The sequence below is a fragment of the Zonotrichia leucophrys genome, chromosome 7 (assembly GCF_028769735.1).
Source record: "Zonotrichia leucophrys gambelii isolate GWCS_2022_RI chromosome 7, RI_Zleu_2.0, whole genome shotgun sequence".
NCBI lineage: Eukaryota > Metazoa > Chordata > Aves > Passeriformes > Passerellidae > Zonotrichia > Zonotrichia leucophrys.
In genome coordinates, this window is record NC_088177.1 from 24,118,595 (window position 1) to 24,240,490 (window position 121,896).

A 121,896-nucleotide genomic window follows, 5' to 3' on the forward strand; every position below is an offset into this window, starting at 1 on the left:
CTAGTACCCAGTGGAAAGTAAACAAAACCTAGTACTTAGTGTCCCACTTCACCTCCCCACCCCAGTTACAGCTTATATAGGAAACTCACCTTCACACAAACACCTCTAGGTCTCCAGAGCATGCTGGCTGAGTAACCAGTAACACCAAATAAACTGAATTTTTTGTATGAAGAGGGTATGCATGGCTCCCTAATTTTGCTGCTTTCCAGTGACCCTGCTCAGTCAGCTTTGTGACCACATTGTCAGAAGCCAGTTTCACTGACCCAAGCTAAGAAATCAACATCAGTTCTGCTCATCTGAGCTTTGTTTTCTTGCAACTGTTTAAGTTAATACTTAAACAGACTGCAGGGCTAGGTGTGCAGATGTATTGGAGAAGACCTAGAGGGATTTTATACATAGCCATGGGCCAACCCCAAGGCCACAGCCAATCTCTGTCCATCCTCATGCTCACTTTTCCCTGTCTTGTTAGACATTGTGAGCATCCTCTCTAAGTGCTGCATTTCTTCATCCTTTAGTAGGTTTTCTGTGATAATAAGTATCTCACATACAGTTTTGCTTAAGAGGTGTTTGCTTCCTTTGATTCCCTTCTGGGAGTACTCAACAACCATCTGGCTCAAGTCCTGCTTTCTTAAACTTGGGGATGTGCTGACTAAACTACATGATGAGCCAAATGCAGCCAAAAACATGTAAGAACTTTATTTAACATATCCCACTAGGAAAAAAAAATACATGCAAAAATTAATGTATTATAGCAGAGGAAAATAATAAGATAATCTTTCATGGATCAGTTGGACTTTCAGGCCATCAATATCCATGGCCTCTATACTTTCATGTGCTGAATAAGCAATTCCCAATTATTTAAAGACATCCTTTGCCTGTTTGGAATCCCTCTGTTTGTATTGCTTGTATTATTTTTTTTGAAAGGTGCTGTCTGGCTTCCTTTTGCCCAGTTGTTTTGATTTCTGTACTTCTGAAAGAATCTCCTCTATGGTTTGTGCAACATTGCATACAACCCAACTGAACAGGAATCCAAGGGCTGCTGCCAGTGACTGCTGAGAACGCAGGAGGGTGAAGGAACACAAAAGTCTGGCTAGATCCTGCATAATTTCATCTGCTTAAAGAAATATGTACAGAGGACTGAAATCAGAGGTGGAGTAAGAGGCAAGTCAGGGAAAGTACCTGTACCATTAACTAGTCTGAATTAAACAATCAAAACTGAAGATGGAATCACAAAAGGGAAATACAGCAAATGATGGCAATAAATGTGTACCTCAGGCTGAACCTCACCAACCTTATATATACTGAGTGGTTACATTATGACCTCAGTAACTGCCTGAGACTGGTTTGCACCATGGCAGGGGTTGAAAAAACAGGAAGGGTGAGTGGTAATTTTCAAATATATATTTTTGTGTTTTAAAAAAAATTCATAATGATCTTTATAAAAGTCTAAATTTAAAAATTAATTTTAAAAATTATATGGAGATTATATGTCTATATTTGTAAGTAATATGACTGTAGTTAATAATAATGTCTACAGTACTACACTTAGCTATTATTTCCTTGGCTTCCTTCCTTAAACTAAAGCCAGCTTGGTGGTTTGTACCCTTGTGGCAGCCAACAGGAAAGAGCAGTGAACATCCCATCACAGTATTGGCACTTACTGCCTTTGCTGAAACCCTGCATGATTGCACTGTACTGGTTGCATTGCCCAGAGGGCCATCACAAGTTTCCCTTCTGTGTTCTCCAAACACTCCCAGGTCATGCTGGCAGGGAACAGTGACTTCCAGGGAAATCAGAATGCTGTGCTAGTGATGAATTTGGTCCTGTGTAAAAAGAGACTGATACCCTTCTTTTCGCCCTGTCTCTCCAGCAGGAAATTCTTCTCTCCAATCCAATGATTCATAAAAATCTCTTCATCTTTTTTTGTGAAGCTCTCAGTCTCACAATGAAAAACAAAAGCTAAATCCTACAAAACAACATAAGGGAGATGCCAGTTATGATTAGGCTAAATTTAACACACTCTCCCATGTATGTTAATGTTCTATGTACATTGTGCAGCTAAAGGAGTAGATAGAAAAATAGGCTGGGATATGGAAGAAAATTAAGTTCATAGCAAAGACTGTTTCCCCAAAGAGAAAGACTGGGAATTGCTTCTTTCTTTCACTCCGGAAGAGTTGCCCTCCCCAACTCTATCTGACAACTTTCTGCTAGCTCCCACTGTTTTAGTTATCAGCTTGCTTTTGTTACCCTGCTCATAGGCAGAGAAAGCAAGCAGACAAGACTGGAAAGCAGTTGGATGAGAATCTGGCAGTGTTTCATGAGAAGCATATCCTAGAGAGCAACAGCAATCTAAATAAGGTTCAACTTCTCTTTGTGCTTGTTTCAAGGACAGTTTGGCAGTTCCATACTTGCCATGTATGCTTTGCAGTTTATGCATAAACCTAAACTGCCTCCCTTCAGTGTCATACCACAAAGAAACAAATAATAATGGAAAAAGTTTGAGGGAAATACTTGTAAATTATAAAAATCATGTGCATCGAAAGTGATGTTTTTACATAAAGATTTTTGAAGCAGCCTTTTTACTCTCATATGTGAGAAAGGCAAAATGCTTTTTTTCATAACCAGTAACTATACAGATAGTTACTCTGGAATGGGGAGGGACAAACAAACCTAACGATGACAGATCTGTACAGAAAGCTGTTAGTATGCCAGATCTTATTACAGAGCAGTGGGAGGCCTTGTATGCTACGTATCAGCTCTATAGGGACCTCCATATTTAAAATGATAAAAAAAAAAGTGATTTGAAAAACCCCTCATGGGTAGCCTTCAAAGGCACAGACAGGTTCTGACTGGATTAACATTTATTGACTGTTTAAGCCTGCTTTTTTGCTTCAGGACAGAGATACACGAGTTTAATTGCAGAGGTTGTTCTGCCAACTGATCACTAGAGTGGCAACCAAAGCTTTACTAATCGGTCCTTCATTAAAGAAAAGTCTCTATTACAAAACAAATTAAGCATGCTCTGATCCCAACCCGCAGGTCCAATGGCATTACAGCAAAGTTTAGGCTGCTAGAGCACTGAAAAACTTATTAAGGTTTAGCGCTGAGATAGCACTTTTGTATTGATTTTACAATACACAGGTATTATGATTTATGGAGTGCTAGTGTCACTCTAACAAGCTGAAGGACACACAATATCATCTCCAACATCATTAAAATTCAGAAGCCTCTAGAACTAACTCATCAACCACTGTGCATTGTCACAGGCTATAGAGCTCTACTCCAGTTGGAAAAAGCTGTGAGTTTCCCGGACAGTTGTCTTCCGGAATAATTACATTTAGAAAAAAGAAAGGGGGGCTGAGGGGAAGAGACAGAATTCAAACTCTGCGTATCTTTTAAAAAGCCCTTCCGTGAATGTGTGGTTCTATAGTAGCAGGCGCTGGTCTGCCTGTTCGAGCCGGGCTGCTCCGGCTTCTGCTGTCCGCTCCAAGGCGCCGCAGAGCGCCAGGGCTCCCTGGGTGATGCGAACCCCACGGGGACCGCCGGCCGCTGTCCTGCCTCGGTCTGTGTCCCGAATGCTTTATTTTCCCGAACTTTGGGTGCGCACCGCATCCCAGCCCTCCGCCCCGGCGGCCGCTCTCGCCCTTTTCACGGAAAAAGCCAAAACCCGGCGGTTCGGCATCGCGCTCCTTTCCGCCCGATGCAAACAGAACGTGGCGCCGCCACCTGCGGCTGCTCAGCACCCCCAGCCCGTCACCGCCGGCCCGGTCGTGGCTGCAGCGGGAGAGGGAGCGGGCGGACCCGGCCCGGCCCGGCGGCCCCTCAGCCCCGCGGCCCTCGGCGCCGGGCCTAACGCGGTGCGCCGGCGCCCCCTGTCGGCGACCGAGTGCAAGGGCGGCCCAGGGCCGCGGCCGGGCGCCATCCCGGGGGGGCGCGATCCTGTGGGCTGCGATCCTGTCCGGCCGCGATCCTTTCCGGCTGCGACGCTGCCGGCCGCGATCCGTGTGGGGTGCGATCCTGTCCGGCCGCGATCCCTGTGGGGCGCCATCCCGGCCGGGCTGCCCCTCACACGGTCGCGCTCCCGGTGCCTCCTGTGCCCGCTCCTGAGCTCCCAGTGCCAGCTCCGTGTGCCACAGCTGCTGGGGAACGCAGAAAAAGGCGTAATTCTGCCTTCCTTCCAGCGATCGCAAAGCGCCCGCGATTTTATAACTGGGATGACAATAATACCTATAGCGTTGAGTGTGCCTGGGCTAGATAGAGAAATTTGTCTTGACAAAATTCTGTTTTCCTGTGCCATGCTGCACCAAGTAGTCACAATTGGTAATTATGCCGACAGGAATCCTCGAGCCCGGCTCTCCTATGTGCTACTCTTCATACACCGATGGCATTTACATCAGCGCTACCAAGTCACTTAAAAAGGAGATGCAGGAACAACAGTATGGACGACCTGGGCACAAAACCCAATTGTTTTTAGTGAGGAAGTGTAGGGTGCCAGGTATTGTATTATAAATATTTCCATTCTTTTACTCAGTGATCACTGGGTTGCTGTTATTTCCTACCTCAATGCATGAAAAGTGCTGTATTGCTATTAGATTTGGTATACGACTATAATCTAGTATAGAAACATATATTCTACCACCACTGTTGTGTGCAGCTCCCCTTACAAGCTGTGTGAATGTTTTGTGTGAAAGGACTTTAAAGTCAGACAATTGGGTAGCCAAACTTATGAGAAAGCAGCTTTATCTGAGGAGTTCCAAGGTTCCAAATTGACAGAGCCTCAAGATGTGCCTCATGTTTCTGTTTGGCACATACTTAGTATTTTTTTCCTGCCAAATTTTGAAGTATCTAAATATTTTTGTCTTGTACTAGGCTTGAAAATTTCACTTAAAGTTATAAAATGCTTCCTAAATTATTTTTCTGACTAACATTAAACTGGAACTATTGATCGCTTTAATCTGAAATTATCCCTAAAGATCTGCAGGTTCACATCTTACACCAATATAAGTCTTGGTTCAATTGGGAGAGTCTCTTGATCTCAAATTTCAGAAGTGTCACGAGCATAAACAAGATCAGGATCAGCCCATAATAGGTGAGTAACAAATGTAAATGACTGAGTGAAAACCCACACAAAAGTACATATTAGCATTTCTGTCTGCTGAGAATTCAGTACCCTCCTTTTTTGGATCCCTTACAAATCTATTAAGACTCAAGCAGTTCTGCAAAATGGTACTCCAGTATGTACAGCTGAGTATCAGCAAAAGAATAAATTATTTTAAATCTTCTTAAAATTATTATAATGTATATATCAAAAATTGAACATTTTCAAAACTTGTGTAAATATGTATTAGAAGAGACACATTAGAGTGGTAGAAGTTGTTTGTATTTTTGTTGCTTATGTTTTCAATGGTGTATTATTTCCAAGGAAGGAAGAAAAGGCTTTTCTTTCCAGTATAGCCAAAGATGCCTGATTGCAAAATTCAATCAGTCCTAAAATTAAAATTAGGAGGCTGGATCAGCATGAAAGCAATTGTGTTATAAGTCAGTGTTAAGATGTTATTGATAGAAAAGCTAATGCAATACATTTTCTTCTGTCACACGTCTCTGGCCCAAAGCAATTTGCCAAGCAGCAAACCACCTCAGCATAAACACCGGGGAGCCCCCGCTGGGTCCTGGAAATCCCGCTTGTCTGCAAGTGCACAATATACAAGGCAAATCTCCATAAAGCTCAGTGCCACAGTTGAATACAAACACTCCCAAGGTCCTGCTGTGACTTGGCATACCCCGCTGGACAGCTGGAAACTGAGAGGAAAGGAGCTGCTGCCAATAACGGGTTACAGGGGATTGTCGGTGCAAAGTTTCCTGGAAACAGGCAGTGACTGACATTATTATTTTGTTGGAGGATACTGATGTGATATAGAAGATATATGCAATGATACACAGTTGCATTTGATAAATATTTGATAGGCTATACAGTAAAACAGCACCTTTTTGATGTGATCCATGTGCTTTGGCTAGGAATTAAACCCTGAGAAAAACAAACAGAACTTGTCCCACCCTTACATTTTACCCAGTGTAATTCTGGGTATCAGATATTGCCCTAAATGTCATTTTAGTATGTGTATCAAAAAGATTTAGTATGCTAAGGGTCATGAATGTGTATCTAACACCCCTGCAGCTGCAGTTTACTGTAGATAGATTACATACAGTCACTCTTTCATTTTTTTCCTTGGAACCACTTGCAATGAATTGCTACCGGCAATCATTAAAAAAAGATTGCTCTTTTTATGTAGCCTGAATATATGAAATGCAACTTATCTGCATTCTGATGTGAAGAATGCTTCAAAGAAAATTCAGAGATGGAAATGAAACAGCTAAACTAGACTTTGGCATACATGATCATCATTAGTCTAATGTAAAATAATCTTTAACGTAAAGAAGCTGCATTTTCTAAACCTGAATAAAACCCCAGCATTCTCTATGTGTTATAATAAATTAATGCAATAAAAACAGGTACACTTATCCTGTAAAGAAGCTTATTAAGCAGACTGCTAGTGCTGCAAAATTCAGCATACAGTAAACAATACTTTTTTTGTTAGAATAATGACTTACAGTTTATTCTTTTATACTGTGTAGCACTTGGGGACCACATCCATTTACCAAAATAATACCAAATTAGTACTGCAAATATTGAAATCAGACCTTTCGGACTAACCAGTGGCCTAATTTTCTCTTCAATCTGCTCTTAATCTCAATTCATCAATAACACTGCCTTATTATAGGACTTTGACAGTGAGCTAGAGCTTTTGATAAATTATACATCTCAAGCCAGATTTAAAATTTGAAGCTCAAGTGCTAATTATCTGTACAGGCCTAGTTAATAACGAGATTTCTTGTTAAGTATCTGATCACAGCATGGGCATCATTTGTCAAGAACCTCAAGTCTACCTTGGAGACTAGCTCTTCGAATTCTCCCTTGCCTACCATATGTAAAATTGGGATCTTTGTTTCTATAATAACCTTTTATTAGGAAGCTGACATAATGATTAAGTTCGCTGTAGACACATACAATGAGTTAGACAATTACCCTTGCTGCTTTAAACTACTCAGGCTCCTAGCAAGACAAAATAATTAATATTGAATTTTAATTTGATGTGTTCCACATTTAAACCCCAATTTGCAAAGTACACCTGGAAGGCTGCCGCTGTTTCCTTGCAGTTTGTGCTGATGAAATAAAAGCTCCTGCAGTTTGAATGTAAAAGCACAGAAGGCATGATGCACCACAATCACTTCTCAGTGGAGCAAAGAATTTTCGAGCATTAATGGGAAAGGTAATTACCTAGGTCTAACTTTATAGCCTTTTCTCTAATGAAACTATAATCTCCCAGGCCTACATGGTTTAAGTATTTACATGATTTTAACGATTTCACTGCCATAACAGTTGTCACACATGGTAATTTAAAAACTCAGTGCCTTGAAACAAAGATGCTAATTATATTTCTATATTTTTATTATTGAAGTAAAGCTGCACTGTGTGAAGTGACAGAACCATAATAAAAACAGCCATGCGCTGTATTGCTAAGTGGAAGGGGGTGGGGGACGTGTTTGTTTGCCAAAAAAAGATGCCTAAGAGCCTTGCCCACTCTACCTGTTAACTGCTGAGCAGCTCAGCTCCCCTGGGCTTTGGCTGTGGGGCAGAGCACACCCTGTGCTCTGAGGACCTCCAGCCTCTCAGACTTCAGGCAAAACTCCCACTGTGCCAACTTGTGTAGTCCTTTCCTTATTAAAATACGAATGTTTCTCAGCCATAATCACCTAAAGACATATCCAATCCAGACAGTACTAGCCTTGTGAGGAGGAGTCCTGCACCCCTTCCCCTACATGAGCCCAGTGCTAGCATTAGGCAGTCCTGATGGCAAGCACTTCTGGCCACATATAGATGAATTGAGCCTGAAACATATGGGGAGATGGCTCTTTGCCTGAAGGACTGGACAGTGCAGCGATTTGCAGGGTGTATCCTGTAATGTGGTTCCAGTTTTTCAGAATGGTTCCTGGAATGTCTGCTGGGGTGGGATGGGGCTCCCACCCAGCTCACATCATTCTGCTGCTCGTGGCCTTTGCAGCCCCCTCCACATCTCTCTCTGGCCTCTGCTCTTACTGTGCTGGGCTTGGCTGTCACCTCACCTCTGTGTCAGACGTGTAGGCGGGCAGGGCAGTAACAGCACAAAGTCAGCTTTCCCAATGATCTCAGCTCTGGGCTTGGGACCCCTGCCTTTACTCAGCTCTAGCTAGGCTGGATGACTTCCTCCAGTCTTGGCTTTTGTCTGTGCTTCAGAACCTCACACCTTTAAACAAGCTGAAGTCATTGCTGCTACAATTTCCAGGACAATCTAATTTGATGTTCATTGCCACAACACCGCTTTATTTTCCAAAACCTGCTCACATTTTCTAGCTGTAGGCCTCAGGTGCAAAGTTTGGATTTGTGTCAAAATATGAACTTCCCAAAAAGACAGGTGTGGTGATTCCCAATACAGATGTCTTCTGATTATTATTATTATCATTTTGTGACATAAAACGACACAAAGTGAAACACTTAAACCAAAAAATCAAAAGCCACTTTGCTGATAGGAAGGTGAGTCTCTACACCATTTAGTGTTAGTGAGGGGCTAGAATTTCCATTTTGTAGAAAATTCAGATTTTTTTTTTCCCCAGTTCTTTACTGGAATGAGAAGACAAAAAGTAAAAAATGATTTATTAAGATCATTTTCCTGGCTGATTTGAAGCTACTGGTCTTCAAAGGTCAAGACTGTAAGTAGTGGCTTTTTGCTTATAAATTTAAGTAAAAGATGCTGTAAGAAGACATCAGAACAACCTCAGAGAAGAAGAACAATCTCAGAGAGGTAAGCTCTGCAAACCCCTTGGGAGTATTGGGCCTGAAGGATGCAAACATGGACCATTAACCATTAGCTATTTAATATGGTGACCAAACACTGATTTCTGCTTTGGCCCTTGTAACAACTGTATTGTTCAGACAAGACCCTTGGATGAAACTCTGTGGACCCTCTTAGCCTAGGGAAACAAGCATCATTAGTTAACCTGGCACCAAAGCAAGAAGTAAATGAGCTGCCTGGCTGGGGAAGGACAAGAACATAGTGCTGGAGTGTGGTTTTCTATTTTTTTTCTTGATAAAAAGAAAGAATTGTAATTGTCTTCTCTGCCTTAGCTCAAGGGGGACACTGCAGACTGAGAGGGAGATCATATGGCATAACAATGTGTGATGACAGCAGCTAAAAGCTTCTTTTGATGGGTTTCCAGCTCAAAAACTGGGCTATATCATTCAGGGGAAAAGACCTGTCTTCTCCTCTCTTAACACTTTGAAGGAATATACCAGGATGCTGGATGATGAGACAGAAGCTTTGCACCCCAGTTTTAAAGATATCAGCACTGGGAATATTGAATACTTTATCTGTTTCAACACTAGATAAGATTTTACATTATAGGATTTATTTTTCATTTGAAAGCATAGATTTACAGAAACAGGCAGATATTAAAAAAGATGAAATAAGAAGGTGCATTATTAAGACAGTATAAAATGACAGACATCTTTTTTAGCTACTCCAGTGTAGTCACTCACTAGCAGGGTTTCCTAATTAGCCTCCACCTCTTACCCCAGGGAGGAGAAGCTCTGAGAGCTGCTGCTTTCCTGCTCTTCCTCCTCAATGTGACAAACAAAAGCAGCCAAAGCAGCTGCTCTGAGCCACTGGCTCCTTCAAAGGTGAGAACAGAGAGAACGCCTTCTACTGCTTGGCTACCCCTGCTTGCATATAATATAGTTTGTGGTTTTTAATACATGTAATTTTCTCCTTTGTCTCTGAAACATATCAATTACCATTGCTACTGAGTACTTTCAGGTGCAGATCCAGGCCTTGTGAAGAGGTTTTGGAAGCCTTATGTTTTATGGTATGAGAAATATAAAAACTTCTTAGTAGATTAATGACCATTTCTTTCTAAAAGTTTTATAGAAAGAAGAAAATTATTATTCTACTACTAATGAATTTCTGAATGGGTTATTCAGATTAGAAAAGCTAACAAAAAGTTTTAGAAGGAGGTTCTTTCAGGATTCCCATCACAATTAAAAATTACTTTGCGGGACAGATCTTCCTGAACTGAAATCAAACCACGGATTCTTAGGTATGCAAAAATGATGTAATACTCAAGATGTTTGATGTAATATAGCACTAGGATAAAGTTTGTTTTAACTAAATGATAAAACATTAAAATTTCAACATGTTGCAGCAATATAGAAAATTCACAAATATTTACAAATGCACACAGGCAACACAAATCAGACATCCCCTTTTTAATTTAGACATGCATTGGATTTTTTGGACATCATATTACCATGCACTAAAGCAGCCCAAATGACTTATCAAAAACACTGCCAATGAAAAAACCAGGTTTGTCACTTTGCTGGTGGTCTTAGCAGATAAAGCAAAATTGCCACTATACATCATCCTTAAAAGAAAGACAATACCAAAGGGGAAGCTGCCAGAAGGTGCCATTTTCAGATGTCAAGATAAGGGATGGACGTCTGAATTAATGCAAGACTTGTTGCATGTTTTCTGTAACAGACAGCCTGGTACCCTGTTAAAGCAGACAGTGATGCTTGTGCTTGGATGCATTTCTAGGGTGTATCACTGAAGGAACCTAAAAGAGCCATAAGAAAACAAACAGTATTCCTGGAGGCAACTGCTATGAGTTCTTAACAGTGCTGTAAGCAATATTTTAAAGCTGTATTGAGAAATGATGCAGAGATTGAATCCTGGAGGTAACAATCTCTTGGAAAGATCCATTAACCCTAAGGGTCTAAATTGAGAAGCCTCCTTTAGCCCTCCTGGGACAAGGCCTTCCAGGAAAGAATAACTGGTGTTTGTGTTGTGCACAGGCTGTGTAAAACTGTGTGTCAGATACTGAGGGTGGGGATGTGGGTGCCATTGGCAGAGCAACCTGGTTAGGGGGCATTGCAAGGAGCAGTGACAATATTGACAGTATTGTAAGAACTACAATGATCCTAGGGATGGATAAGTGGTGTTTCCTTGGCAAAACAAGAGCCCACTGGGCTGAGGCAGGTTTCTGCACATCAGGAAGCACAAGTTTGGAGGGCTTTTTGTTCTGTGAGGTATAATTGTGACAAGTGCCGAAATTACAAAGAGTGGTTGTCCACAAAGCTACCTCTGCTCTTGGAAGTAAGGAAAGGAAGCTTTGTGGAAGCTGCAATCCAGACTTAGGTTTATCTGGGCTTGCATGTAGCATCTTTCTGAACCTTTCTGTATGTGACTAGTGCTTGAGCTTGCTGGACTTAAATACATTAACCAAGAAAATCTAAAACCTCAGGTGTGTTTAAGATTAGATTTGCACTTCTTATGCAGTTCTGAAAATGAATGGAAATTAATCAATTTCATTTTGACAAGAAAATATGCTTCTTTGAGTGCCTGAGAAATCCGAATTAATATTATTTTGGTAATGATATTTCAAAATAAGTTACTGTCCAGCAACCTAAAGCTTCTTGAATGTATCATTCTTAAACTGAAACATCTGTCTGTATCCCTTTGCTTTCCTGTATCTCCACCTTGTTTTATTTTCAAGCTGTTGAGCTTTCTTTTGCTACCAGAATTGTATTGCTGGCACAAACACAAGCCTGATGCCATCTGGTCCCCTTCGCTGAAGTGTCCTCATGGCAGAGCTGTAAGAACATGGAGTCTCACGGAGTTCTCCATTTACCTCATATTATTTAGAGAGATTAGAGGTCCAGAGCAGGGTATCTTAAACAGGACACCTTGGTACCCTGGAGCTCAGAGCTGCATAGCCAGCAGGAACAATCACAGGCTACAACTGTAAAATCAGTCCTGTGATGCTCCTGCCAATGTTAAGGCTGTTATTTATACAAAGCTGTGATATGCTTTTAAAAAATTAAAATCTGAATAATTACTATCTCTTCACTAACACAAGTGTAAATCCTGAAAACTCCTCTGATACTGGGACCTGTGGTTGAGTTTGTCTGTACTGAGAGAACTGAAAACAGAATTTAAATGTAAGTCACTTTCCTTCACCTGTAACCATGCTTGAGTTGGCCCTAGAGTTGGCTTCAAGAGAAGAGTATTGTAGTGTTAATATATTTAACTGCTAAATCTTTGAATTTTCACCGGTCATGTACAAAGCCAGAGTAATACCTGAATTACATTTCTACTGACTTCCACTCTTCACAAATGAAAGCTGGTGAGATGACTTGCTAACTCACACAGTAATTAATCTTCAAGAGGGTAGAAGTACAGCATTAAATTGGAGCTCAGGTTACAGAGATGAAATCAGATGAACAAGTTCAGTATCTCTAACATCTTACCACTTATTCCACAAGCTGTCTAAGTACATCAAGAGATTTAATTAATTCTGAGATTCCCTGATCAGTTGCAGGAAAAAAAGACAAAACACAGAATATGGCAAAAGAGTTCTAATCAGACTGACCTTCTACATGGCACTGGAATTACTGGTGTACCCTGTATACATGCTGCAAATGATACGCTGTCTCTGCATCAGCGTGTGCTGAGATTCAGACCTTTGCCACAAGTTCTAGTACTCAGAAGGGCATTTGGTAGAACCTGAGAAGACCTTCACTGATCAATTTGTCAGGTAAAAAGTGCTCACTGTGAGAGCTTAAATATAAACCAAATATTTTGTTTCTCACAAAATGCAAGACACTCCCAGCAAGTACAAGCCCTTTTTTTGCATTAACTAAGATTTCTGTGCTGGCCACTCTCTTCCCCACTATAAACCCTGTAAAAGCCAAGCCCTGCAGACAGCTCAGGCCAGTGTGGAGGAATGAGTGAAGCTTGAAAGTGCCCCAGGTGGGAAGGGAGGACCTCCTCCCCACCACTGTATCTGAGAGACAGCAGGGTTTGCCCTGTCCATAGCCCACAGCTCAGCAGAGAGGAGAGTCACTCAGGGTCTGTCTGTCCTGCCCCAGGGGAAGCTGCTTGAGAACCATGGGAGCAGCAGGTCAGGCCTGGCTTGGGGAAGCACCTTCAGGTTCTGCTCTAATTACCTGCTCTGTTGACTTCTGCAAAAGAATGGAAGCATTTTTTAGAAATGTTGCAGGTTTATAGAGAAATCATTGTGTGCTAGGAAGTTTAAGTGGGGCATGGATTATTTAATTCTCTTTTCTCCACAAAACAGCTGGGCTTTGTATTCCACCTAATTTAGGTAGGAAGCTTGGTTTTTATTCCATTAATTTGCAGCATGAATGTCACCAACCATAGCTGATAGCAGTGACCACTGCCAGAAAGTCACCAAGACTTTTATGTTTGTAGATTCACAGTACTCCTTATTATGCCTGTAAAATACATAGCAGTGGATCTACACCATTATTCTAGAACAAGAACTACTTAATGCTCAACTATGTCAAAAATGCAAAAGTGAAAAACCTGATCTTGCCTCCATGTCTCCAACAGCTGCCATCACTGGGGAAGAACCAACTTCAGAGCCTGTGATGAAGAGGTGGTGTTTTCTGATGAGCTATTGGCGCATTAGAGACTGACACGTTCACCTGGGGAGGAGCACACCTGTTCAATGCAGGATAATGTATGATCATTGTGCATCAGTGCTTCTGGGGACTCTGCCATTGCACCCAGACTGCTGAGAGAGCCTCCCATCTGTAATGCCAATGTGAGAGCCTACACACAGAATAATGTTGGAGCTTGTTTGTTACTCTTTTCATATACTCCTTTTGGTAAGGAAAGTTGATAAGGTCATAATCTAAATTCTCGGTGGACTTTTGATTACAAAAGAGCTTTAGCAATTTACAGGAGCTGAGAATTTGGCCAGCTTTCTGCATCATGTTGGTTATTTAAGGACTATGCAGAATAATGTTTTTTCTTTAGAGGCTGATAAGTTCAGTCTTCTGAAGAAGCTGTTGACTACCATTAGTAGTGGGTTCATTTGTTCTCTGCTGGACACTGTCAGCCAGCAGGGGTTTAGGCTGTTGTGCAGCTCCCAGCTCAATTATTTCTCAGGGCTCTTTGTTTAATATAATGGGGTCAAATTCAGACTGTAGGTGTCTGATGATTTCTGGTCCAATTTACAATAGCCTGTCTGCAAGCCCACCTTGAATCCAGTTAATCTCTTTCATAAAATGAAGGGAAAACTCTACAAAGTGTTCAGCGATTTGGTCCGATATTTAGTTTTTATAATGTGAGCTTCTTAGTAATTTTTCCTGTTCAGAGTGGTTCTGACATGTTTATACAGCTGCGTTGATAGAGGGATTCTATTTGTTTCCCCTATTGTAATGCACTGTAATGGGAAATTTTTCTGCTGAAAGATGAAGAAATGGGAGCAGGTTGAATACTACCACTATCTACCATTGGCTGTTTTGTAAATGTCATATTTACAATTAATCATATGCTTCTGATCACAAGAGTGTAATTTGATCTTTAGGAGGCCACAAACCAGACATACTCTGGTTTGTCAGTATATAGGCATTGTACTTGACCAGTTGGCTTTTTAGAAAAGGTATTAAGTTGCCACCTTGGCTGCCTCACAAGCACTGAGAAGGACTGTGAGTCTTAACTGCTCCATTTCAGCCCAAATCTTTAAGGCTGGAACATTACTGCAGGGAGTAGAGGTGATACTTACCCCAGGGATGATGCAGAAAGCTCTGGGAATTCAAGGATCTTTGCAGAATAAACTGCTCCATTTATTTCTGTGTTTTATGGAAGGGCTGAAACAGAAGGTCTCAATCTCACACTGTCTAAATAGAGCAGCAAGGAGGCTACTTATCATCTTCTGGATTCAGGCTCTAATCCAGACTGTAACTCACTGCACTGAGACACAGAGAACACTTGACATTTCATGATTTTTTTCTGTGAGGCAAATGGGTAAGACCTTTGGAAAACTTTAGCAATGGTGATCCAGAATGAAGGCCACGCTCCTGTATCAGGCCATTTCTGCTAGGATGGTTTGAGCTGGACCTGATGTAGTGTCTTACACATCTTCATTTTGCTGAAACATCTAATTGGAGAGATAATTAATGCAGTTTTGTGTATAGACTTGATGATTGACATAATCATCTGCTTGCAAAGGTGGGGTAGGAAGGCTTTGCAGTTTTATGGCACTTTTCCTCTTAAACAAGTGTTCTTTCCATAGCAGTCAAAGCAGTAGAAACAACACTGTACCAAAGCAGCATTTTTGTTTAATCTGAACTAGGTGTCCTATTACCCCCTCTATTGCATTCACTTCAATCCATGGACATCCATTTTTTTGATACATAAGTAGATCTGAGGACTTGCTATTCTTAATAGGGCAGGAGAAAGAGGCAGATATTTTGCTTACATTGCAGTTATCTGGTTTTACTTGTTTACAAAGAGAAAGGCTTCATTTTTACAGCTGCATCAAGAACCTGCAGCTTAGAGATGCTTTCCAAGTGTAACAAAACAGTTACCAGAGTAAGTGACTTAAAATGTAGACTAAGCTAAGTATAGAATTCTAAATATATTTGACTTGTGGATAAAATAAAGTAAGGCCTATTTGCTGACTCCAAAGTTGGTGGAAAAAGATAGGAAACCAATTTCCCTTTATTTTCCTTTGTAGGTAAACACATGAACGTTGATTCCCTGCTCATGAGATAAACCTTCATTGTGGCAGTAATGGATGCAGCTTGCAAACAGGAAAGGAGGTAAGTAGGAAAGAACCCACAAATCTTACTTATTCAGAAGGAAAACTAAACCAGATATTTTATCTTTGAAAGTTATCTCATTATTGAGTAAATAAGATGTCAAAACTAACTGTAGTCCTGGGTCAGCTTCTGTTCAGTTCCTCCTTAGGAACATTGAATAAAAGTTTGAAAATCATTGAAGTCTGTAAGGACATCAGCAGAGGGCAGCAATCTTGGAAAGGCATTGGAGAAGTTCTAGATGATTCTAGATTTAATATTTGTATTTTACATGCCTTCATTTCATATCTTAATTATCATTCCTTATTTCTACATTCTGCTTTAAGCATTTGTATTGGAGTTAAGTTATAAAAACTTTCAGAATTTTGGAGAAAGAATAAATATTTCCTGACCTTTTTTTTTCTTTTTTTTTTTTAGATGAGTGTGCTTTTGTTGCCCTTTCAGTCTCCTTCAGTTCTGATTGTTAAGGCATAAGAAGTAGAATACAATGTTATGAAAAGTTGAGAACTCTGAAGGTAAAAAGCCTCAAAGGTAGAACGTGGCACTGTGAGTAAAGGGTGTTGAAACAGTAGTTCAGCTAATGTTTTTGTGAAATGTCACAGAAACATCCATAAAACATTAGAGAAAGAATAAGATGAGCAAGAAACTGGCTAAAGAGTAGATATTTAGCTGAACTGAAAGGGAAAGTTCTTGGAAAGAGAGTATTGGTTCAAAGGCTGATCAAATATAAAAGGCTGAAAAAATGTTTTCATTACTACCTGGACACAAAACAGATGCATTAATTTGCATTACGGCAGATGATGTAAATTTTGAAGGCACTGATGATTTGGAACATTTCTGGACCATTATATAGTCAGAACTTAGGGAAAAAAAAGTTTGAAATAAAACTAAATGCAACATTAAAGAGAACTCTAGCTGTAATCTGGAATTCCATTAAAAACACCAGATGAAGTGAAAGTTCCCCTTAATCAGTCAGCATGTACTAGTTCAAGCCACCAGTGCAATAGATAGAGTGGAGATGTAAATGTTCAGGGCTCCATCTATGCTTCTGCATGTTGCTGTATTTCAGAACAGGGGTGTGCTCCAGCTGTACAAGGGCTGTCTAGCCTACTAATAAAGCTGAGGAGGGTATATGATTCCAGTTTTGCATATAGCAAAAAAAAAACCAAAAAAAACCCATTAAAAACTTTGTGCCAAATAGAAAAATACTAATTTTGGGACAATTTAAAATTTAAATGGAAAATGATAGGAAGGCTCACCCAGCTTACCAGAAACCTGACTTTTAAGGAAATTGAAATGTGTGGAATGTAATTGTTAAGGAAGATCACTTACATAGACATGATTATTTATGGCTTCAAAGCCCTCTGAGTGGTGTTTTCTTCACTTGACAGTTTGGCTAAATTGCAGTAGCACCTTTGGGTGCATCTTAAGCTCTTCTCAGAAATCAAAACTGGCCATTAAACTCAGAATCTAGAAAGGATTGTTAAAACTCTGTCATCTGCATGTTGTGTTGATAACTTTCTGCAAACTCGCAGTTTTGCAATGCCGTTCTTGGTATCTTGAGGTATCAGTTTTACCTTTTGAATCCTCTGTTTGCATATCTGTGGGGAGAAAAGAGGGTTTTCCTGAGTTCCAGACCTCAGTGTACTTTTCATGAATGTTTAGGCAAACTAACTGGAAGCATGACATGGTTGAGGAAGAGAGTGCAGAGCACCGTGGAAGGGATGAGGTGTCACTGTTTTGCTGCTTTATCAATTGATAGTTACCCATGAGCTGCCAGACCCTTCCTGCCTGGAGCTCTTCCTGGCAGGCACCCAAGAATGGCATGCTGAGGCTGTACACCGTGGTTTTCAGACTCAAGGGAAGATGTCACATGTTTTCCACAGGTTTAGTTCTAGCTGATTTGCCAGTGGCAATGCCAAACAGCCAGGCTGCTCTTGACTCTCCAGGGTGGCTATGGAGACAGTAAGCTGCATAAGGTGCCTTCAGCTCAGTAAAACCTTCATGCCACGTAACTGCTGGGCATCTCCTTAGAGAAATATGCTTGGAAAGATGATGTATCAACTTCTTCTTTTTTTAAAATTGTCAGCCACCTCTGAAACATTTTGTATGTGTGAGTCACCCTCTAGGCACTCGGTGGAGATAAACTTCCCAACTGTCAGAAAGTCAGAAAAACTGCTGGACCTTTTGGAACAAGAGATCATCCTCTTAAGGATATTTAATGGCTGGGTAGCAGTCTCCTGTGTGAATGTATCCAAGCAATTATAGCTTAAAGTTGTACTAATCACTCCTAATAGAGATGGACTCTTACCCCTGCTGTGTCCCTCACTGTTCCCAGATGAGAACTATCCCAACAATTTGGGATTAGCAAAAACACTTGTTATACTATTATCTTCATAACTTTATTAACATCTTTGATTATAGAACAGATGGATGAATGTTAATAATTCTATAATGGCAGATTAAATAGCTTACACTATATCAATCATGTTTAAGTCTTTGCTTAATAAAACAATAATTTAAGTTGGGTCACGGGTAGTGTTTGAACCCCAGGCCCTCAGATTAGCTGCCGACTTCCTCCATTAAAAGAGTAAACCCATTAGCTGCTTGCAATTGTACACTTATGCCTGTGTACACTGGGCATTAAAATATATGACTCATGCTGTGCTGGTGGATTACACATTCAATTTTGAGATTAAGAATTCCTAGGTTCCTTTTGTGCCTCTCAGAAGGAGTTTTGCCCCCTGAAAAGAGTAGGCAGTAAGAAATGGGTCAGCTAGTGATAGTGTTGTTATATTTTTCCATAAAATTGGTATAAGCATGCAGGTATAAAAAGACTTTATAAAAATGTGTGGTTTGGCTACCATTGTTTCAGAGATACTTAAGAGCCAAATGAGTGTATTTGGTGTATGGACTTTGAGATCCAGACCAAAGAAGAATTATTGAATTCCCATCCTGTCATTATGAAAAGAATACAACTATGAGACTACAGTAAAAACTGCAGGGATTGCTTGCAGTATACTTTTTATCATCTATTTCAGGTTAACTGGTTCACTGTAAACAAAAGTTCTCAGTGGATTTTTTTTCCCTCTATGCCATTTTCTGCTGTGCTACTTAAACCTTAGGTAACCTTAGACACTCTTCACGACCTCCCCTAGAGGCGGCACTGGTTTGCACTGACTCAGAATCCCGAGTGCAGCTTATTAAAGCCCTTTATCTGCTGCTTTTCCAGAAACAGCACATCAAACTTTACTGAAGGTAACAAATCACACCACTGACTGGAGATAAGTTGTATAATTCTCTGAACATTGAATGAAAGAATCAGTGGAGAGAAGCTTAACAAATCTGGTCTGAATAAGAGGTCTTCAATCTTGACTGTAAATTTGAATGCAGTGTGATTACAATGCCAGCCTTCAGCACGCTTTAGTTTCATGGCTGTGTGCAGAGAACTGACTTGCTCATTTTGGCAAATAAACACAATGTGTGACTGTTGCTTGACACTGTTAACACAGAGCTGCACTACCAGAACTGAAGGCAAAGTGTGTAAATTAAAAATCAGCCACTAATACAGATTTTGAGAATATCACCTCTGAAAGTGAAAAGCTCAATAACACACTTAGTGGGAGCAGAAACTACTAATTCTTCATAAAAAACCCACTTCCTGTGGCATCATTTGGCTTCCTTGTGGGGGGTCTAAAAGCAGGTTGAACTCCAGTTAACTTTGGAAAGCTCACAGTAAAAAGTACAATTGCATAGGAGCTCCATAGCTGTATATTAAGTCCTATAATTCTGCAAACTTTGCAAGTTTTCCCATCAGTCTTCCTCAAAACTTTACATACATACTTAAGATTAAAATTTTATTTGGAGATGTCGTTTCGCTTTACTGCGAATCAGTACATCAGCTCTTCTATAAGTGCACTCAGTTACTCCCTGAAGAGAGAGAAACTTAGCAGTGGTATATATATTTCCTGCTCATTACACTGTAAAAACCCTTGGAGAACTGATACATTGATTAGCACAAGTCAGAAGTGCATCTTTGCCTTGATCAATACATTTGTGTGTTGCAGGCTGGCTAATGGCAAGTGTCAGAGTGCCCACCTGTTTGGAATAATTGCAGGATACAGGCATTAGCCTATTGAAAGAATGCATTTATTGGGCACAAGGAAAAATTTATGATCTTCAACTATACAACCTGTGCAATAACAGTGACTGCCAAGTAGAGAAAAGATAGTTCAGCTATATTAAAATAGCAGGTAAATCTGGAGTCTGGGGTTTGCTCCAGGTATTTAAAGACCTGAGCAAAGCATAATGAAGGAACAGATGTACCACTTCAAGCCAGTCTGGTACATGAGTAGCCTCAGAGGAGCATTGGAACACAAAACGAGAAAAGAGACAACGCTGATCAAAAATATATATCCAAAGCCTCAGAAAATTCAGATGCCTGCTTACAGAGCTCCTCTGTATGGATCCTTCAAATTTGGATATACATATGTTGTAACTGTAATTCATGTCCCTCCCTCAGAGGAGGTTATTGTTTTATTCACTTGTAAATGATTTTATTTCTTAAAATAGATTTTCGAGGTGAACTGAAACACTCTGTGTGCTTTTAAGTCCTCTGATACTTCTGACTGGCCGTATTTTCATTTTAAACTCACAAAATGAAGGAGGAACTCTCGTTTTTTGTTTTTTGGGGTTCTGTTTGTTTGTTTGTTTGTTTTTTGTTTGCTTTTTTTTTTTTTTTGTTAATCCTATAAACCAGGAGGTACAAAGATCTCACTGGAGATGAAGTTATGTTGTTGGAATGCAGGAATTAAATATTTCTCAGGAAAGCATCAAGCCACATTCTAAGATAAGCTGTTTTCAGTGGTTTCTGCTGCTACTCCATACAGCACATTTCCATACACAGCAGGAGATAACTATTGTCTGGTGGGTACACATCTCACTTGGTATTCTAATTCTGGGTACTCCAAAGCACAAAGAGGCATGACTTTCCTAACAGAACAGAGGAGACTCACAGCAGCTGGGCTGCCAAGAGCCCTGGGCTAGCCCAGCCCTCTTGCCTTCCTTCGAGGGTACAAGAGATGGCTGAACACATCCTGATGTACAAAGATGGAAAGTGAGGAACTTCCAACTACAACCAGTATATATTGGACTGAGGTACCCTGGATATTTCATATGGTTCTAGGGATGAGCCCTGAAACTCCACAGCTGCCAAATCTGAATCATTGTGCCCAGGGAAACATGAATTGCAGGAAACAGTCACCTGAGGAAGGCACATGATCAGGAGGTGGCACCCTGAGTGTCCCGACTTCCTCAAAAGAACCTGATACAGAAATGAGGAGTTGCTTGATCTGAAACTAGATAGATTTGTGTTGTTGCAAGAGGATCTCTTTCCACATTGAAGCAGCTAAACAAATACATTTTCCCAGTTTGTTTAATACGAACAGCTTTCACTGCTCTGTCTCAGAGGCCACAGCGCTGTGGCCTTCTCCTGCCCCAGTCAGCTGGACCACCTTATCAGGTGAGAGCAGGACTGGAGCTTGCACATCCATCTGGTGTTAGTGTGATCAGGAATCAGGACCTGTGCTAAGTGACAAGCATGGCTGTTTGATATTGTTCTTGAAACCAGATGCATTGAGATTTTGTACAAGTTCCATGGAGCTGAAAGTACATCCTTAACCCTCTTAATTACAGTTAAGAACTGACACCTGAAATCAGACTCAGGACCTTGTATTTAGTCCTTGAAATAAACTCAGATGGTTAATAGTAGTAACCCAAGAAGCTCGTGTTTGAGAACTTAGTGGGGTAAGTGTTCCTCATATTAAAGTAAGAAATTAATTATTAGAAATTGTAATATCAAGCTTTTTCTTTTCCATTTCTTCAGTGCTAAGTTTGCAGGAGAGAAAATTTACACTTCTTGGGTATCTGGGAAGTGCTTTTAAGTGTTTCTAACATGTCTGGTAAAGTCTGGGAATACTTTAGTTGCAAAGGACTAAAACTGGTAAGGTTTTTGTTTGCTTCTTGTTTTTTAACTTCTGCTAGTAATCTGATACTTTTTTTGCTGTTCTTTTTAGCTTTCTCTAGCCACATTGAGGTTAGTTATATAGATAACAGAAATGTACTCTGTCTTTTATGGGAATATCAGACTACAAAATACTGTTACTGGAACATAGAAAATAATTGGAGTGCCATGGTTAAAGCATGTAGTGCTCCTGCAATCCACAAGATACAGGAGAATAAGATGGATTTTAAACTGTGATTAAAGGGGAACACTAATTTAATAATGCAGCAAAGTGACTCCCTCATCCTGTAGTTTTGTTGTTTACACTATAAATCCCCTAAATACTAGTGTAAATTTAGCTCTTTTTTCAGTAACTCTAGACTGATGGATTAATTCTTCAGCAAAAGCCATCCCCTGAGTGCTGTGGCAAATGTCCGTGCTAACTGGAAAGAGCCCTTTGGGACTTGCTCTCAGTACACCTGTCTCTCTCAGTTCAGAGAGCTCCAGGTTTTGGGGCCAGTTTTAACTAAGTGTTAAAATGTTTCAGGAAAGTGGAAACGAGTAGCACAAAGAAACAACGTTCTGGACTTGGCTGCTGAGTTAGATGACCCTCTGATACGTGCTGAAAGCATTTCTCGTGCATTCAAGAGGAGCAGCATAAGGTCGGACACTGGTGACACAGGTTGTGGTTCAACATTTCAGGTCCACTGATTAGTTTGTGGACTCTCTCTAGTGAAATATTCTACTTTTGTCTTCTGACTGTTCACAGTAGCACAACTAATACAAAAATTCAGATGTAGTGTGCAAATGTTCATGTGAGGGTCAGTGCTTCTGTTTGGATGCTCTGCTTGGCAGTGATGAATACAGTTCCAGGTGGGAACTGTGCTGCCCAGGTGGATGTGGGATGTCATGTGTCCTCTGTACCTCAGCAGTTGTCACAAACTTGCTAAAACCCTGTTCTATCGGTGTCTGTGAGTGATGCCTGCCCAGGAACAAGGCAGTCCAAGGACAAAACTCTGCAACCTGAGGGAAGAAAAGGTACTTGCAACCTCTCAAAAATGCACAGGAATGTGTTTCCTGATGGATGTGCACTGGGCATAGAAAAGCCTATGTGTAACAGTGTAATTCCTGTAGGAGTGTATGCTCCTCCAGTTTAGAGAGGTTTGTCTGCAGTACTCAGCTGCTCAGATCTGTCTGGACTTACTATACGAAACTGGAAGTTCCCTTTGCACTGTAAATGTGACCCTTGTTCAGCCTATGACATGTAATAGTCATCCATTATACTGCATTTCATTACGTTTCCTTACATACCTTCACACAACTCCCAGATTTCACTGGGTGGGTGATTTCCAAGAAGCCAGACAACTTTTCCTCAAGGCTTTTAATTCTCTTCACCATGTGAGTCCAAGCCAGCCTGCTTGGTGTTCACCTTCTGAACTAGGTAAGGAAACATTGCCATAGGGATTTTATAGAGTTATAACTTCTTACTGGTAATTTATTCATATTCAAATCCCTTTTGGGATATGTATGTAACAGAATCTTGCATTACATTATCTTACCTAATTTTTACACAAGACTCCAATCCCACTGGATGTTTCTCAAGACCTGAGACAAGTGCTTAGTGGAGTAATTATTGCCATAAGGGTTTTGCAGGGTTCATATTCAGTTTGGAAATTGCCTTTATACTGTATAGGCAGATAGGCAAGCTGAAAAATGCAGATTAAATATCAATTAACTTTGGATGCTTCTGAAATATCTGGCTTCAGAAATGCACAACACTTTTAGGAAGACTTTAAAGATTGAGACTGTGTTTAAGGAACTACTTAAGCATCAGTTGTTTAAACTGCGTGATGACTCTGAAACACAGGTTCATAAGCTTTATTTTCATCAACTTTTACATGAAGAATACAAAGAAAAGAAAATTACTTACTGAGAGGAGTACATAGCAAAAAAATCCCAAAACCAAACTCAATTTTAAACTTGGGGCTTCCTGTTCTTGTTACATCCTACCCTTCTTTTTGCAGATCGTTTTACTCCAACTGCATGTATGTTTAATATATTTGAAATATGCATGGTTGCCAAACTCTGTTTAGTAAACAGATGATAGTGAATGTTCTCCAGGATAACCTTGGTCAGGGGTGTAAGTTACCAATGCTGTAGATGAGGGTGGGTTTTCAGGTTGGCGCTAGCTTTTGCTGGACATTTTTTTCCCTGCCATATTTCAGATTTACGCTTCATGCAGTGGCACAGCTCTCAGTTGCACTACTGTTTCCATTTCTCCTCAGCATGAGGGAAACAACTCGAATCCTGGCTTGCAATCTGTCTCACTAATGCTTAAGCTGGTGTTCACTGCCCTAAGGGCTTGTAGGCAACCTAATTACATTCATTTCATAATTTCAAGTGATGGTATTTTGTAAACATTTTTAATGTATCATCATTAATATGCTAAGGAAAGAAATCTATTTTTGCCAAGAAAGAGGAAATAAATCTTCACTATCTCTTTAGTCCACTACTTTATGTTTAGAATAGAACACCTTTTCTGAAAAGCTGTTGGAGACATATGCTCCCATTATTATCTCACAGTGATTTATCACTAACTCTAAAATAAACATTATATCTAACTTAGCTGCTTGCTACTGCCCTTGCTACACTGTTTCAGAATATCTTAAAGACCCAGTATATAAACATTGATATAGATTTGTTAGGTTTGGGTTGTTTTTGCCTGTACTCTTTAAGTATTGTTACCACATGTAATTTTTTAAATTTTATTAAGCAAAAGGGAAAGAAACAAAAACAGAATTTCCAGCTGAAATCCTATCTAGAGAAGGCAAACTCATACATAGAAACCAGTGCTGAAATTTTCTTACTGGAAGGATCATGAGTTGAAAAATTTTGGTGTACCGGGGGAAACCCACTGAAATATAAGGTATGCTATATCCTACAGGCAGAGAGGATCTTTTCACCTATGTGTTTGGGGCTGGGTGAGTCTGTACAACCTTCAATAGCTTGAAAAAGGCATAGACTGTGATTTAAGTTGTAATTCTGCTGTCAGTAGCCCAGAATCTCTCTGTTTGTGAAATCAGCCATCTGTTTTCCACTTCCAGCATCTTTTGCAAGTAACAAATAACTCTGCTTCCAGCAGAGTTGAGAAGAAGGTGATTTCTTGTAGCCAAAAGATCATGGTGACCGAAGGCATAAGACAAGTGGAACTTGTAGCTCTCTGCCTAGCACAAGTTGCCTGCCTCTTGGTTAGCAAATCACAGGCTGCACCCACTTCAGAAGAACAACTCTATTAAATTATGGATATTTACTTGTATTTGAGATAAGAGTCCAGTGGTGCTCTCAGTATAAGGGCTGTTACTATGCCAGAGCTGGGTAAACCAAGAATAATTAGCTCCTAACCAACTTTGAATTGAGATTCAGGAAGAGAGTGTAACAAGGAAGAGGGTGAAGCTGGGGGAAGCTATACTTCTGTGGTTACATTTTAAAAGAGAAAGATGACTGGCAGCTACTGGAGTACTTCCTGGTGGCTAGCATTTTTAATTTTGGTTTTAAATGTTTGATCTATGTTGCAAATCTAGTTCTCATGCTCTGTACAGAATGAGAGATCAATTAAGGAGTTTGGCCACAGGATGCATCATTGCTCCAACTTAAAAAATGAGGCAAAAGAGGGAGGAAGGTCACCACTCATCCCTTTGTTACTGTACCATTTTCTCCTTTGTTTTGGCAATCGTTGTTAACAGCTATGTGAGGAAAGCTAGGCAAGCTGAAGCATTTCTGCTTTTTCACTGAAAACTTCACCTAGTGTCAGTAATTCTTCCTTTCAGCCTTTCTGTTCAATGTCTTGGGCGATGGATTAAGCCTGAACATTTAGGATATTTGTCTGCCTTTTGAAAAGGCTGGTTTAGGCTTATAAAGGTCTTTCACTGCAGGAAACATACTGACCTGTGCTGTTCTCTGCTCCAAGTTTGTTCTGAGGTTATGCAGTGGCAAAGCTGTTCCGCAGATATTCTGGGATGGTTATTTGAAAAAAATAACAAATAATTGCCATTGGGTATAAAACTCTGATTGAGTGCAGGGGAGACTACTGCTTTAGGATTATTAGAATAGCACTTCATGGTTTTAAAGCATTGAGAAGAATTGCCTTTTTCTCATGTTTAAACTGATGTATGCAAATTCAAAGCCTGAAGGATTGGCTATCGGTATTTATGAGATACAGTGTAAGTAATGCTGTGAGGTCCTAGAACAATGTTGCTTCTTACCCTGTGGAAGCAAGTCCTGCGTTGCATATCTTTTTACTTTAAATGTTTCCTATTTTTCAACATCATCTCTCTAGTTATTTGATCTGGTTGGTCTTTAGTATAAAATATAAGCAGCACAGAATACCACAGTGATTTTTTTCTGGCAAAAATGCATGTAGTCTCCTAGAATACAGGAGCTGAGGTTAAAAATACTTAGTATGTGGCAGTGCAAGGTGGGGATTTGGGAGTTTAAGACACTCTAATTATTCGCTAGACTGGTATGCTGCTGTCATCTTCACCAATTCAGAATAACACTTGGAAAAAACAAGTGACCCTCGCTATCATACATAATGTGGCAGCTTAATTGGCAAGAAGAGGGTGAAAAGTAGGCTAGGAAAACCCTTTGAGACTGATGGAGCATATTTCAGTGGCTTCATCTAGACAATGTCCCCCAGGTGATTGAAAACAGCAAATATTTCATCAGGAAAAAAATATAAAGGTGCTTCAACCTCAAAACCCCAAACATATTATTACAACCTCTTTTTTTTCTAGAAGCCTTTAATACCCTACATATCTAGAGGAAAAGTAGAAGAAAATTATTACTTTTAATACCCATAAATTACAGTGGTAATGTACCTAAAGATATCTTGCATTTGCAGAGAGGTTTCACTCAGCTAGGCTCAGTGACCATGAAATTCAGGGTACTTCAGTGTTATTTCTGTTCTGGATGTAAGGTGTGTGCTAACCCGCACAAAAATGAAAGCAAATATGTGTTACAACTGGAAATCTATCATGAACCATTAGGCTCACAAAAGCTCACACTTCTTCAATGTCTAGTTTACAGGCAGATTCTATAATGAATCTTTTAAGTATAAATAATGAAGGGGACAAATCACAAAGTAAATGAAAACTTTTTTGTTGTTGTTATGACTTTCTAGACAGCACAATAAAATTACAGAGAAAGGAACTTATGGAATTTCCTGCACAAGCACCCTGATTCTGTTAAATACATATTTAAATAAATAGTCAACTTTAAATATAATTTTAAACAAAATTCATGGGTCCATTATTAGAAGAGGTATGTGTCTCCACATCAATAATATGTTAATCATACATATTTTTCAGTCATATTTTCTGTCAAAAAAGACACCATTATGTGATTTTGCTTCTTTAACATTACTTTGCTTCTTTAACATTACTAACATGTACCATGGCAACTACAATAAGCAACTGATTTGACCCAACAAAACACATGGGAAAATGGAAAACACTGTCATGTCATTACCTGTGCAGGTAGTGGACATTGTTGCCATTGAAGGTGCCATGTTCATATGAGCAGACTTGGAATAATCCAGACTTTCTAGTGCACTAGAAAGTCTGGATTAACTTGGGTACAGCTTTAAATCACTTAATCATGTTTGAAATGGAAATGTGTTAGCTAGTTGTTAATTGCCAGTTAAAATAACCCCTAATTTTAGTTTTAGCAGCAACTAAAAATATTTGAGGGTAATAGTGGTAATCCCAGTTTTCTGGACTGAGTGTTTTCATCCCAAGATCACACATGCACATATAAGCTCATGTGTGCAGAGGGAAGGTGTTGAGTGGCTGGATGGGCTGGAGTATCTTCATGGTTTAAGACGTTCACAGATGTTCTGAGCATAGATGTTGTTTATGCTTCTGGAAAAAGAAAAAAATATTTCAAATATAAAATAGGAATTTTGTCTGATACTGAAGTCCAGATATTTAAAAGCACCACACTGAGTGCTGAAATTCAATCAGGGACATTATATTTATATTTTACTGGTTGTCTGATACCTACAGCTTTGACCTGAAAGTAAACAGTGTCATTATAATGGGCCGTACATGATGAGAGATGTCTCTTTCCAGCCTTATTTCTTCTAGCAATTCTCAAGGCTGATAAAATTTTCATTCCTGAATCAAGTAAGTAAATAAAAAGTAGAAGGGAATGTTTCAATTACACAAGCCTGTCAACCTATACAAAGGACTAAACATTTCTTAAATTGACTGCCATGTGTTATGTTAATTAGTCATTGCCAGAGAATGAATGAAGGGCCCCTTTAGCAGGCAGGTGCATGTGAGATGATGTTAAAGGAATATATATGCACAAAGCCTCAAATCTAACCATCTTATTTGCAATCTGTTATCGAGCTAGGATTTAGTTCAACATCTTGAAGATGTACAAAATCTCTTGTAGAGGAAGCACTGGCCGTTAAGTAATTGGCAGTAGTGCTTCTCATTAGAATAGCCTCTCATCTGAGGTGCCAAATGTGCCCTGTGTTGAGCTGTTCAATAATCAGCAACCAATCGTTCCTCTTCTCACATCACTCAGCATGACAAATCAGTGATATTAACCACATGGGTTAAGGCAAATGCCAGTCATTGTTTACATCTCAGGTTAGCCAGTTCTCTTTCAATCAATACAATGTCTCTAAAAATACAATACAAATAGACTGGTGGTGTAGTCTTCATAAAAAATCACATGACTTCCCCACATTTCAAAAACAAAACAATAAATTGTAGAAATTCAATGCAAATGGTGGTATGAAACTGGCTATATTTAACTTGAAGGATATAGGGACTGTAACCCTGCAAGGAACTGGTTGCTGCATTTGCCAATACCCAGGCTGTAGGAGATACCAAAATCTAATTTCAGAGTAACACAGTTTAAAAAGCCCAAGTGGAGGAAGCCCATTAGCTTTTCTCACAGAGTCAGCTTGTCAGTAGTACATTTACTCAGACAATGTCCAAGCCCTTCTCCAAAGCAATTGGAGTTAAAAGATGAGAAGCCTGAGGTGTTCTTTCTTGCATTTGTTGCTTCCCCTTGGTTGGCAGTGGATTTCAAACACTGTTGCACATCTTGTATTTGGTTTAGTTAAGTTCAAGCTCACAGCCTTCCCTACTCTTTACCGAGCTGAATAATTTGTGCGTTGTATCAGTGTAATCTGTGCCTTTTATCACCTGTGGTCAAAGATCACTGATAAATAAGGAAAGCAATAGAATTTGTAATTCAAGCAGTACTGTCTGCTGCCTTACTGTGCCAGCATTAGCCATGAGGGCAAGCGTCTGTTCGCTCTTATCCACAGCATATTGCTGATCATCCCTCAGTTCTGGCATGGAACAGCGCCGTGCTTTCCACTCTTTCACTTCCTGACTTCAGCAACAGCATCTCATAGAAATGCAGCAATGAATCATTGACTGAAGTATTTACTTGTCAACAATGAAATCCCATACTCTTCTTATCTCATCACTAGTTTTGTAAGCAGTAGTGATGGAAATCCACAAAGTACTGCAACTATCCCAAATTTAAAATGCAGATAAATATGCTTGTGTATGAATACCAAATCCTGCTGATTCTGTCAGTTTGGAAAGAGCTGCAGGCTAAGTGGAGCAGGGTGATGTGCTCTGAAGTTAACTGAAAGGACGTGAATCATAATTCTAAAGAGAGAGGCTGGAGAGAAGAACAAGGAAAAGCAGCCAGTAATACTGGAAATTTCTTGAGTTCTCTGTTCCAAAACAATATGTAAGATCTGACAAAGAGGCATTCCTCCTGTTCTGCACATGATGTTTTTCATCTGCTGGGTCTTGTCCCTGCAGCCAAGGACACAGTAACATTTCAGCTCACCTACTTCAATCCCCAGGTGTCCACTTTTAGCCCAAGTCCAGCAACGGGTTACCTTCTGAAATGGCATCATTTTTTCTCCAGCTTTGCTTTCACTGGTAACAATAACACAAGAGCAAGAGAGGGCTCCTTGAGTAGTGCCTGCCATGGGGTCTCGCTGCAAGGCTGAGCAGTGACACAGCACTGGTTACCTGGTGGTGATCTCTCAGTGTGGCACCTTGTTTCTCTCTGTTTGCTCCCTCCCCTCTCTTATTCCCCCCATAATGTATAAACACAGTCACTTGATTTAAAAAGATTTTATAACATTGACTTTTGTCTGATTTTTGACTTTATTTCCAGTTTCATTTCTGGTGCACAAAGATTTTGTTACACTGCTTTTGGTTACTCTCTCTACATAAAGGGAGGAAAAATCTATATACCACATATAAGTATGTATTTCTTATTTCTGTTAAGTAGTATAGACACTGGAGAAAATATAAGGCAGAATGTGATGCTCAAAAAATCCATGCAGGGGCCATTATTAAAAGTACATTCATCCAGAATGACAATGGTCTCCCTGGGCATAACTCCCTTGTGCAGTAAACGAAGCAGCACTCTGGGAAAATGCAATGCTGAGGGAATTTTTTTGCTTATGATGGGAATAACATAAGAAATATGTTCTGAGATGATCAGGATAGCTATTACTGTGCCGTGGCAAGCTTGGGCCTTTAAATGTCTAGCCATTTTTCTTTTTTTAATGGCTCATTTTATATACGGTTCGTCATTGTACCACTGACCTTTTCTCTTCTGACTTGCGCTGATGACATCATGGAAATGACAAGATTACCAGGAGTGGTGGAAATAGGTGCTTATCACTGTACAAATTAGCAAAGAGCTGGCAGCAACAGGAACATGATAGGCTGCTACGTCTGCTCTGGTGAGGATGAGAAAACCACGTCTCGACCATCTAAAACTGGCAGTCGGAATTCAGCTGGGGACAAAAGTTCCTCTTTGTCCAAGAGCTTCTTCCAATGTGGGAATATCCAGATGAAAATTTGTGATTGTCATCTATTACAATATGGAGTTAAGCTATTTTTCAGCTTCAATAAATAAATAGCACAGTTGCTTACCTATAATCTCCTATTTTAAATGTGGAGCATTTTTTAATGCTCCACATTTAAAATAGGAGATTATTGATAAGCAATTGTTGTATTAAGCATATTTTCTGGGCAGGATTTCAATAATTGCCTCCACATAAGAACCTCCCCACTCATTTTAATTCCCTTATTCAGTTTTACAGTTACAGTAAGCACTGCTATGCTTTAACTGTATTTCACTGTGGTTTTAAAGTCTTCAAGAATATAGGCTTCTTATGCTATCATTTAAAATGCATTGATATTCCCAAGATGTTAGTCTTGACTCAGTACATTATTATCATTAGGCTTGTAGCAAAGCTTTATATTAGTAGGTTCATACTCATGGTAAAAGTCTGAGTATCATATTGAACTGGGACCCTGGAAACATGACTGTTGATTTACTAGGATAGTAAATAGCTGCAGAGTGAATAAAATAGTTAAACAGATGTCAGCTAGGTAAGAGGATCACTTAGAACCAAATACTTGTATAATCACACTCTGGTATGATGGGAATGAAAAGAATATTTTAAATAGTGTTACCTAGGTGATCTGCTGTTCTAGCAGACCTCCTGTGGCATCTGTCCCTGTCGCCACCATCCCCCCCAAAGAACCAAACAGAAGACAATAAAAACAAAAGTGGATGCTGTTTTCTGTTTACAAATTTGTTTTTCTGTGCATTATCAGACATTGCAGGTAACTATGGAATAGATGAGGTGAGGATTAGACTGCACTAGGTCATTCCAAGGCCGCTCAGGTGCGGCCAGTATTGACAGTGTTGTGATGACTGCAGGAATAAAAGGAGATTCCAGTTTTCTCAATAGCAGTTGTTTGTGGTGGTCTCAGCATCTGCTGAGAATATTTGCTTTTTATCATCCACAAACTGGTAAATGCTTCCATAAGAAATGCTCAAGACCCAGACTAAGAGAGGAAGTGAAACCACAATCAAATATACAGGGAAAAAATATTTTCCTGGGAAAGTCACAATGAAGTAATAAGAAATGTCCTTCGATAGTCTTTGTGATTTTAAGGGAAGTAATTGCTGTATCTTCTGCCTTTGCTTTGTCAGAACTTCCTGTACAATCCTTCTGTCCTGTGCTTGCGCTGCTCCTGTGGATCCTGCATGTGATGTTAGTGAGATTGAATTGTAGAGCACCAGGCTGTCCTGGGTAGCCTGGTGCTCTACAATTTTGTCCACAGAAAAAGCTGTCAGAACAGCACCTGTTTCCCTAACTGCAGGCATTCTGGTACTTTATCTGTGGGTGCATAGCTGGAGGCTGCACTAGATCTCTTTGCTCTTGTGGTTTGGTAATTGCAGCAGCAGGTAGCTTTGGCAGCATTTCATATCCATAATTGTCTCCATGAGTGTCTCTCAGTGGAGTGGATGTGCTCATTTCTATCCATGATTCTTTTATCCTAATTGAATAACTGCAGCTCACTAGTGTCCAGCATTCATGACTCAAACTACAGACTGGGCGATGTCTTTCACACTACTATGCCATGTCATGGTTTTCCCACTGCTTTTAGGTCTCCCTGTGAATAGCAAAAGCAACCTATGGGCTCCTTGCCTGGATTGTCACCTCCCTGGAAAGTGGCTCTGTGTAGCTACTCAAATTAATTAGGATACACAGGAAGGGAGAGAGCAAGGTTCGGGGAGTGATACCAGCTTTAATGTAGGCAGGCTCATCTTCCTCTGCAGTCAGTGAAATGGTCTCCTCCATAAACAGCTCCTGTTTTTCAAAATATTGACTATGCCAGGCATCACAATTCCCCTTGAGTTTTCATTTTTTTTAGCAGACATCTAAAACTTGGCTAGCTATGACTATGTGAACAACAATGAATATCAGCAGTCTTAGCTCAAACAAGGAACTAAAAATCATCAGATTACTGCAGTTAAATGCAAGGTAATCCTCAAATTCATCAATACATGAAAGTCAGTAACTTTGAGAAAATCTGTCCAAGTTCCTGGCCCACTCACAACTTTCTGAACTCAGACAAATACACTGTTGGTTAAAGTGCTTAGAATGGCCCATGTGTAAAGCGTAATGTAGAGCCTTTCATTCTGTATGTGACAGGAGATGCTTCCGTTTGGACTCTTCATTTGTCTCAGAGAAGTGTGGGTGTGAGTCTCTTCCCATCATACTCCATACAAGCAGTCCCTACAGACTTGCTTCCCAGGATAGCATTAGGCTTTTGGAGATCCCTCAGTGTATTTATTTCTTGTAAAGATCTATTGCATTGTCAGCACTTAGCACCAGATAATAATTCTGGAGCCAGACGCTCCCATCACTGGCCACAAGTCACTTCTATTGATTTCAAGTACAATGCTGCTTTTATCTCCTTTCCATGCAGGAAGGAGTGTGGTTGGGCCACCCTCACTGTGTGCATTGTAGGAGTAACACAAGAAACACATTGGAGGAACTCTTAGATAGAGGCAATGCTGCTTTACCTTAATTTCTAGAATGGGGCACATAAAAAGAAGGAATTTTATTTTTTCTTTGAAAGTGAGATATTAATTCCAGTCAAATTATGGGAGTATTGTTGCTGCCTTCCATATACATGGGATATGATAAATTTTCTTCTTCAATTTGTAAGTCTTTTTAGCAGCTGGTTAATGGTTACCACTCTTTATAAGTGGCAAGAAACAAAAAGTTGTATCTTAACCCCAAACTAACTGTATAAAAACCAGACCATTTCAGTGAAGAAGATTCTCTTTGAGAAGTCTAGTTTGACAGGTTCCTTAACCATAATCAGAAGAATGAGAAAAAATGTACATGGAGTGAGCACAGGTACCATGTTACCTCATGAGTGAGTGAGGAGGATGCACCTCAGAAATTAGCATGGAATCAGTCTGAATTGGAATCAATCTGAATGACTAATGGTGGGGAAGAGGGGTTAGAAGGGAATCTTCATCTATACACATTACCAAAAAAGGCTGTTATTTAGGCACCAGTAGAATCTGAAGTTACAGACAGGCATTAGACGTGGCTGCTCACAGCAGGACCCAGGTGCCAAGCTAGAAAGGATATGTAATGCTCCCCATAGCAGCATCTGGCTTTTTGGCAGAGCCTACACACTTGGGCATTGATGACTCTGGATTTGCTTTGTAGTCTCTCAAACAGTTGCATTGCAGTGGCTCTGGGCAAAACTGCAGAACCTTTTCCTCCACAGCACATCATTTCACATAGCATTTCACAAAAGAATTACCACTGAAAATGAACATAGTCTGTGCAATTAGTCTGATAATTAAGACTTAAGTACTGGACAGAGATCAAAGTGCTTGTAATCTGCAATAAAGTTCCTAGAGTTGTAAGGATTTTCAAAATGTTAGCTCGTGCTTTATTGCACCTTCCATTTATTGTGTACCCATGATAGCAGCAAACACATTTTCCCAGTGGATATCAGCATGTATAACTGCAACACCTGTTACTACAGAAGCCTGGTATTTCTCACAATATGATTACTCTGTCAACGACTGCCATAAAAGGTGGCATCTGTATTCATCAAAAAGAGTTATCAATAAATGTAAAGCCATACCACAATTAGAGATCTCCAAGGAAGAACAAATCCAACCAAAAAAAAAGTCAGTGACAGTATTTAATTACTAAGATTGTTAATCAGTAAAATGCCTTCATAACTTTTAATTAAATTTTTATTTGAACTGGATGTTTAGAAAATCTGATTCTTTGTTTTTGTTTCATTTAACAGTTGCACTACTAAAGTACTGGTGGCATCTGTGAACAGCCTTCCTCGAGGGGACACTTTATGTCTGTAACTGCATTTTGTCACCTACAGAGGGTGTTAAGAATCTTGTTAAAAATAAGGGAAATAGTTAGGAGACATCTCACTGTAGCCATTATTATAGTGCAAATTACCAGGTAGAGTAATCCAGAAGCTGTCAGGAAAGGTTAGTAAGAAACAGTGTCAGGAAATCAACTATACAGCAATCCATCATGGCCTAACACTAGCTCTAAACTGAAAGCTTTTCAAAGGCATTGTTTTATGAAGTAAGGGACATTATTTTTTTTTACAGCATTGAATAAAGATAACTAGGAAAGTGGTTCTCTCATGAAAGATATAAAGACATAATGATGAAAAATGTCAATTATTTTATTGCACAAATCTGCAGGCAAGGTAAAAACCAGAGAGAGGTAGCTACAATTGAAGGGGGCCATTGTAATATAATACCTTACTTTTATTTTCATTTTAATTTAGAAATATGCTGTCTGATTTTTGCAATCTTTATTCAGACAACAAATGACAAGCTTTCTAGATTACCAGTTCAGTCCTTAGAGGCTCTGTAAGATGTCATGAAAATACAAAATTTGCCTTTCAGGAAGTTTTTACAAGTGCAGTCTTGATACTGATTATAACACAGATTGCCATTGTTCTGTTAAGGTGTATTAGCATCCCCAGGGCTCTAAAATAGCTTTATAGTACTTAAGAAGCAGAACTCTGTCAGAAAAGATGACCAAAAACCTGTCTTTATATTCCATATGAAAATGTCTCAAGAAGTACCAGTTACCAGGGATTGCACTGGCATTAAAAAATACGAAAATGTTAAGAGACAGTTGTCTCAGATTGAAGGCATCCCATAAGTTTAAGTGATAGCTGGAAGGGCTGTGAAGATGATAAACAGAAATAGTAATGAGCAGAAGTCTGTATAAGATGGCAAGTTCAATCATACCACAGTTTACTGGAGTCTCTGAGAGCTCTTGGTGTGCTATACACCCCAATGAAAAACCATGGAGAAGAATAATGCAATTAGGAATTAAGAATTTTTTAATGGGGCTGACTGATGTTTAGATGGCAGAAAGTTTAATTACAAGCAGAAACTCACATCAAGTTTGCATTGCTACTAAAGGTTATATTTATATCCAGCCTCGATGTGCTACCAAGGGCTAGTCTTCATTTGCAATGTTTGTGATATTTTCTGAAGACTTGTCAGAATGGAGCACTCACTTCTCATGGGTATAAAAATACTCTTATGAACAGATAATAGCATCAATCACTTTTAGTATTTGAATGTCAGATATATATGAAAACCCTGCTAACTACCTCCAATAAAGAACTTCAAAAATTGCTCCTCAAAATACATATACATGTATTTTAATTCACAGGAGAACAGATTAAGAGAACTCTCCTTCCATGACACATTGGATGAGAATCTGTCTTGTTGCAATGCTAAAAATTCGCAATCCATCAACTAAATGCAGATGCAGGGCACCATCTCGTATTTCCTTGTCAGATAAATTATGCCTTATATCAAAGACCACACAGATTCCTACTTAACAAAACAGGAGTATGTTTGGACATATCATAAATATGAAATATGAAAGAAAGCAAAATAAGACAGTCAATAAAATGCAAGATTTGTAAGTCAGATAGCATATACCTTAGAAATAATGTTACCAATACTCAGAATCTGTGATTAAAGAAATATTCATAATCTGTCACTAATTTTCCACAGAGATTGAAATTTTTTATAATACTAACCTGAAAATGTCTGAGGGAAATTAAAAGAAGAAAAATAGCAGATGAAATGTACATTTTTCTATATTTGCATATATATATATATATATATATATATAAAGGTATTTCCCTTTATTTCTCTCTTTTTCTCAATTAACAGCTAAGCTGGGAAAAGGATTCATGTTGTCCAAGGACAAGTTGGAAGATATGCTATTATTGAGAATAGTCAAATATAAAACCATAAACAGAAATTGCCTGCAGCTGTCATAATAACTGTCTGGGCAATAAAATGGTAGCTAAAATTCAATACAAGATGGTAAAGTGTATGAAGAAATCAGCTCTAAGCAAACTACTGCCACTCAAGGTAGGCATCTTGGATTGAGTTGCTTCATAACATCAAGAACTTGGTATTCCTTAGTTTTCATTAAGCAAACTCTGCCAAGAATAATTTGGAAAGGACTTTCAAAGAAAATACTGAACTGATTAGACTTCTGATGTCCTTGTCTTGGATATAGCTTATTGTTCTGGTCAGAGTATAATAAAAATTTACAGCAGAACTGATATCTAATCAACATAAAGCTACATTAATAATATGTAATGGTTCTCATTTTGTTTCCATGTATTAGGAGCTCTGCATACTGAAGCAGCTTCCACAGATGAAGACTCTAAAGACGCTCTGGCTAAACCAGAAAACCAGTTGCAGGGTAAGAATTCTAAAATATTTATATAATTAGGTAATTATTTTTTTAGTAGTTTAATAATATGCTGTACTTTATGGACAATTGGCTCCTGTCAATTGACTTTCAGACTCATATTGCAAACAAATTATCATATTCCTTTTCTTCTGATTAAAAATGAAGTTTTGTGGTATATAACTGAACAACAGCTCATTCAGCCAAACCAACCAACATCTTCAAAATCTCTTATTTAATCTTTGAATAGGCAGACATACTCATTCTCTAGGAGCTCACATTTATCAGCAATGATCACAAGCTCTCATTAATCCTTCATCAACCCTGCATTCATCTGTAGTACCTGGCCCCCTGCGTAAAAGAGGCAGTAGAAATTCACCTCACGGTCCATGCATCAAGCTTCTGAGTTCTTGGCAAGGTAGCCTGTCTCTTCAGACTGACATTAAACTTGATATAAAATCTTCAGATGAAGATGAATCTTCCATGTGGAAATAGTTCCAGTGTTTAAGTACCTTTTGCACTTTATTCTTGCTTTATGCTTCACTGTCTTTTCTTCAGTCATTGGATGTTCCTATACTTGTGTCTGTTTATAGGTATCACATCTTCATCTGTAGATAATTATGGACCATGATCAAATTATATCTTAATTAACTGAACTGAACAGACTCAGCTTATTACAAAACTCTACAGAAAGGTAGGTTCCCACTTTCAGGGATTTTTTTGCTCAGAGTTTTTCTGATATGTCACCATATTTCCTAATGGTGGGTACATCCCATGCCAAACATGCTGCCTCAGAAATATATTTGATGTCACATGCATCGCTATTATTACCAATGTCCACGTTTTTCCCAGAATTTCCATCTACATCTTGAAGAACCACGTTAGGTCTCTCTTTGTCCTTCTGTGACATCTCTTCATTGATGGCTTTTCATCAATGACTTGCAAATATTCACAGCTCCTACTTTCCAAACATTGTTTTCTGTCCTTCTAACAACTGGTGCATCACCCACAGATCTTCTTTATTTTCTTTGTTTCACTCTTCTATTACTCCTATACTCAGAAAATAATATATGAAAAAAAACCCCTTTCTGAAAATTAAAATAAACCAATATGTGAATGTATGATATCTGCCCTAAGTTGTTGAAATGCAATCACAATTTCTGTCTCTCTTCACCACTACAATAATATCTTCTAGTTGAGAAGGAAGTGTGATACAAGGAACCTACCATGGGATGGAAAAAATACTTTGTTTCTTGATTACACTGTGAACCTTTTCTGTTTTGACAATTTCCCTCACATTTCATCCTAAGCAGGTGAGCAAGTACAGCATACATTTATTTTCAAACACAAAAGAAGCTTATGAATTGTGCTAGTGATAGGGGTGGTGGGAACAGAAAGGAGATGGCAATCCATGACTTAGGTTCATTAATCAAAACTGTTTTAGCTCCTGTCCATGAGATCTTGCAGGTGTCTTTGGGCAACCTGACCTGGCTTAACTATAAAGGTCTTGTAAGAAATGGGTGATTATTTTTTCCCTAATTTGAGATCAAATAGCAGTGATAAGGATTTTACCAGCTTTGGATAATATTATTAAATTAATAGCAATAATATCATGTCTCATTTTCATGAAAGTGAAAGAATGAAATTGGCTAAATTGTTCAACACTGTGTTCCACCATCCTGGTATTTTCAAGCATATAAAGGTAAAATTTTTTTTTGTGTGAGAGGCAGCAATATATGGTGGAGATGAAAGTGGTGTGTATATGGATATATAACTTCCAATTTAGTTTATGGTATAATGCACATGTACAATTTTAGGAGCTGTCTGTCTGCTGTTTGGTCAGCTGCAGCCGATTGCAGGAAGGAGGGAAGCACCATGTTCCTTCCCAAGGCTTCATTTCTGCTCTCACTTTATTCTGGAGTCACAGCCCTTCAGCTGACAGTGAGAGGTGCTCTTCCTCTGTGGGGAAAAGTATGACTGAGATCTTAAGAACCTTATTGTGACTCAGTGAAAGATCCATCTGATCAGCTGCAAGCAAAGTTAAGCTGCTAAAGAGAACATAAGAAACTTTTCCCTGGCTATGTAAAAGATCACTTTAGGTAATATCAGCTCCTGTACTCAGCCACTGCCAGTAAAGCTCTAAAAGCATTTTCTCCCTCTCCATCTTGTGACCATTCCAACCAGAGGAAACATGAATGTAAGCTATATATATATATTACATGCTCACAGCTATTCAGGAAAGATGAGAAGCTGAAGGCCATGGCAAAACCCTCACCATGTTTTACCTGTCACTCCTGTTAAGAAAAACCTCTCCCAGTCATGAGGCTGTGGGAGGCTTTAAGGATCGTACAGAGGGTCAGAATGGAGACTGTAACACTTGGGGGGACATGTGTACAGCTTTTGGTTTTAATACAGAATTGTACCCCTAAGTACCAGTCACCAGTCCTCATTTGTGCAGTAGAACAAAGCCCTTTGCTAATGCCAGGGTGGCTCAGTGGGCACCCAGGCACCCCACCAGTCATGGCTGCAGCCATGGCAGCCTGTCTGGGACCTGAGGGCTGGGACAGAAGGTGCCCGGGGTGTGGCTCTATGGCTCTTCCATGGATTTATCAGGGGGAAGGTATTAAGACCTGCATGTGTCTGTAATGGCCATAGCCAGACCCAAAGGAATCTTCTCAGAGGAGAATCTCAGCTCTTCATGTATAACCTGGAAATGCCTCCAATGTTTCTATACAAAAGAGAAAAGGGGTGGGGAAAGTTAAAGAAAATTAGGTTGAGTTGGAAACAAGAGAATCTTTACTATTTGATTACAAAACCTCTCTGTTTCTAAATCCTCATCTAAAAAATTTACATTAACATCCAAATCAGATCAGACACTTAAATCGGTTCTGAACACTCAAATATCAAGATGAATACAGGGTTTTGTTCAATCTGTTTTGTATCTGGAAGCTGTCTAATAGAAAGAAAGGTATAGCTGATGTGCTGCCCCTTTGGTCTTTAATCAGACAGCAGTCCTGTCTTTCTGCCTGTCCTTTCACTGCAAAATCTTATACTAATGCTGATCATTCCAATGAAGTCTTAACTACAGAAATAACAGAAAAATTAGAAAAGTAGGCCAAACACTTTGTCTTTTATTTAATTCAATTTCTTCCTTCTTATATATATATTTTTAGTCATCTTGGTATATGGGTCAAGAAAAAAAATTCACAAAAATCTGCTGAAATTCTAGGCCAGAACTGTCCTAGTGGAGGACCTGGCTAAGTCACAGACATGACTACAGTCTTCCGTGGCATTCTCTCTTCCTCTCAATTATCTAAATTCTCTGAAAAGCTGAGCATCTGAAACAAACATGTGAAGGTGAGAAGGAATACCAAACAAAGTGGGTATCTTTCTTGCTCAGTAGGCCTGGATAAAAGTATACATTTAGGTTTATAAATCCTTTTTTATTTGTTCGCTTCTCCTAGTCTACTCTGTATTTCTTTTCAAAGATTGCAAGTGAAAATATTAATAGGGACTTTCCCATATATATTGCTAAATTTTAGAAACAGGAATGGGAATGGAATATTTGGACCATCCCTGCTGTTACTTCTGAGTCCTGACTACTGCTGTTCACTTCCTTGTCATTAATAAAAGATCAAGGAGATGACACAGACACTGTGGTGAGAAACAGCAAGTCTGTTTTGACATGAATTTTCCAGAATAATTCTCTTTCTGTACTGATGCTAAAGCCTCACACAGGGAGGTTTTCTATTGGTTGAGTATGTGCCAAAGAATGTTAATAAGGGAGATGGTTGAGTTAGTAATTCCCTTTCAGAAATGCTCTGGGAGTGTGCACCATTGGGGTTTTGGGGAGTGGTATATATAGCACAGGCATGATGGACACTGATTATCTGCATTGCTGCAAAGTAACTAACATTATAGCTCTGCCACATCCTTGCCCAGTGAAGTATGAGTGCACCCAGTGTGCAAGTGCTCCCTCCGTCTCTGCCAGTGGCTGGGAAGCTTAAAACTGTAAAGAGAATAAGGAGTCAAACCTATAGGACTGAGAATTTCCTGAGTATTAATAAAAGGGATCAGTATCCCATTTTTACCCAGAGATCTTGAAGGGACCTATATGATCCAATGACTCTAAAATTTAGATGTACAGAGAAGCTGAATGCTTAACTCTTTATGGCTTTTTGGAAAATCCCAGGAAAAGGTGCAGTGTCCATTTCTTAGTGTCTCTGTGAAGAGCACATGCATGGTTCCTAACCTGATTTGATGATCTCTGAAATGTGGACATACATACAGCCCAGCACAGTGGAATATTCACCAATAAAATAGGTTAGTGTTATTTAAATTTTAAGCAGCCATGAATAAAAATATAGCAGAAGGCTCTCACAGGCGATTGCAATCTACTGAACCAATCACATCCTAATTAAATTTTCCATAGCTTGTCTTTGGAAAATTACCCAGAAGCATCCTTCAGCATTTGTTCAAGACACATTTTTCTGATAAAGGGATTATGTGGGATTTAAAGAAATTTAATATCAAGTAAATAATGAAATAATAAATTTAATATCAAGTGGAGCTCGCCAAGAATAGAAATTACAAAGGAGCTTTCTCATATTGCTCTACCTTATTGTCACAGAGCTGTTTCCACAACATTTTGTGTTCGCTTGGATTTTTCTGCATATTGAGAATTGATGACAGCATGTTTGTTACCCAAGTTAAACACTGTAAGTAGTTTAGAATCTCTGATATTTTAGCCATGTTAACCAGAAATGGTGATCCATTAAAGAAACTCCATTGCCTGTGGCCTCACTGTAGATCACTGTCCCCACAGTCTTAGAGGACAGTGAGCCACAAAACCAGTAATGATTAGGACTCCTAGCTGAGGTGAAAAGCTATTGCCTCATGGAACTATTTTCCAATCCTCCTCCTTCCAGCTGAGCTGGACTAGTGACACTATAAAATGGCAATTAAAAGACTCAAGTTTAAAAATACCTTCAGCTTCCCAGGTCCCACAATGGCAAAGGTTAAGTGGATTATGTGGAGATAATTCACTCAGCTCCAGGGGGAGGGTGCTGGCTGCCAGGACTGTTGGGTACCTCCCTCTCCCCTCCTCACTTGCTGAAGCAGCGGTTGTTACAGTGGTGTCAGTTTTGCCAACCTAAAACAAGAAAAAGCCTGGAAAACTTTCCCAATGGACCCTGCAATTACTAATGGGCACTGACTGGTACTTGCAAATTTCATTTGGATACAGTCTTGAGAGCTGAGCATGGAAGTGGTCCCTAGTCCTCAGCTGACATCTTAATGCTATTGACCATTCATGCAAGTCTTCCAGTAAAAACACCCTGTTTCTTCAAGAGAAAAGGAATATGAAAAAGATTGCTGGCCTTACATGAACAGCTACTCTCCCCCATGCTCCAGCTGAATTAAAACCACCAATTACACCTCTAGTTGTGTGGCAACACCTACACTGTGTTTCCAATTAACTTTGTAAGTTTTTAATCAGTGACAAATGCATTTTTGTAAATTCAATTTGCCTTTTATTGCAGCACCTATAAAATGTCTTGCAGCATTCCGGAACTCTGTGAAGGTTTTACTTGCTACTGACATAACGCAGCTGTCGGACCTACAACAAAGGCTGAGCTTTATGAGCAACTTGAATTAGGATGTAGGTTAAGCAATTAAAGTTCAAGCAGGGGGAGGGGGAAATGGTTTCCCAAAATTTGCACTTGCCAATTTAAAAAAGCACACCAAAAGCATGCTGTACACTAGAATGGGAGAAGGTAAAGCAGCTAAGGAGACCATATTCAGCTTTAAAATTGCTATTTTGAGAGCATTCCGTATGTGAAAAGGTCACCCAGATTTCATTAATAAATCCACTCTGCTGTTTGTTTTCTTTTTTAATCAAACTCAAATGCATCCTGTTAAAGGGCTGAGTGATTAGATCATAAATCTGGATGTCCTTGAAGATGATGAAGAAAATGCTTATCTGTAAAGCAATCATCATACTGCCAGTTCTGTCATTTACACATTTTTACACATGCTGAAAAAATGGTTTAATTTTAAACAATTTGCTTGTATTTTTAGGTAAGAAAAAAATCTTGCAGAATTTACAGTTAGAAGAGCTGGATTACTTGTGATATGTGGAAAGAACACATTACATCTAATCTTCTGTATCTAAATTCAGGGTATTAAAACAACCAACATTCATAATAAACGTGATTTGATATTTTATCTTAGTAAAACTCAACTCTCAGCACATTAAGTTCTGGTTCCAGTTATAAAATTCTCTTAAATTCAACAACTCTGAAATTAGTCAGTTATAATGGAGTCTAAGTGTAAATTTGCATTGATGGGTTTTATTTGGACTGGTAGGGGCAATCCAAATGAAGTTACCAACTGTATTTTTATTATATTAATGCATGGAAATCCTTGTTCTGTGGGGTCCAGACAGTACATATTGTGCTAGATTTCTCCTTTCTTCTTTTTTTCTCTATTTTTTAATTTTCCTTGTATATTGATTTTTCCTTCGTGTGTGAAATATTTATTCAGTACTTCTGTCAGTATATTTTTCTGTTGTAAGCATAATTAGGATATTTCTGTAACTTCTCCTGTGTGCATTTGGATCTTGCAGCTGATTTGTCACTTTGCTTGAACCCAACTGTGGACATGACTCTGGCTAGCACCAGCAGCATATTTACCTATTGCAGTGCTAGCAGGAAGTTGGGAAATGAATGTCTCTTTGGAACTTTATTAAAGCAATGGATGTGAAAAATAAGTCTTGTGGATTTATAAACATTCTTACAAAAGGAATGAGATATGGAGCAATATTTTGAGGTGGGTAAACACATGTTGCAATTTTTTAGCTGACTGCATGACCTGCTTTTACCTTAAGGTAAACCCCATCTAGTTTGAGCCATTTTGATTTCTGGAGACTTGATCCATAGAGGTAAAAGTCACAAGGTAAGTCAGTTTGGCACTGATGCTAGTGCCAAAATGTGGCTCTCTGGAATTTAGCACAGTGCGCGTTATCTGATGACAGTGGCCGTGTTGCATTATTTAGTGCATAGAATGTCCACCCAGCAAAGATTTATGTGTTTGTTTAACTTTGTTCTGTCTGGTTAATTACTCATAGTCACAGAAGATCCTTACGTGTATAGAGTGAAACATCAGTGGGTTTTATTCTCAAAATATTTTTAAATTGCTTGCTTAATTGTTCACTATTGTTGTGAAAAGACACTGTAGTAAAAGCTTACCAAAGGTCTAAGGTTTCTAAATTATATTTTCCCTACAGATCATAGTGAGCAGAGGGAGTAACAGGATTGTTCTAAAATTTGTATGTATGCACCCATATGCACCTAACTTTACTTCACCAATTTTCTTTAACTGACATTTATAAACATTATTTTTATTTGGTTTGTTGTAGACCCTGCGATCCTCTCCTCATAAACGCAAACGCTGACTTAAATTGAGTTCAGCAAGCCAGTTTTGAGCTGCATGCAGAGAAGATTAAAAGAAATAGTACAAAATCCTCTCCAGGGAAAGATCAAATGGTTACTGAAATGAAAGCAGCCTAAAACTGTAGGGTTTAGCCCAGAGGAGGGAGGGGAATTGGGCATTTAGCTATAATTAACACCTTCTACTTGCACTCTCCAGTGTTTCAAATGGATTGTTTTTTATTATAGGTAGCTGCTCACAAACCCTAAATCACGTTATTAAAAAAAAAAAAAAAATCAGAAAAAAATATCAGCAACTAATTCAAGCAATGGTTCTGTAATCCTCAGACTTCTATAGTCAGCCATAAAGTCACCAAGCATTGGTTACATATGAAAAAACACTACTTCTCTGTGAATATGTGATTGCAGAGAAAAATCACACTTTTTTTTCTGCTTTCTACATTACTTGCACTGAAATTTTGCTTGGGTGAACACTATATTAGTTTATTTGAAGCTTGAGATTAGCAACTTTATTCAGAATAAATGTCTTATGTATTCTTGATGCTGTTTCTTCAATTTCCCTTTATTTCTGCCAAAGTTGCTTAAAATTATCTCAGACTTAAAAGTATCTAGAACATTTTAAATGAAGATATTGTAGTGGGTTTTTTTTCAGTTTGTCTTGATAGATAAAGAAAATCTGACAAGCTTCCTTGCTTTGCTTTCAGAGACCTTGCTCAGTGTTGGTATGTTGCATGCTGGAATCTGAAATACAACTTATTTTCTGTCCCGTTCTTCTATCATGAATCAATCATTGTCAGGTTATTGCCTACTGATCATTGAGTCCCTCAGTCTGGTGCCGCAAAAGTACTTGTTTTTCCAAAAACTAACTAGGTTGGTACCTTGCATCAGCTGATTTTAAAGTAAGATTTTCTGGCTTTCTGAACTTCAATTTGCATGTTGCTACTACTACACTCGTTTGGCATTTATAAATTCATAGCCTGTGTAGGTTCACATCCTGCCCCTGTAATGCTTTGCAGGCTGTTAGCATACTTCTTCAACTGGTGGAGATAAACACCTGTAGTACCTCATAAAAATAAATTCTGGTTCACATGTGCATTGAAGAAAATATCATCATATAGTCTGAAATAACAAGAAGTGGAATTTGTTTTGGAATTCTTCTGTAACTGCAGAAGTGCCTCAAAATCATCACCTTTCCCTCTGCCCTCCCCTGCTGAGCTGTACAAGGAACCCGAGAAGTGTGAACAGAGTGCAGATGTGTCCTGCTGAGTCCTCTGTTCACCATGGATCTATCCCTGAACAGCATACCTGGTGGTTCTGATAAACTTATGCACAAAACCTTATGAAAAGATTAGCAATGTTCTCTCTGTGTGAGGCCAAGACCCCCAACAGCAGGAGTTTTGGGGGGATTCAGTGGATAGGGAGATGACAGATAGCACTTATTGATGTCAGTGATCCATAGTGAATTATAGTGATCCATACTGAATTACTTCAGTGTGTGAGAGGAGATGTGGTGTTTAAGAAAGAAGATGATAAAACTAATATTGGTTCCTTTATTCTGTGGCTGAAGTCTATGAGCTTTGTAGATTTGTTTCCAGTTGTTTTTTTTTTTGTTCCTAAAGAAAGACTGTATTGACTATAAACTTATTTGAAGTAATTTCTTCTTCTGCAGATAAGGTTAATGCTTTTGAGCTTGCTCTTCCATGCCTACGGGGTGTAACACATATGGTAAGTAATAATAAAATACTGATCTGACTGTACAACTTTATGTAAGGCATGTGTGACTAAAACCTGAGCAATAAAATTTCCTTTCCTGCTCAGACAGAACTGTATATGTCTGTCATATTTTATTGGTTGTTGAATGGCACATGCCCTTATGGATCACAACTGAAACCAGACAGCCTAGGGTATCATTGCATATTTGTCATCTTCAATGAAAACATTACAGCAGATTTCTGTATACTTGGGCAAATTAAGCCATAGGAAAGTAAACAATCATGTTGCTGATGAATATGTATGCACCTATAGCATGTGGAAACTTTAGTACTAGTGGCAAAAATATCTCTGATTTAAGTAGTGACACACGCAGTGATCAGGAAGCAATATTGTAAAGCGATATTTTTTAAAGATAATTAGGCACATTTATTGGATGCAGACAAAAATATCTTATGGATCCAACAAATTAGACCCCTTTTAGCTGCATTGGTAAATACCGTATAATTCATTAATATCCAGTGACTAGAGCTATATGAAAGAGATACACAGAACTTCAATTACCGACTTAGTAGCACTGTTAGTAGCGCTCCTCATCCTTTTGAGTTCTGAAATAGTTGGTTCTTTTCCTACATGGTAGACAATTCCAGCAAATTATAAAAATTATTTTAAAAATTCAAGAGGAATCACATATAACAAATTTTTTAAAATAGATTGTGTTAAATATACAGTGAAACTGTGCTTTATTTTCCCTTTCATGGAATCCAATGGCAAAAATTAATGACAGTGATTTTAATATTAGTTATTACCATGAATATGTATAAATTAATAATATCACATGCTGCAAACCAAACTGCACTGTTGTGTATTGTGTGATAAACAGAAGAAATTATACAGTTACACTTATAATCCATCCTTTGCCCATTTTTCAAAGTGGCTAAAAATTATATTTGTTTAACAACAAATAAAGCCTTGTGACTTTTGTTTAGCCCATATGGCAGCATAGCCCACTGAATAAGCTGTTTGGATGCAGCAACACTGAGCTTTATCAGAGATACTTTTGGTGAGGAAATATATGAAATTTCTTTCTTTGCAGGTATTAAAAAAAAAATCTATGGTCAATGCCCAGCCAGCAATCAAATAAGTAACTGGGAAGGTCATGCTGATCTGGGTTTTGAGGAGTGGTGTGTCATTTTCGTAAAGCCTCCCAAGGTAAGAAGATTTAATTTTTTCATATTCTTGGCACCAATAGCTAAGAAGAGACTCCAGAGTGACAGTGACACGTCAGGAAACTGAGAGTGGATAAATGAAATGTTGGTGACTAAGTACAATTTACTTTCTCTGAACATTTCAGATAGCATGTGTCCACCTCCCACCTGCCAGGCATTCTAACCAGATCCTTAGCAGGTGGGAGAGGCTGAGAGCAACCTGCAGCAGTGCTTCCTTAGGCACTGTCTCCTACAGCCAGGTGAGGGACACCAGTGATGGAGAACGCAGAACTCTGACATCCCTCAATCCTCCTCCTGCAAAACCCCCAGCAAAACCCTTGCTCTTTTTTCTCCCTGTAATAAGAAGTCTCCATAACTACCATTTCCCCTAATATTATCACTGCTTAACATTCATCAGAAATAATGTAGTAAAGGTCAGGCCGCTGCTGATAGCTAGGCTTTCGGTTTTGGGATGAGCTGAACTGGCATGACCCTGGCAGGGACTGAGCTGCTGGGCTTGTCTTGGCTGTGTTTATAAACACATCAGGTTTGTAGTCAGAGTATCCTCCATCAGAGGTGCTGATAAGGTTGAAGGAAGACAGAGTTCCTGTGCACAGTGTTGTCATCTGGTTTACAATGTCTTTGTTAGGATGATGTCTGTGGGACCTATATATTGGTTAACTCTCAAATTCCTTGCTATTAAATGCTTTTGCTCTATGGAGAAAATATGGGAGACTAAGCTTCAGTGACAATAGTATGGGTGTTCATATTTAGTGAAGATGATTACTGAAATGGGTAAAACATCAAAGCCAACCAAAATATTCACTGGTGTATTAGAACTCATTTAGGAGTTGTGTAACAGAGGGTTACTTCTCCCCCAGGAGGTGTTCAAACCTAGAGCTCTGGAGATGGGCTACACTGCTTTAAATTCAACCTTCTCTTACATGTTTTTTTTTTAACAACTGTGAATTTCCTTTTTTTTTCTGCTAGATTGGTTGAATGAAAATGAGAAAATGTCTGTTGAGGACTGATTTAATGATTCTGACACTTTTAACACTGTCTGAAAGTAAACTGCAACAACTGGCAATTTTGAAATGTATTCCAACATCTTTCAAAATCTTAGGTTTTGAGTAACTTTAGTTTTCATATTTGAAATTTGTCTTCCCACAGAACTGAGGTTTAAGTTGCAAAATCAGAAACAGAGTTTGCTAAACATTTTGGAAGCATGATTTTAGCTTATGAGATGTGACTGCCATGGTCTGTGTAGTCAGATCTCTGATCTTACTCCAAATACCACTCGTATGCCATGTAGTTTTCACAAAGCTGTTGCTACTCTTTATTTAACCAGGGAATGCACAAGAGTTTATTTTGAAGAAAATATGAATATTTAAAGGTATTCGAGAATCACTCCTACCCTTAGACATTTTTCTGTGGTTGCTGCTGGTAGCACTATTTTCAGAGTGTTTGCAGAGGGAATTTGGCTGATGGAGTGGATTAAACCCCCACGGTTTGTGCAGCTCAGTCACTGCTGCTCCCTCTGCTGGCGGTGAAAGACGAAATTACAATCAACATTATGGAGTTACAACTGCTCCAGAATACAAAATAAAATATTCACAGTTTATAGGTGCAAATTAGCTAATATCCACAAATTGTGTGTCAAAATGAGCTCTTTCTTTATCTGACATGTTCTATGTGGCATACCTACTGCAATTTCATGTATTTTCAACCATGATTATTTTTAAAGTGCTGAACTATCTCATGTAAAAACATCCTCTTTTCAAAGCAGTCATTGGATAAAAATCAGGATGCAAGCTAGCATCCAGAACGGATTCTGCTCAAAATTGTGAATGTATGGCCAATGCCCTGTTGCCAACAGGAATTCTTCAGAAGTGGAATAACTGAAACATTAAGCAGTTTACTCAGGAGATGTATGTGCATAATATTCACATGATTTCCCAGCCAAGCCACTCCACACCTCCTACTAAATCTTTGTTTAACACTCTGTGTATGAAAGGTATTCTTATTTTCATAATAAAAACGTGGTAAAGGGATAAAGGATTGAATTACAGTAGACTGATAATACTTTAAACTAAAATTCTTATTCAAGGCAAATGGATGCAATGTCATATTATTTTAGAATTTAATCTGTTTACCCAACTTTTACTCACTGCTACATGGGTATCCGTAAGAAGAATCTGATTTTATTTACTTACTTGTGTGAAGGCACAAGCTGTGTGCTAAACACTAACATCAGGCTCAGATGTCAGTGCTTTGCACACAGCTTGTACCTTCACACAAGTAGGAAAGCACGTGGTGATCAGGCCTGTGTATTTCCCACTCATTATTCCCTAAACTGAAGGACATAAATACCAACAGCCAAATGTCTTTCAGTCACAAGAAAAAGTATCTCCCCTTTTACTTTTTATTTTTATGGATAAGGGAGCTTTCAAGGAAATGTCGTAGCACAGCTAAAACTAAAGATCCATCCAAGTCTACTTAAGACACCTTAGTGAAAAAAGGTCTGCTGGTCTCACATCAGTGCATATTGCAAAAAACATTTCAACTCAGCTGACAGTCTCTATTTAAGCTGAGCATTTTGGACTGAAATAATAGGGAGAACTACATAACTAAATTACTTTTACCTCAAGAGACATTTTTGTCTGTGAGGGTACACTTAGAAGCAGTGACCTGATAATAGGAGTGCTGACTACAAATTTGCATGCAGGCACACAAGGAGGCAGGCTTAGATTATTGATCTGAGCTACTAACATTAAAATACAGTTTCATGATAGATACAGAAAAGCTTTCCAATAACTCATAATTCTTACATTGGCTGTCCGGCACAAAAAACCACCACCAGTGGCAGCAAGAGCATCTTTGAGAAGAATGCAATGGAAACTACAGATAGTTCCAGTTTCTTGAATTAATCTCTTTTAGGGGTGAGTTATTTTAACCTAATTTCCATGTGGGCATCCAAGGGATCATCCAAGGAAGCACCACATTTTCACAATCATAGAAGAATGACAGACATTCAAAAAAAAAAAATCTAAGTTTAAATGAGGTCAAAAATGAGGCCAAAAACATTACTCAATGTGTTTTTCCAGATGAAAATATTTATTCAAGACCACCACCTCATATCAGTGTTAAAGAAAAATAGAAGCCTAAGGACTGTCAGTTTTCTTTGCAGCATTTATGAGTGGAATAAAGGACACTCTTGCTCAGTTTGATTTCTTGTGAAATAGAAAAAAAATCAGGATACTATGAAAATTATGTTTTTTCTAATGCACTCTGGACAAAGACACTCCTTTACTGCAATTCCTTCTAAGGTAGAGTTTGTATTTTTGTCAATCCATTATTTTACCTCACCAGGCAAGAAATTTCCATAGCATGTTTAAAACACCTAGAGAAAAAGCTCCCCAAAGCCGTTCATGTCATGCAGCTACGCATGCTTCAATTCATGCCAGTTTTCTGGGGGTTTTGGGTGTTGTTTGTTGGTTTGTTTTGGTTTTTTTAAGCAAGTAAATAAAAACAACTTCTTTTTCTCACTACACTGAACAGTCCACTTCATGGTAGGGGACGACCTTATCTTGTATTTCTGGATGTAGGTTATCAACATTGCAGGGAGGCCATAAGTGGCTGAATGGAATTTTCTTCCAAAAAAAAAGGTTAAATATTTTGATATTGGAGACAGGATTTTCAAGTGTGTGTAGGGAAATTCTGTATTTCAATGAAAGCTTAATTCCTCAGACTCTTAACCCTTAGTGGCATAAAATTAGTATTTTACATAGTTCCTGAACAGCAGAATGACTCACAAGTAAATTGAAGTTTATGATATGCAGAAATGTGAGTTATTAACAGAAAACTATTCTAGGACTGGGAGGTACAGGATATTTTGCACTCCAAGAATGATGTTTCTGAAGATGAATCCTTAAGGTTGAAAATGTTCCAGCTGTAATCCTACTGAGTAATGCTTCCTGAGTAAAGTCATGGTGTTACTTCTGGGAAGAATTCAGCTCTGGAACTTGGTCATTTTACTATCTTAGATTAGATGAGCCAATTTCTTTAACACAATTCTGCTATGACTGCTGTTTACTTTTTTCCAAACTTTCGCTGTCTCATTATCTCTGGCATTTACTAAATGCCTGTCTGGAGTTAAAAACAAATTTTATGTTTACTCTGTGTCGAGTTATCATGGGAACACAAGGGAAAAATGAGAGAAACACTCAAGGATGTAGACTGTGTGAAGAAAATGCAGTGGCATTCAATTGAAGAGCGAAGGCTGGCTCTTTGTGCCCCCTGCAGAAAGGCTGGCTGGCCTTGGCAGGGGAGACACCACCTGTAGGTGCTGCACGGTGACAGCTCTGCCTGCACTGCCCGTGCCTGGCTGGGCTCACACAGCCTGCCTGGCACCCTGCCCGTGGCACCCACAGTCACTGCACGCCAGGCTGGCTCATTCCTCACCATGAAGAGAAACTTGGCTTCCCCCTAGGCCAGCGCTTGGGCCAAATTTAGTAATTGCTTCAGAAATCTGGTCATTAAATGCAAGATGATTCTGTTGTATGATATGCAGTTTAATGACTTCAGCTTTTTCCATGCTGCATGGATACATTTGGTGAAGATTTTTAAACACCAACAGCTTCTGCTAAGCATTAAAAATGCAAAGTGTAATATAACAGGTGCAAAAGCAGTTCTTTAATGTTCTTGCGCTTTCCTCTGAGTTAGGTGGTTACAGTATATTCCAAGAGGATAAGCTGCCAGTTTAATAGACCAGCCTAACTTCCACTTAGGAACTCTGAAGCAGTGATACATTATACAACTACTAATTTTTCTTTACATTGTTTCTTCTGAGAAAGATGAATTTCCTTTACCAAAGTTTTCTCAGCTATAATTTGAGTATCTATTTCTCAAAAAAGCTTTCTGCATTAAATCAGATGTTAATGTTCTGTTAAACTATCTCTTACTGTTACCAAAACCCAAAAATATAGTAGGCAATATGAAAGATTCTTTTCTATTAGACTTGCCAGTCTACTTCCACTAGTGGCTAAAGTATAATTTAGTAGTAGAAATTATCTCAATTTTTTGTTTGTTTGTGGTGTTTTTGTTTTTTTATTCTACCAGACTACTTGTTTTGTGTAAATCAAAGGAGGCCTTACTGATAAACAGAGAAATTAATAATGTAATGCTCTTCAGCAGTTACAGACAGCGAAAGGGGAGGTCTTTTCTGTGCTTTGAAATAGAAAAGTCTAATAGAAATAATGTATTTAATGTTACTCATTAGGTATGTGTCTTCCCAGACCAAAATCAGCAGTAACAAACAGAGGCCAGTTTGCTTCATCCTTGCAGCTGTGCAGTCAAGTGTAGCGCTTTTCTCAGTCTGGTTTTCAATGGTTGGATCACAGGGGGTTTCTACTGTGTCTTATTTGCAGAAAGGTCTACTGTTTTTTAATTTCAGTTCAAACTAATTCAACAGTTCCTCCCTTTCATTATAGTCCATCACTGAACTTTCAGGGGGAAAAATAAAAAAAAAAGGGGGAGAAAAAAAGAACTATCAGCAAACAATTTTGGCATTATAGTTTTCTGTAAACCTGCATATTCTCTGCAGCTCCAATATTTATTTTGCTTATATTTCTGATTTTTCCATTAAATATTCAGCGCTTCCTGGGTTTACTACTCTCTAAGTCTCTGAATGTTTTTCCCAAATGGATATTTTTGAAGGATGCTTCTGAACTCAGATGCCCCATACCCATAAAATGAATAGAATAAAAAATAAATTTGATTATGTAAGAACCAGAAAATTGTCCCAGATCTCCTGGCAAAAGCAAAAGCAAGTGTTGGTCCTAAACAGATTGTAAGTAAAACGACAATGAAGAGTGTGGAAGGCAAGGAAAGCCAAGTGACAATTACATGAACTTTAATGAGATTTCCAAGTCAGTCTTTCATTTTTCAGTCTGACTATTTTCTCAAGTATATAAAAAATATTTCAAGGCTGGCAACTGAAGATATAGAAGCAAATTCTCAACATCACAGAGTAGCCTCCAATTCCTTAAAATTCAGTATTGTAGAGAAGGAACTCACTAGGATATAAAAAAGCTAAAATCTGTTGTCCAGGAATAAGACTACAGGTGTCTTATAACCATTCCTTGTCTGTGAATACATTAGAATCTGGGTAAAGTAAAATAAATAGCCTATTGTTAAAATTGATGGAGAGTACAGAGTAACACAGAATATTACTGGATGCCTATTATTTAATTTATTTTTTCCTATTACTGTACAGAAATATTTATAAATATATATTCTACTAAATGCAACAAAGACGCTTTAATGTACATTTCATTATATGTTCTAATAACATATATATGTAAACATTCATATAGTTTTCTAGTCATCTTGGAGCACACATAAAAATCACTTTCAAAATTAAAATCAAAATCTCACTTAGGAATTTCACTTTCTTGAAAAACTATTAAGAATACTCATGAGTCACATCCATAGCTTGCTTCTAGCACAGAGCTGTAATGTAAAGGAAGTTTCTTTTATCCTGTAGGGACTGATTCTCCCTTGAAGCATGGATATAATCATTCCAATGCTACCTGAAGGATCAGTAGAGGATAGCACTTCAATTACAAGCAAGAACCTGGGCCAAAAAGGAGCTCTTGGTAATTCTCACAGTGCTCATTATCTTGGCTGTCTGCCTTTACAACTGGCATGCACAATACCAGGTGTATAAACGTTCTGCGTGGTCGCTGCGTATGCTCCACACTTGACCCCACTTGGCAGAGCTCTGTCTCCTCCTCTGCTGCCTTTCACCTTGGGAAATCATTATATCGTTTACATTTACGTAAGGCTGATCCAAAACACTTCTAAATTACAGGCCTTTAAATGGCACCCTCTTTGCAAAGGTGTGAGTGGGCCCGCAAGGGACAAGGCAACAAAAATCCTTGCCCAGAATCCCTATTTCTGAGCTATGCTTGCCCTGGTTTTTACAGTAAGAATTCTTTAACACAAGTGGTGCGGCTGAAAGAAACACCAGTGAGCGCTTTCCAATTCACTCTTTATATGAGCTCGTAAAAATGACCTTTGTGTGAATTTGCCAGGGAAAAATGTTTCTATCTATAAGATGTACAGATCTGGAGATGTTGAGAATATAAACTCGAGCAACATTCTGGTTGTGCATCTGGCTTACATTAGTCAGCAGTACACGATGTGCTAGTATAACAGAAATAAAGAGCTCATGGAGGGATTCGAACGCTCAGCTACCACATCTGTCTCCCTGCATTATCATCATTAGAGTGTTTAGTGCAATTTATCTCCCTTTCCATTTGGAAGATTCATGTTCCCTCCTATGAACTGGGCATCAGCCCAACCATGATGGGTTGTGTCCACAGGGGAACGCCTTCACTTTGACACCTGCTAGTAGCCATCATCTGCCCAGCAAGCTCTGCTTGGCTTGTTTATGCTCGCAATATTTAGCCAACCAAGGAAGGAACCAGTGTGTGTTTGTCTGATATGGAAACAGGAGAGGAAACTAAGGGAAAGAAAGATAAAGGTATGTCCTCTCTTCCACAGTTGATAGATTTTACAACTCTGACATACCAAAATTAACAAAGCTGGGGTCTACTTTTAATTAATTCAAAGTAGAGAAGAAAGATGCTGCTGGGTTTAAGGCTATTGGCTGAGGCACAAAAAGTGAAGAGTGAGTTGTTTGCAATGGCCACAGCCTGACAGTGGACAAATCAGCCTCTTCATCCCAAAGTTACCAAAGAACCTGAGTATCTAGACTTCATGTTCTTTTGTGCAGAGATCAACTTTTACTATGTTTTTGCCAGAGTCCAGTACCCTGAGGCTCTGATCTCAACAAGGTCATCTGGTTATTATCATAATGCAAATTGTCCCATCCGTGTCTCTGCCCTCAGGCCTAGATCTTACCAAAAAAACCCACATGTAGAAAGGAATTCAGGAAAAATACCTAGATGGAGGACAAAGAATTTTTCCTTTAGGTCAAAATTTCTATTATGTTAGAACCATATTATTGCTAATTAAGGCATAATGCGGAAGATTGGAGCTGGAGCAATTCCCTTTGTCCAGCTTCCTGACATTGATGACAAAATCCAAAACCACTAAGTGATCAGAAGATTCAGAGCACTGTTGTAGTGCATGTTGTCATATCTGAAAACTTCTGGAGATGTTTGTTAAAATATGCTTTCAAGGAAGGTACAAGGGTTCCTATTTTCTCAGGCTTTTACTAGGGAGGAGAATGCAGGAGGGTCTGCACTTCTGCTAAGTCTCATGTTCCTGGGATGTGTAAGTGGGTGTGATTCCTGCAGTGTGCGTAGGAGTTATCATGCCAGCTTTAATCTAGAAGCTGGCTTGTGCAGGCTGTGATGACACATTCAGTTGTAGCAGACACAGATGTTAGATACAAAAAGTCTAATTTGAATCGAGAGATCTGGGTTCTGTTAGTGACTCTGCCATATATTTCCTGTATTGCTCTAGGCAAGGCATTCAGAGCCTGATCCAGTCTCCATTTAATTCCACAGCACCCCTTTGTCTGGCAGCACTGTGAGCTGGATTGGACTCCTAGTTTATCACTTTCCCAGGCTTTCCATATTCCTCAGGGGTATAATCTTACCTGCTCACTCCATAGGTGTCTGATATAGCTTAAACCATTTGCCTCTGAAGTGATTTGTTACTTAGGCATAGCATGAATATGCAATTGAATTAAATTCTCAATTCAGCAAAAGCCTAAACCTCTAATAAGCTTCAATCAAGAAAACACATACTGGAGAATTTCGGCTTCTGTGTCATTAGGTGTCTATACATACTCTTTAAAATTCAAGAAGGTAAATTATTTCATTGGAACTACTTAGGGGCCTAAGATGAAGCATACGTCAAAGTACCTTGCTCAAGGCCCTATCATCTATCATTAGCCACAGACATGTACTTAAAGTTGAGCATATCCTGAAGTGTATTGCTCAATTCATCCTTTAAAGCATAATACTGATATGCTTTCTAGCACAGAAAATACATTTGAGCCTAGAAAATACTAAAAGTAATCTACTTTTGATTATATGAAATGTCACAAATTATTAGTTTAATCTTTTTAATAAATCTAAAGAAATAAAGAAAATTTAAGGTCATGTAGCCCATACTAATTTCCAGGAATCTTGGTTACACTATAGCCCTTCACTTTTACATAACTCTGAAATCACAATACGGATGTGTATTTTGAAGTAATTGTGTTGGTGGTCCCTTCGTGCTTTCTAAACATCTAACAGTTAGCTAAGCAAACACACATGACTGATTAAAAGAAGAAAGGGAACTATTTTTACAGGGACCATTAAACTTTAACTGCCATCTGGCAAGGAATGATTAGAGAAGATCAAAATTAAGGCAGTCAACACAAATACTGTGTGGATACCTCAGGGAATTAATGTGGATAGAAGACGGTGGACTTGTGGCTCTGTTAAGAGACAGACAGAGAAGGAAGTGGTGAACACATCCTTTATGACTGTGCCCTAATGGCCACATTCACAGCAACAGAAGCAGAGAAGGAAGAAATCAAAGCCACCTGGGAATAATCAGACGCTTGCTGTCATAAAGAAAGAAAGTTAAAGGATTATACAAGAGGCACGCCATTCTTGCTCCCCAACAAGCCAGGAAGGAAATTTTTATTGTGGAGGTGTGTTGCAGTTGGCAGGTTATCTACTATCTTTACATAGGCATTTTAAATAGGGTCTGTAATAAATCTTTTAATTGAAAGGCTTTACGGAACACAGACCTGTGGTTGATCTAACTGAACACTGGATGTCACTATACACACTATTAGTCATTTTAGAGACATTAAAAACACAGTCCAGCCATGAATTGGAGCAATCCAGACATGTTTTTTTAAAATCAGCTATCTTTAATTATTGTTCTAGAGATAGCAGTTTCCATGAGCCAAAGCTTCCAAGCTGCCTAGACATGCACCAATCATTTTTTACAACTCCTCAGCTGTGTGCCCTGGCAATGCTGCTGGTAGGTATTCCCTAACAAGTGTACCTCGTCTGACTTCATATTTTAAGGGATAAATTTGAGGTTTGTATAGAGAGATAATGGACTGGCTGTTCACTGCAACATCTCAGAGCTGAGACTGACCAGCAGCCTTATAACTTTGCTGTTATGGCTGGTAAGAAACCATCAAAATACAACTCACCCAAAAGTGCAACAGCCCTCCCATGAGGGAGCTCCTTGTCTGACTGCAGAACTGTCTTTTCACCCCTCATGAGCTATTGGATTGGAAAACCTCTGTTCTCTCAAGCATGTGTCTTGAAGTTTTCCATTCCATGGCACTAATAACACATCTCTTCTGGCACTCTGCTGCACTTACCTGAGGGTGTTTTCTCAGGTATGCAATTATTATGAAGGAGCACTTTCAGGAGACTTATCTTCCCTTATCAATAGAGAAGATAAGGAAAAGCAAAACAAAGTATCTCTGAGTCCAAGTGGTATGGAAAACAAATCAGCACTGACAGCCCTCAAGGTCAGCTTAGCTGTTAAAAGGCTAAGGATGGAAGACAGGTGAGAGGATGTAAAGCTTAGTTACAATTGATGAGAAATGTACTGTAAAATTAGGCTTATTTTTTATTTCTTATTTCAATGCAGTATTTCGAAGTTATCAATAGCACAGGAAAAGCACATTAAGTATGTTTCAAAGCCCATGAAATCTTGTCAACTGTACCCAATGTCAAAAACATGCTAAACAACAAAATTATCAGAAATATACCGTTACTACTCTGAAATGTACAGCCAGTAGAAATGTTTGATTATTTTAGACCTTGATTCCCAACAGAATTTTTCAATATACTTGTCTGCTTGTCACTCTGCATCCTTGAAACGCTAGGACTCTAAAACGTTTGACTCTTCTGTACATTCTTAGATTAAACATTTTTTAGGAAGAGGTAAAATACAACTAGAAACAGCCTTAGGTGATTTTTGCTTATAAAGAGAACAACTGACAGTACCTCTCCTGACTTGCAAAAGTACATTTCTATGCACAACATGTGAACCAAGGTCTTCTTAGTGCTATTCAGCGAAAACACTATAGATGTCAAGGGGGTTGCACTTTTTGGTTTATTTTCCACGGATCCTGACTGCACAATAGAATATCTAGGAGTCAGAAATTATGACTGGAAACACATAGCTGGAAATTATGTAGCCTGAGTCTTATTTTATTCCAAATAGTATTTTCTGAGATGTATGCTGGGCAAAATGTTCTTTTGCTTAACTGCAAAGTTATATTTTAAAATTTGTGCATAGTTTTGAGCTGTTTTGTTGAGGCTTATAAAGAGATTTTGCTCTTTCCTAAGCTATTTCTAGCCTTTATACAGTACAGTGTAATTCTGCTAACACGAGTAATCTGTTCGGGGACAAAACAGGAGTCAAGTGCAGCTATACTATAACTAATATGATACTAATATGATATGTATAATATATCACTACAATATAATGTATCTTATACAGAGCATTACATAGACTAGTAACTTTAATAAGCAGTATTAATGTTGTACATATGTGCCATTTTACAAATGGGTGGAGGCAGAATATGCCTTACACAAAAATCTGTTGAGAACCTAGAAAAGAAAAAGCTGTGGTGCAAAAAGCAATGCTCTATCATTCTCTTCTCAGAATATACTACAGAGAAAAAGCAGTGAAAAAGGCACCTGAAAAAAGCAGCACAGCTCTGGTAAACTTCTGCAGCTTACTGTCCCAGCTTTGAGGCAGCAACCAGTTAAAACTGCTCAGAGTATATAACAGCCTATGGCTCACTCTTGTGAACAAGGTGCAGAGCATTCATTCTCCACATGCAAAATTCCAAGCACTGAGCCAAACTGTAAGAGAAATAGAGTAGACATTTGTTGATTTTTTTTTAATAATACCCACAAGCATCTACAGATGTGATCCCATGTAATGAAGCATGTGGCCTTAAGCTGGAATTATTTGCAAACAGCAGGATCTCCTGGCAAAAGAGATGGCACTTGCTGTGTTATGAAAGCTGTCCCTCCAAAACCATGTTTGGTTAGCACCTATGCCCTGTTGAAATTGGCATAGATAATTCTGAGTGGGAACAATGCCAGCACGACAGATGGGAATGAACACAGGCATGCCAGAGAACCAGGAGGTTCATTGAGTCTGAGTATTAGGGACAGAGCCCTTTCCAAGAATTTAGATGTGGCAGGATGTCCAGAGTTTCTCTACTTTAGGTACAAAATGTGAGAATATATGATCTCTTTTGTAACTATGAGCAAACTCAATTACAGTCATTTAAAAATAGATCATCTGAGCCTTGCAAAGCATGACAGAATTAGAGCAGCTTTTTCTGTGGGTTCAGACTGGCACCAGGTCCTAGAGGGCAGAACCTGTGCACTGGAGTCAAAAGGATTCCACAGGTTTTCTGCTAAGCGCTTCAGAATGAAAAGCTTTCAGATGATAATGAATAATGTTAATTTGTACTCTGCCTTTCAGGCTGTGAGCTCAAAGCAGTTTGCAGGGATATGAAAATCTGAATTCAGAGCTGGGAGGTGTGTCATTTACAATTAAGCAGATGAACCTTGCATGTATTTATGGGCTGCAGTCCCATCTCCCCTCCAACCAGGGATCATCAATTGGATGTGGAGCCTCTGTGAAGAATGTGGAAGAAGGCAAAGTCCTTCTGCCACAGTCCTATGTGCCCTGGTTTTGCTCTTTATGTGACACAAATAGCCATAACAGAGCAGTTATCCAAAACACTAATTTAGTCTCCAAACAAGATTTACTAATTCCTGTAGGGTTTTTTTGAGCACTAAGCAGCTACATTTCCCATTTCTCTTTTCAGATTATGAACAGCCAAAATGTATTACACAAAAAGTCTTGTCCAGGATTATTTATATAATTCTGAAAAACAGGAAAAACAAGAAATCTAAAAAAAAATGCTTAGGTATTTTTGTTTGAAAGCTAAGAATCTGGTGTTGCAATTTTCCCTGCACAAAAAGCCTGTATTTCCAGAAGAGCCCACTAAGAAAACATTCTTTCATTTTGGATCTCTTCAACTTCAGCTATAAAAATTGATGGATACTTCTGACAAAAAATGGCTCTAATTTGGGCAAAGTCTCAGCTGTCTGTAGTATGTATTATAAGAAAGGTGTTAAAATCAGATTGCCAATCTGCTCTAACCAGTGCAGCCAATAGTGTCAGCTTACAGCTGAAATTTGTTTTCTGTTCAAAAGGTGTTTAGTACTGTTAGCAGCATAAAAAGCATTGCTGAATTTATTTTTATTCAATCCAGTGATATTTTGTAACCTAGAAACCCACATGTGTGTTATCCAGTGAACTGACTGGCCATTTCAGGTACGGGCTGCTTTTGCAACACAGCCTTGAGGAATATCAAGAGTCATCTGAGTAAGAAAACTTAGTTATAGTTTAGTTAAAAGAGTTTATGTTTTAAAGTAATGTTCTAAAATACATGAAGAGATATATTCATTCTAAATGTTCTGAATCTTCTGTGCATTTATAAAAATTACTTTGATTAAATATCAGTGGATTTTTTTATTACAGCTTTTCCTCAAAAATCAATTTCCAAAAAATATTAGGCAGATGCATAATAATAATTTTTAAACACATGAGAGTTCACCCTGAATGTTACAGTCCTGACACACACAGTGTAATAGATTTGAAGCATAAAGTGAAACTATTAGTGAACCTGACATTTCCTTCCACTTTAAGTTACATTACAAAGGTTAGTGGTTGGACTCAATAATCTCTGATGGCTTTTCCAACTTAAAAAATTATAAGATTGTATGGAATATAAATAAAAGTTACATTAAAATAGGGAATGATAATTTTATAGAAAAAACTATAATTTTTGCTGACATATAAAATTAAATTTAAAAGTACAGGATTGTCTTCCACCTTGTGACATTCTGGGTTTTACAAAAGGCTGGGTGTATTTTTAATGTTTACACTGTTGTACAGCATTGTAAAAGTAACCAGTAGAACCTGAATGCTAGACAATAGGGCTTGTTATCCAGAGGGAAAATAGCTCTGCCAGTCTTTTCTGGCAAGGTGTCTTGGAGCCTTGATGTCACTTGCTACCAGAATCCAACAGTCAGAATGAAGATGAGTTTTCCTCTTTTCCATGCTGAATTTCTGCTGAAGCAGAATGTTTTTCCTCTTGACAACATCCCATTTGGACATATATAGCTGTGGTATAGCACACTCTACTTATACAATCATTGTGATATTTAAAGCAGATCTTAAAGACCCAAAAATTACATTATAAGGATTATAATGATTTCCCATTCAAATTGCATGAATGTTCTCAACAGTATTAGCACACATTCCAAATCTTGCCAAGTATGAACATGGAACAATGTTGGTGGCTAATGTCATCCATTTCTGGGACTCAGGTGTTAAAATAATCAATGGAATGTTGAAAATGCTCTACAGCCTAAATTAGCTCTACTTTGTTAATTGCCTCCTGCTCTTCACTGGAAAAAGCCATTGAGACTATAAAAAACCAAATTTTAGGGGAAAAATGCTTGGATAAGTACTCTTGGGGACAAAGATCACTGAAGAGACAGTTTCTCCCTTTTTCTTGTAAAGAAGTTTAGAATTTAGAGAAAAAACTTTATCATCTGTATTCCCATGAAGAACCTCTTATGATCCAATAATAACTCTGCAATTAAAACATTACTTATATCAAAATTAGTCAACTACTAATAATCAGTAAGGTAAACAGGTATTAAGAGAGTGCCACCAAGAGAATTTCTGCTTAAAGCAGAGCCATCTAATAATGGCTTTGTTCCTTCTTCCCAGAGCAAAAATGGTTTCAATACTCTGGAGTGTATTAATTCTGCTCTATGAATCTTTTCTTTCCACAAGGCATTGCTCCAGTTCTATGAGTCCTGAATAGGAAGATTCAAGTTGTGAGTGGAAGAGGTAGAACTGAAACATGGCCCAGGCTGTGAAAAACACTGAAAACCCCTGACTTTGTAAATCAATATCAATCAATGCCCTGCAAAGTACATCATAAATCTGGATGTTCAAGAGAGCTAACCCTGAGGTAATACACCTTAAGTTTTAAAATATTTCACAACATTAGGATAATCTCAGGAGGCCTTTGATCCAATTTCATCCTTTGGGGGTGTTCCAACAATTAAGAGTTATTGGAATATATTGGTTTTCCAGATACATCTCCTCTTCAAAACAGATTTTTAAAAAAGACTAGTGTGAGTGTGTGACATGTTTTGAGTTAATAATCCTCTGCTGGGAGATAAAATTTAACCTGAAGGAATAGGTTTCGATCTAGCAGCAGAACATTTTATTTAGGCTTTGGACAATGGGATTTCTCTTAACTAGGCAAGATTTCTCCTTCAGCAAATATAGAACACTCAGATATAGACATTCATGTTTTATAAGTTATTAATAATAAATGTTGAATTCTGGCAGACCCTCCAGTGCAAAGCACTCAGGACATGCTCATTTATTTAGCATTGCACAGGACTGTAGTTGCTCAACTGAACCAGTATGCAGCTACCATTATTTGCCTGTACCTAGAGGAAACCCAGCCCATATCTATCAGGCAAGCATTCCAGTTTATGGGTACTGTTCCCAGCTGCCTTATTACCTGCTTTCTGCACAGATATAAGGCTTGATAGCACTCTAAGAAGTCACCAAAAAAATGCCATTTATATGCAACATCCATTCTGCTGATACTCATGTATGGTAGTATTCAGAGCTTGATATGTGTAGATACCAATTCATTTCAGGGTTATAAAGTGAAAGTTCATGTCACTCTAGGACTGGTGCATGGATCCATCAGTGAACCAAATGAGCTGCTTGGCAGTGAGGGTGAAACAGATGTTTCTTTTCTTAAAATAAGGACAAAAAGACTGGGAGAAGCCTTATGGTTCCAGGGGAAGTTTTTTTAGAAATCTTGGAAAATTTCTCTTGCCTTTCTGGGAAAGGAGAAGGCCATATTGGTGGAACCACAGCTAGTGGTCATTTGCTGTTCTTACTGCTGTGACACAAACCTAGCTCAGCAGCAGGGAATTGTAAGGCCACAGGAGCTGTGGGAGAGGACTGGCTCTTCAGGCACCAGGTACTGCTCAGTCATCTGCACTCTGCCTTCCCTGCCCAGGGCAAAGTGGGGAGAATATCTCCTCTGGCATCCTTGGCTACTGCCCATGAGCATAACTGGTCCTGACAGGGAGAGACAATTGGAAAACTGAGAAGCTGCCTTAAAAGATTTTCAGAAATGTAGTGAGCAACTAGAAATTACACTGTCTTTAGTGCACTGATGCCCTTCCTTGGGGACCTACCAGCAGGTCAGCCATAGGATAGCAAACTGTGTGAGATTAACAAGTGTTTCTTTATGAAGATCTTTTTGAATTAAACTCAGCCTGGCCCCCAGAGATCAGTAACAGCTCTTCAAAATCCTCCTGAAAGGAACGACTGAGTCACATTCACAATACAATATCAGATGTTATGCCTTAAAAGCAACAATAAACCAGTGTTTAATAGTGGTTTTGACATGGCTCACAACAAATGGCTTGTGAATGCATCTTTAAAAAACATTCTGGGGTGGGAATTGTGACAGAAGAGAGCATTTCTTTTGTGAAAGAAGAGTGTTTTTGTTTAATGCGGTTTTGAGTCCGTGTGACTTTGTGCTGTGTGTACACAGGAGAGTAATTTTCACTTTCTTCTCCATTCATGAGAGCTAAGGGAAGATTTGTTTCATGCCTGGAGGTCCAGACCTCCAGTTTCCCAGTGAGAAAGCACGTCTCTAACTGCTGTGCTTCCTTCCATGAGGAAGTGAATTCCTTTGTTGCAGAACCCTGCTGGCTGCTGCACTTCCTAAGGTGAAGTACCCGTCTTCAGAAATGTCACTGTGCAGCAGCATGTCACCTCTGAGTCATTCCAACACTGCAGCATTTGCCTTTGCTTTATGGTTTTATCCATGGTAATGGAAACACTTATTCCCACAATAGCACATGGATTGAATTTTTTTTGAATGAATGAATGAATTATTGAATGAAAAGTTTTGCCTAACCATTAAAGGGTTTTGCCATTGATATTTATTTCTTAGTGTTTGTCTATGGAAGAACCATGTGGCAGACATGTCAGATCTGCCCATGCACCTCAGTTCCCAAAAAAATGTGTGTAAACTGTGACAAGGAAAAAAACTAAAAAACCAAAACCACTGGCTTATAACTTCTTTTGCTGGCCTTTTTACAGACTGACTTTTTACTGCTGTCACTAAGACTCTGGATGCTCACTGGAACCAAACCAAGCTTGCTGCTGGATTGAGGAAGGAAGCAGAAGGCCAGGAAATTCAAATTGTTCTGTTGCCTCTCACCTTTGGACCTACAACTGATTTCTTTCCCCTGTACCTATAGTGTGTTGTAGTTTATAAAAATAACATTATGGTTAACACTAGTAGGCAGCTGCTGAAAGCACCTTGATCATGTTTGTAGGGAGGTGTTCAGGTTGCTGATATGGAGCATGTCTCAGCTTTGTGGCACCTGTGGATTAACCAGTGACAGCAATGTCAATTGTCCTGTAAGTCTGCAGGAGTCCAGCACCCATCCTGAGACTGTTCCCATCCCCAAATACACACACAGCCCCTTACTTGGTCCATTGGAGACCGCTTGCAGCACACAATTTTAGAGTTTACTTTTATGGCGCAGATTGTATCCAATGAAAATTGTACAATTTAGATAAATGTTTCCCAGTGTTTTAGCCACAACGTCGATTTTTCAGCATTTTTACTAGTTGGCACTAATACCACTTACAATTGCAAATTACTATTGAAATAACAATCTCATTATCAAATGAAAAACATCAAAGTACATGTAAGTGATTAAAGTGGGAATCTCAGGAACACATGCTCAGCTCAGTGAAGATAATCCTATTTCGGTTAATCTTGATTACAAAGGATTCTTTCGTTACTTGGGTGTGAATCTGCTCATGGTGCAGAAATGACTAATGGAACAGTAGGGGCTTCTTGCACACAACGGGTGTCCTCGGACGCGCCCCCTTTCCCTGCCGTGACCCGAGCGCCGGAGATGGGGCGAGACGCCAACACTGCGCCGGGGACACCGACACTGACACCGCCCTCGGCAGCGCCGCCCTCACGGTGACACGGTGCCACCTTCACGGTGACGGTGACACGGTACCACTCTCACGGTACCACCCTCACGGTGAAAAGGTGACACTCTCACGCTGACAGTCTCACGGTGCCACAGTGACACCCTGACGGTGCCGCCCTCACGGCCGAACCACGCCCCCGCGGGCGGCGGGCGCACTGGCGCACTGCGGCTGCGCGAGGAAACAGCGCGCATACCCCACGCCTCCCGCCGCCGCCAATGGCGCCCGCACAAAGTGACCTTGGCCGCGCTCCGCCCCTTCCGCCGCCCGGCCTCGCCGCGCCTGCGCACAGCCGGCCCAGCCCTCCCGCCCGTCGGCCCGAGCGCGGCACCGCAGCGGTGAGAGCCCCGCCACTCCCGCCATCCGCGCCCATCGCCGCTCCCGCCCGCCGCACTCTCACCCTCTCCCTCTCTCCGCAGAGACGCCGGATCCTGAGCCCCGGGACGCCGCCAGCTAAGATGTTCGCCTGCGCCAAGCTCGCCACCTCGCCCTCCCTGGTGAGTGGGGGTGCGCGGGGGGCGCCTGCGCTTCGTCACCGGCCCCGTCCGTGTCGGCGGCGGGGTCGGTGCCGGCGGCGGGGCGATCGCGGGTCGGGCGGGCTTCCGAGCCCCGCGGCAGCGGCGTGGGACGGGCCCGTGCCGAGCGCTGCCCGCCCGAGAGCGAAGGAGTGGGGGCGGGGGTCGGGCAGACTGCGGCAGGGCCGCGTTCTCCTTCCTGCCTCCTTGGCGCGGCCGGGGCCCGCTGCCAGGGCGAGCGGGGGCCCAAGGAGGGGGAGGTCAGCGCCGCCAGCAGCTCCCGGGCCTGCTGCGCTCCGAGCCTTGCTGTAGGTCAAACTCCAGCCTGTTGCTTGTCCTGGGCAAGGCCGCAGTTCTTTGTCCTTGCGGAGATAAAAGACTGTCCTGCATGAAAATGCCCTCTCTGGCCTGCAGAAGGTCTCATTGTGCATGGTCCAGGCCCAGGTTTTCCCTGCAGGAAGAGCTTTGTGCAAGAGCCGATATGACCTTAGACTGCTGGGAGCCCAAGGACACATGCAGGCCTCTTGTGAAAAACGATTCATTCATTTGTGCCTCGCTAAATTTAAAAGTCTGGGTTACATCTGTGCATTTAGCAGCTTCGAAAATCATTTTGATGGCTTTTATTTGTTCATTTTGAAATGTGTTTCACTGCTTCATGGTCGGTCGGGATTTTTTGTGGCTGTTTTGCTCCATTTTGTGTCAGCATAATGCATGTATATGTTCACTCAATGGTGTGGCTATTTGCTATATATCTTCTGAAAACGGCGCTGTCAGATTGCATGGCAGCGCTTGCTTCTGTATCGTTTATTGTGTATGCAGCTGTTCAGAGATTGCTGTCTTTCAAGGAAGACAAATGGCTTAGTAGCTAATAGTCTTACTGCCTTACAGGCTATTGTATGGAACAGCTGTGATCAAATGTTTCATTTTTTTTATAGTTTTTTTTCCTCCTCTTACAGATCCGTGCTGGATCAAGAGTCTTGTACAGACCAATTTCGGCATCTGTGTTGTCTAGGCCAGAGGTCAAGAATGGAGAGGTACCTTATAAACAAAATTCTGTATCTTCCTAAATTACCTGGTGAGCCTAAATGTCCTCAACCTAGAGTTCACTTGTACTAACTCAATACCTATAGTGTGAAACTTGCTTTAAGTCAAACACCTAATAATACTTGTTGCTGTCTTGCTCTTTCCCCTGAGAAGTCTTTCACCTTTAAAGTTGATACTTTCAGGTGGAACAGGTAACATTCTGAAATTTATGACTTAACAGTCTCATCACTCTGAATAATAAGTAGACAATGGATCTAATACAACTTTTAAAACTGCATAATAACGCTATCACATGGTCTTTTGTCTGAATATAATGTTTTCTTATGTTTTGTTTTCTTAGGGCAAGTCAACAGTTATCGGGGCCCAAAATACTGTCTCCCAGCTAGCACTTAGGGAATTCCAGACTAGTGCTATCAGCAGGGACATTGACACTGCTGCCAAATTCATTGGTGCTGGTGCAGCCACAGTAGGTGTGGCTGGTTCTGGTGCTGGAATTGGAACAGTCTTCGGTAGTCTAATCATTGGTTATGCCAGGTAATCAATCTCTCTCTCTTTAAAAAGTATTTAATTGTATGCAGATATATCTTGAGACAGCTGAACTGTAGAAAATGTAATGGCAGTGTAATAAATTCTGTTAATGATTACTGTTACTGATACACATGGCTGAAGAGAATCTTATGAAACTGTACCATATCCATCAGGATGGCTCTGTTGTTAAATTCAGAACTTTGTACGCTCTTCCTGGAGGAGAGCCATGAAAGAAATTGCATCATTAGACTTGGTTGGTCTTTTGGTCCCTGAAGTCCAGTGTTTAAGCATTCAGTTCCAGAACTGAAATAAAAATCCAGCCTGTATTTTTCCCCATGTAAGAGGAAAAGTCCTAAATAGTCTTCATACTCAGAATCATTTAGGTAGGAATGGATGTTTTTGAACACATTTAGCTTTGCATCTCAGAATATGCAGTTATTTTAGCAAATTAGTTCCTTCTAGAAATCTGAAGGGGGCAAGGGTGAGGATTTTGTAGTAGGGATGAACTTTCAGGTAATTTTACAACATTCCTGTAATAGAAGTAGTTCACATGACATCATGGAAGAGCAGAACTGATACAGGCATAAAAGAAGTCTCATGTTCTTCACTACTTTTTCAACCAGTTAAGTCTTAACTTCTTGGTAAAGATTTTTAAGCCTTTTTGAAGACAAGGAAGCTCACTTTCCACTTCAAGAAACAAGTGTTTCCAGTACAAAATTGTTATATCAAGTTTTGAACATGTCAATAAGCAGTGGTAGAGCATTGCTTCATAGATTTATATTGGAGATTTTCTCCTCTCACTTCTTGAAGGCATACTCATTGCATTTTTGCAACAAACTGCTTCAACTTTTTTTGTTGTTTTTTTCCTACTCTTAAGTGGTTTCAGTTCCTGAATTTGCCTTGAGAGCTGGTTAAAACATGATACACATGAAATTCCTTGGGAGTGTGGTTCTCATGTCACAGATGTGAAATAAATTTCTAAATTAGACCTGAGTCTCGTCTTAATTGTCAGCTAATTTGTCTTCAGTGAGATCCTTGCAAAAAATTGCTTGGATTTATTGGATTTTCCCATTTCAGAATCTGTTGCAAGGAACTATGAGGTTAAACTGCATGAAAAACATCTTAATTGTAAGGATAAAAAAGACTTACGCCTTCTCTTTCTTCTAGAAATCCTTCTCTGAAGCAGCAGCTGTTCTCATATGCTATCCTGGGATTCGCCCTGTCTGAAGCTATGGGTCTCTTCTGTCTGATGGTTGCTTTCTTGATCCTATTTGCCATGTGAATGGAGATCTGCCTGTAATATTGGCATTGGAATGTAACTGCATTTTACGGGACTCCCAAAATGTTGGTGTCATGGAAATTAATGCTATTTCCAAAGTCATTTCATTAAAGATAACAACTTTAACTGTCAACTTGTTGCCTTCATTTATTGTCTTTCTCACTCTAGGGTATCTGGAAGATGACATTTTGTAATTCAGTCTCCATGGATTGCTCCTGATAATGACATATGCATAGCACTCTTCCAGTCAAACATTTCATTTATTAAAATTAACGTGGCATATACTTAAAAGATCAAAGGATGCAGAGATTAAGTCTGTATTGCTGGCCTTGTTCCTTCACTTGTGTTTTTGTTTTTTCTTAAGCTAGCTGACACACCTTCTGGCACCTCTTGATAGAAGGAGCCAAACAGAAATCCATGAAGGTGATAGGACACTTCGTATCAGTTTTCATGTACACCAGATATTTTGATTACCATGGCAGGCTTTCCACATGGATCTGACCAGTATCTCCATTGAGCTAAATATACAACTGCTTTAGTGCAGTCCAAGGCATTTAGTTGTGATACATGGACATTATATTTCATTTAGTTACTGCAATTTTGGCATCAACTAATTCAAAGAGAGCTTCCAGCTTTCCAGTTTTGTAGTCAACCTTGCATTATCTCACACATTCTTTGAAGAGCATTAGGATTAAAGCATTTTGGTTAAAAAAAATAGCTGCAGTATCTACCTGTGCTTCTCTTGTAGCAGTCTAAATGGATTTATGGTGTCATCCATACTTGGAGGAAAGCACTGTGTGCTACTGTACTTACCTGGTGGGGGGCTTGATAGCATCTCAAACCTTATCCAGAATACTAAATAATCTGATATATAACAAAAAATAAAGCTGAACTTTATACGAATGCAAGCCAAGCTTGTTAAATGTTTTTGTCATCTTGCTGCTAAGTAATTACTGAATTCAATATAAGAATTTTTATTGGAGGAAATGCAGAAATGATTAATAACTAAAATAAGTGTAAGGTGTAGGTAAGATTTTGTTTTAATCTGAATTAAAAAGTACCAAGTAGGTATTCAAAGAAATACAGTTTAGTGGACTTTAGACCACTTTAGTTTATGGTGGACTTTGCAGTGTTAACAGTTGGACTTAATGATCTTAAAGGTCTAAAACACCTTTCCTTAAAGGTGTTTCCCAACCTAAATGATTGTAGAATTTGTGTAGCAAAATTCTGGAACCTAGCACAAGAAATAACTTGCCCCACACGTTCTTAGTAGAAAACAGTAATTGCAATACAGAGACTGTTCTTTTATATATGTGAATTTCAGAAGTGTAGAATAGGAAGCAAATTAGTAGCTTTAGAACAATATTAGTAGTGTCTTACATGAGTAGATCAGGAAGTGGGGATTTTGAGGAGTGAGAGGGGGTAGGAGGTGAAGCATATTGCAGGTATCTTCCATGTGGTCTATGCTCATGCAGTGCTGATTTTAGGGACCTGCTATTACCCATTCTTGGAAGCCACTGATTTGCAAAGCTGACAGTGCATTTGTCCTGGCTGAAAGGTATTCTGGACTCTACATTTCACCTCTGTATTGCTGTCATGGTAGGTGGTGAACTTTTTTCTGTTCTTTCAGTACAGCAGTGATCTCCACAGGTATCTGAGGTGGCAGTCTATTTCCTAAAATCATGGACAGTCCAGAGGACTTAGTTTATCCAAGCTTCAGCTATCACTGAGATTTGGCCAAACAGGCCTCTTCAGATTTGACCTGGTCAAGTCCAGCTCCAACTCTGCTAACTCAGCTGAGGAATTTTTTTGCATATAAAATATTTCTGCTGAGTTGTAATGGTGTTTGGTGTTTGGTGGAGATAGAAGACCTGGCTGAATTACTGCTTTGCAACTTCACTAAGAAAGGCACCTGAGTCACCGTGAGTTGTTTGAATCAGGTTCGAATAACAAGTTTTGGATTTACATCCCATCTTTTACCACCCTTTCAACATGATCCCATTTTCTTGGGATCTGCCTGAAAGGCAGTGGACATCTTGGTGATTCTAAATGTGGATGTGAAGGTTGTTTTAGTAGTAGTATCTCCCCAAGCTTTTTGCCTTTTAAGTCACTCTTAGACTGGTGAGCATAGGCCAAACTCAGGCAGAGTGGCTGTTCAGCTGCACCAGTGGGGACAGAATCTGATCTGGGTTGTGCAGATAAAGATTGCCCTTTCAAAACAAGGCAACAAACCTTCACACAGAGGATTATCCTCCTTAGGGACAATAAGGGGCTTAGAGTTAGTCAGAGATGGGCAGATACTGACAGGTGAACTATTACAGGGCACATGGAATCCCTTCCCAACAGAGCTCCGTTGGTCAACTTGAGTGTCTGACAGGGAGTACCCTCAGTTTGCCCAAAATGCTCACAAAAGTAACAATTATAAATGTGTAAAAGACTTTTTTTCTTACAAAAAACTCCAACCCAGTCTCTTTGCCTTAATAGGGCAACAAAACTGAGATTTCTAGATCTTCCTGTAAGAGCTTCCATCAAGAAATCTTCTGTTACTGTAGGCTTTACTTCCCCAAAATCTTTTTCAGTTTCTTCTGACGTGGACTGTGCTGAACTCAGAGATGGTCAGCTCATGAAAATTTGTCTTGTAGGTTCTCCAGATTGAAAGACTGTTCATGTTTCATTGTTGGAGATAACACTAGCTAAAGCCAGCTAAACCTCTGAAATATCCATGTTATTCTAATGGAAAATGAAGGAAGCATTAAAGTTACCAATTATACTCTTAAGTTATGGCTGCAGGTAAAAGTGATTCATCCCATGCTGCAGGTAAAATTGAACATCCTGCTTATGTTTTTTTCCCTTTTCCTGCTTTCCTTTTCTTTGATTTTTACATCAATTTCACACTGATGCTGCTACGTAATGGTGAAGCTAAACCATCAAAAAATAGTTGTTTCCAATACAGGTCTCAGTTGCTCTCTGAAGAAAGATCTCTATTCCTCTCTTCTGCATGTACAATTGAGTTCTTGCAACGTGCTACTTTAAAGAATAATTCCACCTTTAAGTAAAGGGTGTACTTTAATGCAGTGCTTTCTATCCTGCCATATCTTAAAGAACTTTGCAGAAGTGCTGTACAGTGTCCACCAAAACCATACACAAGAAGTGAAATGAAACATACCCTACTGTCTTGTGCAAGTTCAGAGAAACTCAGCCAAAATGTATTTTACTGGAACTGATACTTTTTTAGAAGTACTTTTTTGTTATGGCCTTGCACTCTCAGATCAGTCTCAGAACAAGATCAAATGACGCACATGCATAGAATTAAGGCTTCATGTGTGATTCAGAGTACACACTAGCTAAACTGTGTTGCCATATAGGGTTATGCTACTTTTTTAAGGAAACCAAAATTCTTTTAGTTCCTCCTGTGTAAAATATAGGCTTTTGCCATTATTATACAGTGCTGCGGCATTTTTGATACATTAACCAAGGTGAGTGTTTACCACAGCCATGGCTTCAGGCACATGAGAGCGGGTGTGTTGAGAGATGGGGAATCTCGGCAGTCCAGGGCTTTGGAGCGCTGATTGTTCCAAAAGTTGGATGTGACAGGCGCATGAAGCCTTGCCGCTGAGCGAGGCCTTGCAGTGCTTTATTCACTACGTGCTGCCTGCAGTCCTCAGCTGCCGGCCCTCCTGCACAGCCCGCCGCAGAGAACGGGCACCTCATGCGGAGCTCCCCTCGGCCACGGCGGCAGCGGTCCCGCCCCACCACGGGAGCGGTGCCCGCCGTGCCGCGGCGCAATCCGGCCATCGCTTGGCCCTGCAATGGCTGGGCCCGGCCTGGCCGTGCCTGTGCCCGGCCGGCCATGCCTCCGCCCCGCCATGTCCGGGCCCGGCCGGGGTCGCTGTGGGCACCGGGACCGGCCCCGCCCCCGCGCCGCGTGACCGCCCCGCCCCGCGGAGGTGTCAGCGCGGTTCTCGCGAGAGGTGACGGAAGCCCGCGGGGGACCCGGCCTTTAATGTGCGGTCCGGCGGCGTTGCGGGTGAGTTTGTAAACACGGCCCGGCCCGGCTCGGCCCGGCGCGGCAGCTCCTCCTCCCTCCGCGCTGCGGCGGCGCTGGCCGGGCGGGGGCGGCGGGGCGGGAGCGGCGCGGCGCGGCGCGGCGTGGGCGGGGGATGCCCGGGAGGCAGTAACATGGCGCCGCCGCTCCTCTCCGCGGCAGCCCCCTCCCCCAGCGCGGCCTGCGGCTCCCGCCGCCCCTAGAGCGGGGCGGGGCGGCCCGGCCGGCGCCGCGGACACCGGCACCCGCCCGGAGGTAGGGCCTGGCGGGCGGCCCGGGGCGCGGGGCGGCGAGGCGGGTCCGTGGGTGGGTGACGGGGGCTGCGGCGCGTCCGGGAGCGGTGCCCCGCGGGGGCATCGCCGGCAGCCGCCCCGGGCCCGGCCCGCGGCGTGGAGGGCGGGAGGAGCGGGCAACCGGGCCTCGCCTTGCCGCCTCCCTCCGCTCCGGGGAGGCCCCGGCTGCATCCATCCTCGGCTCTGGAGGAGAACTTGCTCCATGCCGGTGCCGGGAACGGGAAGGGTGTGGGGGATGCCGGGCGGGGGGTGAGAACAGCTCCTCGGCACCAGGTGCCGGCCTGCCTGCTGTGTGGCCATGGAGCTGAACCTCCTGGAGCTGCTGCCTCGTTGACTTTGCCTGTTATTGTGCGTAATGCCTCTCGAGTTGTCAAATAAAAAGTCTCTGCGGCTTTCACGTGAAAAAACATGTCACAGACCCTCGATTAGCGATAGCTGCTCGGTGTTTAAGGCACAAATGTTTTATGTCAAGATGTAACGTCATGTTAGGACTTAGGGGAAATGTGTGCTGCCATGTTGCTTCTGCAGTCTTACTCATTCTCCAGCGGGTTTGCATCCCTGTTTTTGGAGGGAGATCCATTAGTGTGTTTATGTGCCCATTCTTACAGTTTATGTGCCTCACTTGCTTTTTGTCCTGTTGCTTTCTCCCAGAGGTGTTTATCTTCCAGTAGTGATACTGTCACCTGTTTTCTTGTGCTGAAATGAGGAATTTGAATAATCTGAACACTCTGAATCATCCCCACTTTCCAAACAGCGACCACAAACATGGCTGAAATGTGTTTTATTTGCCACCTTTTAAAACAGTGGTTTTGTTTTCTCTTTGACATTATTCTACTCATGGCAGTGAATGTCACATCCGCACTTCTTGCTGAGCATAAAGCTGGGTAAGAGGTAAAAAAAAACACATGTTCTGAAGTTTGGGTCATAAGACTGCTAGGTCTGGTTAGATGTTAAATTCAGCACGAGCTGATAGGATCAGAGCAGCCCTTGTGGTTCTGCTCTTCTCAGGTGTTCCAGGTGGAATTTCTTTAGCCATCCAGTGAAACAGGTTGCTGCCTGTTAATGAACTTCATTTCGGAGGGACAAACTGTAGTCCAGTTTGGCATTCACTTGTTTATAATTATGCAATCCAGAATCAAAATTGTCAAGCTGTCTTGTTAAAAAACTAAACAATAATTTTGTCAGGGACTGCTTGTTATATAATGCCTCAAAAGAATTGTCAAATAATGAGACCTTAATGTGTACATGGAGTGAAGCAGCTCTTTTAAAAATCCATTGGGATTTTATGTTTCAATACTGACATTGTATGCTAATGCTGAATCAAGTAGTTGAGCTTTTGATCTTCTTTACAATCTAGTTGATATTTCTACCCTGATTTGAATTCTAGAGACAGGAATATGTTTGGTAGGTCTTTTTCCAGAAACTTCTAGACTATGCAGCATCTAATATAAGATACTTTCAGATCTTAAATTTCATTTCATACATACTTTAATTAATAATCTTGCTTTCCATGCTGCTTTCCTTTTGTGACCACGTTGAACAGCATGAACTGTGATATTATTTTCATTCCTGTTTCATTAAATTTTGAATGGGCCTAGTGCTAAAAATTCCTTTTCTGTCATCAGCTTTTTTTTCTTCTACTCTTAATTAACTTAAACTTACAAATGTACATTTTTACCTCCGTGAAGGTTTCCTTACTTGAAGTTATTTATAGTATCAGCATTCTTAATGGATTCTTGACATAGACTTGAGTACCTGTATAAAAATTATGCATTTTCTATTTTCAAAGGAGCAAATGTGATTCAATATTTTTAACTCTTATTTTAATATTGAACAGATTTCAGGCTACCATTGTTCTGCATAATTGAACTGTATTTGTTTAACATATAATACGCACTCTAAGGAGGCTTTGGATGTAGTTAGTTACAAAAATATTAGTCAATATTTAATAATTATGCAATCAATGTGGTTTTTTTCACATTTATGATGTACTGTTTTCAGCTTTGTTCAGTGTCAGCTTCAGTTCAGCCTGAGAACTTTTCCATTAGATTCACTTCAGATAAGAGCTTTGCTTAAGCAAGGCATTCCAAGCCATATATTATGTTTCCTTCCTAGGTAAATCCAGTGGTCATTTATGTAAATGCTTACAGAAAAGAAAAAGATCATTCTGTGTTAATGAGCAAGAGGAATCCTGTAGTGAGATATTTGATATATTTAAAGATTTTTACAGTTAAATTCTCAATTAATTAATTTAATTTTAGACTTTGGGGATGCAATCTAAGAAAATGTGAAAAGCAAGTAACTTTTTGGTAAGCTTGGTTTTTAAGTTTTGTTGAAACAAGTGTAGAAAAGTGAGGTTGGATCTCTAATGTTTGTTAGGTTGAAGATGTTCAAACTTAGATAAATGAACGGGGGAAAGCAAGGCCCAGTATCTCTGTAAGCAAATTGTGAGAAGATGGGAGGAATATGAACCCCTCCATGTTTCTTTTATGAGGTTCATTGACCTTTTGCTTATCTACAAGTTCTGTATTCACACAGCCTGAATTTTTAGTAAGTTAAAGAAAGATCAGGGGTGTCTCTGAAGAATGCTTAAGCCAGAGAGTTGAATTAGAAGCCACCATGTCCAGCCAGCAGGAGATGTTAAGCCTAAGGACCTTTCTTTATGCCATTAGTGCTCTCTGTTTGCCAGAAATGGATCTTCTTGTGGAGGAAGCCACTCGTGCAGCTGCAGGAGTTAAATTGCTTTGTTCCTGTATTTGTGACTGTCTGTCCTACTGGCTGTCATGTTCTTATTGGAAATTAAGTCAATCATCCTTTCTTTTGTCTTGAAGCCAATGTTCTTTTCTTCTTGATCAGATGTGTTGTCCTTTATAGAATTTAACCAGGTGGTGGAAGGTATGGAATTAACTCTAGACATCAGATATTAGCAGTTAACTAATAATATCAGCAAAAAGTGCCTAACATTTGACTTTTTAAAAGAAAAAAATTGAACCTTGTGCTAGCAGTGTAATATGAGGAGGGAGCTCCTGTTTTTCTGTTTGCCAGCCATTGGTAGGTATGAACTTTAAATATTCTGAACTAGGGTTTATAGTTTTCTTGCAGAATGTACAAGGTTACTTTCTGCCAATCCCACTTTCATTATGAGTAGGAATGTTTTAAATTTTCAGGTTGTATCTCCTCCATTTCCTTCATTTTCCAGTTTTATTTTTTAGGACTGTCATATTTGACAGTATTGCACAAAATACAGACAGATCACTTCTGGAAGTGCCATGAAATGGTCAAGTATTGATTACACTGATTTTGCTTCTCCTCTTCTTCTTTTGCTTTATAGGAAACAGAAAATATAGCTCCAGTCCCTCTAGGTAAGTTCCTTTTAAAATACAAATTACTTTTTTCCAAATTTATGTCCCTCCTTAAGTGGTGTATTCTGCCTACTAACTTCTGATTTTTACTGAAATCACAACTTGCAAATCTGCGTGTGTAGAAAATTGTGGAAATAAAGATAGACTCTTTAAATGTGGGAAGTGATTAAAATTTATGATATGAATGCTGTATGTAAGTGTTGAAAGTAAAAAGACGCCATGTTCATTTTGATTTTTGTTATTGTTTGCTTGGTTGCATGAAAAAGCCATCTCTTAATTGTGAGGTGTTTAAATTTAGACAATAAAAATATCTACCTCCTCCTCATCTGTGGACATCTTGGAAGGAGCTAAGCAAACACTAAATTCAACTCTCCAGGTAACCATTAGGAGAACATTATTCTTTACTGTGGCAAATATGTCCCATTCACTTTACCTTGAATAAGTATGTACTCTTAAGTAAAGCTCTTAAGAGTTGATAAAAGTTTAAAATTTTGACCTGGTTCTTTTATGCTTCAGTTTGCTATTATAAAATGAAGCTTTAAAGTAAAGTCTTACCATGCCTAAAGTAGTTACACACTATGATGACTTCAACAGATGAGTTTAGTAAGAGTTAATAATTCTGTATACAGAAGGCTTCTGTAAGGCTTTGTATCTTGCAGTAAAAGGGGGCACAGTCCCAGATGCAATGTGATGAATAAAAGGAAATGTTGACTAGACATGGCAGCTCTTGAGGAAGTGCAAACATCCGTAGGAAAAGGCATCAGTGGTGCTGTAACACAAGCACTCTGTAGCTGGTGTACTGCTGTAATTCTGCCTTGTCTCAGTGGCCTGGTACAGTTTCTGTCCATCTCTTACCTTTTTCAAAGCACAGTGCACAGATGTTTTGTGGGCTGGAGCCACGTGCAGGTGGTCAGTGTAGCTGCTGGGCTTGGGTGTGCTTCCCACGTAGCAGCAGGAGGTAAATCAGCCGCTGCTGTAGCTGCAGACTGACAGCTTGTCCTCTGTGGACTGTGCAGTTCAGGAGGGTGACACACTTGTGAAAATATGCATCTCTTCTTGCATGTTGGCCAGAAGAAGAGTGCTGTCCTTCAAAAGTTTCGCAGTTTTTGTTTGTTTGTGGGGTTATGTGTGTTCATAGCTGTCTTTTCTGTGCTCAGTTCTGGCACTTTTTCTTTGTGCTGTTTGTGTCAGCCCTGATGTTACAGGAGGGCAGCCTCTGTATTGCTACAGTGCTTAAAATAATGAATCCCAGGGTAGGAGTGCACAGCCAGTGAGCAGCTCTGTGCATGGACGTCTTTTCACACACACCTTGCTTTCTACAGGTAAAGCAGAGGCTTTAGCTGCAAGTCTGCTGAGTTTTTAGTAGGTACATGTGAAGAATTACTTTTCTCAGCAAATTTGAAGAAGTTTTTGCAAGGATTATTGATACATAGACATTTTTAACAGCTGCTTAAGTGTTCAGTAGAAAAATGTTGAAACAAAGTGTCAGTTGCATTTTCCATACTCCTGTATGTAGGCAATTAAGAGAAATCAGAAAAATCTTTACCACTTAAATAAGCCAACAAAACATGGCTTAAGTCAGTGTAGGCTTCTATTCTTTATAAGATTGTCTTCTGAAAGGTTTTGGAAGCAAGCCTCAGACTATGTAGTAATAGTTTCCACCAAGTGTACCCAAGGTGTTTAATTAAAATCTTATGGAAATATGCAGATAATTGTTGAAGCTATTTTTGTAGCACATTTAGATACATATTAATGTGACATTTTATGGAGACATTTTTATTTTTAAAATAAGCATATTGCCTTAAGTATTAGTGAATTATTTGGAAATTCATTTTATTTCTCCTTATTAGATATATTTTAAAGATGGATATATACTTATTTATATAGTTTACTGTACTGTTTGCATTCCAAACATCATTAAAGAGGCTTGCTACATTTTAAATAAGCATGATGTGAGTGTATTTTACTTCTGTGTTAAAAGTTCAGAGCAAACACCAAAAAAGTGAGGTTATTAGTGTGGTTTTAGTACTGAAGTTGATTATATGACTTACTGTAAAGATTATTTCAAGTTTTTTTTGTGTTTAGCTCTGATGCTGTTACAGTGTGACTGGAATTCTACATATGGATTTCTTTATGCTACTGAAAGGAATGTGGAATTTGAAGCTTACAGAAGCAAGTTGTGGTTCAGTGGACTGTAGTAAGAATCATTTCACTGAATGTTCATTTTTATCTGAAGAGATGAGTTAAGGCTGGGGTTTCACATTCATATTGGATTCCTGCAGGAACTCTCTTTTTTTCTCTGGGACAAGGTGTTAGCTGTTGCCTAGGTAACAGTCCAGGGTGACTCTAATTCCCCTCTAGGGACAGGGTTATCACTTCATGTATTACATTTCTCATTTGGCTGGGTGAGTAACATTTTTTGTCAAAAAGGCATCTAAGTTGCTATTTTGATTTTCAGGGGAAAGGTATTTTCTGAATTATTCTTTCTTACTGTGATATTCTCACTTTGAGCAGTCAGTCTACAACAGAGAGAGACTCCTTTGAAATTAGAGTGGCAATTACCAACATTTTTTCCTGAAAATTTGCCTTGTCTGTGTTAGTTTTGTTATGCCAGTCAGGCAACATGTACTCCAGAAGGAAAAGAGGCTGCAAAGGATGGGGTTTGTTTGTATTTTGTAGCAGCAACAGGTTTTTGACCTTGCAGACCCTTGCAGGGTCTTCTAAAGGTGTGAGAACATTACCCAAGTTTGGATTGTCCATTGCAATTTTTCACCTCTGTTCCTTGCTATGATGTCTTGATGGTATGTTTTAAATTTCAGAGTTAATTTGGATTGCACAGAATTTTATCCAGTCAAATTTTGAATTTCTGCAAGGCTGAGATTCCACAGCCCTGCTTGACAGCCTGTTCCACTGTTGTGGGATTTTTTTTTTTTAATGCTGTATTTTCCTCATCCTCTACACTTGCTCCTAACTTTCTTGGTGTGTCTCATGAATGTTGCATCTCAGTCCTTTTGTTATACTCTGCCTAAAGTCTGGATCTGACTTTTCTATATCAATAATTAGATAGTTTATGACAGCAAGCAGATCCTCCTTCTCCATTCTGAACAAACTTTGCTTCCTCTTGTTATGTAATAGTCCAGCCTCCTAACTGTTCTGATGGGGCCCCAGATGTTTTCTCTCCAGATCATCAGCTGTCTGGGTATGGCACTTCAGCTGCAGAGTGCCAGATAAAGGACAGTAATCACTTCCCTTCCTCTCATTGCTGTGCCTTTGTTAGTTCATCCCAGTGGCCTCTTGTCTTTCAGTGCTACAAGTGACACGATGCTGTATTGTGCTGGTTTGTTGTCCACCATGAGTTACAGGTTGTGCCCCAAAGCTGCTTGACAGGCAGTTGCCCCTCAGCCTCCCCTGTTGCATGGAGTTATTTTGTTCTAAGTGCAAGCCTTTGTAATAGGTAAATACATTCTTACCAATTTGGCTGCACTAACAAATGCGGACCCTTTGTTTTCCCATCCTGTCAGATCCAGTTTCTGTTTAGATTTAAAATGTCCAAGATCTTGCTCAGAATGCAAGTGAACTTCTTTTAGGTGCAAGAATTTCAGTATTTCAACATAACTTTTTTTCCTCAGATGTTATCTGGAATCTCTTTACAAGGGATTACCTCACACAATTCCATGTGGCCTGCAGTCAAATAATGTTACAAAGATGAGGAAATGAATTTATCTCCAACTTTTTTCCAGTAAGTTTGCCAGAAGGACAGTGCTGCTTTTCTTTTTCACAAGGATTGATTTTTTACTTGTATATCAGGCATTCAAAATTCACTGGCTTTACAAACTAAGACATAGAACCAGATAGGAATTTCACATGCAAATACGAGATTTGGTAATATTCCTTGAAAAGAGAAAATAAATGGACCTAAAAGATTTACATCTTCTCACCTACAAAAAATACTGACAGCATGGAGGGAGCTGATTTTATGGCTGAAACTGCATCTCTCAGAGACTGACAAGAAGACATAGTAATAGAGTGGAAAAAATGTCCTACGTGTATTTCAGTTAATCAAAACCTTCATGCTTTGGATTTGAAGAAACCAAATCATAATTGTTTCTTCCACCATTAGACATTTCTGATATGGGTATTACTTGTCTGGTCATAATACTTTTCCATATGTCTATATTGGCATATGGTGGCATATGTAGCCATTAAATGCATATACAGTGCCCTATGATGACAGATTCACAAAAATGAATTCCTCTTGAGATCTAAACAAGACTAACTCTATTAGTTTGAGCCTGCTTTTGAAGAAATGAGATTGTTGCATTGCTGAAGAATAGTGGGATAGCTGTTAACTGTGTTGAAGTTCTACATGTTGAAAGGATATACTCTTAAAGTGTCATGGATAAGGACCTTATTTCTTACCCTGAAGCCTTAGTCATGTGTATTCAGACTTGCCTATAATTTTGTTAATGTTCATTGTTAGTGAAAGTACCAAGTTCACAGTTTGAACAGTTAAAAAAATACTTCATTCCTTCAGAAACTTGAGACAGGTTATGAACTCTTTGCAGACAGTGGAACAGGCTTCATCTCTGATTTGCTTTGGCGTCCTTTCTTTGGGATGTAAATGTTTCCCTGAGCTGTCAGTGCCAAAGACTGAAGTTTCTGGCAGCCATACATCTCTCTTGACTTCTGATCTCAGTTCAGTATCCCCATTCCTTGCAACATATATATTTAGAAGTGGCAGTTTAGAGTATCCTGCATGCCAGGTTTTTTTTCTTTGCTGTTGGGTGAAAATTACCAAGATCTCCTCCTCTTTGAAAGACTGTCCAAAAAGGTCTGTACACAGTGGGTTTTTTACTGTACAGGTACATCCAGAAGAATCAGATACTGTATTCCTACACATCTCTGAGGTAATCAGTCTGAAATTATTTGCTTTTGCTTACTTGACATGTCTTGTGTCTAGTGCCCAGATGTGTACCAGAAGTTTACATTCTTAGGATGGTTAGACAGTTTGAGAATCCTTGCAACTCTACATGACCAGTATGCTGGGCATGACATGGGTTTATTCTGCCTGTGATCTTTAATCATAAAAACATCTTTATTCATCTTTATTTCCTTGATCAATCTAAATAGTGTTCAGAACTATCATTGTTAGTTCTCCATACAAATACTCATTTAAAGATGAAGGTATTTCCTCCAAGGCAAAGCCACAGATGCCACAACCAATTAAAGGATGTATTGAAGTAAACTATTTATTTGAAAAATTGTTGTGTTTCATGGGTGAATAGTGGACATTTTCTCATTTATATTTACAAAATCATTCATTATTATATTTTTAGCATGCATAGTAATTAATATCTTCTTTTAGTTACAGTTTATTGCCATGAAAAGGAGGATATGATAGTTTGCCATATGAAACAGGTTTATATGTGAAATCTGGCAGGTATGTGTATTAGTGTGTGGGGTGAGTATGCAAAATAGCACCAAATATCATTAATACCTTACTTCTTTATTAAGTATTTTTAGCCTGTCAGTAATTAAGTAGCTGAAACATTACTAAAGTACATGTTTTTTTAATAAACTTTGTAATTAAATTCATAACAGTTTACATTAAGGGCTATGTGCCAACTTGTCTCTAATGATGAGCTTTAAATGAGGATTGTGAAAAGGCTGAGGAATGAACACTACTTCTTCATGCGTTGGCACCAGAACCTTGACTGCATGGTGTTGTCTGCTGCTCTGATCTCTTTTTAGCTGAGAATTGGATCATTATTACAATGTATTTAATTTCAGTGACAAGTTGTTCTTACTGTGTTTTCAGATACTTTTTGCAGTTAGTCATTTTACATGTGAACATGTGGATTTCTGCTTGAGGTGTAACTGCTGTGGTAGATTTTGAGTAGCTTCCTGGCAGAGCTTGAAATCCATGCTCTGAATCATGGGTATTTGGAATATTACTATAGCCACAAGGCAGAAATTCTTGCCCAAAGAATATTAAAATAGCTTGTTAATATAGTGATAATTTGTTGCATTATTTGTAAAATTTGTTACATTCTAATTTTAATACAGGTAGCACAACGACCTGTGGAATATGAGTGATGACAAACCCTTTTTATGTACTGCCCCTGGATGTGGCCAGGTAATGCTCTGAACTGAAGTTATTAGCATTGTTCAAATAAAAGTAAAACCATGAAATGTATTTTTAGAGATTAAAGAAAAGGGGCTTATGATAATTGCTACTAAATATTTATGTTTTGCTGAAAAGCAAGAATTTATAGCATGTGGGTCTACACCGGCCAGTGATTCCAGGGAAGGTGAAGAGAGAAGTTCATGTCCCAGATGCCAGTTTTGTACTGTAGAGCAGAGAGGAAGGCAGGCTCTGGACATCATCTTCCCTCTGGAAGGGCTGCTCCCCCACGTAGTGAGGACAGAAAGACAGACTGAAGTCTCTTGGTGTGATAGAATGCAGAAATTTCTCGTCTATGCTGTATGCAGAGATAGGGTGCAAGAGTTACAGAGAGCTGGGCATTTGGAGCTTAGGGCAGTAAAGTTATAAGGGAAAAATAAGTCCCTTGCTTGTTTCACCCTGTCTTGCAGTGATCATGCATTTTTAATTTCCCTCACAGTTCCATATGCCCATATCCTTTCTCATGGAAACATTCTGAATTACTGTACTCGGAGGTGAATTCAGTTGAAGTATTAGTTCCTGAGAGGTGATTCTTGACATGGATCTCTTATATGTGGAATGACTTAAATTAGTGAGGCATAACCAGAAACATAAATTGGAGCTCAAATGTTCACAAAGAAAATTAAGAATTTCAATGTTTTGTGTAAAATGTGTTCTTTTTAGGAAAGCTGCATCTTGGGAAATGTTTTCTTAGATTATGTCAATTGAAACACTAATTTCACCCACAATTACAGATGCATAGCAAATTAGTGAAAATAAACAAATAGTGAAAGTAAGAATATCTCTTTTACAGAACTTAGTTTGTCTGCTTACTGCTTTTTTATAGCATATACCCCAAATATTGGGGAAAGTATACGTGAAATGAGCAAACCTGAGAGGTTTTTAAAATGCTGGTAAGGTTTAGATAATTCACAGTGTTTCAGTTGTCTGGCCTTGCTCTAGTGTTACCATTTCTACCTGCCTCTTATTTTATGTAGTAAATTGGCAGGGGCAGGAGCTATAGTATTTAATTTTATTTTATCTTTACACTATTAAATGCAGTGAAGTTTGTGATTACAGATCAATTCTCATTAATGTAATACACACAATGCAGTAATCAAGTAGTGGTGATCAATTACTAGACGTTGTCAAGATCCATTAATACAGCAAATGGCTGTTTGCTGATGGTTGATGGAGGCTGCAGCACTCTGAAATGTTATCTTGGACTTTTGATGAATGCAAGTACTTATACTGCAATTTCCCTGGTATATTTAGTTATTACGAACATAATTTGAGTTTTATAATATTTCTGCTCGGTACTTGGCCAAGGAACAAGATGTATCTGCCATAGAGGTTTGTATTTTAACATAGTAATAGTAGTTTAACATGTTGTAAAAATTGCTTTCTGTGGAATGGCATTTGTTGTGTTCACACTCCCAATTACAACTGTTTCTTACAACTTCCTGCTGCAGCGTTTTACCAATGAGGATCATTTGGCTGTCCATAAACACAAACATGAGATGACACTGAAATTTGGGCCAGCTCGGAATGACAGTGTCATTGTGGCTGGTAAGCATACGCTTGTATTAGGTTTGTTCACTTTTCTGCTGGGATGGGCATGTGCTTTCTGCATTTTCTGTACATAATGCATAGATTCACATTAAGAGAATGTAATACATTTTCTGCACTAAACTTGTCTGCAGTGTGTGCTTAGGCAGTGTTTTCTTACGTAATGCATGTCAGAATTTGAAGCAAGTATTATTCTCCAGAAGTTACTTTTATTCATATCTGATATATAACCCAAATATTTTAAAATTTTCAATACTTATATAACTGATTTAATTATATAAGCATTTATTAAAAACATGCTAGTAAAGACTACTCCTAAGAGGACCTGTAACTAAGTTAAACTGTATTTCTGTTTTAATTATTCATTGATATTACTTGTCTCTTAAATTTTAAGATACGTAGCATCTTTTACATATCATGGTGATATTAGAAGAATTAATCAGTGATTATTCTTCCAATGGGATAGTAAAAGAAAGATCAAATCTTTTGTTTTCATTTTGGCTTAAATTCAAAATACTTTATTCCCACCTCTGAATTCATGTTATACCCTTAGTACCCTTAGTATACAGCTTTTGTTCAGGATCAGAAGTAATCACCAATGGATGATTGACTGCATTATACATTTGAGAATTTTTGAATGATAGCACGTGCATACTTAGCATGTACTAAGTGTGCTGAAGTTACAGTCAGTCTGGGGTTTTTTCAGTGGTGGAGCAGACTAAATGAACTTCAGAAAAACTTGCAGACATTTTCTGATTTGTTTTTTTTTTCCTTGTACATTGCTAATTTGTTACAATGAGCAGATTAAAAAAAATACTGCTCCTAAACTAGCAGTTACAAATTTTAAAATTCTGGATGTGCTACTTGTCAATTACACCACAAGAAAAGGGACCTTACCAATAATCAGATGTTTATAAATGAAACCATGGGAGTGTCTCTGTGTAGCTGCATTCCAGTGTAGGAACTGTTGTAGACATCAGGCTTAATAACTCCACACAATCATGCCACTTAACAATATTTTAAATGCAAGTAACTTCATGGCAACTGTAGTTAATTTTTGACCTGATAATAACAGTGAAATAAGGCAAATTTGTATACTAACAGGAATTTTTTATAAAGATGTTTTTGAAACTTCTTCATGGGATAGTCACCCAGATGCCAGAAGTCTTATGATTCCAGCTTGATCCAGAGGCATCTTAGGAGTCAATGCAATCTTGTGCACAGTCACACTTTCCTTTAGAAGTTTGTGCACTTGGAAGTAACCACTGCTGTTGTCAGATTAGCAGAGGAAGCAAACTGGCTTTGAGCTGTGCACTTCTCTCATTTGTTTTCTGATTAAAAGCCTTCATGTAGTCCTTACCTCTATTTGCAAATAGAGTCAGCTTGCTCATTGAAGTGTTCTGCTGTGCCCTGGAGAATGGCTCCCTGTGGTTCGTGGCCACAAAGGCAATGCTGTGGTTCCCTGCTGGAGCTGGCAGGGTGCTTTGCAGGCTCGGGCTGCTGGTCTCCAGCAGGTGGAGTTTGCCTGCCAGCTGCCTCCCTGCAGGGCAGAATGCAGCCCGTCCTCGCCTCTTTCTGTTTGTTTATATGCTGAAAATTATTTAGGACAAGTAGGTTCATAAATGGTATTGTAAAAATAAAATTGTGGGGGTTTTATCCACTTCTTTTCAGATCAGACACCAACACCAACTCGATTCTTGAAGAACTGTGAAGAAGTGGGCTTATTCAATGAATTAGCAAGTCCTTTTGAAAATGAGTTTAAAAAGGCTTCTGAAGATGACATTAAAAAAGTATGTTCAAAACATTTTTTTTCCTCAGAGCTTCCATTTTTTTAATATCAGAAATTCCACTGAAAAAGCAAACTTTGGATTTATGTATTGCCTTCTAAACTATTCCAATAATCATGTTAGCTGCTTATATGTGTTGTATGTAGAGAATACAAATCTGTGATTACTCTTCTGAAGTTTAGTTTACCTGAATAATTTTTCATATTTAGCATTGATAATGGGACACATTGTCCTAATCATGTGAGTATCTAGTCTATATCTGTTGAAGTTAACCACTAGTTTTGATTGAAATTTCCTGAGGTCCTGAATAAACAAAAAAGGAGTCTACACAAAGTTTTTAGCAGAAGGAAAAACACCCATGTAAACAATAGTATGTGAACACGGATCATTTTGATTGGCTTTGAATACTGATGTTACTGTAAGAATCAGTCATCATGATAATGAGAATTAAGTACTGACTAAATTTTACAAAGTGTCAGTAATTTGGGTATGGTTGTATTCATTATGTGTTGAAATCACTTTTACCCAGAAAATGTTGATTACAACATAAAGATCTTATTTTTTAGTGTACAGATTGAAATATTATAAAAACTTGAGCTGTATCTGTTTAGCAACTTCATGTTTTTGTGAGGAACTTGCCATAATTTAAGTGTTACTGTCATTATGTATTTCAGTGCTTCCCTGTCATAACTGATTAGGAACTTAAATGTTTAAGTACTTATGCAAGTAAAAAATTTTGTTCAATGTCCCCTTTGACTAATTTTGTCTTTAGTTGATTACCTGGTTGTCTTCTGTAGGTAGTGATTAAAAATACGGTTTTATACCTATTTTTATAGGTTTTGCAGAATCAGTGGCTTCATTTTCTTTCAGTAAAGATTTTGAGAGGTATTTGTGACTAGGATAGATTATTATCCTGTCCAAGCCTCGCCCTTACTTTGCAACAGCTGTATCAAATAATGGATTTATAAGTTTACTTTTTTTAGTTGCTGTATGCTGACTGTTTCTAGACCATGACATATGGTAAAATTGATTTTTGACTTACCAAGACTATTTTCTGTATAACTCACTACTGTCTCGGAGAAGGTTCTAGCTATTGTAAAGTATATTAAACATTTTGTCTATTTCTTGAATTGATACTAATTTTCCAAGCTGCCCTCTGTGTTACAAGAAAAAACACAGTCCTGCCATATCTCTGGATGATTTAATAAAGTGTGGAAAAATGTGCCATAATAGCACACTTTCTAGGGCATTGATAGTTGAGTGTTTTCATAGTCACTTGTGATATGAGAAGGGATTCCTCTTCTTACAGTCTTCCCTGTCTGTTAGTAATATATTGCACAGAAAAGGTAGGAATTTAATTGAAAAAAAAAAAGCATTTGGAAAAACTTCTTCAGGGGAAATTTCTTCCAAAAGTATTTGGATAGCAGACTAGACAGGAATATAAGCTTTCAAATCTATAGTATTGTTTTAAGTACTTTTGTAGATCAGTTTCTTTAAGGCCTTCTAGATGTCGTGGTGAATTTTACCTGTGTAGTAATGTAAAATTTGCTTTTTCAATAATTATTATCTACAGTAAGCTTGAAATTTGTCTATACTAACTTTCTCAATTTGGAAATGTGATTAGGCTTTTGTGCTTTGTAGCATGAGATATAACAATATGCAGAAGGATAATACCTTCATTTAGCTGTAATTTTTTAACTGTACCACAGTCATTCTCCAGCTATAATTTTCTTATGACCCTTGGAAATGGAAAATTTTAGGAACGTTTTTAATTCTCAAGAAGAAAATATTTAGTCTAACATAAGTGTTGAAAGACATTTGTGTTACTGAAGATTGGTGTTCATGTAGGTGCTGGTAACATAGCCTTGACTGATAATGCATCTGCATCAAGACCTTTCAAACATCAGCACCTCTGTCTTGTAATGGGCTGATATTTCTCTTCAGTTATTTATATTTTCTCACTCAGTTTTGTTTTTAAAACATTGACTAATTTTGTTTACATTGTTGCTCATAGATGCCTCTAGATTTGTCCCCTCTTGCAACACCAATTATAAGAAATAAAATTGAAGAACCTTCAGTTGTAGAGACAACTCATCAAGATAGTCCTTTACCTCATCCAGAGTCTACTACCAATGATGAAAAGGTCAGAACCTTTTATTTTTCTCCTCTTGGAATTTATTTTTCAACTTTCTGATCATCTGTAAATTTATTGTATATGGTGATAGCCACGCTGTAGTTGAAAGGAAGAGAGATTTCGTTTGCTACATTCCAGTGGATATATAGGTAACTTGTTCAATTCTTCAGTTAGCTTTGTTCACCAGAGTAATTGCTCCCAGTAAAGCTGGCTATCCAGTAAAGCCAGAAAAGAAATAAAATTTAAGATTTATGCTATCTTAGAAAAGACTAAAAGGGCTCTTTATTGTTGTTTATGCATCATCATCAGTAGTGATCACTTCAATATGTGACTTGCAGTGTTTTCATCTTGTGGAGCTCTCTTGAAGTACAGAAAATGAAGCAGAATTAGGGAGTTAATTATTTCTAGTCTTCAATAAATACAGACATTAGGAGCAGACCATAATAAAGCATAGAGATGGCTCTAGTCAGTCCTTACGTGCATCTTTAGTGGGCAGTGTGTGTATGAGAGGCTTAGGTGCCTCACTCCCAGGAATCAGCAGGACTTTTTCAGGTGCCAGGTAATTCAGGTTGGAAGGGACTGCTGGATTTCCTGTCCAACATCCTGCTCAAAGCTGGGGTTACTTGTAAGGTCAGACCAAGTTACTCAGCACTTTGCACAGTCTGGTCTTGAACCCTCCGTGAGAGAGAGGCTGCCCAGCCTCAGTGCCACCTGCTCCAGTACCAGGCTGTTCCTGTGGGCAGAATGTTTTTCTTTGGATCCAGTCTGAACCTCTCTGTTTCAACTCTTATTCTGCCAGAGGAACTTCTGTGAGGACAGCCTTAAGTGTGTGACAGAAGTTGTAGAGTTTTAATTCAGATTTGTTCTTACTAAGTTTTCCTGAGTTTCATAGTTAACAAGGATGAGTAATCGTGGTTAATCAAGGCAATCATGCAGTCTCAAAAATAGTAAAAGCATTTAAAGGACTAAATGTAAAGAGCTGCTTGGATTAAGTGAATCATAGTTCAAATCTTAAGTCTTTATTTCAGAGGTTAGTTTATTTTTTTGCTGCAAATACCTATTCCAAGTAATCTAACTTTGGCATAAGATAATATTACTATCTTCATACAATCATGGCTCAGTATCTCATTAGCATCATTACAAGTGAAAATTCTATCTCAATGCTTAGCAGTATTTATAAACTTGTCTCAGTGATGGTGCAGTTTGTGTCACTGTGCCAGTGCTGCTGCTCAATGCCATTCTCGTGTCTGATTGTAGAGACAAGCTGAGCAAGGCTGAGGGTGCTGCTTGGAGTGTACAGCTCTACGTGACCTGCAGACAGTGAGAAATGTGAGCAGAGTGCTGTTCAGTTAGATTTTTGTGTTCTCCTTGTGCAGATGTATTGAGGGAGAGAAGGGATCTTTTCAGGACATAGATGGTTTTAACTGTAACCATTTTGTTGGCTGCATATATTTTAGTAGTCTTAAATGATTACAGCCTATTTATGTTTGTGCATGGCAGTTCTAATTGTCCTTGTAGATGTCAAAATAATTCCTTGGACACTCTCCACAAAATGCTTAATTATTTTCCTAGCTTTGTAAGAGTTCCATGAGTTCTGTTAGGCTCAGTAAGAGTTGCTACTTTGCTTTGAATAGACCAAGATATCATTAGAAGTGTATAAAGTCTTTGAGCCTAAAGTAGTAAGAGCTTTCAAACATTGTAGTTGTTTATTGACAGGACTTTAAAAGGGAAACTCTCAACAGAGTTTTAAAAGTTGCTTAGTTGTTGCCAGGTAGCTAACTGCATAATTTAATTACTTTAAAACCAGTTGCTTTCTTACAGTAATAATCAAATACAGTATTAGTTCTGGCCATCTACATTTCTGTATAAAGAATTCTATGTATTTTTGATAGCATTGGAAAGTTATTGCATGGAATTTGATTTTGATTAGGGAATACTTGCAAATATGCACATCTGAGAGCATTTAAAGTAACTATCCTGTTCTGTAATTTCCCATTCAGTGGGTTTTAGTTTCAAGAATAGAAATTACGAGAGTTGGAGAAGTCCTTTTAGTAAGTCTAGTACCTTTGGGTGGGCTTAGACTTCTGTCCTGTAAGGAAAGGTAGGTAAAGGTAAGGTCACTTTCATTTAATCTTATGATTGCAAATTCAACCCTGTTTTTCTTGTTCTTTTGGGGGATATATTTACAATGTATTTTATTCCAGACAAAATTTATACTTCATTAGTGCAATGCATTAGTGATCAATTAGAATCTTCCATCAGACTATTGGATCTATGGTTTTGTTTTTATATGCTTATAAGAGTTTTCTCTAAAGCAATACTTCTCAAATCTGCAGCTTATGTTTTTGCCATGTTGTTGCAGTAACAGGCTCCTGCATGCATTTTTCAATGTAGCAAACAGCAAGTTAGTGTAAAGAGGAGGTTGAAAATTTTTTAATGGCTGAAGATGGTTTCTGATCTAGTAAACAAAGCATAAATGCCATTTTAATAATACAGAAACAAATGTATGTGAGGTTTCCATTTTCAGAATTTTACAGATTTATTTCAGAATTTTGGACATTAATCTTTTGACTATTGCTGAAATCTGGGTTCCATGGAACATTGTGTCTAAAAATTTCAGATTGTCCCTTTCGTGATAGGTGTTCAAGCCAGGGAAAGGTCAAGTTTTACAATTAGTATTTATTAGAACGTGCATTAATTAACCTTCTGTTATGAACAGCAAAGAAGTGTTGACAGAATGCCCTCCCTTACTGTCTCACTTGTATGTAGTTACCTGCTTTCAGCAGCAACTGGGAGGCAATCCCTGCTGCTTGCCCAGAGGTAGGAGGTGCTACTGACACACCAGCAACTTCTAGGCTGGGTCCAGAAAGTGCTCAGAGTCAGGCTGACTGGGACTCTGAGGCACCTGATCTCATGAAAAATGTTCCTAGCCATGGCAGAAGGGATGGACTGGAGTGGTTTCTAAAGGTCACTTACAGCTCCAAACAATCTGTGATTCTGTGAAAGTCCTTCCAAGGGTCCATTCTTTATCAAGTGTACATATGGTCTTGTAGTCTTTGTTCACATGTGAGCACCACCGTGATATTGCATGGATTGTGCATCTTGTTCATGCTAGCATACAGAACCAGCTGGTGTTCTGAGCTCTGAATTTCCCACAATCAAGCAGTTCAGTCTCATTTATATTCTCCCTGTGACTCCTGAATAAGATCTGTAAGATGTTATACCAAGTTCCCTGCTTGCAAAGAAGTGTTTAATCCTGTACTAACAATGTGATTGGGCTTTTTTTCTGTTTCCAGAATTCTGTACTAGTTGTCTTCTTATTACTGAACGCTTATCTGTAGTGCTAAGTACAGTCAAATATTATACCCCGGATTGATACTAAAACAATTTCACTTTCCTCAGCACAGCTCACTGTTATTCTCCAAAAACTCTCATTCACTGTGAGTAGTCTTTTAGGTCCCTTGGGAAAAAGCATGAATGAACTAGTGAACCCTGATGACAAATCTAGCCTCTGAGCTTTCGGAAGGAGAAAATTTCATCATCTAAAGTCTTTTCTTTTGTAAAGACCACAGTTTGCCAGCAACCTTACAGTTCTAAGAATTGCTCAGAGGTTCCCACACATTTGTGCATTAATATATACAAAGACAAGCAATCTGCTTAGACAACTCAGAGTTTACTACTTAAAACTTTGTGGATAAATTTTCAAAACTCAAGCTTCATTCAAAGAAAATAATAATCAGTGCGGTCTGTGTGACACAGGTTTCTCTTTGAATTACTGTTTGCCAGCTGAGAAACTAAAGTTTTCTGGTCTTGAAAATGTGATTTTATGTATCATTGATTGCAGTAAGCATTGTCAAAAAAATAACTTCGCAAAAAGTCTGTCTGAAGGTAAATTGAAGTCTGACAATATTGAGTTTCCTGAGAAGAAAGGCATTGGTTAGAGTAAGGCCTTTCTGGGTTTTCAGAAACAGCAAATAGAGTACAGCATTCAATTGATAATGTGCTTTACCTGGTTGCTAAGCTAAGAGCTATAGGGATTTCTGTCTACTCTTTACTTGCACCTAAGAAAGTTCAATTTCTGTGCTCAAATATACAGGATATGCATGTATTTTGCAGAGCTCTGAATATAACGTTCCAAGTACTCTTATCACTTTAGTTAGAGAGCTACAGAAAAAGGGTCAAAATTTTTTTTGTTGTTATTGTTTTTACTGAACCATAAATGTCATGTTTCTCTTGTTTGAATCCAGAACAATGGACTGAAACTGAAATGTACGTAAGGACATCATAAAACATTTTCCATATTCGGAGTGTGGGTAAACATGATGGTGCTGGTAGTACCGTGGGTTTCTTGGGGAAAAAAATTAAAATCTGATCAAAACTGAATTAGAAGCAATAAGAAATAATAGTAGCCTTAGAATAAATTGGGCCAGGTTTGTCGTAAAAGTAAAATCACTGTTGTTAAACCAATTTTACTTTGGTGGTTTAAATGATTCATCCAGAGGGAGTTTTTTTGAATGTTTTTAATTGTATAACTGATTCTGTTTGCATAATGTTACAGAAATTCTGATTTGTTCCATCAAACTGCATTCATTTAACAGTTGGAATTAGTGGTCTGTAATTGTATTTTACAAACTGATGAAGCTTTATTTTTCCTCAGGAAGTGTCACTGCAGCAGACTGCACAGCCTACATCAACAATAGTTCGTCCAGCATCGCTCCAGGTTCCCAATGTACTGCTTACGAGTTCTGACTCGAGTGTTATTATTCAGCAGGCAATACCATCACCAACGTCTAGTACTGTTATCACCCAGGCTCCATCATCTAACAGACCAATAGTGTAAGTTACATAAATCTTAGTAAAACGTTTTCTTGCAGAATTTGAAAATCTGATTTACTTTCAGTTACTGTTTCTGCAGTTAATATATGAATTTGAGATGCTTTGGTGTAATGTGGTGCTTTACTACACATGAAACATTGGACTTTCACTACATGTGAGATATAATGCCATGTTCTCCACATCACTAAGTTCATATTTTTGATCTCCAAATAAATTATACATTACACCTATAAAGAAACAAACCAATTTAAAATAATGTGTAAACTTGTTCTCTTCTCTGGATAAGTTTTCTTTTATATAGTTCATTCCTTTTTCAGTCCAGTTCCAGGTCCTTTTCCTCTGCTGTTACATCTTCCTAATGGACAAACCATGCCTGTTGCTATTCCTGCATCTATCACAAATTCTAATGTGCATGTCCCTGCTGCAGTTCCAGTAAGTAAGCATGATGCTATATTAATTTGAAAGTGGAGCAGATTTGCATAAGTGCAGCATAGAACTTAGTTTTAAGCACCTTGATAGCTGTTTTGGCTTCAGAGGGTAGTGCTGTCAAATGCCTTCTATTATGATAACATACTCAGGTTTTCTTCATTTTTATACTTTATCTGGTCAGCTTGTTAGACCTGTCACCATGGTGCCTAGTATCCCAGGAATCCCAGGGCCTTCCTCCCCACAGCCAGTGCAGTCTGAGGCTAAATTGGTAAGTGAAAAACTCCATTATTCCTCAAGAAGAATAACTTGAGAAATTAATTACATTCTATTGCTTTTTGAAACAGCTTTAGTTTTCTTTTATTAGTCTAAATTCTGCAAATACAAATTTAATAAAACTATAAAAATAACAGCTGCATTTATGTTACAGTTCTTTCCAATTCCAGCCTATGTTAGTTCTGTTCTTAATGGCCATTTTTATTTTATTTTTAGTCATTCTTTTAAATAAACTTTCTAACTAAACTCCTTCTTACTTCTTGTATCAGAGGATCAGAAATGCTAGGTGGGAGAAAGACAAGATTAGTAGCATGTGAGCATTTCTTTCAGAGAAGCAGAATGTTTCTGCCTAAAAGAGGGATATTTCTTAAACTAAGAAAAATATGGGTTTTAAAATGTTTTCAGACTCCCAAGTGAATATAATCCATTTGGCAAGAGTTTTGCAATTAAATATGTAGTACTCATGTAGTTCACAAATTATTCTGTGTGGAGGTTGTTTCTGTTGTGTTGGGTGTTTTGGGGGGGAGTTGAGAATTATTTGGGAAATGTCTAAAACAAGCAAAAGATGGGTTTGGTTTTTGTTTGATTTGGAGGTTGTTATTTTTACTTAATATTAGTGACCATTTAAGATGGTAGGTTGAATTTATCAATTTATTGAAATATTTTATATAGCATTAGGCAGTCGCTTCTTTTTTTTTCTGTCTTGTTTGTTCCAACTGTTCTAAAGCAATAGAAGATCTATTATTAAACAATAATTAACCCATTTATATATTTACACGATGCCTCCATGAACAGTATCTATCCTGTGAAGTAGTGTTCCTCTTTCTTCAGCTCTTGCTTTGTACTAGAAGAGAATCAGGAACAGCTGCTAGATAAAATATATTTTTCTGCATTGATAAGGGTAAGTGGGAGGATGCCCTTCTCTCAATCTAAACCTGTGGGCTTTCTTTCCTTACCTGTTTTGCCTTCTCAAGCCCCAGTATGAGAAACGGTGAGTCTGGTTTTTCTGGAGTAAAGGGATTCCCATGGAGTGAGCACACCTAGACCACATTCATCAAATACTGAAACTGCTGTGGAGAGGTGCACTGACTCTGCCTGGTGCTCTCAGATCTTCCTTCATTTCCCTGCTCTGCTGAACACAATGACTTCTGAAATAGTGTAGAGGAGGACATAAGGGAAGGAGGTCTGTTTTTGTGCATCCTTGTCTCCCTGGGAATGGGAAAAGTAATCTTTTAATACCTCAGAAAATACTTAAATGTAACCAGCTCTTACAAAATTAATTTACCTTAGATCCAGGAGAGAAGAATGTAAAACAAGTGAAAGCAAGAACTGTTTTCTCCAAACCTGAACATGTTTTAGAGTCAGGAGACTCCACTCTGAATTCTGTTTGAAATCCAGGAGGAATTGGTTCCAAATAATTTTTTAGATGGGCTAGAAATTAGGTTTTTAAGTGTATTGCTGAGTGATTTTCTCTTAGAATGATTTAAAGACAGAGAGGAAATACATGTGTGTGGTGAAGACTTTGATCTCACATTGGAAGAAGCAATCACTCAAATGCAAAGGAAAACAAAGATCATTAGACTTAAAATTTAACAGTCTCATTAGCCTTCTCGTTACAATTTAGCTAATATATGCACTTCAGTGATTGCTTATCTTTTTTTTAAGTGAGACTGTAAAAAGGGTATTTGCAGTATTTCCTTTCCTTGTTGCTTAACATCAAGCATGAGCAGAATTCAAGAATATCAGAATTATGTATATTTCTTATGCTCATTTACTTTTATATAGTGCCTATTCACAAAAATAAAAAACCTAATTTCTTATCCCCCTGAAAGTAAAAGCAATTTAATGAGAAACTTAATGTTTATGTAGAAAAGCCTCCAAGAGTAAGAGTAATTCACTGTGCCATGGGATGCATTGTTGGCAGATACGTGATGGTTTATTAACTGCAAAGTTCAATTTAATTTTTTAATTCAAATCTTTGTGATATCAAACCCTTATTTTCATGTCTCTCTTAAAAATAATTTTGCTTGCTGCATACTAAATTCTGTGAAGCTCTGCAGAGCAGGTTTATTTTTCACTTGTATTCCTGGTTAAGCCAACAGAAGACAATATTTAGTTTTACAGCTCACTTTTCATTTCATTAATAGTTCACATTTAATGTTGAAAAATCAGCTAATACACTGAAATTTAATAAATGAACACTATATGCTTCATGTATTAATGGTATACTGCAATTTGTGGATTGATTGGTATGGTTAAGTTAGCTGAACTCTGGGAACATGCCCTGTGTCCTTTTGCCTATTACAGCCACATTTCTCCTTCATGTTGGGAGGCAGTTCTGAAGGGCAGAGGAGTCCAGGACATCCTTTCAGAAGTAAATCTTAAAGGTGCAGGAGCAGCTGTCCTCATGTGCTGAAAGATGAGCTAGCAGTGAGGGTTGGCCTGGCTGAACAGAGAGCCTTGGCTGGAACACAGGAGAAAAAGGGAAGTGTGTGACCTGTGGGATGAGGGACCTGCAGCTCAGGACTAGGTGGATGTTGGGAAGTTATGCAGGGCCAAAGCCCAGCTAAAACTTAATCTGGTAACTCTGTAAAAGATAACTAAATATATTTCTCTAAGTACATCAGCAACACAAGGAGGACGTCCGAGGAGAATTTCCATCCTTTATTGGATATGGGGGGAAGCATAGAGGCAAAAAATGAGGAAAAAGCAGAAGTACTTAATGGGTTTTTTTTGCTTCAGTCTTTAGTAGTAAGATTAGTTCCTCTCTGGGTACCCAGCACCTTGAGCTGGAAGACAGTCATGTGGAGGAGAGCAAAGCCTCTCTAATCCAACCTGCTACAGCCCTAGGACACACAGAAGGTTATGGGACTGGATGGGATCCCTAGGGTTCGGAGGGAGCTAGGGAAGAAGCTCAGTAAAGCCACTTTACATTGTTTACCAGCAGCCCGGGCTAGCTGGGGAGGTTCAGGTGACTGGAGGTTGGTAAATGTGATGCTCATCTTCAGGAGGGGCAGGAAAGAGGATCCAGGGAACTGCAGGCCTCTCAGCTTGACCTCTGCACTGAGGGAGGTCATGGAGCAGATGATCTTGATCATCATAGCACACACAGAACAGGCAGGATCAGATCCAGCCAGCATGGATCTGACAGGCAGACTGCTTGACTGACCTGCTTGGCTTCTGTGACAAGGTGACCTACTTATGGTGCATGAGGAAAATGCTGTCGGTGTTGTCTACAAGGACTTTACGAAAGTCTTTGACACTGTTTGCCACAGCATTCTCCTGGGGAAACTGCTCATGTTTTATACAGATGCAGTCTGCTGGGTAAAAAACTGGCTGGATGGCTGAGTCCAAAAAGTGGTGGTCAATGGAGTTAAATCCAGTTGGTGGCCAGTTAAAAGCAGTGTTGTCCAGGGCTCAGTGTTGGGGCCAGTTCTGTGTAGTATCATTATCAGTGGTCAGGACAGGGGAATGGGTGCTCCCTCAGTCAGTTTGCAGATGGCGCCAAGCTGGGCAAAAGTTTGATGTGCAAAAGGGTAGGAAAGCTCTGCAGAGGGATCTGGACAGGCTGAATCAGTGGGCTGAGGCCATTTGTATGAGGTTCTACATGGCGAAGTGCGAAGTCTTGATCTTGGATCACAGCAACCCCAGGCAGTGCCACGGGCTGTGGGCAGGGTGGCTGGAAAGCTGCTTGTTGGGACAGGATCTGAGTGTGCTGGTCAGCAGCCAACTTAACATGAACCAGCAGTGGCCAGGTGGCCAAGAAAGCCAGTGGCATCCTGGCTTGTATCAGAATCAGCAATAGTGACAAGCAGGACCAGGGCAGGGACTGTTCCCCTGTACTCAGCAGTGGTGCAGACACACCTTGAGTTCCGTGTTTAATTCTGGACCCCTCACTGCAAGGCAGACATTGAAGTGCTGGAGCATGTCCAGAGAAGGGCAGGGGAGCAGGTGAAGGGTCGAGAGAGAAAGCCCTTTGAGGAGTGACTGAGGTGGCTGGGGCTGTTTAGCCAGGAGAACAGGAAGCTCAAGGGGGATCTCCATGCTCTGTACAGCTACCTGAAAGGAGGGTGTAGCCAGGTGGGACTCAGCCTCTTCTAAACAGCAACTGATAGAATGAGAGAAAACTGCCTCAAGTTGCACCAGGGAAGGTTTAGATTGGACTTTTAGGAAAAATTTATTCTCTGAAAGGGTTGTCAAGTATTAAACAGGGTGCCCAGGGACGTGGTGGAGTCACCATCCCTGGAGGTGTTTAAATGACATGGAAATGTGACACTTAGGGCCATGGTTTAGTGGTGGACTTGGCAGTTCTGGCTTAATGGTCAGACTTGATCTTAAAGGTCTTTTATAGCCTAAACAATTTTATGAACCTATGAAGTCTGTCAGCAGTGTATTGTTAGTGTGTTTTGAACAAAAAGCCCGATGAAGGGTTGAAGCTGTGATGTTCCTTTCACAGCATTCTCAGGACTATAGATATTTGGAATTGTTTTGACTGCTGCTTTATTTCTTATTTATTATTTGAGTAAAGTTTTTGTTGTTCTTTATAGATGGACCTTGTAATCTCATGGAATGTTTGTATTGCATTATAAAATGTAAGAGGAGAATATGTAACAAATACAAAAAAACATGCAGGAATAGATTCCTAACTAACTTCCCTAACTTCCTTGGGTATTGAAGTAAGCATTGTGTTGTATGGGATGCAGAGTTTGGAAAGTTAACATGGTTTATTTATATCTCCAAAGGGTTTGATCATATGTGGTGTTGGCAGTAGTTGTTTGAGCCTCTCCTGTGTTGAAGGACCATACTTGTTATTATGGTGTTCTGCATTTTCTGCTGTCATACCACAATGCTATTTCAAGGTTTTCTAAGTTGACACAGATCTAATAACTTCAGAAGTTGAGTAAAATTCCTGAAAAACTGGTTGTAGTAAATTTAATGTGAAATAGCACCACTTTGTTGTATTGTTATCAGATCTGGAGCTGTCCTGTGTAGAAGGTACAGCTCTTTGTTTTGGATGAAATACCTGCCACAAACCACTTTCTTTTGTGCTCTGTGCCTTTCTCTGCAGAGGCTATTTCCGCATATTTCAAGGAGCTAACACATTTTAGAAGTTTATAGTTAAGAAAATAACTTTGTGCTCTGATTACATTCCTCATTCATTTCACTCTTACTTGCTTACTAAAGGCTACTGTTGTACAGACTTTTTTTAAGTGAACATGAGATTGATAAAAGTCAAATTAGAGATTGCAGGGCTTCTTTCCTAATGCTCTGAAATTTAAATATGAATTTAGATAACTTCATTTTTGTATTTGAATTAACATGAGAAGAACAAATTTTTATTTTGATGAATACCTGTTGTTCCATTATGAGTTGCCAAATTGTACAAAGAAGAAGTGTATTTCTTCTTTATAGTTTCATGAATGAACTTTAGTAATTAAATTGATATTTTCATTTCCAAAATCTAAAACTTAAAATAACTGGCAGGAGATGTCTTTGGTAGTGGACATTGGATGGCTTCCTATAGCATAGTTAAAATTTTTCTTTAGCTGTCCTAGAAGTCGTGGAACCCTTTAAGGGTAAAGGAACTGAGGCACTTCCTGAGAATTTTTTCCCACAATGGACAACTTTTGGAGACTTTTATTTTTGCAAATGGTCTCTCTTGCAGCATTTGAAAGAATTTTTTTATTAGGGATGTCCAAGTTTAATGCATAATAATCAAAACTGTGTATTTATTTCTATGTTCAATAAAGTTTTCAGTCTCAAGTGTCAAACTCCTTCAGCATGGCACTTTTGGTTATTGATGCGAAGCAAGTTACTGAGATGTCACCTCTGGAACTCTGTTTGTTCTTTGCTGAAATGCTCTTTTCTCTGCTTACTGGTCAAGTTGCCTGACATAAAATGATTGTATGAATTCCATGGAGGAGCAGTGGTATGTGGAACAGGTTCACTAAGTGAAATAGCAGATAGAAAAATGTATACCAACTACAAGGACTAATAACTGGGAAGAAAAATTAGTAATTAAAAAAATGAATGCATAAAAGTGATGACAGACAAAAATTTAAAAATTGTATGTGCAGTGAGCCAAATCCTTATGACTGGTGACATTCTTGCAGGAGGCTCTCAGCTGAAACAGTTGACCTTAAGTGAAAGAGTGCATTAAGCACAGTCTTAGGGTCTCTTTCACTACTGAAACATATACAGTGCTTGATGTGTTCCAGTGCTGTGAAAGAATTGCATGAAATCAGATTGCATTTTAATTTTATTGCCTCAGTATTGAATTTATTGTAGTGAGCAGAGCTGGTCCAGTCACAGCTGTGAAAGGCACTGTTACTATAGTTTTGAACATTCTTGGATCCTTTTTCTCTCCAGCATGTAGAACTGAAGTACAAAATGACTAGAGATTTTATTCAGACACAGCCTTGTCTTTTGCTGCTACTATTTTGGAAATATTCTTACATCTTATACTAAGAATGCCATTCAGTAGGAGTAAAAATGAGTTTCAGATTTCTGTGGCATACTTAATATAAATTATCCGTTTTTCTGATATGATTCCATGTTTGTCAGTGTGCTAAGGAAACTAACTTTCACTTACTTAAGTAAAATCATATGTATGTCAATTTTGTGGTATTTTTAGGCTTAGAAGTAGATGCAATAACTGTCTTTAAAAAAAGCCAAAAAACTTAAAACTCCCAAAAAACTTCCTCACTAAGATAAGGATGCATGATTTTAAATAACTGTAGAATTGCTTCTGATGTTCTTATGAGGAGATCTATAATTGTATGCTTTCTGTGTATGGAACATGAGCCTCGATTTGCAGCTGTAAAACATCCTTTTTGAGTGTGCAGCTTGTGGGTGCAAACTTAGCATTCAGACTCTTCAGCGTGGATTGCAGAAGTTTCTGAAGAATTTCAAAATCGCTTTAATATGGAATGTTTCCCTCTGTCTCCTCCTTCCCGTGCAAAACTTTTTGTCACAATATAAAAAAATACCTTACACTCAGTAGGCAACCAGTAGACTTTTTGCAGGAGGTTTCTACTGAGAAGTGACAGAGGGCAGCTTGGCAAATGTTCAGAAACCAACATTAACTTGCTGGAGCCCGGCATGGGACCTTGTGTTCAGCAGAATTCTTCTGACCTGTCTCTCTGCCTGCCGAGCTAATCAGCAAACACCTAATGAGCCTACTCTAAAGAAACAGACCCTCTCACAACCTACTTCATTTTCATATGTTCTCTGGGGGTGGAGAGACAAGACTTCATAAGGACTGATGATGCTGCAAAGACCACAATAATGATAATTAACTTGCTGAATTTAGAAGATTATGCTGTTAATTAGTTGCAAAATAAAGATAAGTAATAGAGGAGCAGATGGTAGGATAACACCCAGGAGAAGGAGGGTTATTACTCTGATGAGCTTTTGTGGCAGATATGAAATATGGATCTGAGTTTTTCACAAATTGTTTCTGGAGTATATTATCTTGTTTCTGTGAGCTCTTGATGGAATGATCCAGTCCTACCAAATTTTGACAGATGTGGTGAGGATTTGTTTTCAAGGATATACATGAATGATAAAACCTTGCTAATCAAGATTTTAAAAACTATTAACCTATCTGGTTAGTTCGCCTATAACCAAATAATACCAAAAAACCTCGGTTGTCCTCAAGTTTTTCCCCATAAAAATTCTTATATACATTTATTCTAATATATGTATCTGTATTCTTGATTGTTAAAAATGAGATTCTCATTGAATTTGGGGTAACTGTCATAAGAAGCACAACACTCATATAGTATTTTACTCCAGCATTCCATTTTAAAATATGAAACTTATTAAACACACAAGCTGGAAATCTCCTTGTGAAAATCTGTAAATATTCTTCAGATTTTCACAATGTGTCTGCATTTGTGGATTATTTATTCCTAACTACTTTAATTTCAACTTTCAAACTTTGTAATTTGAGATTAAATCTAATTATTTCCTATTTGTGTTTTCGTAGTACATTACATTTAACAGTGTAATACTCAAAAAGAGTTTGTTTACCTATGAATTTACAGGATATAATGTTTAAATGTTGGCATTACAGTAAATAAAGTCCAACTTTGTTTGCATGTCCCAGTGCAAACTCATCAGTTACCATGCAAACCCAATACACATCATTTTTGAGATGGTAACTTTGAAATCTCTCCTGGTGTGACAGCTTGAAGTAGAAGAGAGCATACCCTTTAACTGATTTGTACTTTCACTGCTCTCTTGATTAGGACTGATGAAAATTTGTCACATCTTGCCTAACAGCAAGTTATGATACAAGAGATACTTCTAAAGTTATTCAAGTCATAAATGAAAATACACTGCACAAAATCTTACCTTAGTAACATACAGAAAAGTTATTGTCGTATTGGTATTAAATACTTGCTAGTTTCTTTAGAAAACCATTCTTTTTAAAACTGATTTGGATGTGATATGTTTCCCTAGTAGTCCTGGTAGTGGTTGTGTAGAAGATTTTACAATTTAGACACCAGGATTACTTAAGGAGAGAGAGGAATCAGCCATCAATTTTGCAGTTAGATCATAGAGTTTGGTTTTAGTAATTTTAGTTAGACATTTAGAAAATACTTAAGCCTGCTGGAGACAGGGACTGAAATGTTTTTGTTAGCTTGTTTTTCCAAGGAGAATTAGGAAGGTACAAGTCAATTCTTGAGTTTAATTAAAGAGTTAACTATCTAAGGGCTTTCAGAGTGCTGTAAATATACTAAAAGTTATGGACATATTATCTTAATTTTTTTATTATCCTGATCTAATGCTTGCAGCTATCCTAAATTTTTGTTGTTAAATTTGAGCACTGGAAACTGCAGTAAATTTGGTTTGTGTAATTTTCTGAAGTGTCTTCTTTATTCTGGGAAATTTAGGAAGTTGATACAGTAAATGAGGTGAGGAACAACAGCTCATTTAGCTGTTGGGATTAACTCCTAATTTTCATGTGCACTTGAATGGTTCCTAACTGATGTAATGTGCTGCTAATTCAGTCCAGAGCAATCTCTACAGAACAGACCTACTACAGAAGTCACTGGCTAAAGCTTCCTCAATAGAAGGCCAGTAGAGGAGGGTTGGAGTGTCCTGGTTCTCTTTGTAGCCCTCAGTTAAGATTCCTACTGGTGCTTGGTGTGTGCTACCAGATCCATGCAGTGGATGGTAACTTGCCATATTTCAGACATGAAAATATTTTGCAGTTTTGACAGAGGTAATCTGCAATCTGTTGTTTTAATTGTAGCATAGGATCCAGGAAAGCCTGTTACCTTGGAAGGTAGGAGAGAGCCGTTCTGTATTTCAGACTTAATTGTTTAGAGACATTGGATACTACAGTTTATAGAAAATATCTATATAAATAGGTGCAAAGTTTTCTGTTTATTCTCAGCTGGCCAAATGCTGCCTCTCTCTAGTATTCTTAAGATATCCTAGTAATGTTAGTATGTGGGTGACACTTTGTTCGTATTTCAAAATATGATCTTACAAGATATCAGAATTTCCACAAATTTATGTGTTTAAGTCATTAATCTTCTCTTAAACTTGTATTGGATTCTTAAAAAATCTGGTGCTCAGTAGAAAAACATTTTCTAACACCATTTCTCTAGTAAGGTAAATTCTTCAGTAAAACCAAAAAAATTAATGATAAATTGTACAGTACTCATGGAAATTTAAGAAAGAATCTGGAATTACAAGCAGTTGTATCTGCTGAAATTGGACACTTTATCACTTAAGATTAAGAAATAGTTTTAAATAGAATGTATTATATTACAGTTTTAATAGATATCCCCAAAAGTTGAATGAAGTGTTTTTCAACAGGCAGTCAGTAAAATACTCTGAAATCATCCATCAGGTTGTCAGTAACTCTTGGGTGTATTATATACAGCTGAATTTGCACATTACTGTTCTTCATAGTGGCTGTTTGCAGTAAAGGAAGAACATCAAACCTTTTAGCACTTTTTTACTGCAAAGTAGCATGCTGTAGTAGTTAACTTGCATATTTCTACATAAATAATCTTTACATATAACCTGAAGATTCTTAGTGTTTAGATGTTTGTTTCACCAAAGATCTTGGCTTTTATCTAATTACCCATAGGAAGGATTGCAGAGGTGAGTATTTGTAAAGACCATGAATTAGTGGAGGCATAACAAGCTATTTAAAAATGAATAGAGATAGAGAACACCAAAATTTTTCAAGTGGAAAGATGCTTGTGTTCTGGTTGTTCCCTATTTTCTTTCATGTGTCATCGTTACTCTTCTGGTACTACCACCTTCTGTTTATGGCCTTCCACTCATCTGTTTGTGAGCACAGTTCACTACAGATGAGGCTTTCTGCTTACTTCTCCATACAGTTTACCATCCTTCCCTTCCTGGGATCTTATGTAAACTTCATTGCTCTTATCATGATTGCAGAAATTTACCCTGTTTTTAGGTGTATGCATAGGTCACTGTTGAAAGCCTGTAAAAAGAAACACCTCTTTGTGAGTTGGAGTTCCTGTTTCCAAAGTGGAAGTAACTGCTTATATAAATGATTAATCATTCAAGCTAGCATGATAGAATATTTCTTTTCTTTGTCTTCTTTATTTTCTGCTTTCAGAGATTGAAAGCAGCCTTGACCCAGCAGCACCCTCAGGTAACAAATGGAGATACTGCCAAGGGACATGCAAGTGGGTTGGTTAGGACTCAGTCAGAGGAACCACGACCACAGTCGCTCCAGCAGCCTGCAACTTCAACAACTGAAACACCGGTATGACAGGAGGGGCACGTGCCTCCTACCTACTCCTTTCATTTTGAAAATATATATATTTTTTCTATACTCTTGGTCTGTAAAATAGAGATTACAGATTCCTCTTTTAATCAATAGCTCTATAGCAGTAAAATGTTTTCAGGCCTTACATATTTTTAAATGCTTCTAAAACCTATTATCCAAGGTGATGATTTCCAAACAGGTAGTATCTATCTGCTCAAATTTAGAACTAAGTCCTGATTTCTGAAGTTCATTGTTAAGAGATTCTGTGATAGCCGAAATTTTTACAGCTGGTCAATATATATATATTTGAAAAAATAAGTGTTTTTATTTTGTGTTTCTGTTGCATCTGTTTTATGTTTATTATACTTTTGTATTGTAAGTGTGCTTAGAAATTTTTTTATTGCATCAGGTATCATGCTTGTGTTAATTTGCTTGAAGGATCCTTTCTGGGCTGCCACAGGAAGAGTTTCATCTGTGTCATTAAGGGTACTTCTTCATCCCAGGCTCTGGAAGGGGGGCTCTGGTTCTAGGTGTGTTTTGTTGTCCTTTAGGGATGGTAGATCAGAACAGGGGAGTAAAAGACAAAACCTCTAAGTCAGACTGGAAGTGGGCATGCTGCTGGAGGAAAGATAGACTTCCTGGTGGATCCTGGAGGATTGCAGCTGTTCTGTTTCTAAAAACCTCTTGGAATGTGTTTTCAAACTGCTTATAAAAAATCTCAAAGAGATACTTTCAGAATTCGTAACATAATATTAATTTTATAAAAGCTGGCCCAGAACTGACAGGACTTATCTGCAGTGAAAGCCTCAGATTTTTACCTTGGCCAGTGAAATCAAGTAATGTGTCAAAACAAGTATGTTTGGAACAGAACAGGGGAAAAAAGTGACCCATCGTAAAAAGATCTCTTTCTTAAAGCTGCTCTTTCCCCATACTGCCTTGAGGTTTTCTAAAGAATATTTTTCAAAATACCACATTGCAGAATTTTCAAGATGAAAATTGCTGTTTGATTGTCTTAGAGTTATTTTACAATTAGTATTAATCAAAAATAGCAGGTGTTTCATTCTTAAAACACTGATTTGAGTTCCCAGGGTTTTTTACTCTTAGCTATTTAGAATTAATGCCAAATTTATATGCCAGCTGATATACATGTTTGGAGCTTTTAATTTAAAAATAAAACTTTCTTGCTGCGCAGGACTGAATGTGGAGATGCACCTTTGAATGTCATGTGGCCAGTTATGTTCTAGCTTATCTCTTTAAAGGATTTTAAGACCCATTATATTGTTACATTAAATCATTGTCTAGGGTCTGTATACAACTGTGAAATTAGTATAATGTATAATTTATAGTGAAGTATTTTGATGCTGTCATGTAATGTGGGTAGATTAAGGGAAATTGTTACTCAGTGGTGGGGAACACATGAATGAGTAGGAAATTGCTATCTGGAGATCCAGGGATCAGAGAGTCTCAGCACTGCCAGCATTTGTCAAACAGCTTCTGTGTAGTGGGCATAAGCAATTGTGTCATTTTTCACTTGTGACTAGGTGTGTGGGAAGAGTCAAAAATAGAAAATTCATTTCCTTCTAAATCTAGCTTGAAAGCTATTTTGGATGCAATATGTTAATGTAAGATGATCAGGAGAGGAAGTATGGGTAAAAGATTGAAAAACATCCCTGTAGAGTTAAATGGGCACAGCTTTCACCTGAATGTATTTAGAAATGCCCTGAATGCTTTTCCTAGGATGTGCTGGCTGTTTACATCAGAGCTGTAGGTTAAGTCATGGCTGTTTTCAGGCATCACCAGCTCAGCCTACGCCACAGACACCGAATACAGGCGGCCGGCGAAGAAGAGCTGCCAATGAAGACCCTGATGAGAAAAGGAGAAAGTTCTTGGAGAGAAACCGCGCTGCTGCCTCCAGGTGCCGGCAGAAACGGAAAGTCTGGGTGCAGTCATTGGAGAAGAAAGCTGAGGACCTGAGCTCACTAAATGGCCAGTTACAGGTATACCTTTCATTTCAGGGAAAAATTAGGAAGTTGTTTTTTTGTTCTTACGCAGTGATCCTTGATCAGTGGAGCTTAAAACTTTGCATGAAATCGGAAGGATAAATGGTTTTATAACTGGTGGCTCAGCTCGGGCTTGAAATTCAGAACTAGTTGCATATAGCAGTAAAATTAGAGGATAAAAACATACTCATATTTCAAGATACGTAAATTTAGGGATCATACCCTTCTATCGTTTGTTCCATTTGAAGTAACTTTCAGGCTATGATACTAAACTGAGATGACAAGATGTGTTGGAATAAACACTCATGAGCAAAGTAATAGTCTTACCTTGAACACATCTTGCTCTTAATTTGTACCATGGCCTGGGTTATTTGAGTAAGTTTTGGGCTTATTTCCTTTGGTTCTTTTCAACTTCACTTTTTTTCCTTTAAAGGGAATGTAAGGCTTGTGAAAGGTGCCAGGTTGATATCAGTGGATACTGAGGGCCTCTTTTGCCCACAGGATGGGTACAGCAGTGGCATTGCAAATTTTAACCAGCAGCACCTAAATCCTAGAGATGAAGTGTGCTGTAAGAGGGTAGGGCCAGTGTATGTTGCAAGTCATTTTTCCACCTCATCTGATCTCAGAAAGTCACCATGTGAATGTACTTTTCCCCAGTAAAACAATCCATTTGTTTAAACTGCTATTAAATATTAAAGCACACTTTCCTAATGTTTTCCAGCAGCACATTAAAAATTGGCAGAAATTATTGTTTTCAAAATAAAAAGTCTAAAAGCTTTGTTTTGAAAGTTACTGAAATGAAAAACTGTGAAGCATTCATTTAGAAAATGCGGTGAGACTTATTTTGATATGTTTAAGTGTCACTTGTTTTTCTTTATCAGAGCTGTTCACTGAGTCAAATTCACAGATCATCATCTTCCTATGAAAACTCACCTCTCCTGCTGTTTGGTAGAGAAAACATCACAATTTGATCAACAGGAAAGTAGGGCATGTTGAGGTTATTTTTTATCATGTAATCAAAGTTACAGTGTATCAGTCATCTTCATGTTCATGTCATTAAAAATATTCAGCATCCCAGACCCTGAAATGCAAAAGATTCTTACCTAAGCACACACTCTGAAATGGTTTCCTGTGTTCCAAGAATCATGACACTCTGCACAAGCTTTAGTTAAATTTCTTACAAATATATATTCTTCTCACACCTGTTCACAGTCTTTAGACATACTTATTTATGCACTCAATTAAGTCTATTAATTACATAATAATATGTAGCACTGTAGCTTCAATAATCAAAGAAAGGGGTGAAGGAGAATTAAAAAAATCAGCCATAATTCAGTTTTTTGGTGAAAGTAATGTTTGGTATCATGTGAACTGTCTTTCACATATATATACAAAGTTTTATAACAAAAAAATCACATAAGTCCAATAAACAAAATATTTACAAGTGTTAATTCAGTAACAGTGAATTCAAGAAAGATTTTCTTACAATCTACCAAAAGCAAAACTGTTAACTGTAAAGAACAGAAAAACTTGAAAAGAAAATTGGATATCAGAGAAATAATTACACTGTGCTTTATGTGAAAACATTAATCAATCCTATATTTCCATAATAATAACTTGACACAGCTGATCAGCAGAGTGGGCAGTAATGACCCATGATTATTTACTTTATATTTAATAGAAAATTTAATAAGTTTGGAGTTTTGCCTTAATGCAGGTTTAGTAGGTCATTTGTAGTTTAACGTGTAAGTGGCCTACCGAGCTGAGGTTACCAAGATGTCACATTTCCAAAAGCAGGTTCATAGTGGAACACCTGCACTGCATTGCTGCTTGTAACAATTCTGACTCCATTCAGTGCTGTTACTGCCTTTTTCATAATGCCTGTGTCAGAGGTTCCCATGGCAGTGGGAAGGGCTTTAAGACTGCAAGCTGGTGACAGTTCGTATGAACTTTGAAGAGGTTTGCTTGGTTGATGTATGTATTTTTTTGTATGTATTTTGTATGTATTTTTTTCTGTATATTAACTTCTATCAAGTTCTTCTTAAAAATATTTGAAGGTAACTTCATTTTGAAGTGTATTTTTCAAATATTTGCTTAAAGGAAAATTTCCATCTATTACATCACCAGTAACATATATAGGTTAGTTAGGCTGCCTTTGTTACAGGTTCTGCTGTGTAAGTTTTTTTCATGCTTCCAATATTTTGAAGGTTATTCACAGTTTTGATTCTTGAGAACTGTGTTTTCTATTTGTTGTTGACTTGTTTATTGATCTTAAATTTTATTCCTCACCTTGTGTGGCCTCTGTGCCTTGCACAATCCTGCAGGGTATAAGAAGGTATTGACAATGCTCACAGTGGCCACTGAGCCACATTGTAGGATCAGATGCCAAAGCGCATTACATGTTCTGTATTTGGTCCCTGTTGCTTTAATAATCTTAAAAGGTGAAGCTTTAGAAGAATGGCCTGTCTTCCTCATGAAGTCCCAGTGGGTTTTCAGTGAGCAGCAATTGAGGGATGATTTGTACTGATGCTGCAGAAGTTGTTTAGGAAGGCTAAATTTTGAAAGTATGCCCATAAGTAAAGATCCTTTTCCATAGAGGAAGTTGCCCAAAAAGGAAGCAGGAAGAATGCTGTTTAACTCAGCCACAGGCAGTCCCCTATCCCCAGAAGTCACATTTACCTGTCTCTGATGATACTTTGAGTGATAACATGTCACCAGTGTTGTCCCATACCATGCTGAGTAAGGGCTAATGTGGTCCCATGGTCCCACTATTACATCTGCATTTTGGATACAGGGAAGAATAGGCATATAAAAAAGAATGTGTCATAGACTGTGTCCTCCCTTCATAAGAATGCAGAAGGGAAGGCATCTTTTGAAGGATGAAGTGCAGGTACAAGTCAATATACTTTCCTTCAGAAACTTTCTTTCTAATGCTAGCACATTTTGAAATGCAGGAACATACAAATTCTTCTCAACAGCATGTGAGCTCTATTATGTACTTCTTTAAAGAGTTGTTGGTGCCTGCGCTTGGTACTGTCTCACTGATGATGAGAACCTTTCCAGTGTGAAAATCTGAAATAATCTTTGTTCGTGCCACCTGTTAAAAGTGTTTATTTCATGTGTTTCTTGGTAGCCTGCTTTCCACAGGTTAACCACATATGTAATGACCACCACACATTCACATGTTTTGAATGAGATGGAAGGACTTAGTGTTGTCACAAGCAAATATATATAAGAATGGGTTCTAAACAGCCCCCTTTACCAGTTAGAAGTGGTTCTTACTGGTAATACATAAATGGCAACCAGATTCCTTTCTGTGACATTCCCCATCCCTGTGTCCAGCAGACAGAACTCAGTTCTAGTGTCACGAGTGGTGTGTGCATTGTATGTGGTACTGTTGGCACCAGTGTTGTTGTTATGGAGTATACAGCTACCATTGTTCTAGAAATTACCTCAGCCTCTTTCATATAGGAATGCTGATCCATGTTTTTCAAGTTTACTTTAGTAAGATAATGTAAGATAATGTATTGCTTTTGTATTTATGATAGCAGTGGTCTTAATATTTTTGATACAGCTGACATTGAGCTATAAACTGTATTATAAAAACTTTTCATAAACATATAATTTTACTTCCACAGATGAGCAGCAGCTTCATGCTTATATGTGCTGTTTGTATATAACATTCTTCCTTAAAATGTGGGAGGCATAAGAGAAAATTTCTGCAAACCTTTTCCTGATTGCCAGAGTGCCTTTGAACTGGTAGAACTATATTTCATAGTCTTGGACACTGTTGCTTCTGTAGGTCATCAGGTGTCTTAAAACTACATCAGTGTGGTTTTTGCTACCCAACCTCTGTCACTTCTGTGCAGCTGCCTGCATATCAAGATTTGTGGCTCCTCAGTAAGTAACATGGTGAACTAAGGGCAGACAGAGCTGGAGGCAGTAGTCCCTGTGCTTTCTTAACAGCCTAAGGTTTCAGAACATGTAGTGCTGCCTGGTAGAGAATTTGTGGGGCTTTTGGTTGGGTTTCTATCATTGCAAACCTTTTTGTTTGCAGTCACATTTTTCTTTCATTACAAATGTCTGTGAAGTCAGATTTTTGGCATCTTCCAGCTTTTGCTTTTAATAAAAAGTTTCTAAAGGGTATTGTACACATAAAAGGACTGAATAGAAAAGGAGACCTTACGAGGATTTTGCAGGTATAAAGGCTTCTAAATGGAGAGAGAGGGAACACAAAAGAGGAGCTTTTCTTTGAACAATCTGATATTTTAGTTACTTAGTGTAATTAAACCTAGTAAGTTCTGTTCTGGAAGAATTGTTTTCTTTTGGAATCCTTTAACTTGTAATTCATCTCATCTCTGGCTGCATTGCCTTATTTCTTGCTTGCAAGTAAATAGGTTGACTTTCTTGTAGTTTATTTTGCAGATAATTTCAGATGCCATCTAGTTTCCCTCTGCTGTTTGTTTTTTTCTTTAACTTGCTTCTAAATGCAGAAACATAAACATTTACTGAATAATTATGTCACGTGTGTGGTATATTACAATAATATGCAAAGGTATTTGAAGTAACTTCAAGTGTTAATAGAAAAGATTTATACTCAAAGTAAAATAACCCATGAAAAACACATATTGTGTCCAGATACGGGGATCACAAAGCATTACAGATAATTTGATTCATAAATATTTTCCTACTCTATAAGGTAAAAATGGGTCTATCAAAATGCCACACCATTCTTAATTTGGATTGTCACATGCAATGCAGTTACATAGCACTCCTCGTCTCTAGGCACCAAGCTGCTTTCCAGGGAGGGTAAGTATTGCAGCTCTCCATTTACAAATGGCCAAGTTGGAGCACAAAGCAGTGAAATGACCTTGCTCAAGGTCACCCAGCAGTGGAAAGGCAGAGTCTGGAAATGAATCCAGGCACTGGATTGTGCAGGTGCTGTCTCTTAGATTGCACTGTGCTTTAGCGACGTCTCCGGATTTTGTCATTATTATCAATGATTCCTTCAGAGACCAGTTTTATGTATGGCTGCCAAAATAAAAATCAGTCTGGGGATCAACCAGTATTTGCTAAATTATTTTCCACTACGTGAGATTTTATTTTTTTGAAGTCCAAGTATAAATAGAATCACTAAAAAATTATTCTGCATTGGCTTTTTGGATTTTCTTTTCTATTTTTCCCTTTTTTTAATGTTGGCCATGACATTTGTTAAAATGTGTGGAGCTAAATGTAGGTTTACTTTGATTAAAATTCATCACAAAATCTTCCAGAGGAGTCTTACAGTAGCTGGATCATGTGAATGAGAATATATGTAGATGCTGCATCTGCAAACTGAAAAACATATATTATATTTTTTAGGAAAACCCAAGCATATCCCAGTAAATGTAACAAAGCTAGCCAAGTTTTAGCTAATATTTGCATTTTCTAAGATAAAATAAATATATATATATATATTTGCAGTATATACCAAATTGAAACTGCTTGTGTTTCAGCTACCCCTAAATGAACAACTGAAAATCCTATAAAACTTAATGCTTACCTTCAAAACGTGTGTAGTTTGAGCCTGGTAAAGTACATAACTTTCTTCTCCTTTAGAATGAAGTCACCCTGCTGAGAAATGAAGTGGCACAGCTGAAACAGCTTCTTCTGGCTCATAAAGATTGCCCTGTAACTGCCATGCAGAAGAAATCTGGCTATCATAGTGAGTAATGTTCCATTACCTATAGCCTGAGGCTGCATCAATGAAATACTGCCAAAATGAACTGAATGAGCATTAAAATTGAGAACTGTGGTTCTAATATTACATATATTACATTAAAGATCTCTTTTTTTGTAAGCTTGAAGTTATTGGAAGATAGGAAATGTTACGTGATATTTAAAAATATATGTTTAAGTCAAAGTTGAATTGTTGCACAACATTGAAAGGTTTATGTTGGTTTAATGAATGCATATGATAATTAACATTTAAGGACTATCAGTTACTACACCTGCTTTGGAAAATATAATTAAAGTATTAAGAGCACACAATAAACCATTTTTTCTACTTTATCAAAGCCTAGTACAGTGAAAGGTCCTTGTGGGTGTTTTTTCTTCATTGTAATGAGATTTCAGTAGAGGTACTATAACAGCTGTCCCCATTTACCATAACATCCAGGATCAGTGAAGCCATTAAAATAATCAGATGCAGGTTCATGGCTCCTACTGTACAATGTCTTCTAGTTTGTTTTGATATCCACATTAAATGACTTCTTTTCTATAGAGAGGGTATTTTTGAAAACAGTTTTAGTATTGAGGAGAATACTGACACTGTCAATACCAATATTTTCTAGTCCATATTTTTATTTTAAGTTGTTCTATTTACTTTTCATCCTTCCAGCATTTTAAAGGTTAATTATGCTTTCCTGACTTGTAGCTTCCTTTTTGGCTGTGATACACAGTGCCAGAACCAGCTGCTGCTGCTGTAGAATAAATGGCCAATTTTGTCCATTGTACACAAATTTGTTACAAATAACTGAGCTGGGAATGCATTAGGCAACATTCATAATATATAACCCACAGCTTTCGTTTTTATGATTTAGTGATATTTCAAGATATTTGTAAATGTGAAGATTGTTTCTGCCATATGTAGCCACTTCATTTTAATTTGCCAGTGTCAGTAATTCAGGAGAATAAAGGAACATTTTGTGCTGCATGCAAACAGATCCTCAGGTGCTTGCGATAAAACTTAATAGCCACCATCTTTACTTGTAGTCATTGTAAGCAATTTCATCAGAATGGGCAATATTTTTTAATTTAAAAGATTCAGGAGATTTAGCAACTCTGTATTGCCATATATATTTAGAATACTGATTTTGTCAGTTTTGAGCTTATAAATCTTGGTCCTTTGATCTCCAGTCATTTTGACAAGACAGAAAATACCATCTTGGAGTAAATTGGAACAGTATAGAAATACGTTTGGGATTTATATTAACAATGATTGCTGCAGGGATGAGGCCATTATGGCTCCCATCTGACAGAACAACATAATTTCATACAGAAGCTACTAGGGGGATGGCATTATGCATGCAAGGTTTTTAACAAAAAACCCACACAAAAAACAAAGCATAGGTTTCTTAAATTTTGATGTTTTGAGGATTCATGTTCCTGAATTGGGATGTAAAATATTTCATCGTAAGTCATAAACTGTCAAAGTGATTCCATGCCAAGGATTTCTTTGTTGAAGGATTAGGGAATGGCCTGTCTAGTAGTGCTTGTTTTCAGCCCTCAGTAAAGGACTATGCTTCTGTTTCAGTAAAGAATACAAAATGAATCAGACCTAAAATGAATCAGTGGCAAAAGCCTACATTTTAGAGGAAAATAGTATTACGCAAGGAAATTGGAAGCATAGCTCATTTTCTTGGAAAGTCTGTTGAAGGTAAAAGCTTAACATGAATGATAGTTGTAATGCCATTCCTCTGAAAGGATTTTGTCACATTATCTCTGCATGAATATTGTTAGGAAAGTATGTTGGCTAAGTGACATATCCACAATACAGTTTATGAGAGAAAAAAATTGTTTCAGTCAATGTGTTCATGAAAATGGTGTTCCTATAAAGTGTATTTAAATAAACATATTACATTCATCAAATAATCAAAGTAGAATTGCTTCAAAAATGTAGTGAATGGTTTAACAGTCTTGTCTCTGGAAGAAATTGAAGACCCCAGCTTAAAGAGTTCCTGCAGTGCTGACTATTGTGCACTGCATTTTTGTGTGCATATTGTGCACACATTTTAACAGCCAAGTCCACAATTTGATGGCTTTTCATGCATTATGCCCTTAAATAGGAGCAAATAATCTATCATTTGGCCTTCACTTTTACATATTTTTTAAGATCTTTTGTATTTCCCAAACACATTTTTTTCTCAGGCCAAGTGAAAAGCACAACAATGCATGTAGCCCTTTCTTCTAAAATTGTTTTTGGGATTGTGTTTTCCTTATTTTAAAGTCTTGTGCCTGCTTCAAAAGAGGGTGTGATCAGGACAGAGAAACCAGAAAAATAGATATTTTACTTGGAGTCAGCCAGCTTAAACTTCTTTATTTTCCAGACAAGGATGCTGTTGGTTCTGACTGCATCTTCAGCTGTGGACTGGGAGAGTGCTCTGTATACAAGATATCTAGACGCTGTTAATTTATTTTTCAGTGTATCTTCTATACTAGATAATTTCTAAAAGTCCTCCATAAATACCCCCTTTATTTTGTTAGGTTTGTTTTTGGGCTTATAGTAGGACAAAGGTGAAAACTAGTGAGAAGAAAATGTGTTGTGGTATTCAGAGTTTGGGTTTTTTTTTAAGGGAGAAAGAGTTTTTTTAGATATTTTTCCATATTTAATATTCAAGAGCATTTTTCAAAACAGAGTACAAAAGAAGATAGATAGAGGCTGCAGTGTAGGGGGCGTTGAAAGGGGCAGTTTGTGTTCTTTCTGTAGCTAGTTTTAAAAAGCAAGATAAAAGGTGACCAGCCAGTTTCAGACCTTGAATGATTTGAACCTCTCAAACCTCTGTATTCCTGCAGCCTGTTCTGGACAGGCAATGCTTCTTCAGTGCCTGCAGGGGACATTCACAAAGGACAACTCTCTGGAAAAAAGCATTTCTAGGCTTAGGCCCCTCTGTAGTCCCTGCATGGCTTGATGAGAATTACCATGAGGCTTCTAATTCTTGTTAGTGATTATCAGGGGGTGAAAGGAATTCAGGATCATGTCAGTGCTTGTGTATCACTCCTGTTTTGGTTTAGGTGGGTTTTTCCTTCTGAAGACTGAAATCCCTCCCTCTTTGTTTGCTTACCTTACTTAAAGCTATTGGTAAGCAATGCTTACTGTGGTGGTAACACAAGAAGCAAATAGCAGCAATGTTTGGCTGTTTGAAAAGGGTACTTTTTAGTATATCCTCAAAAGTCTGTGCCTGTTTTGGTGCTCTTTAAATCTTCCCTATAGCCCAGTCTAGCCCACATTGTGTTCCATATCCATAGTGGCTTGTTCCTCATGACACAGCCTGTCTAGGAGCTACGTAGCCTTCAGGAAAGTTCATGTGATGTAGCTCTGTAAATTTTCAGCCTTCTAATATACAGCAAACATTTCTTTGAATTGATTTCTAATTTGAACTGTGCTTTTTCCTTGATGTGAGGCAAAGCAGGGGAAGCCATTAAAAAGCTAAAATGATTTTTTTTTTTAGTTGTTAGCTACAGTATGATTCTGTTATGTATCAGTCACACTCTTGAAATCACAGTCCTGTGCCTGGCAATTTTTTGGTCAACAAAGAAAAAAATTATCTGTCAGAATTTAAGTATGACTTTTCTGTCTTCTTCTAAAAACCTTTGTTGGTCATTCCCAGTCTTCAGGCTTAAGAAAACAAGCCATCTCTGTGATAGGATGACTTCTAAATGCTTTCTATATTCGTTGAGTAGATTTTCTTGTTTGGTTTTAATTCTTCAAATTGAGGGTTTTTTCAGTTTTGACCATTTTCCTGTAAAGTTAGGACTACATTAGGAAGGACATTGAAAAAAATTCATATAGCTATTCTTTAGGGTGTCACCTCATTTCTGAATATTGCTTTGTAGTTATTGCAAGGATTTATGCTTCCAGTCCAGTTTATTATCATAAATTAGTGTTAGCTCTATGTTTTATATAATCACCTGTCTGCTGTAGGCTCCCCCTCTCTGCCTCCTGGCATTTGAAAATACCTGAATTGTACACTTTTGTGTCTCCAGTACATCGTGTTTTTTTATCTGCTCTATTATATGAACACTGCTCTTGTACATTGGTGGTCACCTCTGTCCTCATCACTGTTTCTCACGTTGCTTGTAGGATCTTCCAGAACCCATCAAAGTCAGAAAACCAGGCCTTTCTCATGTTCTTTACCACTGTGATATTATTACAGACATTTCTTTTGAGTTCAGAAATGTGTTAAGGGAGACAGAACATGGAAGACCTTCCTTCTCTGGCCGAAAGATAGTGATGTACTTCAGCTTCTTCTTTTTCTCTGGCTCGTGGCATTTCAAACTAACCATTTTTATTGAGAATGAGGAGGTTTTGGACAACCCAGACATTGGGAATCAGCAAAAGAAGCTGATAGGAAGATTGAGATTCATAGGGGAGAATAACAGCAGTTCTGAAGAGGAGGAGCAGGTGTTACAGCAGAGAGACTGTATTTGATACATGTCATCCCACTTGCTGCCATTTCATTCTGTCTGAGGAAAAAATATGCTGCTCTCATAATTAGTAATGGAGTATTTTTCAGGAAGTGGCACTAGGGTTTCTATTTTTAACAAAGTTTGCATGTGTTCCTTCTTGCTTGTTTTACGTGAGGTCTTGTAGTCTTGCTGGGGTATGGTAAAGATTATATCCTGTTGAATACTTCTAACTAAATTGGCACTTGTTCTTATTCTTTCTGTTCTTGAATGGGCAAACTCTCCTAAAGGTCACAAATGCCTTTTGGTAATACCTTAATTTTCTTGTTGTATACAGTTATTATGAAACCTTTGGATATGCAGTACTTGTCAGCAGATCTAGTTCTGTGTCACCAGTATCTCTCCTTTAATGTTGAATGGTCTGTTATTTTAAAAAGTGCATGATCTATAAAACAGTTGGCCTTGTGGATAAGAGCATTGTAACTTCCAAGCTATTACCTTTTACTCTTTGCTCTTTTAGTGCAGTTGCAGGAGAGATTGCCACCTTGCTCCTGTAGGCAGTATTTCTGAGAAAAAAAAATGAAGCAGTTTCTAGCCTACCCATCCTTTTTGACCTTACCATTCTTTTCTAGAAGCAGTCAATAATAGAACAGTTGTTCTCAAGCTTTGAAGAGGAGTTTGTTCTTAGTATGCATAGGGCTGCTCCAAGATCTTTATACTGGGGTCTTGACTTGTTAAGTTAGTAAATTTTCTTACCCATAGCTAGCATGTCATATAAACCTCAGTAAAACATAAACTTTATTTCACTATTGGTTTTTCACACTTAATGTTCTTTTTAGCTGCTGCTGTTAGCCTGTTTTTTTTGTGGAAATGTGGACATGATTCCACAGCACTGCTTGTCTCCCATGGTAGTGTCATCCTCTCCCATTGTTTCTCTGAGGCACTTCTGAACTTGTATGCCAATCTCAAGCAAATCTGGAAGGGACTGCAAAGACAAGACTAGAGAAGATCAAGCTTTATTCCATTGCTTTGTCCCAAGCAATAGTTCATGCCTGCTTCTGGCTATGTTTGTGTCAGGGTAGTCAGTAGTAGTTTAAAAGGGACTTCTAATATGCTACCTGGATGCTGGTTTTGGTCTGTTTATAAAACTGCTGTGAAAAGTACTTGCAAACATTAAGTAGGACAAAGTGATATAAAAAAGTTACAATTAAATTCAGCATTAGTATTTCTATTTTTGAGTGAAAAACAGTAGGATAATTTTCTGTTCTTGGTTTTTTAGTTTTGAATTCAAACTTTTAGTTTGGCAGTGTTTGCATAATACCTTGGCTAACTTCTGCAGCTCTGGAAAAAAGGATGATTTTAGCATGACTAGAATGTCTGTGCAAGAGGGACATGTTAAGTCATGATAATTTTGGAAATTTTATTTTTGCACAGTGGTAATTTTTTTAACCTGCTTACCCTCTGTCATGGGAAAAAATGATGTAATTCTGTGGCTAATTCACTTTGGTTATGTGGAGAACACCTGAAATATTCCAAAAATATTTTTAAGCCAGCTTTAATGATTTTAAAACCTATTAAGAGGCATTTGTAAAATTATGGAACTTCATTCTGTTAAAAGAATGGAGGCTAAATACTCATGTAAGCATTGTCCAGTAAATATAGTGGTGTAAGTAATATTTTTTCAGATATCTTAGTCATGATGGCAAGTATTTATTACTGAATGTAGAATTATTCTTGTTTGATTACTAAGCAGACACAATAAATAGCATTTTGTAGTCTGTGAATAATGTTTACTGATGTGAACAAGCATCATTAGAATTAGGCATAGTACCCACTGGCTGATTTACTAGGCAGGAAATTTCAATCATGGCCTTGAAGATGTGAAAATGCTCTGGTTTCCTGAATAGTCCATACCGCAGTCTGTTTTTTCTGCTTGCAAAATAGTATTTTCTTTTTAAAAAATGGAAATAAGCTTATTTTGCAATTCGTGCTGCATTACAGCAGGAGTGTTAGCTATTTAGGGGGTGATTGCTGTGGCTGGGAGGCGGTGGGTGCGTTCCAGCCCAGAATAAATGAGCTGCTGTTGTTGCTCAGCTGCAGACAAGGACGACAGCTCGGAGGACATCTCGGTGCCCAGCAGCCCGCACACGGAGGCGATCCAGCACAGCTCCGTCAGCACTTCCAACGGCGTCAGCTCCACGTCCAAGGCGGAGGCCGTGGCCACCTCGGTGCTCACGCAGATGGCGGACCAGAGCACGGAGCCCGTGCTGTCCCAGATCGTCCTGGCGCCTCCCTCCCAGGCCCAGCCCTCGGGAAGTTGATTACAAACTTGCTTGCATCAGTTCCTTAGATACACATCTGTGACTTTAAAGGGAAACCAACAACAGACCAGTCTCCATCTAGGAGAAATTGTAGCTTAAAATTATTCGTTTTTAAAAATCCAACTTAAATTTGGCTTTAACGATTGGCAGGTGGAAATAAGACGGAACACCAGTTCTAGTCTCTTTGCGAAAGACTTTTTTTTTAAGTATTAGTTTTACTAGTTATTTTTTGTGCTTAATGTGTAAAGTGTGTGTACAGTACAATGTGGTTTATTTCATTTTTAATTTGGTATTATTTTAACAAACATTGGGGTGAATTACTAAAGGTCATCCCCAAGACTGTGATAGGAATATTATGTGACATTTTTATACCAAAGTTCTGCATAGTCCCTATTGACTTTGTAAAGTTAGCAAGGTCATAAAGCACTAGGCAAGAGAAAGACAGTAACAGTAAATTTGCTTTTAGTCTTTTTGCCTTTTTGTTGTTTTGCACATTATGAGAGGAAGAACATTGGAAGAAAAACATTTGGGTTTTTTTATGTATAGCATTTTGGTTGGCTTTTAACTGTTGGGGTCTTTAATTTGTTTAATAGGGCCAGTACAGTATATGAGATACAGTACTTATGCACATACCAATCCTAGATGAGGATCATTACTAAATAGATTTGATTTTTTTTTTTTTAATTGATGTCAGGTGGGTTTTTTTCCCACTCCAACACTTGATTCTGGTGGGAGGAGAGCTTTAATTCTCCAGTCAGAATAGATATCTATAACCACCCCTTGTTGCTAGGCTGAAACCAGTAAGCATATTGTAAAATACAGGGTTATCAAGTATGGAATACTTGTTATTCCAAAGTAGGTTGTATTTTGTGGATTTTTGAGTCGCAGACTAAGGAGTTTACTCATGGTTTTGGATGCCAGAAAAGCCTAAAATCCTTCTTCAGACAACTCGACTTTTTTTTGTCATTGTCTTGTATTTGCAAGCTAACTTGTACTTAATTCTTGTGTAAGCACTGTCATCTTTTAGTAGCAAAAATTTTGATACCTTTCTTGTGGAAAAAAAAAATCAGTATCTACCGTATCTTGGAAACAATGTAATTATAATGTGGTGTGTGTGGTGTGTGTGTGAGAATGGTTCAGTAGTTAATGCCAGCAGTCTTTTGCTTGAATGTTTAAAGATGCCTTCAATGTGATGCTGGCTGATAGGTGATTGCAGTTTTAAAATGTTATTTACTGTGCGAACTTGGATAACTAACATTCCATGATGTAGTTTGTTTCTGATGAGATGATTGTAGGTACACTTTTTCTCATTATCCAATCATCTGTAGGATACTGAGTTTTTTAAATGTGCCATTATCTATTTTGATTCTGTACTCATGTTCAAAATACAGTACAATATTTTACAATAGATTAAGTTGTTTTAAAAAAAGTAGATGTGTGCTTTCAGGTCGGAAAACTTTGTATAATAGCAAAAACAGATGCATAGTAGCAACTGGCAGTAAAGCAGGATTCCATTATGTATATAACAAAGATTTAATGCATTTATAATGGGTTGTGTAGTTCATTTGCTCTTCCTTCTCCACACTATACCATGCGTTTTTTAAGTGTCAGTGCCATCAGATTTCTATTCGGTTCAGTTTTAAATCTAAAAATGTAATTGATTCACAGGAAAATATAATTTCTGCAATATATATACAACCATACTGTACTGAAAACTGGACAAAGTATCTTAAGTCATATATGTATCATTGCAGGGCTTTAAGCATGAAAATATTAGGGAATTTAAATATTTTGTATTTTAAAACTAAGAAAGTTGTGTTGATAACCTCATGTGTTTAAAAGTCTTACTTTCCCAATTTCAAGATAAAAAGTTGTAACAGTTATTGAACGTTTCCAGGATGGTTAAATACAATGGACCTCTCACGAGAAAGAAATGAATTGCAAAGGCACAAAGTGTGAATTCTGCAAGAAAGCTCTACAGTCACTTTTCATTGTAGGTTTGGTGGACTAGATGCGGCCTCATTGATCATACTATAATTTGCCCTCCTAAACACAAAGGCTTTTAAATCATATAAGTGGAGTTTTTTTATAACAAAACTGTTGCGCTTGTAAAATAAGTCTACATAAGTGTATAGGAGATGTGTAAACAGTTAATGAATTTAACAGTGGGGCTGGAAAAAGAACCATTAAAATCTGTGTTCAGCAAATAGAGAACAGGTATTAGCCGTACTACCATGGATTCCGTTTTGAGACGTTGTCACACTACTTCTGTACTTAGCATTTTGGGTCTTTACATTTGACATGTTTCACAAACTGTACTGTTTTCTTTTATGTGCAGTTTGCATGAGTAAATCATCAAAGAGAATAAAATCTATCTTTAAGTTATGTTCCTATTTTAATGAAATTATAATTGTTCTAAAAGGCCGCTCTGTCTTCAGCCTTCTTTCTTCATCCTTGCAATTATCGGTGTTTTTCTGGAAGTCATTACTGTAATGTCAAAGTAATGTTATGTAAATGAGAACACGTATGTTTCTTGAGAAAATAAGGTAAATACCATTGCTCTGCAGCTGAGCTCCAGCAGCTGCTGAGGAACAAGCATTGTATCATTAGTTCCACGAGCCCAAGGTAATCCACAGATAAATGAGTTCATAAACATAGCTTGGTGATCCCAGATGTTGCTCAGCCATTCCTGGTTGCCCTGAGTTCCACAGCAAAAGCACTGTGTGTAATTACAATTTCCACCTGACTTCCAGTTATTTTAATCTTATTTCAATACACATGAAGCCAGAAATAACAGCTGTAATCAAATAAATGGCTCACAGTTGTGTTGTCAAGGGTTCAGAAAAAATCATGCCCTCACACCTGATGTTTAGAATAGTAAAAATGGTTTGGGCTTATTTATGGATGTTGGAAACGTGTGGAATGACACATTCTGTTATCATTTGAAAGCTTGTGCCAGAGCCCCAGTACGAAGGTTTTGAA

The 121,896-nt window shown here is 38.6% G+C and overlaps 2 protein-coding genes and 1 long non-coding RNA gene across 9 annotated transcripts; all 3 read left to right on the forward strand.

Moving 5' to 3' along the window:
- The first annotated feature begins 22,265 nt into the window (after positions 1-22,265).
- LOC135450585 (uncharacterized) lies at positions 22,266-38,190 on the forward strand. 2 transcript variants are annotated; one of them, XR_010441097.1, is made up of 4 exons: positions 22,266-22,381; positions 36,811-36,888; positions 37,470-37,570; positions 38,072-38,190. It is a non-coding gene; the product is annotated as an uncharacterized LOC135450585 (long non-coding RNA). The 2 variants fall into 2 exon arrangements; XR_010441098.1 differs by lacking the exon at positions 22,266-22,381 and adding an exon at positions 36,354-36,548.
- Positions 38,191-65,603: 27,413 nt separating this feature from the next.
- ATP5MC3 (ATP synthase membrane subunit c locus 3) lies at positions 65,604-68,906 on the forward strand. The gene is made up of 5 exons (XM_064718847.1): positions 65,604-65,745; positions 65,827-65,904; positions 66,879-66,956; positions 67,307-67,500; positions 68,662-68,906. The coding sequence occupies exons 1-5, from the start codon at positions 65,626-65,628 to the stop codon at positions 68,774-68,776; spliced, it is 585 nt and encodes a 194-aa protein (XP_064574917.1). The 5' UTR covers positions 65,604-65,625; the 3' UTR covers positions 68,777-68,906.
- A 3,818-nt stretch (positions 68,907-72,724) lies between these two features.
- Positions 72,725-121,339, forward strand: ATF2 (activating transcription factor 2). 6 transcript variants are annotated; one of them, XM_064717612.1, is made up of 14 exons: positions 72,725-72,800; positions 76,443-76,473; positions 81,839-81,913; positions 82,540-82,609; positions 84,109-84,205; positions 85,877-85,995; positions 88,007-88,135; positions 92,784-92,962; positions 93,280-93,394; positions 93,573-93,659; positions 104,277-104,426; positions 106,220-106,426; positions 112,028-112,133; positions 118,688-121,339. In XM_064717612.1, the coding sequence occupies exons 4-14, from the start codon at positions 82,562-82,564 to the stop codon at positions 118,912-118,914; spliced, it is 1,464 nt and encodes a 487-aa protein (XP_064573682.1). In that variant the 5' UTR covers positions 72,725-72,800; positions 76,443-76,473; positions 81,839-81,913; positions 82,540-82,561; the 3' UTR covers positions 118,915-121,339. The 6 variants fall into 6 exon arrangements, with proteins under 6 accessions (XP_064573682.1, XP_064573686.1, XP_064573687.1 ...); XM_064717613.1 differs by lacking the exon at positions 72,725-72,800 and adding an exon at positions 72,915-73,073; XM_064717616.1 differs by lacking the exon at positions 93,573-93,659.
- Positions 121,340-121,896: the final 557 nt, after the last annotated feature.

What these genes read in the sequence shown, in the direction of transcription:
- ATP5MC3 (XM_064718847.1), top strand. Translation starts at nt 65,626, where the DNA reads ATGGCGCCCGCACAAAGTGACCTTGGCCGCGCTCCGCCCCTTCCGCCG. An exon ending in CCGAGCGCGGCACCGCAGCG is followed by an intron (nt 65,746 to 65,826) that starts GTGAGAGCCCCG and finishes CTCTCTCCGCAG; the next exon opens with AGACGCCGGATCCTGAGCCC. An exon ending in TCGCCACCTCGCCCTCCCTG is followed by an intron (nt 65,905 to 66,878) that starts GTGAGTGGGGGT and finishes CTCCTCTTACAG; the next exon opens with ATCCGTGCTGGATCAAGAGT.
- ATF2 (XM_064717612.1), top strand. Translation starts at nt 82,562, where the DNA reads ATGAGTGATGACAAACCCTTTTTATGTACTGCCCCTGGATGTGGCCAG. An exon ending in TGACAGTGTCATTGTGGCTG is followed by an intron (nt 84,206 to 85,876) that starts GTAAGCATACGC and finishes ACTTCTTTTCAG; the next exon opens with ATCAGACACCAACACCAACT. An exon ending in CTGAAGATGACATTAAAAAA is followed by an intron (nt 85,996 to 88,006) that starts GTATGTTCAAAA and finishes TGTTGCTCATAG; the next exon opens with ATGCCTCTAGATTTGTCCCC.